The 101,133-nt window shown below is 56.7% G+C and overlaps 4 protein-coding genes across 4 annotated transcripts; 3 read left to right on the forward strand and 1 right to left on the reverse strand.

The window, feature by feature from the left end:
- Positions 1–2,167: 2,167 nt before the first annotated feature.
- MRPL14 (mitochondrial ribosomal protein L14) lies at positions 2,168–12,296 on the reverse strand (the record flags this gene model as incomplete). The annotated part of the gene is given in 4 exon segments (XM_084262592.1): positions 2,168–2,819; positions 5,316–5,398; positions 5,400–5,409; positions 12,253–12,296. Coding segments are annotated over 4 exon segments (504 nt in total). The 3' UTR covers positions 2,168–2,452.
- Positions 12,297–40,770: 28,474 nt separating this feature from the next.
- TMEM63B (transmembrane protein 63B) lies at positions 40,771–57,498 on the forward strand (the record flags this gene model as incomplete). Its single annotated transcript, XM_084262628.1, has 23 exons — positions 40,771–40,947; positions 41,577–41,656; positions 43,368–43,406; positions 46,859–46,949; positions 47,756–47,793; positions 48,505–48,647; positions 48,916–48,967; positions 49,266–49,374; positions 49,899–49,969; positions 50,791–50,871; positions 51,003–51,126; positions 51,216–51,349; positions 51,499–51,636; positions 51,915–52,068; positions 52,334–52,440; positions 53,235–53,321; positions 54,901–54,966; positions 55,119–55,281; positions 55,438–55,543; positions 55,701–55,868; positions 56,006–56,121; positions 56,371–56,451; positions 57,334–57,498. 23 exons carry the CDS (start codon positions 40,771–40,773, stop codon positions 57,496–57,498), a joined length of 2,490 nt encoding a protein of 829 aa, XP_084118754.1.
- A 5,918-nt stretch (positions 57,499–63,416) lies between these two features.
- CAPN11 (calpain 11) lies at positions 63,417–75,215 on the forward strand. The gene is made up of 22 exons (XM_084262373.1): positions 63,417–63,473; positions 65,159–65,441; positions 66,013–66,082; positions 67,611–67,729; positions 67,844–67,977; positions 68,139–68,307; positions 68,860–68,943; positions 69,030–69,115; positions 69,291–69,365; positions 69,755–69,915; positions 69,999–70,168; positions 70,365–70,376; positions 70,656–70,867; positions 70,979–71,018; positions 71,287–71,352; positions 71,697–71,754; positions 71,843–71,907; positions 72,756–72,824; positions 72,956–73,034; positions 73,417–73,533; positions 73,610–73,668; positions 73,911–75,215. Exons 2-22 carry the CDS (start codon positions 65,196–65,198, stop codon positions 73,935–73,937), a joined length of 2,118 nt encoding a protein of 705 aa, XP_084118499.1. The 5' UTR covers positions 63,417–63,473; positions 65,159–65,195; the 3' UTR covers positions 73,938–75,215.
- A 6,466-nt stretch (positions 75,216–81,681) lies between these two features.
- LOC311189423 (uncharacterized protein) lies at positions 81,682–100,764 on the forward strand (the record flags this gene model as incomplete). The annotated part of the gene is made up of 33 exons (XM_084261086.1): positions 81,682–82,113; positions 85,215–85,322; positions 86,318–86,473; positions 87,189–87,320; positions 87,437–87,631; positions 87,713–87,796; positions 87,934–88,052; positions 88,227–88,341; positions 88,599–88,685; positions 88,985–89,100; positions 89,259–89,403; positions 89,608–89,723; positions 89,828–89,897; positions 90,082–90,216; positions 90,300–90,431; positions 90,669–90,925; positions 91,043–91,166; positions 91,373–91,525; positions 91,837–91,992; positions 92,464–92,684; positions 93,006–93,177; positions 93,448–93,594; positions 93,823–94,212; positions 94,561–94,680; positions 95,803–97,338; positions 97,627–97,707; positions 97,973–98,059; positions 98,193–98,284; positions 98,549–98,634; positions 99,233–99,299; positions 99,405–99,568; positions 99,861–99,995; positions 100,199–100,764. 33 exons carry the CDS (start codon positions 81,682–81,684, stop codon positions 100,432–100,434), a joined length of 6,366 nt encoding a protein of 2,121 aa, XP_084117212.1. The 3' UTR covers positions 100,435–100,764.
- Between the last annotated feature and the right edge of the window lie 369 nt (positions 100,765–101,133).

A 101,133-nucleotide genomic window follows, 5' to 3' on the forward strand; every position in this document is an offset into this window, starting at 1 on the left:
GGGCCAGACAAGTCAGAGCATGTCACTGAGGGCATCACCCAGACACTTCTTGAACTCAGTCAAGCTCAGTGCTGCGACCACTTCCCTGGGAAGCCTGTTCCAGTGCCAGACCTCCCTCTCAGTAAAGTATCTCTTCCTAATATCCAACCTAAATCTCCCCTGTCGCAGCTTCATACCATTCCCTCAGGTTCTATCACTGGTCGCTAAAGAGAGGAGATCGGCAGCTGCCCCTTCGCTCCCCCTCGTCAGGAAGCCACAGACCACAACGAGGTCTCCCCTCAGCCTCCTCTCCTCCGGGCTGAACAAACCAAGAGACCACCTAAACACGTCTAAAGCGGGCTGTGAAGATTTACCCGCTAGCAGCAGGGCACAGCGCTGACTCTGGCAGCCCGCGGCCACGCTGGGCTAGACCAGCACCCCGTACAAAACTTACCCGGCGCCAGGATCCCACCGGCGCGCCCAGCGCTCGCTACGGCCCCCTGAGCGGAGCCCAGCTGACCCCGAGGCCGGGATGCAGCTGGCGAAGGGCCCCGCCTGGCTGCGGGGAGCCGCTAGAGGGCCCGGCCGGCCCGGCGGAGGATGCCGGCGATGGGCAGGGCTCGGCCAGGATGGCCGGACCGCCCCTCACCGCCCCGCCCCGGTGTCGGTGCGCCCGGAGGGCTGACACCGAGCACGGCCGAAGGGCTGGGAAGCCGCTCGTACAAGACCGCTCAAACCACGCACAACTCCCCCCTGAAAAAAGGAGCTCCGGGCCCGCAGACTTTGTTCACCGTCCTGCTTAGCACAGCGGCACAAGCATCACCTCCGCGCACGGAAAGCTCCTCCTGGAAGCCAACTGCACTTAGGTAGAGTGACATAAGGGCGGCGAGCATCCATCCGCTCTGCGGTCTGTCAGCGGGCAGGCGGCTACGAAGCGAGCAGGCTGCGGGCTTCCCACCCAACACCAGAGGGGCTCGGCCCAGGAGCAGCAGACCCAGCGCTCACTGGTCCGTGGACAGCGAACACAGGAGACGCTGCCAGCAGCACCGATTCAGCTTTCACACTGAATGGGGCAGCACATAGGCAGGGCCTCCCGAGTTCACAGGTTAAGTTCTACTAAGGGGGACAGCACCCTTACTTAAAGGTGAAGAATTAATTTAAACTTGAAGTACCATCTTATTTGCATTACCTGGATCCAGAACTCACCTTTTCCGTGGGCAATGTGGATTCCACAGTGGGGAGCACAGGGCGGATCCATCTGCCAGGACTAGCTGGTTAAAGCGTTGTATAGCTCAGCATGGCAGTCCTCAGGTCTTCACACAGAGACAACAAAGGGTTGAGCTGAGGAGCTTTCTCAGCAGGGTGGGGTGGAAAGACAAGGCACAGCGAGCTGCCAATGCCACTGGAGCCCTGAGGTGTCAGCTCAGGGGCCTGAAGTTGGCCAAACTCCCGCTAGCTGCTCCCCTTAGACACCCTTCGCCAGCACCACTGTTTGTAGGAGCACTCTGCCCCCACGTCCTTTCACCTGCCACACTCTGAGTTCCTCAGCTCCATATAAAGGCAGGCAGCTGTTTGGCTTCTGGCCCACAGCTGGCTCTGAAAACAACATAGTAGCATTTGCCCACTACTGTACCCAAGCTTAGAAAGCATCGCTGGACATCAGCTGGTCTCACCAGCCGGCACATGCTGCCTACTGACAGCAGGTAAGGTCCAACGCCGTCCTGAAAAGCAACCCAAAAGGGTATTTCTTTCTGTGGACCTTTCTCTCTGAGCCCAGCCCCTTGCACTCCTTTTTTCCTTCCTGAAGTTGGTCAGGTGGAGAGTGCAGGCTGCACCTCAAACCCACCCCTTTCAGCTCCCCTTCCTACCCCTGCTCCCCCATCCCTGGCGTATCCTGCTCAAACACACACCACCAAAGCCGTCGGCCATCCTGCCCTCCCAATCCCAATTCCTCCTAAAGACTTTCCTTAGGCAGAGGCGCAGAAACTAGCCCTCTTAGTGAATGCACCCAAGGCACCACTACTTCATTACATCTCTCTCTTACTCTATGACACCTTAAGCCATTTTGCAGACTGCTGTGCACTGGGCCAGGGAGTGCGCCTTGTGTCTTGCTCCTGGGGAAGTGGGAAAAGCTAACTAAGGAAAAGAGAGCATAAGCAAGATGAAAAAAAGGAGGGCTGAAGGGTTTTCATGTTCTCTTTTTAATGTCAGAGACCAAATTACCACCACTGGAGCAGTAAGAGTGAAGGAGCATTTCCCCAACACAATGCACCAGTCCTGTGAAACAAACCAATCTTATTTTGGAGGAAAACGAGGTACTTCAATATTTAAACCAGTTGCTTGTAATTCTTCAATGGGAAGAGAGACTTGATGACTCAACTTTTTCACTTTTCACCGTTTTCTAGAAAAGGGGCAAGGAGCAGCTACTGTACAAAAGGCTATTGACAGGGTTGCCAGAAACCTTTCTCAGCTTTCATACGAAGTTGCGGGCAATGGCCAGTACTTTGGAGAACTCCCCTTCTCTCTGCCGCAGGCTGTAGGGTATTGGTGTTTTTATTCTAGTCCCTGTTGGATTGCCGTTGTCTTCTATCAGTACCACATTGTTGGAATCAAATCTTGGGGTCATGGTGGGGCCGGGCATCTTGTGCCCGACAATCAAAGCCTTCTTCTTTTCCCCTTTGATCGCCAGCAGGATCCTATCTCCCACTTTGCCCACTCCGGTCTTGTTGTACACGTGGATACATTTTGGCGGCCGGTGGTAGGGCGTGTTCCCCAAGGCGCTGTTGTCCACCACTCGCACGCGGGTGAGTTTCTGTATCGCTCGGCAGGCTCCAGTGACACTGGCAAAGAGAGGACAGAAGGAGACAGAGCTCCTCAGTAACGCTGGGGGAGCAGGGGCAAACCCAGCACCGAATCTTGTCATCACAGAAACCTCTTGGAAGGCGCCAGCAACAAATACATACCATATGGGTGACACACTGACTGCATTCAGTGTGCTCTTTGAAAGCCAGATGCTACTTGGGGCTGTGCACACTCTTTCACTAAATGTCAAACATAAAACGACCGTTCTGCTCTGGAACACGACTAGAAGATGGCGTGAAGAGCAGCATTTACTGGGCTTTTTAGCAACTGCAGATGCTTCCACCCAGCTTCAATTTACAAGAATGAAAAAAAAAAAAAAAAAAACCCACTTGCTTCTGCCACAAACAGCCCACAGGAAGCGAAGACTCAAGTCGGGCTCCATCAGTCCTGTACACAGTTCCCAGCAATGACTTTTCTGGCCAATCTTCAGTGAAGTCTACAGGGGTTTCCCATCTTATTCTGCTCCCAGTGAGACTACTGAGGTCCCGCTGTGCTAAGCTGCTACCAACTAGAATCTAACAGATCATCAACTTCCTCATGTGGGAGGAACCCAGAGAGAGACACAGTGTCTTCTGTATCTGTTTGTTCTGAGGGATTATCAGGAGTAGGAAACAACAGAAATAAACTGCATGATACTAAATTGTCAGGTCTGACTGAATACACTTGGGAACAACAGGAATAAACCAAGAAATAATTCTACCTCCCTTTCAGGAATGGCTATTCTTTTATCCAGCATGCTGAAATTCAAGTGGTTTGTTGCCTCTCTTCAACTGATGGCCAAACACAGAGCATCAGAAAAGCAGGAAGCTCCTTTCTACTGCTAAACAACTGCTTTGCAAGAAGGTGTTAGAAACACGATAGCCAGACAGCTGTAGGATTGCCAAGTTGCTGTCAGACGAACCACTCAGCACATGGAATCAACCTGCCCATTCACCTCATACTGCAGAGCAGAAGTGTGTACAGTAAGTAAAGACCAATGAGGACCACTACCCTTGAAGACGAAGGACCTGTATGTGCAATGCTGCTTAAAAGAAGAGCAAACCACCTGTGTATCAAACAGTGTGGATGGACATCAGTTGAAGCAGACATATTTACTTGCAGTGAGGGAAGGCTGGCTGGGTCAGGCTGCACCAGTCTGACTGTTCCAGAGGTCCAGCACTGCCTTTCAAGATTTGTTTCCCACCACAGAAGAGGCCTAGCCCTAGCTTCCCCCTACATACGGACACCTCTCTCAGAAGTTACTCACCTCTGCAAACAGCTGCCCTCTCCTATCCCACCCCCTGGGAGGGGCTGTGGTATACCACACTCTACCCTCCACATGCTAGACTGTGGCTGCACAACAGGGAAGGCAGAAAGGGAGGAGGCTGGAAAGAGGCAAGGGCATTGTCGCAGGAAGGAGAAAGGAAAACTGAGGTGGGATCGAGTCCACAAGGCAGCAGTGCCAAACAACTGCTAAGTGTCACTGCCGAGGTACCACCAGGCAAGACAAACTGCACAAGAAGGGCTTTTTCTTTCCCCTTTCTTCATTTCTGCCACAGACTTGGAGCAAAACCTCATCACATTCAAAGGAGGCCCATCACAAAAAAAAAAAAAAAAAAAAAAGGTTTTCCCATTAAGGCTGCTGATGTCCTGCAGAAGCACCACTCATCTCTGTGGACTCAGCCTCCCTCTTGCTGACAGCGTATCTAGATCCTTTAAACACCCACTGGCCAATGCTGGCAGGCCATTTACAGGGAAAGCCAGTAAGATTTAGATACCTCTTTCCTGGGACTATCACACAACCCAGCCTGAGCATTGTCTTAATCCCCTTTCTGGATCACTGTCACAGGAATGATTAGTCCCACCCTATAAACTGAAGACCTGACTCTTCAAAGAGGTAGATGCTAGAGATTCCCCCTACCTACACCGAGCATACTGGGGGATCAGGCTCTAAGCTTTGTGCAAGGCACTGCAGAACACGAGGTCCATAAATTAAAGAAGCTTTAAATGTCTTGAGCCTGGATAGAGTACCTAAAGGTAAATAAATAAATGAACACTGTTAGGGTACAGGACAATAATTTTTCAGATTATTCTTGTTCTAGATATCTGAAATTATGAACTCCAGAGTAATTTTGAACACCTAAATGGCTTTACATCAGCGGAAGTCAGCTGTAGGTTTTCCGGACTTAGCTGAGAAACACAAGAACTTTCAACTTCTGCTTGCAGGCCTCTGCATCGCCCTCAGAGGCCTAAAAGCCTCCCTAAAGGCATACAAATTTGCAGAGCTCCCACCAGACTCAGACTGCCAGGACCCTGCACCTGTGTTTGAGTTCGCTTTACAACCTGTGAAGAAGCAACTACAAGGTTTTCTTTTATTGCATTACCCATTTTGCATTAGAAATATCGTATCTTATGCTTGACCTACTTCACAGCATCTCTTTCAATCAGGAAACTCTCCCCAGAAAACAAAAGCAAAAGCAGGATTTGCAGATTACCTGAAGTGTCGCTGGACCGCTGTGCTGCTCAGACAGGTTAGGGATAAACCCAATCGCGTCCTCAAGAGAGCCATTTCGATGCTGGTAACCCGCCCTGCGTAAGAAACAAGAGGATTTTGAACTCTGCAAAGTGGACAGAATTCGTTTTGCTTCCTCTCCCATACGTGAACCACCACACTAGGGCCTCAGCACCTCTTCCGAAGCTGCAGCGCAGGGAGCGGTGACAGCAGTCGCAGCACTCCACAGAGCAGATCAACACCCGCTGCCTGAGTTCAGCAGACACTCTCATCCTGACACACACACACACACAAACACACACAAACACACACACACACACACACTGCATGGCTGAACTCCGCATCGCTGCGCTGCCGCTTCCTGCACACAGAGGCAAGGGCCCTTCTGGGCGCACCACGAGCCATGCAACAAGCCGGTTGGAGAATTTTGGATGTGAATCAATCCAGAGGCCGCAGTGACCAATAAAAGCTACCATAGTTACTTGTGAAAACTACCAACCTTGCCCACAAAACCAAGCAAAAAGCCAGAGACGCTCTGCAGGCTGACATCAGAGCTTCAAGAAACAACCTGCCAAAGGACAAAACGGAACACGCCACTGGTGAGGTCAAGCTTCCTCCCAGCAGCCTGTGTTCAGAGACCAGAATCACACCTCTGCCAACCTCACCCTGTCACAGCTGCCCAGATACAACAGTTCCCTTCGTTCGATGGCACTTGTTCAACCCAAACCAAAACACCCCTGCGACTGCAGCAGAGCTGGGCTGCAGGGTTAACCTCCAGGTTGGCCACAGCCTCCTCCCTGACTGCATCTCTAACCTCATTCTGTCAGACTGATGTGGCCCAGCTTGCACACACAGTCGCAAAGGTTTATCTGAACCCAGACCACTTTGCCAGACATCTCTTCGTTGGTTTTACTTTTCCCCAGTGTGATTGCACATAACTTTTAGCATCTATGGCTGTCCTGAAGCAAGACTGAAGTTTGCCTTACCTGACAGCAAAATGAGAAGCACAGGAGATGTGCACCACAGCATTTTTTTAGCGGCACCCCCCCAAGCAAAGCACATGACAGGTGGCAAACAGTCTTGCCTGTTACACCAGCAGGTTTGGAAGAGATCAGCAACAGCCAAAGCTTACATTTATTTGCTAAGCAAAGACACTTTTCAGTGAGGTAGAAGATCTTCAAACAAGTTCAAAGCTTCTCTTCACAGCTTCCTCCACTGTTCCCTCTCAGAAAAGGGATTCCAAGGCTGGTTTTGCCAGAGCTCCTTACCTAGCTGTACGATCCTAACAAAAACAAGGCCGTGCAGTATTTACAGTGCTGCTGGCAACCAAGGTCCAGTTACCCAGGCCTTGATGCTGTTGCAATTTCTAAGCAAGTTCAACTACGCTGCTCTGCCTTGGCAGGGAGGACAGCCTGTGTCCCGTTCTGCACCTGGGTGTACCGTTTCTCCACGTGAAACTCAAACCCAGTAGGTAATACTGCTCCTACTTCCTCCAGAGGCTTTGAATCCCTCTAGAAAACCCAAACAAGCAGCAGCAGTGCGTCGGCCTCTCTGCTGTCTCTGACAGATGCTTCCCAGGGGAGTCCAACCCTACTCCATAGTGGCCTCAGTAGCAGGAGAGGATGGACCTGCTCATCCTCACCACTACGTAAGACCAACAGGAGAGTTCTGCTAGCTCATGGCAGGGCAGGCACAGGCGCACGCTCTGCCCATGACGTCAGGACCAGCACAGCTAGATACACTCAAGGTTGACATCAGAGTCCTAAAGCACTGCCTAAACTCTGAACTCACTCCCCACACCTGGGAGGAGTCACCATTTCTTTCCACCCTCTGGCAGCAGTGAAGGTTTGAAGTTACTAAACTACCAGCAGAAGAATCAACAATGTTAAGTGTCCAAGGACTGTTTATTTTTCCAGATGACTCAGTACCCCCTTCTTTGCTAAGAATTACTCCACAGCACATTAGGATGTGTCACAAGCTAAGAAACTTCATATGATTGACTATTTGGTATGAAGCATCCTGTTAGGAATGGAGTAAACAGGGGGATGCTTCCGATTAGCAGGAAAGTTCCGTGTGGAGAGAATACACCTGTGGCATTGAGTAGAGCATGCAAAGGTGCCAGTGGGTTCATGAAGAGTGAATCACATTTTTAGCTGTTGTAACATGCCAGCTTCTGCTCTAGAAATGAACAGCCAAGAGTCTGGGTCTGTCTCCAGGTGCTCCTCAACCAGATCCAGTCCTGACTCGCTCCCTCCGTGGCTGTGAATAGGGCATCTGGACTCCACTGCCCTCGGTTTTCCCCTCTGTTACTTAACTAAACTCCAAAGGGCAGCAAAGCTGCTCACTCTGCGTCATGCTGGGTGCTGCCACACGAGTGCTCCCAGTTGGTGCCAAAGCTGAAGAGCTGCTGTAAAGCAATGACAGCCGTTGGCCTCAGCAGACCCAGCACCTCTCCTTCCCAGCATCGATGTCGCCTCACACCAGGAGGCCTTAAAAAGGCCCAGATGAGGCTGCACTTCACACAGGCCCAGGGAATATTTGTGTCCCAAGTTTGCTTCTGAAGGTGGCCCTTGTGAGTTGTCTCTGACCATCAGGTTATAGTGCTCAGTGATGTACCCCCATAACCCTCAAGCACAGGAGAATGTGCAGGAATTCCCAGAGGTCTGCCGTCAGTATTGCCCAACAGATGCAGGGGTGCACCCTACAGTAATACCCCAGACGGGCAAAACATCTCTGCTGCTTAGTATTTAAGTCACTAATACACTTCTGACCAGGGAATTATCTTGAAGAGGACTTCTGGAGGTCATCTAGTCCAATCTCCCACTCAAGGAGGATTAATTTCCAAGTTGTCCATGCTGTGCAAGAGCAGTATTTAAACAGACGCTATCTTAAAATTGAAAGGCCCAACACAAAAGGAACTATTGATATAAGACATGCCACTCACAGCTGCACCAAAGCACTGACAGAGAACCTCCCTCACAGCTCCTACCCTGCTCCCCTAAATTCTAGCAGTGGCTCTATCTCATTGGTAGGAGACGAATTTACTTCTCTCTGCTCCATGCATCAGTTAGGAGTTAGCACAAACCTCAGACTGAGTTCAGAATAGGATTCAGCAAGGGTGAAGGAGTCTGTTAATCAAATATTCACTAAAATGACCCAATTTCTACTTCACCGAATAAGCCTGAGGACGTAATAGCCTGCGGCAGCTCACACTCTCTTCTCGAGGGCCCTTCAGCCGTACCCCATTCAGCATCAAACTGCAGCACCGCACAACAAAGGATCCCTTTACCACTCACAAACCTCTGGAAGTTATTTACCCGCCACACCACTTTCAAGTGCCACACTAAAGCTACCAACCCTCACCGTTTTCCCTTGAGATTAAAGACCTAGCACATTTACTGCAATTTTTAAGTGGTTTCTGAATGGAGGATTTCTGGAAAACTCCATCCCATCTAACAGAAGCGGGACACGTACAATATTTTCATCAAACACAGGCAAACATATGAGTAGACCACCTCAAGGAACTGATATAAAGCAAGGACACCTTCCAGATAAGGAGGACAGGATTACATACTCACATTGAGCCAACGTCAGGGCACGCAGTACCAAGAAAGGGAGCCCTGTGTCCCCCCAACACGCATGTCCGTCACCTTCCTTACGCGGGCTCCAGCGCTCACGTAAACCAGTCGCAGTTTTCGGCTAGATCAGTTCCCTGATCCAACCCCTCCCGTGGCTGTGTGAATGCCCGTGTGGGAATATGGCAAAACACAAGACTGGGACTTCTCCTTTCACTGCCAACCCAGATTTACGTCACGACAGTATCTCCAGAGAAACACCGGGAGGTTTGGACAAGAAAAGGATCTCTTTCATTTCAGAAAAAACACCCCACACTGATGTGCTTCACAAGAACGGCCTGTATCAACCTGCAGTACTAACAGCTTTGGGAGGGCTAAAAAGGTCTGCATCTCAATGCTCAAGAGGCCAGTGCAATGGCTCTGATCAAGTTTTTATCAGTGGTGTGCACCCTAAAAAACAGTCAAGGTGCTGTTCTTAGTCTGCCTGCATCCTAGAGTAAATGTACTTCTAAATAGTGCTGTTACCTAGCAATCCCCTACTACTTTCCTTTTTATTCACAAGTTTTGGAAGTGACCCCTGCTCCCTGTCTTCCGAAGATCCACAGTTCCACAACCATTCAGCTGTTTCTTTCCCTTCTGCCAGTAGCTCATCGGCACAAACAGGCCCCCAGGATAAAAACAAAGTACGTGGCCAAGCAAATGCTGATCCCTACTACCCAAAGCCTGCTCTCAAACACACAAAACAGAAAAGGGGAAAATATTCTTCACGTTAATAATAGTAACCTGATCTGCACAGTCGAACAGCAGGGGCCAACATCCCCTTTATTCTTCTAAAAGACCAAAATAGACATGCTCCAGGCACCACAAAGGTTTGAACTGCGTCTGTCATCCATCATTAAAGCACAGGAAATCAATCCAAGGCAATATATGCACGATGCAAATACCTAAACCCCTACTCTGCCACTGCAGGTTTATTTATAGTCTGTCTGCCAGGGTGAGCTCTAAGAGCCAACTGTGAGCTACGGGACTCGATCCATTCACAGCTCTCCTCATAAAGGAAATGATGTGATTAAGGGCTTGTGTGTGTTAAAAATACACAAGATATTAATTACCAAGACATAATTGGTTTTACATTAGTGACAGCCTGAAAGGCCAGGATTCACAAAGAGGAATTAAGTCTTTCTGAATTCCGTTTATGAACAGGATTAGCTATTAAACAGGATATTTATTGATCCGAGTTACCAACAGAAACTCATTACAGGTACATCTGTTAGCAATTTTGCAGCGAAACACACTAGCCTCATTTTCCAGATCACAATCATGAAAAGGCAGATAAAGAAAGAGCTGAATACCTTTCATGGAAAACTTACTTTTGACATTTGAAGTAGCCAGAAGTCTTAGTTCTAAGGTACTTAAGGCTCTTATTGCACCTTAAACCATTCTATATATTCATATTCACAGCACTGTACTAAAATAGGAAGGGATTATTCCCAGTGCACCAGCAAGAAAAAAAGCTAACAGAGAGGACAATTTCCTGTGTGAGTTTAAAGGAGACCAGAACAGGTACCTAACCCCAGAAGCACTGCTCTGGTACAGTGTGTGGAGCTGCAGGCAAAGGCCAGCAAGGTCCCTCCATGCCTCTGCCTTCGGTAATTACACATGAATTCAGAGATCACCCAGACTCCCATAAATTAACACCTCTCAAATGTGTCTTTACTACTTCTGAAAGCATAAAGGTCTCAGTAACAGGACAATAAGTGGCAAGCCACAAGACCAGATCCTGTTCCTAGCTGTGACCTGGGTGACCAGCTCTCAACCAGCAAGCTGTGATCACACACCAGATAACAGTAACCACACTGGGAGGAGCTGTGGCAGGGGGAAGGATGAGAAGCTGGGGAACTGTGGCTCAACCATTAGAAAAAAAAAAGTCAGGAACCACTGACCAAAGCTAGTTGTTCACAGAACAAAGCAACTGCAGGCTTTCCTGATGGAGCTACACCAGAAAAACATGCCTGATACAGACAGAATTCAGCCTTTAGAGAAACCTGACCTGGAGACAGAGGCACACCCATGCCACAAGGCAGCACAGAGCAACCCACAACTTTGTGGGAATAATCCTCACTCCTCACTCAGAACGCTTAATTCAGTTTCTGTCCTTCCAAGACCCTTCTAAGTAAGCTCAGGGATTTTTTCAAACCAAGCAAGCGAATACAGCTCAGATGTGTATCTGTGTCCTAGTTTTACAAGGACTGGCTGCCTGCCTGTCTGCTTTTACTACAAGGAGTAAGTCTTTCAACGCTTTTAAGAAACCTGTCACACTGTCTTCTTCCCCAAATTGCCTCCCCTTACTCACCGGACCTCCAAAGGAGATTTTTGGAGAATAACCAGCAAAGCACAGACTAGTGCCCACACTTCCTGAGTCCCCATGACACACACGAGTAAATGCCACGCTTGTCAGGACACAGGAATTTTGGTCCAACTTTGCTTCATGACTACTCTCATCCACATAAGCACTGCCCCACATGAATACCAAAGCAAAGAAACCCTCTAAAGGACACTTGGACAAGAGAGAATAGACTCTTGTGTTTTCTCCTCCTTCCCCAGGCCTGACCACTGAGCCACAGGCTGGGTGCAGAGGATGCTGCCTGTCAGAGATGCAGGGTGCTGCCAGGAACCGGTCTGCAGTGCCCTGTATGCAGGTGGCACAAAGGTTTAAGGCTCCCCATAGTCCAAGCTGTGTCTCCAGGCGCTTTCGTGAGATGTCACTACTACCTGCCTGGCTGTGTGCTGCACAACCCAGAGGCCGTCTGCAGAACCAGCATTCCTCGGTTTTTTTCAGAGCAGCGACCCGCGCTGAGGGGTTCAGACACTTCACACCCCGTGCACTGAACATCAGCGGCGCCCGGGAAAGGCGGCTCCCCGCGAGAGGCGGGCAGCGTGGCCGGTACCCGAGGGAAGGACACCGAGCAGCCGAGGCGCCGCAGGGCCCACCCGCGAACGCGGCAGCCGCACACGCACTGCCTCCCGCTCTCGCCCAGCCCCAGCGCTCAGCGGCTGAGGGGCAGCCGCCCGTACCCCGAGCGGGAAAGCCAGCACCTCGGGAGCAGCCCGGCCCGGCGGCGCAAGGCAGCCCGCAGGCCGCGCCGGCTCCACACACAGGCCTGGGCCGGCGCCGCCCGAGAGGCCTAAGGCCCCGCGATTCAAGGGCGGAGCGCCCGCTGCCACACAGCTACCCTCACCCGGCAACCAGCTCTGCTCCCCACCTCCCCAGCCCGCTGCCGAGGCCGCCTCCGTGCCCCCCCTCGCCCCCTCCCTTCCCGCAGACCCCAACCTCCCCCCGCGCACCTCCGAAGGGAACGCGGGCCCTCCGCCCGCAGCCTGGCGCGCATGCGCAACACCGCCTCGCGCCGGCCCTGCACCGCGCAGGCCCCGCCCAGCCGGGGCCCCGCCCCTCGCCGAGCTCAGCCGAGCCGGACCGAACCGAGCCCGGCCGAGCTCAGCCCAGCCAGTCCGGCGCTCGGTGCTCGTTCCCCGTGCGTGGCATCGCAGCGCCCGGCCCGGCGGGGCGAAGCGGCAGCCCGGGGGCAGTCAGTCCGCGCCTGACACGGGGTAAGTGACCTGCCGGTGCGGCGGGGTGTGGTGCGGGGCGCGGCGCGGCGCGGTGCGGGGTGAGGCGGCGGCGGCGGCGGCTTCTCCAGGCCAGGCGGGCCTGGGGCCGCCTCGGTGCTTACCGGGTTGGGGGGGGGGGGGGGGGGAGGGGGCGCAACGCCGCGCCTCAGGCGCTCCCTGAGGGCCGAGCGGGCCGGGCGGCGCGGCCGTTGCGCGGAGCTCCGCAGTGGGGGCGGCCTAGGGCGGGGGGCGCCGCCTGCCATCTTAGGGCGGCGCGGAGCGGGGCGAGGGGCGCGCCCGGGTGCGGCGCCGGCGAAGCGGCCTGTCCGCCGCCCCTATCCCCGTCCCCCCCGGGGCCGCCTGGAAACGCGGTGGCTGGGAGCTCCGAGGCTTTTTTTTTATCTCTCGCCTCCGCCGGCTCCCGGTGCGCCGTCCCTCGGCTCGGCCGCTGCTGGGTAACGCGGTTTCTGCGCCCCGGGCCCGCTTCTGCGGGGCGGCACCGGCTCCCATCTCGCCTGCGAGCGCCGGCGGGGGTGCTGAGGTTGCGTTTGCGTGTGTGCTCGGTCCTGGGAGAACCGCCCCCCCCCCCACCTCCCCCCTCCTTCCTGCCCCTCTCCTCCGGGCACCGCTGTGTGGGAGAGTAGCAGGGAGGCAGGAGGGGTGTTTCAAGGCTGGGAGCCACAGGCAGGTCTCTGACACTGCCCTGCCTCTCAGGCCCTGGAGCCCATAGCAAAGAGCTATTAGATGGGGCTTGTGGCCGTGGTCGCACAGCCGAGGAGTTCCTTTCTGCTTTTGTCTTGATCGCCAGCCCCTCAGAATCTGCAGACCGTGGATTGGTGTGATGCTTTAGGGTTTTTTCCATTCTGTCTTGGAGTGCGCCCTGGATGTCTGTACGTAGCTACCTGCTGGAGGCATCATGCCAAAAATATGTGACGTGGCTGCAGTCAGCCTGGTCCCCATAGCTGGTTTGAGAGGTCTCAGCTGGATGAAGACCAGGTGTTTGGGGAATTGGGGATTCTGTGCACTTTCCTCCCCTGCCTTTCCCTCAATAGCAGGAGTTGGAAGCAAAAGGCTGATCAGGGTGTGCCAGTTCAGTTGTGCGTAGTCCACCAGGAGTCCCCTGTGTATTTGTTACGGTGGAAGTGTCCTGCTCCATCCTGTCCCCCTCTGGAGTGAGCATACACGGAAAGCCGTGAGCTGCATGGCAGGAGCGTCCCATTAGCAGCAGTCACAAAGCCACTGAAGGGCTGTGTGGCACAGGTGCCTCTTGGATGGTCCTGCAGATGCCCCACCCAGGTGTGGGACAAAGCAAGAGCATTGCAGGGACTGGTACCCCTCCTCTCCAAACACTCGTGCTGTATGGACCCTAGTAGCCTTTTATTTTCTTAATGCTTCTGAGAGAGTGGCAAGCTAACCGCTCGGCTTATTCCCGGCTCCAGGAGGACTTGTTTCAAACCAGAAATAGCAAAGCATTAAGGACGTTGCTGCCCGTGGATGCAATTAGCTGATGTCTACCTAGGAAAGACCTTTTTTCATCTCGAGCCTCTTAGCAGTAGGAATACGCTGTCTTTTTATAGGGAGAGAAGGCTTTTCTGCAGGCTTCACCTGGATCCCATAGGAGGAAGATAAACATGAAAGGAGATGTCTTTGAGGGGGTTGGGAAGAGTCTCTGGTTTGGCTCATGACTGTGTTTTGTTGCACTAAGTTTGCTCTATTTTTGTCTGTTCCTGTCTTCAGTAACCTTGGAAGGAACTGAAGCTACTGTATTTTCTGAGGGTATCAGTTTTCTTGTCAAGAAGGCATTGCAGTGAGGCTTTGCAGTGCTCCATTTTATTCCCATTTGACCAGTGCATGGTGCAACTCTCCTGAAATGTCCCAAAGCTGTGAGGGGAGCCAAAAAAAAGAAAAATACTTAGTCCTTTGCTTGTTTGTTTTGGGGTTTTGTTTTGGTTTGGGGTTTTTGTTCGGTGCTCTTAAGATATCCTTGGTAATATTTTGTTAAGCTTTCTTCAGCAATAAAATGGGCTAGGAACTTCTTGTGGGTTTTTGATACGTTTTTCTATTAAAAAAAAAATCCTCATGAAGTGTTTTCTTTCTGGGAACTAGGACTTTTGAGAGGATCCCAGGTAGCCTGAGGTTTGCCTCAGAAGCCTGGGAGCTGGCAGTGCCCAGGGCCTGCTTTTTGCCTGTTTCTAATTACACTTTCCTTGAGCCCGGAGTGCCTCACGTCACAGGGAGCCCTGCAGCGTTCTACCTGTGACTCCTCCGCCACCTTCCCCAACCATACAGAGGTGCAACCCCAGCCCACATCCTTTCCCTAAGTGCCCCGTCTCCATTCTGGGGGTTGGGGTGAGGCCATATGGCTGGGCACTCCGTAGAAGGCACCTCCCGCTCCCAAGAAGCACAGCCCAGACCCACACTGCCTGACGTGCAGCCTGCGCAGCCGCGGGTTGCCTGCTTCATGCTGCCCTGGACATAGGATACGCTGTGTGCTGTTAATTGCAGGCACTTGGTTATGGATCCTGTGGCTGATTTGCATATCAAAGCATCTGAGAGCACGGTGGTGGGTAAAGGAGGCAAGGATGGTAGGGCTTGCTGGAGGCTGGGGATGGATCTTCCCTGGGGCTTTTTGTGGTGAGGAGATGAGGCAAGATGATGGAGACAATCTGTTTTCCAAACATCCCCATGTCCTTGAATGACAGCACCATAAAGGCTTCTGCCTTCCAGAGGGTGTGAACCAAGGAGAAGGGGTCCAATCCTGCCCTACCTCCTTCCTGCCAGTGAGAGCTTACCTGGCAGCCTTCTGTGTTGAGCCCAGCAGCCTCAGCCAGTGTGCCAGCCTGCTGCCTGATCTCCATGCTGCCTCTCACACAAGGAGGCGGAGGCCCTGCTTGGAGCCTGAAGCAAAGGAGCAGGTTTTCCACTGCCTGAGCTGGCTCTGCAGGGTCCCAGATCTTGTCTGATGGCTCAGGCAGCACTGGGGGGTAAGTGCTGGAGTCTCAGATGGGCGGTCGCTTCTGGGATGCTGTGTGAGTCAGAGGAAGGATTGTCCGTGTCTGGTCTCCGAGCTCTGGAAACAAGCCTGAAGGAACTCTGAGCTTGCTTGCAGGCTGAGCTACAAACAGAAATGCAGGTTTCTAGAGAGAGAGGGAGGGAGGGAGGGAGTCCTTGTGTCCCCCTGCTGCTTTGATCTTAGCAAGCTTGTTGCTGGTCCCGATGCTGTAGCTTTGAAGGACCACCGTGTGGGGCAGCAGGACTCTCTGAAGCAGGACGCTCTGCATTCATCATGGATGTGCGTGCTGCCTGGACTTGCAGCCTTTGGTGCCTTTCTCGTGCCCTGTGCAGCTTGGGCTCTTGCTGGGAGGGATTTCTCATCTTGCTAGCCATATGAGGAGTTGGAGCAGGAACTGCTTTGAGCATGGTCCTCCCGGGAGACTTCTCTCTGCCTGCAGCCGTTGTCCTGTTGGCAGCTCTCTGGCTCACTCGGGGGAGCCAGTTGCAGGGGCAGGCCTGATGTGTTGGCTGGAAACTTGGTTAAAAGGAGAAAAACAACAATCAAGGCATGAGAAAGAAACGTGTGTGTGTGTGTGCGTACACACCCTGCAACAGAGAGAGGGCGAGATTCATGGAATCATAGATTGGTGAGGCTGGTGCCAGACTTGTAGAGTGAGGCTTGCGGTATGAAATGGCTTTTCTCTGAGCCTGCGGGCCTGTGGCTGGCACTGCCTCCTCGCTTCTTGTCCTTCCGGTGTGGAGTTGGGTGTCTGCACTCTGCTCCAAATACAGATTAGCTGCAGGAAGCCCGAGACTCTCGTGCTAAGCGTGAGTTGCAGAATATCTTGCTCCGTGCTTCTCCATGCAGCACTCGCTGCCCTTCGCAGGGTTATCTCTGCGCTCTCGTTATGTGTTCCCTGCGCTTGATTGCTAAGCAGAGCTGGAAATACTTCTGTTCACCCATGGCTCTCGCATGTTGATACCACCTGCCTGCCATTCCCTCTGTTCTGCTTTCAAGTCTCTTCCTTCCCCCCACCCCTCGTAAAGCCGGGTGGGAAGTGGGAATGCTGTCCCAGTATCGCAGTGCTTTCAAGCTCCTACAGTGGCTACACAGCTTATGTGGGCAAGGCCCACTGCATCTTTTGAGCAGGGTCTCCTGTTGTTGATGTGCTTTGGTCTAATTGTCAATGCCAGCAGCTTCTGCTCATGTAATTATTGTGCTGGGAAGAGAGAGAGTTTTGTTTTATGCATGCGGTTTTTCCCTGGAGAAATTGGCAGTTGGTAGTATGTGTCTGGCTTAAAGCAAGGTTTTGAAGATTCCCGTGTGCGTGGCCTGATCTGGGAAGGTGTTTGTGCTGTTAAGGAAAGGGGCTGGATCTCTCAAGGGATCGTCTATTCGAAAGGTGGCACGTTGCATCAGCACCAGGAGAAAGCAGCTGCCGGCAAGTTTCATGTCTGCCTGTTTTCAATATGTTCTGCAATTGCTTTCCTGAACCACCACAGCTGAAGAACCATTCTGCCTTCCTGTGGTTGGAGGAGAAGCTACTGTGGGTCTTTCCTGCCCAACCATTGCTTGTTGCTCTCTAGACAGACTGTCTGTTCCTAGAGCTACTCCTGTGAGTCCCTGTGTTGAGTGTTCTCATCCCCCCTGCACCTCAGTAATTCTCTATGCAGGGCAGTTGTTTGCTTTTCCCTTTCCTGTAGGGATGTTCCTGCTGGGTCTGTGCAGGGGTCTCCCAGATCAGTGCATTGCTGGTGACAGCTAGCAGTGTGACCTCTATCTCTGTCACTCCTACAGGTTGTGACAGAGACATTGCCTAATGGTTGATTGTGAGGAGGTGTTGGGCCCCCTCCTGTTGGCTTGTGTGGAAGAGTTGCTCTCTTAAGAGCATCCCACTGTCTCCTGATGTATTGCTGACATGGGTCAGGAGGACGATGCTACTCTGAAGTGGAATTTCTGGAGAGTGCAGGAGAATCCTGCCTTGGCCTGGCCCCGCTTTTGCTAATTAAATAGCAGCCTTTATTAGGCTCTGTCTCAAGTCCTTTGAAAGCTGGGGGTGAAACAACCTTGGCGTGATCTTTTACTTAGAGGATACTCAGATGGCAGCAGGCCTTGTGTCCTGCTTGAAATAGTTACCAACGTTTGATGTCTTCTGCTTGGAGGTTAGAAAGCAGGCTGGGGAGGTCCCTGCAGCTGGCCTTGGGATACTTGGGCTCTTAAGCAAAAAATATTGTGCCTCTGGGTCCTGAAGAGGATCTTAGAATGGATCCATCCCTCAACTCACTGTATGTGGTCTAGACTCCCTTCGTGTGAAGCCATTGGGCTCCGGAGGCTCTCAGGTGACACTGGTAAAGCCGTCACCTTCCCCAGGGTGACTACCTTATGCAAGTTGGTAATTTGGATTTGCAGGGCTTGTCTATGATTGAGACATAGACTTGGAAGTGAATTATTGTGTGCCTGCTGAACTGCGGTGGCTGCCCAGGGGCTCGTTATTACTCACAACACAGAGAAGGCCGCTGGAGTTGGCATCAGCCTCAAAGTTATAAATCTGTGAGGAAGGAACTGGATTTGCGGTGGGTGCGAAGCTCTGTGTGAGCTCCCAGCTTAGGGCAGGAGGAGCCGATGCAGCTATTGGTTAGAAGGAGGAATTGGCTTCTGGCTGTGTGGAAAGGAGGAGTAAATAAAATGTGACAGTGAGAACTCTGTCTTCACCTTGCAAAAGAGGTCAGGGGTGACAAGGTACTTACAGGAGTTAATTTTGAAAAGTGAATCCAAGCTCAGGTCAGAACAGGTGACAGAACTAGTTAGGTAAATTAGATGTGGGCAAAGCCTTATGAAATGTCCCTGAAAGTACTTAAAGAACAGACTGAGGCGGCTTTCACATGGTAGCTGCCACCTTAGAGAACATCTACTGAAGGGAGATCGTAAGGTTTGATCCCTAGAAATAACAGGGAGAAAGAATGGGACCACAACCAACCTATCTAAATAAACTGGAATAAACAGTTGAGCAGTGAGTGTTTATCCTGTAAGGAGGTGGGAGAACACACTGATTAAAAAATCCCCCAGCGTGTGTGTGTGGAATGTACTACATCAAGTCAGGCAGTGCCCTTGCCTGAAAGGCTGGCTTGCCCACTGCCTGAGCGGGGGCGAGGGACGTGATAAATCTTAATACTTAAGTCAGTCCCTGTCACCAACCCAAGCGTCAGCCACATAAACAAACAGTCAAGGGGTAGAAGATAGGAAGAATCCCTCAGGTGGGCCCACAACTGGTTGAAGACCCCGTCTACCCCAGGAGGAGGTCCTGGCTAGGCACGGCAGAGGGAAGTGTTGGAATTGCCAGGGTTTGTGAGCAGGGTGAGTTAGTGCCTCACTGGGGAGGAGAAAAACACAAGGCAAGCCTTGTGCCAGGCTGTGTGAGGAGTGACATCTCCAAGGTACAGGAAGCAATTAGTGCGGTTCTTGACACAGATGAGGTGTTGCTGAAGGACCAGGCTTAGATGTAGATGCAACCCTTGGAGAAGGATGTGCGCAAACAAGAGTATCCAGGAAGGCAACAGAAATGATTATGGTCTTTAGAAATACAGTGTGGGAGGAAGGACGAGAAGAACTAGGACTGTGTAGCCTGAGGAAGAAAAGATAGAAGTGGGAACTTTATGGTCTTCTAGAAGTACATTGCTGTACATCCTCGAAGACAGGGCAGGATGTCACTTTACCTGTAATGAGTGAGTTCAGACTTTTATGGTTTTCCATCACATCAGTTGGGATGGTAAAACAGAAGAGGAGGTTATCTTGAAGGGGCTTTATGGTTTTGGTTTTTTTTTTTTTGGGGGGGTGGGGGGGTGGAGAGGTGGGGTGGTTTGTTTTAGAATAAATTAGATTAAAGTCTGTAGATATGAATGAGTTGCAGCTGGCTGTGCCTGAAGCAAAGAATTTCACCTTTGAAGGCCCCTTCGAGCCTGGCAGTTATGTGACAGGCTTGACACCCAGGAAGGCAGCGGAGGGTAGCCCTAGAAATGAGACTTTACTGCTGTAGGAGGTGCTGGGGAGACTGGTACTGAAATACTGTGTCTAAATGCAGTGTCACTGCTCAGAAAAAGATGCTGGAAATTTGAAGAGAATGCAGAAAAGATTCACAAAATAACGTGAGGGCTGGAGAGAAAGCTGTATGGTGAGAAACATAAGGAGATCAATCTGTTTATCTAATCAAGGAAAAGATTAAGGTGGGACTTGTTATCCTGCGTAAGCATAACATCTTATGACTGTGTATCATTAGCTTGGTAGGGTAGAAATGCCAGGCCTGGAAGAGTGGTAAAATAAACCTATGGTGAGATGCTGGGGCTGTGGTCATCTTCAGAGCTGTGCAGCCCTCTCCCTTCTCATGCATGGGTGGAGGTCCCTGTCTTCACCTGTTACTGCTTTCTCAGTGACCCCTACTCTTATTTTGTTGCTTCTGCCTCAGTATCTAAGCCCTTTCCTTGAGACCTCCTCAGAAGGTAGAGGAGTATCTCCAGTAAGAGAAAGCACTAGCCTGGCCCTGGCTAGCATAGGGTCATGTCCTGACAAACTTCTGTCCACCCTCTGTGCATGTGCCTCTGGAACTGTTCCCTGGCTGTCCCTGCCCCAGCCAGTCATCCACTTCCAAGTGACTGATAGCATCCCTTCTCGAGTAGCACCCAGCCTCTTTGCTAAACAGGTGCCTGGGAGCAGCCAGCACCTACCAGCTCTCCAAACTCAGCCCCTGGGTCAGTGAAGTTGATGAACAAAACCAAATGTCACCCTTGCTTCTGGTTCCTGCCAGCTTGTGGGCCAGTGCTGTGTCACTTCCAGCTGCCGGTTCATTTCGGGTCCTTGTGCCCGTTTTCAGTCGGTGAGGTGATGTTTCTGCCTTGGCCTAATGAACGAACTTTGAGAGGGAGATCGGGTGAGGTGCCGCAGCAGATGGCTCGCTAAAGTCTTGCTACATCCACAACTTCCCTTTCACCCACTGAGGCTGTAATACTGTTAAAAATAAAGATGATCCACTGTGCCTGACAGGATGTATCCCTTGTAAATCCATGCTGCTGAGTGCTCCTGGAATCTCACGCTCTCGTATCTTCATGTTTTATCATCGCCTGTGGTGGGAGGGGAATTTCAAAGCTAGGAGATAGCTCCTGACCACGGTTTTGAGTCAGGGGAAAGCAAATGCTTTGATGTGTTTTAAGGCAGAAGGCGGGGTGGGAAGGGGGAAACAAGTGTTTCACTCCTTTATTTTCTTTTCTTTCAATCTTTGTACCTCTTGATTGGAGCAGCACTTTGGTTTGTAGGAAATAACCCTGGTAAGTGTTTGTGTCCTGTGGGGAGCGGAGTGGAACGGGGTCAAACAGACTGAGTTGCTCCAGAAGAGCCTTGTGGAGTGGCAGCTGTAGCTCAGCTCTCCTCTGGCTGGTATGGGGTGAGTGACACATTTCTACAAATCAAAGGCATAAAAGTGTGGTAATGGTTAGCAGTATTTGAGTATGGTCTAGGTCACATGTGTGTCATGTATTAGGTGCCCCCTTCAAAATACTTACAGCTTCTGGTCTGTGTGATGTGTAGGATTGCCTGTTTTGGTTGCTCTCTGGATACATAATTTAGGGGAAAAAATGCTCCTGCATCTCAGCCTGGCTTATTCCACCACCTCAAAACACCGAGAAGCAGTTTTGCCAGTGTAACTGCACCTCCATCAGCAGACCCATGCCTGTGGAGACATGTCGATCGCTTGGGTCTTTGCATCAAACACCTGTGCTTGCAGATGTGCCTGGGGTTGGCTGGGTGGGAAAGATCAAATAGGACCTCTAGTTGGAGCTCAGAAGTCTTTAAAGAAGAGAACGGATGGGGCAATCAAAGTAGGAGAGGTGTGCGGTTTTAATTACCCTGTTTTCAAAATGCATGGGTGTGACTGATGTATGGGTGGGATGGGCTGGAAGCGTGCGGCTGGTAAACAGAACAAAGCAGGTTTGGGACAGCTTGGGGAGGGGGCTTGACTGTTTGGACTACAGAGCAGTGCTCTGTCTCTGGCTTGCACTGTGTTTCTTGGAGCAAGAAAAAGGATTTCTAGACCAAATTGGGGAAGGCAGATTCCAGCCCATCCAAGCAGTGGTGCAGGTGGAGCTGTGTGTTGTGGCCAAATGGGTGCGTGGATTGGAATCTCCTGGCCTTGTCCCGAAAAGCTATCACAAGAGGGGTGAGCCTCTCTGGCCCTCACCAAGCATACCTGCTCTTCCTTCTGCTCCCCTCCCTGTCCGTTTCCAGCCTGTCAGGCATCCTGATCAACCTCTAATTGCCTCCCAACCTACCCTGGTATTTCAGAGCATCCCTTGACTTGCAACCCATTACCGATTGTGAAGCCAACTTCTTACCAACTGCTCCTTGCAGGGCTGGCCCTGGAGGCTCCAAGCAGAGCTCTAGGGCAACACCCTCTCCTCCTACCCCGGCTCAGCTGCCTTGTTATTCCTGCTCTGCCTCCCTGCTTGGGGAAGGGGGGGGGGGGGTGTTTCAGTGCCACACTTCGTCTGCAGGAACTGAGCAGATTTCTGGATCAATGAGGGTTTGAAACTCAAATATTGCTGGAGGGGGGTGGTTTGGGGTTTTTGTTTGCTTGGTTTTGCGTTCTGTGTTAATCTGCCTCTGCTTCTTAAGGCACATGTGGTAGGGATGGTGGAACAGGATCTTCTGCCCTGTCCCTTGGTAACCCAGCAGGCGAGAAGGTCTGGGAGGCGGCTGGATACTGGCACATGCTGCTGCGTGCTGTGCCAGAGGAGGAACCTCCTGCTCCTTCCCCAGTGCTGCGGCATCGAATGAAACAAGTGCCACAGTAAGGGGGCGGTGGTCCCATGACTCAGGCCACCAGTGAACAGGGAGTAAGGATTTTCTTTTTTAGCTTCTTTCTCGCTCCTGGAGATAAATTTGTTGCTTGGTACCTCTGCCCCCTCCCTTGATAGCAGGGAGCATACAAGGTCCTGAAGAGCCTAAGTGCTGACCTTAGATGGAGGGCTATGCTAGCAGTGGTAATACTTCATACATGCACTGCTGCCTGCCTGGGCATCTCCCTGATGCTCAGAGCTGCCCTGAGCTGACAGAGGCAGCATGAAGCTTGTGCTCTTGCACTTAACCCTAGCAAGCAGTTATCCATTCAAAAGCATCTTTGGTTTTAATCCTGTGTCTGGTGAACCTCTTAAGGAGGGACAGAACAGGTGTGGCTCACCCAGTAGAGGGGTAAATCCCAAAAGCCCTGGTGGAGGAAGGGGTGGGAGGGCAGAGACAACCCCCTGCCACCCCTTTCTAGACCTACCAATGAAGGCAGAGCACCATAGCTCCAAGACTTACTCTTTGCTCCTTGTAACTCAGTAAGTATTTCAGCTTGACCATAGGTCAGAGGGGTGCAAACAGCAAGAAATACTTGTATGCTGCTGATACATCCACTTTGGAAAGTGGACTATCTCTCTAATGCCCATGAATTGACTACGTGATCTTCTGGCGAGGGGTTGTATGTGATTCTGAGGCACAGAAGCAGAGGTACGGGGTGTCTCAGCTGCATGCTCACAGTCACACAGCCAGTCAGGATGGGATGCAGAGCAGAGCCAGGCTGTCTTGTATCACAGGTCCATGCTGCTTCGCTGCTGCTCTCTATAACAGAGTGCTGACACCTCACCCTGTGACTTGGGGTGGCTGGAGGCGAGCTGGATTCATGGTCGTGAGCAGTGGGGTGTGAGTCAGTGCTGGGGGCGGATGAGTCGGTCCTGGGAGGAATTGGTGGGCTGGGGCATGGGTGGGGATGGCCAGGAGCTGCCACATGGATGAGTGGGAAGCTGGTAGAGAGTGGGGGCCTAGCAGTGGGTACTGCAGTGAGCCACGAGGATGAAGAGAGTGAAGGATCATTCTGAGCACAGGAGCTGCAGTGCAGGGATGGCATGTGAGGGTGAGCTGAGTGGCAGCTTACAGCTGAAACTTGTGCAGCTGACCAGCAGTTCCTGGGCCATATGTGCGATGACAATGTGCCATGTTCCTACTGCTAAGGTGCAGTGCTCCAGGCACGCCTCTGGACTCCAAGCCTTGGCTGGATGCGCACTAAGCCCCAGATGAGGCTTTCTGGAGATGCCCCCAAGGCAACCTTAGGAAAGGTTAAAAACTCAGAAATTGATCCAGCTTCTTAATGTAAGTGCACATCCTTGCCAGCCTGTTTGGGGCTGGTAAGTGCAATGGTCTAGGAGGTGGATCCGGGAAATGATAGAGGGGAACAAAGCCAAGAGGTCCATTACCAGTTTGGTAGGGAGGAAGGTATGTTTGCTTTCCGGCCCTCAAATAGTTGTAACTTTCTCAAAGGCAAAGGAAAATGGGAGGCTCTAAAAATGAGCCTGGCATCAGGAGATAGCTGGGTGCAGCCAGGGGGCTGGAATGGAAAAAGTGGTGGTGGCTCTGGGAGGAGTCAAGGGCTGGCACCAGTTATTTTGCCTGGATGGGCTTCAAGACTGTGATCTGCGACCATATGGGTGTGCAGTTCAGTAATATCACGTGGGGTCTGTTTCCAGCCACCCAGGAGGGGGTAGAGCCTGGACACGGGACAAAGTCTGCAAAATTTAAGAAGCCCTAGAAGGTACTAATTTCTTGCCTTCTGTTGCCCAGGAGCACGTTCCTGGCCAGTATCTCAAACATGAGATGCTGCCATGGGAGCCTGGGGTTGTAACCCTGTTGTGTGTCCCCCCAACCCTGCTTTGAGACTCAAAGCTTGCCTCATCAATCAGACGTTCTTTCTTTATACTGCCTCCCAAATCTAACTCTTCCTGGGGATGCTGATCAAATGCAGTAACAGAATGACTGTCCAGAGGGGAGTCTGGGCAAGGGTAAGTGATGGGGCCTGCCAGAAGATCACCAGCTGGCAGGGTTGTGGTTTCCCCCAGAGGGGTACACTGCCTGAAGAAGCCCAGTCAAAGCATTGCAGCAACCAGCAGCCCTGGGTGCTTGAATGCACCAGAGGGTCCCAGGAACTGTCAGGAGGCTTTTGGAGACCTTATTGTAAATCTGTTTTTCAGCACCTGGTGGCACTCAGTGCTTCCTGAGCCAGGAGCAGGCTGCAGGGGGATGCTGGCTCACTCCTGCTGGATGTAATCCCACCCTTTGACCGAAGTATCTTCCTAGACTGTAAGGGTCTGATGTTTAAAAAAGGCTGAATGTGCCCTCAAGTCCACTTGCCTTGGTGAGGGAGCTGCAGGTGATGAGCAGTGCTGCATCACCCAGCCCTAAGTAACCCTCCCACTGTCTCCTCATCTTCTCAAGACAGGAGAAAGGCCCCTTTGCTCATGTTCCCTTGACTCATCTCATCCTCCACTTCCAATGAGAAAGTGCTTGGTGTTGGTAAACAGCATGTTATAAATAGGCAACTGATGCTATATTAGGAGGCATGTTCTGTGCTGGTTGAGCACAGGCATGGTGGGACCTGGGCCTGGAAGCTGTGAGCTTGGCTGGCAGGTATGTAGGGGGACTGATGACCCTTCATCAAGGGGCTGCTGTGAGCACTGGTGGGGAAAAGCGACATGAGCACCAGCTCTGCCCCTCTAGCCCTGGGAAACTGTCCACGGCATCCTACCCCTACCAGCATATGGATGGGGGCATTGGAGAGGAGGCTTGAAAGCAGCTATAGGATCCAGGAGAAAGATGCACCTGGCTCTGTTGGGCTGCAGGTGTTTCATCTACAGGCAAAGTTACCGCAGCTGGCAGCAATGGGGCAGAATTTGGGACAGGGTTGCTGTCAGCTTCCTACTGTTGACATGGTCCATGACTCGGGAGGAGGTATGTGGCCAGCTCCTGGGTGAGGCTCTGAAGACAAGCAGGTGACTGCCCAGGGCTGCTTTGTGGTGCCCTCTGGGGTGCTGGGTAGAAGGCAACGAGCGAGGATCACACATGTGCACATCCTGACACCTGTGCTGCTTGGAGAGCAAGCGCTGACCATAAAGCCTTGTTGGGCCTTTGAGTGCCTGATGAGCTGCAGTAAATGAGTCAGCCACGGGAGGCGGGGGGGGAGAGTGACATGGATCATAGGCTTGATCTTGGCAGTCCCAGCATTGACCCTGACGTGTCCTCCTGCCACCAGACCCAGTAGTTGGTCAGCAGCAGCCATGCCTGGTGGCTGGCACCACCGCAGTGGCAGGGGCGTGATCTCTGTACGTGGGGACTCCTCGCAGGTTGTGACGGGGATGTTAGGTGCTGTAAGCAGAGGGCAGGGTGCCAGGGGTGAAATTCCAGCCTCCCTGCTCATTTACAGGCCATGACAGGATTGCTATGGCAGGCCTCGTGCATGAACAGGTGAGCAGGGTGGCAGCAGCAGGTCTGGCTATCCAGGAGGAGAGGCTGGAGCTGCTGCTGCCCTCCTGCACCCCTGTATTCTCAGGCCCTGGAGGAGCTAAGCATGGATGCCAGAGTTGCTCTGGAGGCAGACCTGCACCCTCCCTTCTGGAGGCTGGACAGGGAGATGCCCTCCCAGCCCCAGCAGCATAGGATGGAGAAAAGATGTCCTCACTGCAGGCAGCTGCAATTCAAGAAACTGAGTTGGCATGCCTGGGGTATGTCTCCTGCTAGGACAATGTTTAGGCAGGGGAGTGCTGACTGTTCAGCCTTCCCCCTGTGTCAAACAGGAGAGGGAAGGGGGAAGGAGCAGCCGGGCTTGCCTGGGAGCTCTCAGGAGGGCAGTGGTGGCTTGCAAAGTGCAAACTGAGTCTGAGTGGAGATTTTGCTCGGTCCCCTGTTCAAAAGCAGCGTTGCCCAGCCTTAGTCTGCATTGTCCAGCTTGTGTTTCAAGCCATGTAAACCCACTGCTGCATGGTGGTTTCCTGTGAAGTGTCGGGCTGGCCGCTCTGAGATGATTGGGATGAGCTGGAAGAGCCAAGCCAAAAGCATCCCAGGAACAGCCTGACCAGCATGTGAGATGAGGCAGTGTGGCTGTGTTTTCTCCATTGATAAAAAGCAAATTGCCCTGCCAGAGGCTCCTGCCTTATCTCCAGCATGTAGGTGTTCAGAAGCCTCTCCTCTGTCGTGCGTTGATGGAGTTTGCTTCTCCCCTGGGCATCTGTAGACCACCTGCCCTGGTGGGAGTACAGGAGATCCAAGGTTGTATAGCTGCTTGGGGAAGCTCTGAGGTATTTGAGGGGAGACCTGTTCCAAAACACTTTGTGACAGTGATGGAGAGGCAAAGGCTGTGTCTGGTTTGTGTGCTAGTGTTTGCAAGCCTTGGCACTGATGCTGATGGCTGGTAGCAGGTGTGGCACCAAGGATCGGGTGTGTCCCCTGATCACGAATTGGACAATTGGGATGCTTGTTGATTTAAATGGGAAAACTGAAGTTTACCATGTAACAGTTGATGCTTGTCAAACTAGTGTGTTTAATTAAAAATAAAGCTTGCTTTCACCTCCTGCTGGGGACAGTTTGGACACCATGGGAGGCAGCTGTGCCGGAAGGAAATGAGAAGTGAGAGGACAAGCTAGGATGACCAGGGTATCATGGCTTAGATGTTTGGCCAAGATGTTGACTGAAAGAGAGCTCCTTGACCTCTCAGGCTTTAAAAGCAGAGGAGTTGTGCTGCAGAGCAAGGAGGCAGACTGCAGTCAATCTGGCTCTGGCCATATCCATGCTTGGGGCATTCAGGCACACTGTGCCTACAAAGATGCTGACCACATAGAAAGACATCAGCCGTGAAAACAAGAGGATGGAAAGGTGTGCTTGGAAAGATGCCAGGTGTACAGAGCTGAGCTTCAGGAGAGCAGAGGCAGGTGAGAGATCTCCTCACAGTAAGAGAGAAGTAAGAGCTTGCTGAGAAGGAAAAGCAGTATTGTTGGAGGAGCAGCCAAAAGCAGAAGTAATGAAATTTGGAAACGGAGTCACGAGGAATGGCATGCCTTTCAAACCTACCAGAACCATTTCCCTGTGAAGAGAAGGTGGCTTACTGGTCTGGGGTCATTTATTTAAATAGTCATTATGAAGTGTACTGCAGGAACTTACTTCTCATTATCGAAGAAAAATTCTCGTTAAGCTACTTGAACTTTGCTGCCTCTACCTTGAGATGCTCAACTGGGGCTGAGTTGAGAACCAGTGCACAAAGCTGTTGTTCAGAGAATGGTCTTGGAAAACACCTGCTGTTTGAAGCAGAGCACAAAAGTCCATCCCTTTTTAGGTAAACACTTTAATTTAGCCATGTACTTAAGTTGTTATGACTTCAGTGAGAGTATTTCAAGTGCATACTCAGGAGCTTTCCTGAGCAGGCTTGATCTTTTGCATGAAGATCCTTGGAGAAATATCTTAAGCATTAGGCCAGACAGCTGCCAAAGCTAGATTTGCTTTGGGAGAAATAATAAGTGTTAACCTCATCAGGGTTATTAATTAGTAATTAACCTTGGAATGCCATAATCTACTAATTGTTTTATATTCCTGCTCCTGTGATGTTGGGGAAAGCTAGGCAAACTTCATGCCTATAAGGAAAATCCAGGAGGAACAGCTTGTTCTTCTGTTGCCTTATATTAGAGGCCTCAGCCACTGCTTAAAGTGATTTGTCTTTTCACACAGTACATGTGGTACATTGTTCTGATCCAGAAACGAGGTATGTAACAGCATGTTTACCCTCCCCAGCATGTGATCCAGAAAAGAACAGTACTGTTGTCTGAAGATGCCCTGATCTGTCTTTGAGGTCCGCTAGCTCCTTTTTAGTTGTGTGCGCTGCTGCTCCTGTACCTCAGTGATGCTGCGTGTGACATACAGCCAGGTACCCCCTCCATGCAAGGGGAATACCCAGGAGTATGATTTCTTGGTGGAAGCCCACAGCATGCTTTGCTGCATCCTGCCAGTGTTATCCTGTGTACTGGTACCCAGGTCCAGGGAAGGGTGACCTTCAGGCTTCAATGCTTCACGCAAGGATGGAGACACAAGCTCAGAAGTAAGATTCCCCCTAGGCTTGGGGCACTGGGACCCAGCCACCGGTGCTGTCATGCCTTTTTCTTTCAGCATGAGCTGCCCATGGAAGCACAGAGTACACAAAGGTGATTTGGGAGGGACAGATGCCCTCAGGAGACATAGCTAGAATAAGCAGTGGGTCTTGGGTCCCACTGATGTGTAAGGACCAACGCAGAGGCAGTGGGATGGGAGCAGTGAAGTTCTGAGTGTGGCCTCTCTCAGGGCTGACACCGTGGCTCCATTTAGGCAGGCTGTCTGTATAGGGCAGTGCTTTCCATGGAAAGCAGTGTCCAGGTGCTCAGGCTGCCTTACAGCAGCTCCAGGCCATGACACTTAGCTGCTCCAGGTGTTCTTTGGACTCAAACCTGTGGGAAAGTACCCACTGCTCTTCGTCTGAGTGCCACATCCTGGAGAGAGAGTCCAGGAGATGCTCTGGCCACCTGGTAGCACCACACACACACATCCCCCCCCCTCCCCCCCGCCCCCACATTAGGTGTGTGCCAAGTGCCCAATTTTAGTTCTTTTATGGGATGCTGGTCTGTCTGGGCAGGGGAGCTCTTTCAGACTTTACCTCTGGGAGTTCTTAGGCGCAGTATTCGGTGTACTCCCCGTTGCTTCTGGGGTGACCTCTAGCCATCTCCTTCATGTCAAGCCAGGATTCCAGCGGTTGTAGTGGATGTGAGTGCCCCAGCTTCAGCTGGAGCTGCAGGCAAGAGGTTACCAACAGCATGTCTTTAATGGACTTTCATAGGTTTGATATTTGCTCTTGTTGGAGCCATGTTCCATGGATAAACAGTGACTCAGAGCAGCTTTGCCCAGTTAAAAGTACGATTTCTTTGTTTGTCTTAACATTGAGATAAGAGTCTGGATGACATGAGGCTTGCACTGCTGTGTCTTGCCGAAAAATTCAGTGCCCTCCTCCAAATCAAAGCACCCGCTTTATCTTGCACACCTTTATCTGTGGGTCTGGGAGACAGTCTGCTTGCCTTGAAGTACCACTTTAGTGTTCCTGGGCTCAGCTGGATGCTGTTGTCTCTGTGCCCAGTGCTGGACCGGCACTTTGTGTTCCCAAGCCAGACCCAGCTCCTCTTGCCAAGCCCCGTGAGGTGGAGAGGGGCCACTGAAAAGAAGAGCCCGGTCAGCATCTCTCAAGTGCTGGTGGCTGGCTCAGAGCCTGGCATCCCAGCATGTGTGAGTGACTCCTGGCTGCAGACCCCAGCCCCAGCAGTCAGAGGCAAGCAGAGCTGCCCTGAAAACTCCAAAACGGGATGCTGAACTCCCCTTCCTCCCAGCAGGTAAAGATTATTAGGGAGCTGTCTCTCAAGATTAGATCCCTCTGGCAGCATCAGAGGAAATGTCCAGATTCCTCCTGTGCAGGATATCTTTGGGCACTGATGTGCCAGGTGGGGTCTAGTGGTTCTTTCTGGCATAGATGAGGGCTTGAGGACAAGGACAATGTCAAGGCTGTTTAAACATCCATCTCAAAGTCCTGTGGCCTTTGTTACTCAGTGCTCAGCAGGAACTAAAAATTGGTCTCTCACTGCCTCTGTCTCCCTTGTTGGAGTTCAGTAGCTGCTGGACAGAGTTCGTAAAGGGAATGAGGTGCCATAAAGCTTCAAGGCTTTTCCAGCATTGCAGTGCCCTCGTTTAGGCATCCTGGTGACCAAGGTTGCCCTGCTGCTCTTGGTTGTACGGGGTGCTGTGCCAACCCTGTGCATAGTGCCGTGCCACAGGTTGCGATGTGCTGCTGTTGCTGGAGCTCTGGCAACGCTGTCTGTCGTGGCTTCCCCAGCAGACACAGGACACTGGTTCCTAGATGTTCTTCTATAACTGTCCTAGCTTGCTGGCCACATCCAGGCCTCCTGCTGTAAGAGCCCTTTAATGATGCCTGCTGTCATTGAGGAGCAATTGACTTCTTTCCTCCTCCTGCTGTGGCTGCCAAATCTCTTCTCAGCATGGAGTCATAGAAGGAGCTGGGTTCTTCCTGCTGCAGGGCTGTGATTATGTTGGCCTTTGTTGCTCGCTTGTGCTGTTGGTCCTTTGTAGACCAACCCTACAAAGCAAGTGCTACCTTAGGAGTGCTACAAGGAGGGTGAGGAAAAGGCGGGAATATACCCAGCCCGAAAAATACAAACACTTGGAGCTGCCATCTGCTTAAGGACCTTAGAAAAGGTTCAGCCTTTACTTCTTATATAGGGCAGGTGCAGGTGCCAGAGTTTGGAGTAGGTCTTCCTCTTGTAGGAACAGCACTGAAGTTGTTCCTGCTGCAGGCCATGCAGCATCCTATCTGCTTGCCCCCAGTACCTGCAAGTGAAGGGGTTTCCTTCTGGGCTTCCTGGTTTTACATCCTGTGTGTTTCCTCCTGGGTGGAGCCAAACTGATGGGCCCTTCCTTGCTAGCGTCGAGCTTCCTCATCTTCTGATGTAAAGGAGGGTTTTTTTATGTGCCACTAAACATCATCTCCAGGACTGTTGCTGCTCTAAGCAGCCCTTGTACCCGCTTTGCAATCGTTGCTGAATTAATTGGTGTAGGGTTTCAGTTTTCCCAGGTCTCTGTGGAGCAGCTGCTAAAAGCAGGGGCATGAAGCATTTCTGCGGTACCATCCAAGAGAGGCAGTGCCTCAGCCCTGTGCGTGCTGAGTCTGGTGTTTGTCAGGACCTAGGGCAGGAGGAATGAGCAGGGGGAGCTTACCCCACAGAATCACTAGGTTGGAAAAGACTGTTGAGATCAAGTCCAACTGTTCCTGTCTCATGCTAAACCATATCCTGAAGTACCTGATGTGCCCTTTTTTTAAACACATCCAGGGATGGCGACTCAACCAACCTCCATGGGCAGCCTGTTCCAGGCCCTGACAACTTTCAGTGATTTTTTTTTTTTTTTTTTTTTTTTTTTTTTCCTAGTATCTGATCTGACCCTGCCCTGGCACAGCTTCGTGCCATTTCCCCTTGTCCTATCCCCTGTCACCTGGCTGAAGAGACTATCTCCCACCTCTCTACAACCTCCCTTCAGGTAGTTGTAGGTGGTGATAAGGTCTCCCCTCAGCCTCCTCTTCTCCAGGCTAGACATCCCCAGCTCCCTCAGCCGCTCCTCATATGATTTGCCCTCCAGCCCCTTCGCCAGCCTCGTTGCCCTTCACTGGACACGCTCGAGGACCTTGATGTCCTTTTGGTAGTGAGGAGCCCAGAACTGGACACAGTACTTGAGGTGTGGCCTCACCCCCTGTAACGTCTGAGCTACTTGCATGCTGCAGAGTAAGGAGTAGGGGCACTCCCAGGGCTGCAGCAGAAGGAAATCCTGCCAGTCCCTGGTGAGGAACCAGCTGTGGAGTGCGGAGAAGTGGCTTGGACAACTTGGGAGTGATGTTCCTTGCCGCTGCTTGGTGACTTGCATCACCAAGGGTTTCCTTAGTGGAAAGTGCTGACCACACTGTTTAGGTAAGTGATTGTAATTGTGCCCAGTGACAAAATTTCTGTGTCTTTGAGTGCTGTGCTGAAAGGAGGTAGACTTCTGTCCTGCAGAAGTGAGGAGGAGGAAACAGTTGATGTGACCTTGAGAGACTAGCTCAAAAACCTGGTTGAGACACGTGTTTCACCCAAGGAGAAGCCAGGTGTGGATGAGAATGCCTGGTCTGTGATGACTTGTAGAGGACAGAGATGGAGCAGTGAGGAAAGGCAAGTATGTTAATACTCCCCTAGGCACAAGAGGATTAAGATGAGAGATAAACAAGAAGCTCTAATATGAGCTTACTGATAAACAAAGGGAAAAGGGATGAGAGCTGTGAGAGGTGCACAGCTCCTGCAAAAGGTATGTGCCTGTGCAGAAGGGGCAAGGTGGCATTTGGTCAGTTAAGAAATGGAGGGAAACATGGAAAAATCAAGAGCAAGGAAAGGACTACTAGAAAAATTGATCCATTTTCCAGCCAAGCCAGGTGTCATGCACCTGAACTCCTTAACAGGGTTTGAAAGCTGAAGTGATATTTGTGTAGAAAAAGGTCTTGTATGAATAGTTGCTCTCGCCTACAGAATGAAGTGTGGGAGAGCCAGCCTGGGGCAGGCCCACAGGCCTTTGCAAGGGAAGCACAGACCAGTGCAGGTAGCTAAGTGCTGGTAGTAGAGATGAAGGAGGTGACCAGGAAGGCAACCACTGAGCAACAGCCCATGTGTTACTGGAATCCATAAACCAGAAAGCCACTGGTGCTGAGAGATGAAGTCTCCATCCTTGGGTTTAGTACATGTCCATTGGGAGTTGGTAGTTGCTACTGCTGAGGTTTTAAGTGGCAGATGAGGAAGCTTTGTTTTCTGGAACTTACTTCCAACTAGGATTTGGTTGCCATATGGCCACTGCTCTGCAGAATGTCCAGTGTGAAGTCCAGCGCTTCACCAGTCTCACCACTCATTTATGTCGCGTTTGCTGTTACCACTAGGAGCATATGCCTACAGGAAACAGGGGAAGCCAAACAGCAGTGTTTCTTTATAAAGTACAAGCTGGCAGACAAACTGGATTTCTTTCTGATAGATTTACAGCATGGGAGCTTGAAGCAAAAGCGACAGGTAGATATATTTGGAACCAAAGTGTTTGATTCGGTGACTCATGAAATCTAACACTCAAAATGTAATGCAAATCAGGTTGGCTGTGACTCTGCTGTGCTGCAGACTGAGAGCTGGTTGATGTAGAGAACTGTTGGGGTAAGTTTGGGCTTCCTCTTGATGGCAGGGAATGAGATAGACCCTTGCTGTGGACTAGGCTGCGATGTTTGAATGGGACAACAGATGATATTGAGACTCCGTGGTGTTTATCAGGAGGCAAACAAGGTGAATCTGGGGACCTCTCCTTAGTGGTGCAGAGCTGCTGGGTGCTGGCTGTGTTGGTTCCTTGTAGCCAGATGGAGGCAGTCAGGCTGCCTTGCTGGTGCTGTGTGGGTGACACTCTTCCTCACATTTCCCTGGAGGAGAAGGGGATACCATCAGTCCTTCCCTCACAGCTGGGCCGGGACAGACACCCCTTGCCCAGAAGCACCCAGTTCAAAGAGGTGTAGGGTGTGAAAACTGAGGCAGGAGGGCAACAAGATACAAATCTGGAAAGACCAAAAAGCCTTTAGGCTGAGGACAGATTAGCCAGCTGAGAAGAGCATGAACCACAGCATACCAGGGCTTTGAGCTGTGTGGTACAGCCCTTCTTGGCATGGTACGTTATGTTCAGGGTGCCATACGACTTGGAAGTGCTACCAGCAGATTGGAGGGAGTTCCTGTAAGGAAAGAGGCATAAACAAGACCTGGCTGTCTGGAGCTAAATCCGTATCGCTTGGCAAGGCAGGCAGTTGCTAGTGGGCGAAGGCAGCATGAAGGGGTTTGATGATGTTCACAGGCAAGATTTTGTGATTGGCTGTCCTGAGTAACCTTGAAAAGGACGGAGTCATGAAATGGACAGGTTCCCTGATCTTCGTGGAAGTTAGCACCCAAAAGCTCTTCTCCTTGTTGAAAACCATGGATAAGAACAACTCCCAAGGTTAAAGAGCGGTTATGTGGTCTGGTCAGGGGAGGACTGTCAAGATGAAACTGTGGAAATAAAATGGCTTGGTTTCACCTGAAACTTGGAGGTTCCCCTGCTGCTGAGACTTTCCAGCTTGAGTAGTGTTTTTTTCTAGGGAAGGGAGTTCTCCAAACAACCCCATTTCAAGACTCTGAAATGATGGAGCAGCCTGGTACTGAGCCCCAGGAAGTAAGCTGGGGCTTCCAAAACATCCATGTCCCTTCAGGATCACCCTCTGGCAGGTTCAGGGCAGGATGTCAAGAGAGTTCCCTTCCTTTTGGGTGGGAAAGCCATGCTTTCTTCCCCTCTTGCTCATGAAGTGAGCTGTGTAAGTCTGTGTTGCCGTTAAGAGGTAATCAAATCCGAGTATTTCCTGGATCCAAAGGCTCCTCCCTGTTGCAGACTACTTCCATCCCTGCTGGGCACCATCCCAGTGCAGGCAAGTTGCTTGTGTGGTCGACTATGCTTACAGCTCTGCTGGGGGCTGGGCTGGGGGGTCTCGAGCAGGGGGATGCACGTGGTCAGCAGTGCACAAAGCGCTATGAAGCAATGCTCTGAGCAGTGTGGGGCCAGGGGCTCGCTGTGACGGTACCTGCCAGCGCCAGGGCAGGGAGCTGATAACACGGGGAAAGGTGTGATGCCCTTTGGTGGGTATGGGGCCTGATGCAAAGCCAGATGGAAGGACTTTAGACCCAGGGCAAAGGCGCACTCAGTTTTTGGTTTGTAGAAGCCAAGCCTGCCAGGTATAAAGCTTTGGAGGTCCAGTCTCTGCTCAGCTTGCATGTACAGACGATGAAGCACGCGGGGAGCTTTGTATGTTGACTGGAGGAGATGGAGAAGAGGCAGAGAGATGCAGAGCTTTGGCAGGCCCTCCTCCTTCCTGGGCTGATACAGGGCTGATCCTTGTTATATGCGCTTCAGTGCTTTGCCCAGGCTTGTTCCAAATGCACCGGTAGCACATTTGTTTCTTGGTGCTTCTCCCTTGGCCTGCAGCTTGCGTTCCTCCTCGCTGCACCCGGAGTGTCAGCACTTCTCAGTCCCTCTGCTGCCTCAAAGCCCCATGCCAAGCTTGAAGCACGGTGTGAGGCAGCTTTCCCACCGCTCTGACTGCAGCAGGAGTGCTACTTACCCCTTTCTTTGTTGCTGTACCCTGGGAGAGGCTTTCAGCTAGTTTGTACACCCTCTTCTCCGTGTCTCTCCTGTGACTCTTTCCTGCTTACTCACTGAGAGGCAAGACTGTTCTTACCATGGTGTGTTTGTGACTGCTAGTGGTTTGCACAGAGTTCTGCTGGGCTTCAGTGTCGAAGTGCAGGTAACATAGGTGGCTGTTTGGGAGGTGAAAAGGTGTCAGCTGCTGTGTGAAGGTCCCCAAGTGCCCAGCACAGGCAAGTCTATGCTGCCATGGCAGGCAGGAACTCAGGGTGGCATGTCCTCCAGGCTCAGGTCACTAGTATCATGGTGTAGATCACCCTTGGTGTTTGGGGAGACCAAGGGCACCCCGGAGTAGCAGGGCCTTCAAGGTACAGGCCATGCCCCAAGCACCCTCTGGGGCCAGAAACCAAAACACATCACATCTCCCTGAACATCTCATCCTAGAGATCTAGTAAATTTTGGGTTGGCTTTGGTGCGAGTGTTTTGTTGGTTTGTTTGCGGGTTGTTTGTTGGGTTTTTTCCTTTAAACTGGAAATCTCTAGTCTGCTAACCCCAGAGCTGCTGGTATCCAGCTGCCTGTCTCTGTGCCCCCAGTGTGTTGTGATACCGTCACATTTCCATAAACAAGCGCGTCTCTACCCGAGCAGAGTCTTGCTGTTCTAATTACAGATGGGGCTATTAACATTTACCGGTGAGAAAACAAATGAATGTAGCTCCTGTGCTTACGTGGGTCTGGCTGCAAGCGCAGGCTTATGCTTTATTGATTGATATTTTTCTGCAAGTGCTTCTGGGGCCACCTCTTCGTGTCTGGCTGACATCAGCAGTGTGGCTGGAAGAACACAGCCAGACGCCTGTCCGTGTCTGTGCATCTGTCTGCCTGTAAGCCGGCTGTTCGGCTTCTGCATCACTCTTGTCTGAGCCCCAGCAGAGAGCTTTCTCTCTCTTGTCTGCCAGACCCCTGGCACCAGGAAGAAAGGCTGTGAGCGCTGGGTGTGAGGGGCAGAGACTTCAGGATGAGCTGGAGAGGGGAATGGGAAATGCTTCGTTTGGGAGGCCCAGTCTGTGCTGTGCCATGGCAGAGTTCAGTGTGGAGCAGGCAGCGGCCTTAATGGACGTCTCCTGGTCCCCTGTCCTGCAGGAGTCCCTCAGAGCTCTGACATGTTGTCCCCTGCTCAGGCTGTGCATCCTGATGCATGCTCTCTGTGGCTGTCAGGCTGCAAGGGCCCAGGCTTGTCGTCCTGACCTTTTCAGCCTTGTGCTGTTGCCTTCCCTCTTTCCATCTGCAGTGGACAAGTGGGAGCACAGACTCACTTGGCTTCCGCATGCGTGCTCAACCAAGTGGAAAGCCCAATGAGCTGTGCTGACCTGCAGGCCAAGGACAAAGGCAAGGAGAAGGAGGAGACCCCCTGCCATGCTGGGTCTGCCAACCCCTCAAGTGCAGCCGTTCCCAGAGCTGGGTTAGTGCAGGGTTTAGCTGGGCTGGAGACTGTGTGCACTGTGGTGCCTGGTGGGAAGTGCTTTAGGGACTTCAGCTGGGAAGCGGGATGTCTCTGCCCCTGACATGTGGGAGTAGAGACGGGGCAACACAGACATGCTGCTCCTGCTTGGGATGTGGAAACTGGAAGGCAATAGGCTTCTCTGGGGATGGGGAAGCAGGGGAGCTGCCTTCCTCCCTCTCCACTTCCTGCTGCTCATAAAGAAGGGGATGGAGTCCAGGATTGCTGAATAAGAGCCCAAAATGTCTTTTTATGCTGTCTTTGCTGTTTTGGGTAAGTCAGCATTAAATGCACAGAGTGTAGGAATGGAAGGCCTGCATGGGAACCTCATTTGGTGTCCTGATCTTGCTCTTTTCTTGGACCTGCTGCGTGCTGTGGTAGAAAGCTGTGCTCATGGTCAGGAAATGGCTCGATGCTCCCCATCATCCCAGCCCTCGCAATGGCTTCCCACCAGCTCTCAGGGCCCTTACTGTCTTTATGAGCTGAAGCCCATGCTGATGTTAATATCATCAGCCCAGGAAAAGCCCAGCTGTCCTTATCCTACAGTCAGGTGTATGTTTGGGGAGGGGGGCTGCAGTTGCTGGAGAAGTCACCTTCTCCCTCCTGCACTGCTGGAGAGAATTTCCCTTCTGTAATTGGGATGTATGCTGCTGTGCTGCCAGACTGTGCTTGCTGCATGTGCCTTTCCTCCCCATCTCTGTTCTGCTCAAAACACTGCATCTGATGTTGGCTGCCTGCAGGACCAGCCCTGCACCTCTCAGCACAAGACATGTTGCTGTGTGCCCTGTCCAGTTGAGAATGGGGACACAGTGTCCCCTGGGGTGGCTTTCAAGACCAATGAGAAACTGAGTGTGAGGACAAAGGTATTGGCAGGCCCATGGGTTGTAGTGTGCCTGGCAAGACCAGCTATCCTCCTGCTCAGCTGACACACTCTTATTAGAGAAGGCCTTCAGGAGAAGGATGCTAGGGGGGCACTGTCAGTCAAGCCTACAGAGATGGTCATTGAGCTTTTCTGTAGTTGCCCAGTTTGTCTTGTAACCCCAGAAGAAGCAGGGCACCTTAGTGGGTTGGACCTGAAGAGATGTGAGGACAGGTTGCCTCTACCCTACTGCCAGGTCTGTCTGCAGCTGAGCAGGTTGGAAGGGCCAGAGTGCACAGGACATCCTGCAAAGCTCTCCCAGCCCTCCCACGCACCCAAAGCACCTCTGTCTCCGTGGGGAGCCACTTCTTGTGCTCACCAGCCAGGCAGGTGGTTGCATACCCTAGGGATGGAGCTGACAGCTGCTGTGCCACTTGGCTGGGCTGATGAAAAGGCAACGTAACCCTTGGGCATGTGCCACAGCTTTTCCATCACTGGTTGTTCTGGCCAGGCTACTGAAGAGGCTGGGAAGGCTTATCCTCAGTCCCTTCCAGTCCATTCTCTAGCCTTTAGAAAAACAAATAGCATCTCTGCAACCTGTCTGTGAAGTGTGGCTTAAAATACCCATAGGCTTGCAGAGTTTGCCTTGAACACGTAATGTTTGTATAAATAATGATTATGATAGGGTCATGGGCTATGTGAGGATATGAGCCTCATTTCTTTTAAAAGATGACTGGAAAATAGGGCTATAAAATATGCAGGAATGAGGTAAACAGTTTGGTCTCTGCAGAGGAAAACTCTGCTTCCTTGATGTGTTTCAAGTCTTTCAGTACCTGAGTAAAATAATAGATAGTGCTCAGCTGTAATCACACCTATTTGGGTGATTTACTCAGATGGTCAGCAAACCTCTGAAATTCCTCACAGAACACTTAAGAAAACAGCCCACTGGAGGAGACTCAGGGTCCTGGACCAAAAACTGGCCAAGGGCACAGAAAAAAAGCGTAGGAGTGACTGAGCAAGTTCTGTGTGATGAGCAGAGGGGTGAGGTCCTCTGCTCTTAGTGACCTGGAAAAAGTGATGTGCAGGGAGAGACACAAAATCTCCGGATACCCTGAAGCGACTCCAAAGCGACGCCGTGTGAAGCTCAGAGCGGTGTCATTGCAGACCAGTCACCAGGATGCTGTTCCTCAATACGCAAGTAAATCAGCCTTAGCCACACGAGTAGCAGTGTAAGGAGAGATGCTGAGACTGTCAGGATGCTGTTCTGGCAGTCAAGGTCATTTCCCTATCCAGGATATTCGTGTGTGGTTCTGGTCGCAGTTCCATAGGGTCAAAAGAGAGGATATATTTGGGATGCGTGGTGAGAGTGGTTAGTGCTGGAAGACACCCCATGTCGTGGGAAGGAGAGGGCACTTAACAGTAGTGAGCTTAGTAGTTCTATAAAAAGCAAAGGCTTTTATTTTATGCTCTGCTGTGCAAGGAGACCTGAAGGCTGTGGAGTTGCAGTAGGGTAGTAGTCTTTTACTCAACATCTGGAACACATGAGATACCATTTACAACTTAAAAGCTTACAAAGTTCCCAAGAGGAGGAGTGAGAAGGTGTTTCTCTTTACAGTGAGTCCATCTATGCTGGCACTTTGGTGGTAAGACCAGAAGGGTATAACCAATTATACTCCAAAGCATGTGATTTTGCTTTGGTTGAGTTTCATCCCATCATTTCATCCCATTATTTCTTCCCATCTGTCCTCTGGAGCTTCAGAGTCTCTCATTAATTCGGTCAGGGTGAATTACTCAGCTGTGTTCCCAACTGTGATCTTGTGGCTTGGCTTTCTTCTCCCGCTTTTCTGCTCCCTGGTTCTGTTCCTGGCAGCCCCGCTCCAGCTCTGAACCTGTGAATATCTCTTAACAGGCTGCTCAGTGGCTTTTCCAATTTGGCTGACCCCCTCTATGCCTGTACCCAGCTGGGCTTTTGCTCGTTGTGGTGCACTTGGTCATCAGTGCTTCAGCTGGTTCACAGCTGCACATCTGTACCAGCTGAGCTGGGCAGGATCCCTAGGAAGCTGAGCTCTCCAGGACACGGTGCCACATGGTTTGGTGGTCGTTACCCAGTCCATGCTGATGGCAGGGAGCATCTCTGGTCAAGAAGCCAAAAGCAGCACAGGGCAGCAGTGGTGGCTTTATTGTACTTTGGGTGAGTGGCTGCTCCTTTGCCCAGCCCACAGCCACAGTGTTGCTCTGCTTGGGTCAGCAGCACCAAAGGCACACAGTGCCAGTGCGATGCCACTGTGTGGCATGTGGTGGTAGTGAAGGGTCAGGGTGCTGGTTAAGAGGGGTGGTTCAGGGATTGCCAGCCTGGGTAGGTCTATTATTGCTGCTTCCTTCTGCAGCTGATGGGGTCTTCTGTCCCATGTTCCACAAAGTGGTTGTGTTTTTGCTGTTGATTTGTTGTTTCCAGACAATCCCAGTAATGCTCAGTTTGTGTTTATCCCTTGCTGGCTCGGAGTTTCCAATGCAGCTACCCTGCACAGGAGGAGGATCTCCCCATGTCCAAGCAGTGATGGGGCAGTGGTCACTGTGGGTCTTTTAGCAATTTGGGGAGGGCACTGAAATGAAGTATTTGACCAGCTAAATAGCAGAGCTGCCCTCTGTGTCATTGCATCTAATAGCGTCAGAGGAAGGACAGAAAACAAGCAGGGGGTGTAGCCAGCCCATGATGGGTGCCCTGGGAGCCGGGGCTGAATCCGCAGTGAGCAGAGGGTGGTGATTCAGTCTAGTAAAGCTAATGGCATTCAGCCAGGCTGAGGAAACTGTGGGATCATGATGCAGCAACTGTCCCCTAGCAGCTTGTTTCTATCATCCAGATGTGACTTCATGTCCCTGCCACCACACCCTGTTACCTACATGCTCTCCCTGTCGAGGGGAAGGGGCTGAGACACCATGTCCTCAGGAAAAGCAGAAGTCGGTGAGAAAGAGATGCACCTAAATGGTTTGAGAGTAGGGAGACAAGGAAGGGAGCTCTGGGGCTGTGCATGGTGGGACCACAGCTGCTTGAACACCCAGGCTTTTCCAGCACTCCCTCAAACTCAGCAGGCATCTCCCCGTGATCTTGTCCCTGGACACTGGTTCCCAGGGAAGTCTTGTAGCACAGAGGAGCCTGAGATAGCGGGTGAGGTTGGCCCCCAGCTCTGATGGGGCTACATTGTTGTCCAGCTGATGTGCATCTAACTAGGCTTTTCTCTCCTTTCCCCAGGAAAGACAATGAAGCTGTAGAGATGCTTCCCTACGTGATCGCCACCCTGGGCTCAGCAGGGGCCACCTGCAAAGCCTCCACATGCAACAACAGCACCAAGGACTACTGCTACAGTGCCCGGATCCGCAGCACTGTGCTGCAGGGCCTGCCCTTCGGTGGGGTACCCACTGTCCTAGCCCTCGATTTTATGTGCTTTCTTGTAAGTCTTCCTACTGTTGCTTCAGCACCTTCTCCCCTAATCAGCCACAAAGGGAGGATTGTAGTTGGGTGGTTACAGTTGAGGGCCCCAAATGCTGTCCCAGACTTTGTTGTGGCTGATGTTATGACACTGATCATTTCTGTTAGCCACTGTGGACTTAGCTGCTATTGACTTAACTCCAGTACCACCACACTGAGCCTGTGGAAAGGAGTTGTACATTTTCCTGAGAACACGGGTCAGCTTAGGTCAGCCTTGCATCCCAAAACTCCTGTTGATGGTGCCAAGACCCTGCAGCTTTTCCCACCCAGCTTTACCCACTTGGTCTTCCTTACAAACTGCAAGGCCACAAATGTAGCTGTGGTATTGCCTCCTTGGGACCCGAGGGCCTTCTAAATCCTCTGGCTAAGTTAGCTACCTTGTTGTATCCTGGACCTCAGCCTCCCACAGCAGATGTTTGGGGTCTCTCTCCTAAACCCAGACTGTCTGATTTTAACACCCCTGAGGAATTTGTGCTGTCTAGTGGCCCCAGCATGCTGTTAGCAGAACAGTCCTGTCCCCTGCTCCCCTCTCTGTTCCTGTGGCTCTGCACAAGGAGCTGGTCTCACAGTGTCCCCTCTGCTCTCTCCCAGGCGCTGCTGTTTGTCTTCTCCATTTTGCGTAAGGTTGCGTGGGACTACGGACGCCTTGCCCTGGTGACTGATGCTGACAGGTAAGCACGGAGAGGGGCTGGGAGATAGGGCTTGATTGGTACACTCCCTTGCTGCGAGGTAGGAGGGATAAACCCCTTCATGAGTGCTGGAGGCAGCTGGTGAGGAGAGGCAAGCATGCCACTTGTGTGCCCTGAGCAGCACAAACTGGGAAAAAAAAATCCCTGCTTACCATCTCTTTTGTTAGAGCCTCCTTCTCCCAGCACAGGGAGGGCTCCCCGTGGGCTTCGTATCCTTATGGTCCCTGCAGCAACAGAGGTGGGCAGGGGTCTGTACAGAGGAACAACAGGTGGAGGGGAGGGAAGGGAGAAGGAAAGAGGGTCATAGGAAGGGTGAGGGCTGCCACAGTGAAGGCTTTGTTAAACCTCTGAAAGTGTCTCTGTGGCTCTGCTGGATGCAGTTCTTGTTAAGAGCACTTAAAAGCAGTAGGCTACCTTTTGCAGGTGAGGTACTGCTGTGCTACTGTGAGTTTAGCTTGTATCCCAAGTGCTGGTGAGTCCATGTGGATCCTTCCTGCCATTGTGGGCTATGGTGTCTGTCAGCAAAAGCTGGGGTCCACTGGGGTGGCAGCTCCACAGCAGAGTGAGGTGCAGTTCCAGTGCAGGACAAGGAACTCCCTTTGATTCAGGTAGAGGGGCTGTGCAGGTAGTCTGCCTCTCTCCAGGGGAGGTTTGTTGTGTCCATGCTGGAGGCAAAGAGTGGCTTCTGAAGGCTGGCTGTGGTGGGTGGTTCTTCCCCTTGCTCAGCTCTATGAGCTCATTATGCCTAAAGGCTCCAGCCTCTTTGGTTCCTTTGGTCATAGATTTCAAGCAAGCTGCTCTTGAGCACTCCCTGCACACCACTGAAAAGAATAAGTGTTGTTTTCTTCCAGCACGAAACCAGGAACTCTCCTGGTTTAGATAAGCAGTCCTGGATAGTGTTAGATAAGCAGCTGTGTCCCTGTGCCCCTCCTTCCCTGGCCCAGCTGGGGAAATCAGCAATGCAAGGGCATAAGGGAGAAAGTGAGGGGAAGGGAACAGCTGCATGGGACCTCACTGGGGAGAGGGCAGCATCTCCTTGGGGTTAAGCTGCCTGAACCAAGCCACTGGCAGTGGGGGGAGAGGGTTGGCTGTTCTTGGAGGCAGTGCCTGGGCACCTTGGGTGCCAGGCAGTGGGAGTGGTAGCTGTAGGCAGAAAGGCAAAGACTTGCCAGCTCTTGGGCAAGACAGGGATAGTCAGTGTGGGAGGAGAGACAGCCTGGCTATAGTAGTGGCTGTGGATCACCTGGACTGGGATCCCAGGGAGGGGACCCTGCTGCTTGATCTTATCTGTAGGCTGGGGCAAGCATTGCAGGAGGGTGGGATGCAAATGTGCTGGCTGCCTGGGTGGGGAGGAGAGGCATGAAATGGGAGTTGATGCCAGATGGGCATCCCTGGCAGGCTGTCCTGCCTGGTCCCATCCCTCAGGAGTTCCCTGGGACACCTGTGGTGTGTAGCCAGGCCGCCTTACCAGTGAAGCCAGCAAAACACTCTGCCCCTGGACCAGCAAGGGCTTCAAAGGTGGCTTGGGGCAGCGCAGGGCTTTGGAAGGAAGGTCTTCTCCAGCCTGACCATTGGCAAATTTCTCTTCCTCAGGTTGGTGTGGAGTGCTGTTGGGTGCATAGCTCCCCGTGACAGGAGACCCCGTGCCTGCTCCCGTGGTTGTAACCTCTCCTTTCTGTTTCTGTGCCCCCAGGCGCCGGCGCTGGCAGACGGAGCGGGAGGAGCGGGAATAGTATGTCGCCTTTTCAGGGTCTCGTTTCTCCTCTCTCTCTTGCTCATGCACTCTCTCTCTCTTTACCTTTTCTCTTACAGTTTTCTGTCTTGCTTCTGAACTAATCTCAGTACTGGGAGTTCGGGCTTGGATTTGTGCCTCTCAGTGGATCTGTGTCCTTTTCTTTTCCTCCCCTTTGTGTCAGCTGCTACCACAGTGGGATGCACCTATTTAAGTGGCCCTTAAATTCTTCCCAAGGGGAGCAGTGTTGAGGAGGTTCCAGCCAAAGTAGAGAGTGCCATGTCACATACCCTGCTCTACCTGTCCATGTCCAGCTATCCTCCATACATTGGAGAAAAGCCTGGTTGCCTGAGCCCCCAGTGTGCTTGGGTCACCCAGGTGCAGGGAAGCCTCCTTTGTGTGATCCTTCTGGTGCCATGAGGGCTGCTCCCATGCCAGCTGCGAGGGCGGGGAGGTTCATGGAGAGGATCTGCCAAGACTTTTGCCTTCACCTCATGAGGCTGCCAGGACCAGGGCAAGCCTTGGCCCTTGGCCCTTGCCATTGACTCCTGGCAGACAGCACACCCAACAAGGCAGCACCTTTGTCCTTTCTCCTTCTGCAGAAGGGAACTTCCTGCCTCGGCACTGCCAAGAGCATCCTCCAGCACCTTGGCCAGGCGTTGCCTGTTAAGCACTGCTATGGACTCTCCCTCTCTGCTCTTTCCTCTTTTTCTTGCTGCTTTTATCCCAAAGAAAGGAACACACCCTGCCCCTCCCCCCTCCCCCATGCCAATTGGCTGAGTGGTATGTGCTGCAGAGGGTACAGTCAGCTGATGGTGTAGAGCCTGTGATGCTTGCTCCAACCAGGCTAACACATATCTGAGGCTGCAGCAGCAAGCTGCAGCCTTGGTTCTCAAACACCATCACTTGGAAAATAGGGGCCTGCTACTGCCTTGAGAGGGTACAGGATGCTCCTGGTTTTGTGGTTGTTCCTTGTCCCCAAAGGAGGAGAGCAATTGGAGTTGTGAAAAGAGATGGTGGTAGCTGTGGTATATGGCACAAAGGGGACCCCTTGCTTGTGCTTGGTGGTTGGTCCTGCTTCAGATTTGTCTTGCTGCTAACACCTTGCAGGGATGGGGGGCAATAAGGCAGAGGTAGCAGAGCTATGATGCTCTGAGGCTTTTCAGAGGGGCCGTCTTGGTTGTCCTCACAAGTGCTTGTCTTGCCAGGGAGCTGCTTCTTCCTACTCCCACTCTTCATCTGGGCTTGCTGGTGCTCTCTGCTGACCTACCCAAACCTACTGCTTGAGCAGTCCAAATGTCATGGACTTAAGCAAGGAGCCATGATTGTGGTTGTGCTCCTCCATGGCTGATGGCACCTTCCCATCCCAGCTGTTCTCTGTGCTGGGGGGCATCGGCAGGTGGTGAGTTGGGTGTATGTGTATGCCACCTGGTTCTCCCAGCCCTTGAATGTGCAGCATCACTCTTGGTGTGGGAGGGCACCCTCCTCTGATGTGTCCCTGTCACTGAAAATCTGCAGATGCCCTTGTCCTGGTAGCCATCAGCTTGTGTGTAAGATCAGGGATTGCAGAGCCCTGGAGGGCTTGCCATCCACAAAGCCACCTTCTGCCTCACGCCACAGCCTGCCCCTTCCACAGCACGCCTGGCTTCCCCTCACCGAGCTTGTGATTCCCTTGGCCTGAGGCTGGCTGTGCCTCTGACCCTGCCCATCTCCCTCCTTGGCAGGGGGAGCACCAAATGAGAGGCAGTGGGCACGGAGAAGGCCTCTGGGGTCTTAGTCTTCTTGTGGCTTCGGGCAACCTTGACTTCACCCACTTGTTTTGTTAGTGCTTTTCTTTAAAAAGCTTCCAGCTAGATGCAGCTCCCTCTTCAGCTTCCCATCTTTGGCAAAGTTTGGCCACTTCTGTCTTCTCAGCACTGCTGGTCACCCTGATGATCTTTTCTGCATCCTGCTGAATGGAGCTGAGCTTGCCCAGTCACCTCGTAACGTAGCATTCGGTTGTCACCTCCAGTGCCCTCTGCTTTTCCAGCCCTGAGGAGCCAAAAGCACACCATGTCATGGCACTGGGCTCTCCTCACAGCTGTGGACAGCAGAAATTCATCCTCGCTCCCTGTGCCACATTTTAAGGCATCTGGGGTTTTAAAGGAATGAAGGTCAGAGCTTGGTCGGAGCCCACTCTGTCCCTCCAGCAGAGCAGGGTGTTGGGCTGCGCAGTCGCCAGGCTTCACGCCGCTGTGTGATCTGCACTCCTGAAGCCCCATGACCCGCAGCTAATCTCCTTTGCCCTCTCTCCATTGCTTCCAGCACTCAGCAGGTGCTGCTCCACTCTGAGGGAGGTCGTGCAAACCATCCTCTTTCTTTTAGAATGGCCATGAGGGTCTTTGGTCTCCTTCCCAAAGTGCCATCCACCTCATCTCTAGCACTTGTCTCTTAGCTGCTGTTTCTCCAGGTCCTTGTCCATCTGATAGTCCTGCAGCCTGTATTGGTTGTAGGGAGACCATGTTTTCATCTGTGGTTTGGTGGGCTGTTTTTTCTCCTTTGCTTCTAACCTTCAGATCAGACATATCTCTTCTTGTACCTCCAAGGTCCTGGTCTGCTGTTGTCATCTTGTAAGTGCTGTTTAATTTAGATCTCTGGACTGTTTGATTGTCTTCTTTGCCAGCTGCCCTCTGCCTGCATTCATAGTGGGAGCTGTTGTGTGCCTGGGATGCTTCTGCTGCAGGTTCTTCGTTTAGGTACCTGCCCGCTCCTGGAGTAAAGCGGTCTGGGACACTCATCTGCCTTGCTTTCCTGTCCTTTAGCCCATGGTTGTTCATTTCCAGGTGGGAAGCCCAGCTGAGGTTGTGGAGCAGGCTGGGCTGAGCCTGACTCCAAGTGGCATGGCCACTGGGGCTTGGCTGCAGTCCCTCTCCTGGGTTTCCCTGTCCTGAAGCACTGAGGGCAGGGAGAACTGGTATAGCGGGAATGTGGCCCACCAGACTCCCAGCCGTCCTCTTCCCGAAGGCAAGTGAGACCCTCCAGGATGGGAGCCGCTGCCAGCACCTCTCCGGAGAGCCGGGGCTGCCGCCTCGTGGCCACACTGGAGCCGGAGGGGCTGTGATACCCTCCGGTCCCCTCCTCCTCTCCTCTGTCTAAACCCTGCCGAAGCAGAGCTCACCTCTCCTCCGCGGCAGCTGCTGCCAGACCCTCCTCACGGAGGAAGCCGGACAGCGTGGGTGCTTCTCGGGAGGGGCTGAGCAGTAGCATCCACGGTCGAGCATGTGATGGCTGCTGGGCTCAGGGCATCAGCCGAGGTCTTTGCTTACTACTACCCTCTGCTCTCTGATCTCACCTCTCTCCTGGGGCAAACTGACCTGAATTAACCTCTGATCTTCTGGGCACTCTTGGTTCCTGGCCAAGCTGCCTCCTCGCATCTCCTAACTTTCTCCCTCACCTCCTGCTTGTCATTTTAGTGTTGCCTCTGCCCTGCACTCCGACAACCACGACCGCTATGAGCGCCTCACCTCCGTCTCCAGCTCCGTGGACTTCGACCAGAGGGACAATGTGAGTAGCACCGAGTGTCAAACACCTTGACTGTAGCCAGGAGCCCGCAGCTTGTCTGAATCAGGGGCTCTTCAGGAGAAACACTGTCCATCCCCAGGCCTCGTATCCCACACCTTGCAGTGAGCAAGTGGTTTACAGCCCAAGGAGACATGACTAGTGGCTCCTAGGCATGTACTTATATAAGTTGGCTGCAAATACCTGTGGCTTAACAGACACCTGTCCAACCTGTCATCTCAGCATTACAGACAACACTGGTCAGCTCCACCTCACACTGCTACTAGGTTTTTCCTTTCTAAATGGAGAGGGGTGCACAGTTCAGTAGTATAACAGGATGTGATGGATGGGTGGTTGAAGCTCCCAGGAAACATTCCTCCCTTAGGTATCCTTTGAGGAGCACTGTTTTGGCCCAGCCTGCCTTCCCAGTTCCTGCAGAGCTCCTCTTGTCTGGGATGATGGCTGAAGTACCTGTAGGGTGAATTTTCTGCGTGTCCCTAGGCCGTGGAGAGCTTCCATGCTATTCCATGCTAGCTAGGAACCCATGGATCACCTGGGAGCTCGAGCTGGCAGTTTGTAGGGAACAGCCACATGGCAGAGTCCAGCCTGTGGTGTGCCCCATGGAGTAGCATTGTTACCTCCTTCACCTTGGCCCATACGTGGCTCTCTACATCTGGGTGCTCATGCCCTGCCCTGAAACAAGTCTTTGGAGGTGCCAGGACACTAGCCCGGTCCCTTGAGCCGTGGAAGAAGGGAGCAGGGATAAGGGGTCACAGGGTGATGTGAGATCTTCCTGTCTCTTCTTTGCACAGGGTTTCTGCTCCTGGCTGACAGCCATCTTCAGGATAAAGTAAGTACCCCAGAACCCACACAGGGAAGAAGGAGCAGCGCAGGGCGCTGGGACACCCAGCACAGTACAGCTGTGTGAAGTCACTGCCTTTCCTGCGGCCCCTTTTCTAAAGAGCACAAGCTAAGTGTGTCCTCTGGAGAGGACACAAAAGACAGGACTAAATGAGTCCTAAAGCTAAAACTGAGGTCACAGAGTGAGTCTGTGATAGAGGAGAGCACCCAGCCCAGGTCTCCCCTGCCTCAGTCCCATCTCAGAAGCTCTATCTACTGCTCTGCAGAGGTGCTTCTTTCTCTGGGACCCCTGCTAGGGGCCAGAGCGGAGACTGGAGGATGCAGGGAGACACCCCCAGCCTGATGATACCCAGGAGTAGTCTCTTAAGCAGCTCTTGGCTTCAGAGCACTGTGGGATAGTGTCAAGTGTCCTGTGTCTTGGGAAGGGAGGCAAGGCCCACCAGAGAGGTGTGAGGTGCGGATTGCATGTGTCCAGCTGGATGTCCTGGGTGTAGAGGGCGTGGGAAGTGGGGCTGCAGTAAGCGTTGCCCAGGCCTGTTCAAGGCTGGGTCCTGTGCTCCCAGGGCTCTGGAGGGCAGGACCAGAGGTGCTGTGTGGGCTGAAGCCAGGAGGGCAGCCAAGCCCCTGTGTTTTTCTCCAGCACTGGGGGGAATGTAGAAGATTGCCTGATGGCCCCTCTCTCTCTCTCTCTCCTTGGCAGGGATGACGAGATCCGGGACAAGTGCGGGGGTGATGCGGTGCACTACCTCTCCTTCCAGAGGCACATCATCGGGCTGCTGGTGGCCGTGGGCGTGCTCTCCGTGGGCATTGTGTTACCTGTCAACTTCTCAGGGGACCTGCTAGGTGAGAGCAGGGAGCCTTCGGCTGGGCAGGGGGAGCTGCCCTGCCACCGTGACCAAGGCCACTGGGGAGCAGCGGAGGGCAGGGCGGAACTAACAGACAAACCCTGACTGCTGTCCCACTTGGAATGTGGTGCATCCAGGGGGTCATCCTGAGCAGTTTGGGTTTTGGGGTGTCCTGCAGGTGAGGTGCCTGCTGTAGCCCACCCAGTGGTGCTCGGTGTTGTGGAGTATAACCGAACATGCTTGTGTCTGCCTCTCTCTCTCCCTAGAAAACAATGCCTACAGCTTCGGGAGGACAACCATCGCTAACCTGAATTCTGGGTACGTGTGGCTTGGGCAGAGGTGGGGTGGATAATTCAGGGGCTAGGGGTGCAGGGGGGGGGGGTGTTGTGTTTTGTTAAATGTCTGTCTGTTGCAGAGCCTCCCCTCCTTGAAAGCTGCATTTCTGTCCTCGCTTCGAGGCTACTGACCCTGCTCCAGTTTCCAGGCTGAGCTCCTGGCAGCTGGCTGTAGGGCATGTGGGTGCCACGCTGGTTATGCCGCTGGTGGCCCCAGCGCCTTCAGGGCCAGACTTGTAGTGGCAACCTTGCATTGACCTTTGTGGTGTCCCTTGTGACAGGAATAACCTGCTGTGGCTGCACACGTCTTTTGCCTTCCTGTACCTGCTGCTGACAGTGTACAGCATGCGCCGGCACACCTCCAAGATGCGCTACAAAGAGGATGACTTGGTGAGCAGGGTCTGACCGGCCTCCCAGGCACATTTTCCCATGCACTTCTGTCAAGTCAGGTGGCCTTGGACAGAGTGCTGAGCACCCTACATCCCACAGCAATTTGGGGGTGTCTTGATTTGGCTGTCCTCTTATTCTGCCTGGCCAAAGGCAGATCTTCTCCAGAGCAGCAACCCTCGTTGCCTTTGGGGAAGCAGGAGAGGCCTGTACTAGGTGAGCATGTGTGAGGAGCCCTATGCCTTCCTTAGAGGTCGCTCTAGCTGCTTTTTCCTTCTTTGTTCCTTAAGGGTGCCCCTGTTTCTGTTCAAGCAGCTGCAGTGTGAGTCCCTAGCCTGTCAATCTGCAGCACACCAGGATGCCAGCAGCTAGAGGAGGCATAGGAGAGGGGGAGCCCTGGGTGCTAGAAATGATGGGGCTACCCTTTGCCATTGCTGGCTCAGGCCTGGGGGGGTGGGGTGTGTTACTGCAATCTGGTCTCTCACACCATCTACCTGCCCTCTCCTTTTCTCTTTTCTTCCTTACAGGTGAAGAGAACTCTCTTCATCAATGGGATCTCGAAATACGCTGAGCCAGAGAAGATCAAGAAGCACTTTGAGTGAGTTGCACCATGTCCCTAATTAACGGCTGCTTTGTAACAGGGCTGGTTTTACCAGGGTAGTGCCAGTGCTACCTGGGATGGAAATGATATATCAAGAGGATAAAGCTAGTCAGGATCGGTGAACACTCTTATTTTGGGTGTCTTGCTGATTGGTGGGGTTTGTTTTTTATCTGAATGTGCAGTGTCCCTGTTTTTATGCCCTATGATATATAGAGCTACCTCTTGCAGAGCCATAAGGGGTCAGTGTGGTCAGTAGTGGCCAGGGCATGTCCTGAGATAAAACAAAGTTCAGAGATGAGGTGCTCCAGCAGTGACTGTGGGATGCTGAGCTGCTGCTTCTGCCCAGATCACAGTCGTTGTAGAAAAGTGTATATTTCTTTCTTAAAAAAAAAACCAAAACCTTAAAATGTTCCTCTTCCATCAGGACCTCAGCAGACTGTCAGGGCCATGCTTAGAAGCACCATGGGGAGAGGAGAAATTCTTCCTACCTTTTGTGAACCTTCCTGCTTTTTTGACCCCAGGCCCTGTAGCCCATGAAGGCAGAGAGGGAGTGTGGGGTCAGAGGGGTGCCTTGCTGCACGGGGCAAAAGTCCAAAGAGGGTCCTTGTGCCAGAGCCCAGAGGGTGTAGCATTTGCCCCAGCTCTTTCTTCTGCTATAAGGAACAGAGCTAGCAGGCTGCCCTGCTGCCTCCAGCAAGCTCCTGCTGTGGGTCAGGATGCTCAGCCCAGGGCAGGAGAGAAGCCCTGAGTGGGTGGGGTGTGCTTGAGGGAGCAGCTTTTGGTGTGGGGTGTGATGAGCTGGTGCTTCCTGCCTGCAGGGAGGCCTATGCCAACTGCACGGTCCTGGAGGCTCGTCCCTGCTATGACGTGGCCCGGCTGATGTTCCTCGATGCAGAGAGGTAACCCAGGAGAGAGGGCCGGGTGGGCAGGGGCTGCAAGATCACACTCAAATCTGGTGCCACAGGAGCTTTTTTTTCTGAGCCACCTTCTCTCTTTCCTCCCTTCCTTCTCTTCTGCTCTCCTGTTTCAGGAAGAAAGCTGAGCGTGGGCGAATCTACTTCACCAACCTGCAGAGCAAGGAGAATACTCCTTCCATGATCAACCCCAAGCCTTGTGGCCACCTGTGCTGCTGCGTCATCAGGGGCTGCGAGGAGGTAGGGGAAGAGCTGGGAGGTGTTGGTGGTGGGGCACATGGAGGTTTGAGTTCCCAGGTCTCTGCTCTGACCCTTGACCCCCTGCCCAGGTGGAGGCCATTGAGTATTATACCAAGCTGGAGGAGAAGCTCAAAGATGACTACAAGCGGGAGAAGGAGAAGGTGAATGAAAAGCCTCTGGGGATGGCCTTTGTCACCTTCCACAATGAGACCATCACAGCCATGTGAGTGCAAAGGCTCCTGTCCTCCCTAGGAAGGTGACCTGTCCCAGCTCTCACCTTAAATAGTAGGAAAGCCACCACTAAGGCATCTGCCTAAGCTTAATCCTGATGGCCCTCTGTGTCAGCATCTCCCTCTTTCTCTTCTCCTCTAGAATCCTCAAAGATTTCAATGCGTGCAAGTGCCAGGGCTGTGCATGTCGTGGGGAGCCGAGGGCCTCCTCCTGCAGTGAGTCCCTCCACGTCTCCAACTGGACAGTCAGCTATGCCCCTGACCCACAGAACATCTACTGGTGAGCAGCACTGTGGGGCTCAGCAGGCCCTGTCAATGGGAGGGGGGTGCACCTTCCCTGTCTCCCTTCCCATCTGCCCCTCTGGTAACCAAATGAGTCGTTATTGCCAAAGCCCAGCTTGCCTGAGCTGGAGGTCTGACCTGACTTGGAGGGGGAAAGCCTTGGGCTGGTGCCCCAAGTGCTGTTCACTTAGGCTGGGCCATGGTAAGAACATGAGGCCCTGGAACTTCCTTTCACCCTCATGCAGCCATTCTGATGCCTTCCTTCCCCTCTCCCAGGGAACACCTCTCCATCCGGGGCTTCATCTGGTGGATTCGCTGCCTTGTGATCAATGTGGTCCTCTTCATCCTCCTCTTCTTCCTCACCACCCCTGCTATCATCATCACAACTATGGACAAGTTCAATGTCACCAAGCCTGTGGAGTACCTCAATGTAAGGCCTGTGGGGACGGGTGTGGAATGGGTAGTGTGGGAACCACCCTGAGGCACAACAGCCCCTGGAAGAGGTAGGGAGAGAGAGGGGCTGCCAGGATTCTCCAGGTCCTGTCAGCCTTGCCACGAGGGAGGTGCTGAGCCTGGCCAGGGCGCAACAGTAGCCACAGTGCTCACCACTCAGCATCAGCAAAGGCAGCTCTACCTGCATCTGGTGCAAGAGCTGCTGCACTGTATAACACGGTCTCTTCTCTGCCTCATTGCAGAACCCCATCATCACCCAGTTCTTCCCCACCCTGCTGCTGTGGTGCTTCTCGGCTCTGCTGCCCACCATTGTGTATTACTCTGCCTTCTTTGAAGCACACTGGACGAGGTAAGGACAGACAGTGCCTGTTCTTGATCATACCAGCGTGCTGCCTGGCTGCTAGACGCTTCTGACTGACATAAAGCTCCTGGCTAGATCCTTCTGCTTGAACTCACATCTTCTGCCCCAACCTTGGGGTTGTGTTGCACGTCCTGGACACCTGGGGCCTGCTGTGGGTTGTTCTGTCAGTCATTAGCTGTTGTTGGGCAGCATGGCTGTCTTGAGCACAGCTTGACATAGAAGAAGCAGCAAGCTGAGAGGAGTTGGGCTGGTCACTGTGAGAAGTGCTAGTGCTGAGGGAAGTCCTGGCTCGGGAGAGCAGGCAGCGGCTGTGCCTGTACCTGTGTGTGTCACAGCTTTCCCAGGGGAGAGTCGCCGTGGCTGCTGTGGCTTCTGGCCTTGAGAAGGTACTTGCAGCTCAGAGCAGTAGAAATGTGCTGCTTGCAAAGTGCCTTCCCCACAGGATGTGTGATGTCAGCTCTTGTGTTCTGCTCTGGTGGCAAAAACTGGTGAGATGGATGTCACCAGCTCTGAGGACTGCAAGTCAAGAGGGATGACTCTAGAGAGTATTCTGAAGAAATGAGAGCTGCGAGGGCCTGTGAGACAAGGGGGGTGGAACTGAGACTCAGGACAGGCCTCAGATGCACTGGAGGGAAGGGGGTATATTCATGTACCAGTAGTGGATAGGGTGGGATCCAGATTAGACACTGTGAAGTGCTTTCTGATGACAAAATGATGGGGGCTCCACTTCTGGGGCTGGCAGAGCGACAGGGAAAGGTTGACATCTTCATCTCTGCCCTCAGGTCGGGAGAGAACAGAACAACCATGCACAAGTGTTACACCTTCCTCATCTTCATGGTCTTACTGCTGCCATCGTTGGGCCTGAGCAGGTAGGGATGGCGGGAAGGGAAAGCCAGCGAAGACAACTGAAGTGTGGGGAGGTTTGAGATGCACCCCTGGTTGTGCCTTACTTTCCCTGCCACAGGAGTGCCATAGCTACTATCACCCTGGGAAGGTGGTGGTTGGTTCTGGTTGGGGGACCAAGGCCAGACTACACCTGGCTGGGTCTCTGGGACCTTACCTGATTCAATCTGTGGATGCATTGACATCTGCTAAGGTGTTACAAATAGCGCAGCAGAAACTGGCTGATGGACCCAGGTGAAAAGTCTGTGTGAGGTCTGCTGGTGAAGGAGCTGCTGCCCACTCTCTGCTCAGTGCACGCCCTGAATTTTGCACAAGACTGGTGATTTACCCCTGTGAGCCAGAATCAAGCATGTTGCACTGCTTGGCTGGGTGGGTACATGTAGGTTGCAGGAGTGCTCCTCTGGGTGCGAGCCCCAAATCTCCCTGCAGAGGTCAGAGAAACACCCTGCGGCAAACGGTGCTGCCTCAGCTGCTAGCCATTGGCATGGGCTGCCAGCCCTGAGCAGTGGGCAAGCAGGTAAACAGCATGAGGAGGAAAAAAAAAATGGGGGGGTTGGGAGTAGGTTGGGGGACCCTCACTGTGGTAGGGAGTTACATACACATCATAGGGTTGGGGGATCTGCAACCTGCTAAATTCCGGATTCAGGGTGCAACCTCTCAGTGATGAAGTAGGGGCAGTGGGTGCAAGCTGGACCACAGGAACCATGTAAACATAAGGAGAAACTGTTTTACTGTGAGGGTGCTGGAGCACTGGCACAGACTGCCCAGAGAGGCTGTGGAGTCTCTTTCTCTGGATACATTCAGACCCACCTAGATGCGTTCCTGTGTGATTCAGTCTAGGTGATCCTGCTCTGGCAGGGCTTGGACTAGGTGATCTTTCAAGGTCCCTTACAACTGCTAATGTTCTGTGAGTGAGCTCCTGAGAACAGACAAGTCCCCTGATAGGGGCAGAAGGATGAGTGACTACAGCAGTGCTTCCCCACCAGATTAAAAGCACCTTGCTGCACACAACCTTACAACCTAGGCAGAAGGTTTGCATTTTGACCATATCCCGTTAAACAGAGCACGCTTCCTTCAGAGAACTGAGCCCCCCTGTTGCTGCCTCGAGCTCTGCACTCCACCTGTACCCAGGGTGCCTGAAGATTGGGCAGTTTTATATCAGAAAGTCAGAATTGAGGAAAATGGGATTTGTTTCTCCTAAGGGATTTTTTTAATCTGTGTTGGAGGGTACCTTGTACCTAACCAGTTTCTTCTCTGGAATCAGTTCCTTGCTTGGATGTTGTGCCCAAATAGAGGGGTGAGGAAATCAGGGCAAAGGCAGAAGAACACATGAGACTGGCACGCTTTGCCTCCCGTTTTGGGTGCTGCACTGTCTGTTTCTCAGGGTCTGATTTACATAATGGCTGGCGAGACATCCCAAGAGGGAACAAATCGCTCCATGGCCAGAGCTTTGGGTCCTTCTAGAGCAGCTTCCACATACCTGCCGGTGTGTACCTGTTGCTGCTTCTGACCATTCCTCTTATCTCTTTGTCCCTCTCCCCACAGCTTGGATGTGTTTTTCCGCTGGTTGTTTGACAAAAAATTCCTCGCCGAAGCCGCCGTGCGATTTGAGTAAGTGGAGTTGGGCAGAAGACCCTTCCTTGCAATGGGGGAGGGAGGGGGAGGGTCTCACTGGTGTCTCAAGGTTGGGCCAGGTGCTCCTGGCTGCTGCCCTGCAAGGGTTGGGCACCTCCTGCAGCCCTCCCTCACTGTGCCCCCCCCAGGTGCGTGTTCCTGCCAGACAACGGAGCCTTCTTCGTCAACTACGTCATCGCCTCGGCCTTCATCGGGAACGCCATGGACCTGCTGCGCATCCCCGGCCTGCTCATGTACATGATCCGCCTCTGCCTGGCCCGCTCTGCCGCCGAGCGCAGGAACGTCAAGCGAGTACGTGGCGGGGCTGGGGTGGCCCTGCCTGGGGATGGCGGTGCTGCCGCTGGGGACTCAGTGGGGCCCACCCGGTGCCGCGTGTGCGTCTGGGTGCGTCACGCGCCCTGCTCAGCTCCTGCGGCCCCACTGACGGGTCTCTGTTCCCTCGTGCAGCACCAGGCCTACGAGTTCCAGTTCGGAGCTGCTTACGCCTGGATGATGTGCGTCTTCACTGTGGTCATGACGTACAGCATCACCTGCCCCATCATCGTCCCGTTTGGTAAGTGGTACCCCTCCGCCTCCTCCTGTGTCCATGGCTGGGGATGGCTGAGGTGGGGAGGCAGGAAGCTGCTCTGGGGGAGGTACTCCCTGCTGCTTAGAGGTCCTGGGAAAGGGGCTGATTCTGGCTCTGCTGGTATCCCCCCACTTTCTCCCAGGGCTCATGTACATGCTGCTTAAGCACCTGGTGGACCGGTACAACCTGTATTACGCTTACCTGCCGGCCAAGCTGGACAAGAAGATCCATTCAGGGGCTGTGAACCAGGTGGTGGCAGCCCCCATCCTGTGTCTCTTCTGGCTTCTCTTCTTCTCCACCATGCGCACAGGTGAGCCCTTGGCTGTTGTGCCAGCCCCTGGCCTCCTACAGAGCCAGCAAGTTCCCTTACAGCTGCTGGTCCTGGCAGCTCCCAGGCACAGAGTCCAGTCCCTCTGACAGCCCCACTTTGGTTTTCCTTTGCCCCAGGGTTCCTGGCCCCCACTTCCATGTTCACCTTCGTGGTCCTTGTGATCACCATTGTCATCTGCCTGTGTCACGTCTGCTTTGGGCACTTCAAATACCTCAGCGCTCACAACTACAAGGTGAGGTGCAGTGCTGGGTGGGTGTGTGGGACCCCTCTCCTTGGGGAGAAGCACAGCTCAGTAGCAAAACAGTGGTGGGAGGGTGGGGGACATGACACACAACAGATTGCAGCCTGGCAGAGCCTTTCAACCCTGGCTTCACGGAGGTGACAGTCCCAAGGCAGGCCCTGCTGCCCATATGCTGCTCATGAAGTGGGACAGCAAATGTGCTGCCCCAGCAGTCTCTTAAATTTCTCCTTTCCTCTCCAGATTGACCACACAGAGGTGGATGCTGCAGAAAACAGGCAGAATGGGAGACCTGCCACCAGTCTGCCTGCTCCCAAGTCAGCTGTGAGTCCCTGTCCCCACCTCCATGCCCCATACCCCATTGCGCTCCTTACCTGGGTGTGGGAAGGGGGAGGTAACTGCCTGTTCCAGCACCTCACTCCTCAACTCTGAGGCAGCACCCAGAGCTTCCCAGTGAGGGTGGAAGACAAGCATTGTGTACTGTACCCCTCACCTGAGCTGAAAGATTAAGTGGTCCCACACACTCACACAACCCATCTCTGCTGCTCCTCAGACATTGTGCATTAATTTTCAGCCTCTCTGGGCTGGGACAGTGAGTCCAGCTAGGTCAGTCTCCCATCTTGTTCTGCTTCCTTGCACACTTACCTGTCAGCAAAGGCTGTCACCTACTGGGCTGGTCCTGGTGCCAACACAGAGTGGTCTCTGCGGGCATTGCATTGAAGGCCAGGAAAGCATCTTGGGGACTCTCCCCTGCCTAACTCAGATCCCAGCGTCAGTTTCCTGAACTTCTGCTGGACTTACTGTCTTGTTCCAGCTGCTTCCTTCCACCATGAGATTATTTTTAATGGGGGCCTGTGCTGAGCTGTTCAGGGATACATGATGTGCAGTGATGGGATAGAGCAGAGCCTTCTGCCTCCACCAGCAAAAAACATGGAGCAGAGTCTTCCAGTCCCCGTGGGCTCCATGGGGGTGCTGCCTGTCCCACAGTGTTGGGGTTTGTCACACCCACTGTTGCAGGGCCAAGCTAGTCCTGCTTTTACCCTCCTCCCAGTATGTTCTATGGAATTCATCCCCTTTCTAGCCCTCCCACCCAGCACATCCCCTTGCATGGCGTTTTGTGTACTGTGCTGTGCTCTGCTGCCACAAGCAGCCGCTCAGGCTCAGGTATGTTTCTGCTCTCTCCCCACCCGTGCCGGGCCCTGGCAGAAGTACATCGCCCAAGTGCTGCAGGACTCCTCGCCGGAGGGCGAAGCGACCGAGTCAGAGGAGCAGGGGTCGCAGGACGAGGAGCTCATCAACGCAGATGGCATGAACGACACGGATTTCCAGTCGTGTGAGGACAGCCTGATAGAGAATGAGATCCACCAGTAGGGACCTCGGAGGGCGGGAGGGGAAGGAGCCCGGGAGCAGGGCAGGCTGTGCCCGTGGAGACCTAGGGAGAGGCACCCAAGGGTGCTGGCCGCTGCCCTCGCCCGCCCCCCGGGGCCGCTGCCTTCAGTGAGGGCAGGGGCCCTGCCCTAAGCTCTCCCATTTCCCTGCCCCTCCACCCCTGCGCCGGCCCGGCAGCTTGGCGGGCATGCTCTTTACTAGCTACCTTCTTTAACGTGTCCCCAGCCCCCCAAAACCCTGGGGGCTGGGGAGGAGGGGGCTGTGACCCCTGCGGTGCTGCTCTGGACCTGCAGGGAGGAGGAAGGCTGGGTGCTTTGTGGGGAGGGGCGTAAGGGGAACCCTTGTGGTCTTCTCAGCAGAACCCTCTGTCCCCTGTCCTGGCAAGAAACACTAATTTATTAGATGTACAGGAAGGTGATGAACAAAAAGCTTTAGTCAGTGTATTGGAAGCCCCACCTAGGGAGGGGGGTGGCTTTTGTCACACCTTCTCCCTATGCCCACCTGTGCCCTTTCTCAGCCCCCTGCAGCATCCAGGAGATGGGCCAGGCACAGGGATGGTGGCAGATGTCCCTCCCCACCAGGAAGGTGACAGTCTGGCCTCATGGTCAGGGGTGTCATCATGCTGGGGAAGGGGCCATGGGCTTGCATGAACTGGGCAGCCCCTTGCAGGGTGAGGGGTGCTGAGGGCATTTCTCACGGACAGGAGGAGGCGCAGGCAGCCTCTCCCCCAGGTCCTGTCCCCTCCCCTCCCTGGACTGCAGCACCATTTTAAGTGGCATTTTTTTGCACATTTTACTCCCCTTTCAAACAAAAATCAATCTGACCCCAGCGTGATACGATGACCCCTTTTGCTGCCCTGTGGCTGCGCAGCAGAGACAGGGCTGGGGGTGAGGGGGCTGTGCTGGGGGTCTCCTGGGTGCTAGGGAGAGGGGAGAAAGAGTCCTGGGCTGCAGGCCCTCAGCACCCTGTGGGGTCGATGCTGCCTGGTTGCACCAGGGCCCCATGAGCTGCCTTCCTGAGCTGCTGCAGGGTCCTCCCCCACCTGAAGTCATGGGAGAGGGAGAGAATCCTGGGAGAGCAGCCCCTGGGAGCCTTCTCCATGCAAGCTCACCGTCTTCAGCAGCACAAAAGCCTCATGAGGCTGTGCTAGCTTTTTTCACCTGCCCTGACTGGGTGTAGACCCCCCTGACATCACCCAGCCTAAGAGAGGGGGGCTGTTCCTCCCCTACCTCTGCCTGTGCTCCATCCCTGGTGATGGCTGTGTTGCAGAGGCAGTGAGGCAACAGGATGGGTGGGAGAGGTGCGCTTAAACCCCTGGCATCTGCAGGGTGGTCTGACCCTCTTTGAAGGCCCGTTTTGAGGAGGTTTCTGGTCAGGATCAGTTGCCCTCAGTTGCTTTCTTTCTCCCCTTGTGTAAAATGTAAAGGAAAACAAAAAAAATCTCCCTGCTCTTGAGCTATATTTATTTCCCCCACACCCCCCCCCCACCCACCCGCCACCATCCTGTTTGGTGCTCATTGCGGATACTACCACCCTCCCTTTTCCTGTCCTCATTGGGTGCTGCTCTGGCTCACTGGGACCGCACCCTGCGGGGTCTGAGGGGGCAGGGTGGAAGGGGACAGTCATTTATTTACCGTTTCAATCACCCGCGCTGGCCCTGGAGCTCCAAGCACTTTAATAGACCCGAACAAGTGAAGCTTCAGCCCTACCCAGCTCGGCTCCGGGGAAGGGTGGTCACAGCCCACGGCTTTTCTTTCCTTTGCCTTCTGCTAGAGGAGGGGAGCAGGACACGGAGCAGGTGCTGGGCTGCTCCAGGGAGGACACAGCTGACTTTCCTGTACACCTCTCTGTAGGAATCCCAGGCCCGGAGGAACAGAGGGGACGGAGGGGGAAAGATGTGTGTCCCTGATGCGTGGGGAAGGCAGGCCGCCCTGGCTCCCAGGGCTCACGTGGGTGCTGAGGGGCACGGCTGGGTGTCACCCTTCCCCCGCAGGGAGGGGCTAGAAACGAAATGAGCATGTGAGCTGTGAGGTCCCAGTCTGCTCCCAGGCTGGGTTGAGGAGGATGCTGATCCTGCTTCTCCGTTCTTGCACCCACCCACTGCCCTGCCCTCACCCCGGTCCAGCGGGCAGGCTGGGATGCTCTGGTCTCTGTGGGAACAGCCGTGGCCTGGGCTGCCTCTGTGGCTGCCAGGGCTCTGCCCGCGGAGAGCTGTGTGTTCCGAGTGGCACTGTCGGTGTAGAGATGTGTATAATAATGCCCTGTATATATTTGTGTACAAAAGATAAAAGGAAAAAACTGAGCTATTGTTCTCCCAGTCTTTTCTTTGTGGAGCGGGTTGGGGGCTGGGACCTGGAAGGGGAGGACCCCACAGCAGCAGGGATGCAGGAGCATGCGTGGTGCTAAAGGAGGAGTAGGGGGCTGCGCGCTCCCCCTGTGCAAGCACAAGCCCTGCCCTGCTGCCCAGGACCCAGCTGTGGTTCATGGGCTCTCCCAGGCTGTGCTGCCTTTCCCTCTGGCTTGCAGGGGCATCTGAGATGTTGACCCTAAGAGCGGATGGAGGGGGAGCAGCATGCAGCAAGGCTGGGATGTGCTGGGAACCGGAGCGGAGCTTTGCCAGTAGCCTTGGTGCCAGATGCCAGACCACCCTATAAGCCCAGTAGTAATTTGAATGGCCACTCCTAGCAGAGAAAGGGCAAGGGCTGCCCAAACCCTGGAGTGCAGCTTGGCTGGGAGTGCTTTCTGGCCTTGTGGGGTGGGGGACGGACAGCAGGACCACTCCCGCCCCCCCATTCTCTGGTGTGGGCTGGAGCAGGGTTGTTCCCAGACAGCTGCTGCCCTGGCCCTTAGCCTGTACCATGGCCATTTTTTGGAGCATAGCACAGCACAGAGGTGAGGTGTGGGGCAGGCCCCTGAGAGACAGAGGGGTAGCCTCAGCCACACACCTCTTCCTCCCCTTGCAGTGCTGAGGCTCTGGGGCTTCGTGTGCCCACAGCACAATGTAAGTGGGGAGCAAAAAGCTATCCTTTCCCTGGCAACCCACACCCAAAGGACTGGGAAGAGGCAAGGCCTGGGCACAAAGAGAGCCAAAGACCAAAAGAACAAAGACCAAAAGAAGGGTTCCTGCTGCCAAGTCCCTGAGGGCATTGCTGCAACAGGAACCTTGAGGGAAGGGAACAAGGAAATAGTGCAGGTATTTGTGTAGGTGGCTGGAAGCTGATCCCAAGCACAAGGGGCAGGACACAGGACAGCCTGCGGGACAGGGTTAGGCAGGAGCTCTGTCGCACCTCTGGCAAGTCGGCTGTAAAAGTGGCTTTAAAGACCACCGAAGAGATGGGGAGATGGGGTAAGAGATGAAATGGGGAATGGGGTCACAACGAGGGTGGGCACTGTCCTGGGTGGATCTCAGTGGGCAGGGTGCTCAATGGTCGTCAGTGCCTGAGGAAAGCTGGCAGAGCTGTTCCGGTACTAACCCAAAGCAGGAACAAGCCTTGGCATCCCAGGGCTTGAGGGCATGATGGTGCCTGCAGCTTGGTGCAGAGGGGCTGGGGACCCCAGTGAGGACCCCCTACTTTTCCAGCCTGCAGGCAGTGTTACAGCTGCCTTCTAGCTGAGAGTAAGATGGAGTGGCTGCTGCAGCACCCCAGAGCCCCCTCTGTGCCAGGGTGCACAGAACGGGCTGCCTGTGGTGAGCTGCCCTAGCTGGGGTGGGGACAGGGTGGCTCTAGTGGGAGCTGGCTAGGGGAGTCTTCCTTTGTGGCTGTGGTAGCAGAACTGTGCTAAGGCTGGTTTTGAATGTCCTGGTTGCCCTCCCCTCAGGCAAGGGACACAGCTCCTGAGCCCGTGTTCAGCCGGCTCCCTGCTGAGCAAGTTTTCTCCCCCCAGGGGGTTCAGAAAGCAGGTGCTTTGGAAAAGCCAGGGGGAAGCGACTGAGTGCCAGCTCCTGCAGAGCAGAGGTACAGCACACCCTCCCCAGCTCCCACCGGGCATGAGGGGAGGAGAAGGAACCCCACAGCCGGTGACACCCATTGGGGTCACAGTGTTCAGCCCTGGCACCAGAGGGGCGGCAAAGTAGAGCTGCTGCCGGGAGCTGGGGCTGGGGTGGGCTGTGCCGAATGGTGCTGGGCTGGTCATGCCCAGCCAGGCAGTGCTGAGCCATGTGGGCTGCACCGGGTGAAGCCACACCGGGCCGAGCTGTGCCAGTCCGTTCTGGGCCACGCCGGACAACTCCATGTTGCGCCACAGTAGGGTGCAGTGCTGAACCCCACTGTGTCTGTGCCTGCTGGCAATGGCACCGCCTGGCATAGCTGCGCCGTGAGTCACGGAAGGGGGGTGTGTGGGGGGACATGCACAGGGGTGAGAAGCCCCAGAGCAGCGGGACCTGCTTGGGATGGATCCTCCCGGCACCCAGCAGCAAGGGGCAGCTGGTGGGGTGAGTGCCAGCCAGGACAGCCAGGGCTTGTAGGAGCAAGGCGGCGAGAGGACCCCACGGTGGGTGGGTGGCACCCTTTAGAACCACCGTGCTCAGCCCTGGCGCAGCACAGCTGGAGGGCCAGCAGCGCGGGGCAGTGCCGTGTCATTCCAAACCTTTCCAGAAAGTCACTTCCTCTTCCCCTTCCAGCCCCGATTGCCGTCTTTTCACCGAAACTTTTGCTCGGAGCGCTGGTGGAAGAAGCGCCCAGCCCAGCGCTATCCCTCTGTCCCCGGGAGCTGGGACAGGGTGACAGCAGCCAGGACGGCATCAGCAGCCCTCCGAAATCCCCTCCCGACTGCTGGGAGCAGTCGCTGCGCCTTTAATTCCCCCTCCCACCGTCCTCCGCCTTATTCGCACATCCTCCCACTTAAACCCCACCTTCCGCGGGCTGGGCCGAGCCGGGCCGGGCCGAAGCGGGCAGGGCGGTGGCAGCAGCAGCTTCTGTAAGTCCATCCCCCATCCTCACTCTTACGCGACCCCCCAGGACAGGGTGAACACAACTGGGAGGGGGGTGGTCCCTCCCGGGCTGCTTTCTCCGGGCTCTGAGCAGCTCCGAGCTTGATCTGTGCCCCCCACCCCCCATCTCTTTTCTGTCCGCGGAGGTTTTTGTGTTAGGCAGCGCAGCCATAGGGACCCGGCGGCTTCGGAATCAGGGCGGCGAGTAAACTGGGTACCGCGCCGAGCCCGGGATGCGGTGCCGAGCCCGGGATGCGGTGCCGATCCCAAGCCCTCGCCGAGAGGATGCGGAAACATGAAGCCTGTGGGAAATGCGGATTTTTAATTTATTTTGTTTGTTTGTTGGTTGCCGGGAAGGCTGGGAAGGGCCTGGAGCTGCCTGTGCGGTGTGCGGTGCTATGGGCGGCTGCGGCTCCCTGCCCCGGGCTGGGTATGCGGCAGGATGCGGTGCCTGGGCTCGGCCTGGCTGGTTTTAAGGAAGGGAGCTCCCCCTTCCTTCCATCTCCCAGAGCAACTGACGGAAGAGAGTTCCGCAGAGGTTTTTGGCTGGACTTCAGCAGTGATGCTGTCCAGGGATGGTTGTTCAGTACGTGCTTAAGGTGCTTGAGGTATCGGGGACCCTGCGAGGGAGGACCGGTGTGTGTCTTTCTGCTCTCGCCTGGGAGGGATCAGAGGTGCCTCCGATACCGGAAAGCATCGTATTGTGGCTGGATGTTTCCTGGTGTGGAAGCCTGCCCTAGGGGCTTGGCTTGTCTCTGCACGCCCTTCCCCACCTGGTGAAGGACCTGCAGTGTCCATCAGCATCAGCCTGGGGGAGATGTCACCATCTGTCCCCTTTACTTAAGGCCCCACGTGGTTCCAGTCCCATCCTGGGGTCTGAAAGGCTTTTCTTCACTCTGCGCTTGCGTGACCTCCGTCTGCCACAACCTTCCTGAGTATTTTGAGCCACGGAGCTAAGAATAACTCAGACGGTGCCCGTGTCTGCACTGCACGCAGCTCCTGATGCCCGCAGCCATGTCCGGCGCCGGTAGGCAGGGTGGGAGAGGGTGCAGGGGATTCGGGCAAGGGGAGTTCCCCGGCCCTCAGCGGGCTGTGGTGTGAGTGTTGGGGAGGTGGCAAGGTGGGAGCTGGAGGCTCTGGGCAGCTGCGTTTGGGATTCCTCGTCTTGCAGCCCCCCTGGGCTCTGGGCAGTGGCTCAGAGCGGAGGAGCTATCCTGCCAGCTCTGCAGGCAATGAATGTCTTGCTGCTGGGAGAGGCTGCCAGGGTGCTGGCTGCAGAGCAGGAGCCAGAGGGAGGAGATGATGGAAGAGGGCTGAGCTCCACAGATTTGGGGCCATCGTAGAGGAGATAAGAGCTGGGACTGCCTTGGAGAAGGAGAGTGTGTTTAGAGCATCCCGCGGCAGGTGGAGTGATGGGGAGGAGTACATTTTCCTCCTAAAAAGCTTCTGGTTAGGACAGCCACTTGGGTTAGCAGCCAGGATTATGCCCTCTGCATGTTCACAGCCTTTTTGCTGTTACCTGCTTTCCTTTAGCTATCACAGGACAAGGAGAGCTGCCTTTCTGGAGCCAGGCTGCACCCTGCTACCCTGGGATGGGGCACTGGGGAGGCAGCAGGCTGGCACTGGCATCATCGCCCACCCTTCTGAGTGGGTTGCTGGCTCCTGGGTTATTTACCAGGGGGCTGCTCCACTGCCTTATGAGGAGGAACCTCTGGGGTGTTCAGCACCAGCCCCACCTAGCAGGGGCTGAGGTGGCTGGGGAGTTGGGGCAGGGTGGGCTGCAAGTGCTGGTGGGCCCGTGGTGGCAGCCCCTGGACTTCCATCCCAGGTGGTGCAGTGGGTGGCCAAGCAAGGCCGAGGGCAGCTGGGTGCAGGAAGGGGGAGTCGGGGCTTGCCCCACCGCAGCGGGTGCAGGGCTGTGGGGCCGGGCATGCCAGGCAGATGTGTCATGCTGGTGGTTCGAAGCACCCAGCCGTGAGCTGCTGGTTAAACCTCCCCGTGAGGAAGCCCCGTGGCAAGGCCGTGCCCCTCTGCACCCCCACAGCCCTGCCCCGCTGCCTCCCAGCAGGGCTGCTGCTTTGGCGGGGCTTGAGTCACCCTGCCCGTGTGTGCCGGGCAGGACCGTCCTTTCCCCGCCCGCCTCTTCCTTCTCTCGCCCTCCGCCGGCCCCATAGATAGAGCTGTCTCTGCGCCCCGCCGGGCTCCTCCCTTCCCGGCCCTATTGACTCAGTGCTTAGGCAGCCGGGGCGGAGGGAGAGGCGCCTGCGGCGGGGGGGAGAGAAGCAGCGGGGCGGAGAAGCAGCGGGGCGGCCCGAGAAGCAGCGGGGCGGCCCCAGGCGCTCTCCCGGCCGCGACCGGCAAGGCGGAGCCGGAGGGCCGGGAAAGCTGTGCCGGGGGGAGGGGGGGCGGGGAGCTGCGGCCGGGGGCAGGGAGCGCCCGGACTTCCTACCCCCGGGCTCGGCCTCCCGGGGTAGAGAGAGGACCGGAGCCGTGTCCAGGCGCCGGCGGAACGCTGCCTCCCAGCCGGCCCGCGGAGCCTCTCCCCGCCTCCAGTGTCCCCCTAAAGACAGATGGGCCGCGGTGGGCGGGCAGGAGGCCGTGCCCCGGGAGGCTGCTGCCGGGCCTGGCGCTGTGTGGAGTGGCTCCTGCCCCCCAGGGTAGTGTGCGGGTCCCGAGCCCTGCCTCAGCCCCGCCGTGCCGATGTCGTTGCAGGGAGCGGAGGTGAAGGTAGCGCTGCTGGTGCCCAGCTATGATGCCCTTTGGCGGGATGGCTGCACGAGTGGAAAGGGACCGCCTGAGAGCCGAGGGCGTCGGCCAACACAACAACGCCATCAAGTACCTCAACCAGGACTATGAGACCCTCAAACAGGAGTGCATTGAGAGCGGCACCCTCTTTAGGGACCCCCAGTTCCCGGCTGGCCCCTCTGCTCTCGGATTCAAGGAGCTGGGGCCGCACTCCAGCAAGACGCGGGGGGTGGTGTGGAAACGCCCGTCGGTAAGTGCAGGGCTTGCTTCTGCCCAGGCTGGGCTGGCACTTCTGCCCTGCAATGTCTGCACTGACATGGTCTGCCCTTGCCTGCTACTCTCGGGCCTCAAAGTCCCTCAGATGATTCATAACCACCTCTCCCAGGGGCCTCGAGTGTTGTCCCATGAGTGGCTTCTCTGCCCAGAAAAGCATTGTGGCTTGCAGGCCTGGCTTCCCCTGGGCAGCAGACCACTGGCTTTACATTGGGTGAGCTACATCTAAGTATCATGGCATGGATGTGTCACCCTCGGTGACTGGAGCTGTTGAGGACGTATATCCCCTGGTGCCACAAGTGCACAGGAACTGCATTAGTCTGTCTAGCCATGTCCTCCTGTGGCTAGAGCAGCAGGTCTTGCCTTGCCGTACTGTGACGGCCTTAGGGTTGCAGTCATGTAGATTTCCCTGGCAGAGAGCAGGTGATGCCCATCTCTATGGGACCATGCACTCTTCCTTCCAGTGCAGAACTGTAGCGTGTGCTAGCCCCCCCCAGAAGCCCAGGCCCTGCCAAGATCCAGCACCTGATTCTCTCCTCCTCTTGCAGGAATTAGTGGATGACCCTCAGTTCATCGTTGGCGGTGCAACCCGGACAGATATCTGCCAAGGGGCTCTGGGTAAGTGCTGGAACTCTGTCCCAGAGCTTGTTTGGGAGGACAGTGGCAGGGAGGGTTGGTGTAGCTGGAGAAGAGGTGCTTGTGTGGGGTTGAGCATAGACGAGTCTCATGGCACCTTTCCCCAGGTCTGTGCAGCGCGTTTTCATACCAGTCTCTGCACAACCATCTCTGTACCAAGGGCTGTCTTCCTGCAAAGGCTCTCTTCCCAGTGGGGCAAACTGGAAGGCTGGGGTCACCTTGTGCTTCTTGGTGGCCCGAGGCTAAAGGTCCTCAAAAAGGTCCACACAATGGGTTGATGTGTGCACAGCTTGACCATGCTAGGTCAGGGGAGGTGTCAGGTGGATCCATGCCCAACACATGCTGACAACAGTGCCGTGAGCTGCTCCAGGGAGCTCCCTGCTTTCGTAAATGGTGAGGGGTGGCAGCTGGATGGTGGTAACAAACCGAGGTGAGGATGAGCTGGTGGTTGTACGGCAACATGGTGCAGCAGAAAGGAACTGAGAGGAGAGCTACACAGTGCAAGTGGTGATTTGTCATTTCTCCAGGGGTGCCTACTAAGGCAAAGGCACAGAGACAAGGAGGGCAGTGTTAATGGGCTGGGTCAGCTGGCAGGGCTGGCAACTGGGATTTCCTGGTCATTGTAACCAGATCTGGGTACCAGCAAGAGCATTGTCCTGATCTGGATCAAGTTTGGCACTTGATCGGGAGCATCGTGTGCCTTAGCACACATAGGGTTTTGGTTTTGGGGCCAACCACATTTAATGCATCTGGTAATTAGAACAAACTGGAGGTGGTAACTGAAGCATGTAACAGCCTGGAGCACTGAGAGGTAACAGCCTGGAGCACCGAGAGCGCTGCCGTGGTGCTCAGTTGGTCATTAACAAGCCTGAAAAGCCATTTTGTCAAACCACAGCCCAGCACCATTTCCCAGCCTTGAGGCTAAGGTGTGAGAGCCTTCCAAAGCACAAGAGAGAGGGCAAACCGGGGCAGAGAATTCAAAGCTCCGTGTTGGCCAGAAGCAGCACTTGTGGTTAAGAGCACTTGGAAGGAGAAGTGCGGTGGTGTTGCTCACAGTCTGAGAAGCCGAGGCAGCGGCGTTAAACCTCTTCCCTCTTGATAAATTATTTCAATTTTATTTTGAAATGCAAAGCGTAATTCTGCTGCACAGCTCGCTGGCTGAGATGGGGAGGGAAGTCATGTGAGTGAGCCCCAAGAGGATCTAGATAAGCGGGCTGCAGGAGGGAGCTGTGGGGCTGTCTGCATGTCGTGGTCTGGACAGGGGCTCCAGGTTGGGGAGGATTGCTCTCTCTGCCTCGAGCTAATACTTCTTCCTGAGGTAGGCTGAACAAGCCAGGCTCCCGGAGCTCTGTTTGCCTGCTGGGCCCTCTCTTGTTTCTCCATGTGCTTTTTTGAACTGGGGAGTCCCAAATGTCTGCAAGGAGAGCGCAGCGTGGGCTCCTACACATCCACCGCTTACCCTCCCCAGGGAGGAGATAGGTGCTCACAGCAGCTTCCTCTCCTTCCCCAGGTGACTGCTGGCTGCTGGCTGCCATCGGCTCCCTCACGCTCAACGAGGAGCTCTTGCACCGCGTGGTGCCCCATGGGCAGAGCTTCCAGGACGACTATGCTGGCATCTTCCACTTCCAGGTGGGCTGGGAGCTCCTGGCTTTCCGTCGCTGAGAGCAAGAGGGAGGGCAGGGGGAGATGAGCAAGTCGTGTGATGCTCTCAGCTCACCCTACTCTTTTTCTCACCACCCCCAGATCTGGCAGTTTGGTGAATGGGTGGACGTGGTGGTGGACGACCAGCTTCCCACCAAGGAAGGGGAGCTTCTCTTTGTGCACTCGGCAGAGTGCACTGAGTTCTGGAGTGCTCTGCTGGAGAAGGCCTATGCCAAGTGGGTACCCTGTGGTGGGCAAGCGGGCAGGTGGGGGACAGGGCACCTCACTCCACGGGGTGGGGGGGCCTCTTCTGTCGCTGCCCCTGCTCGCGGTGGGTGCCAGGGGAATAGCAGTGTGCTTCGTTCTAGTCACCTCACCTGCCTCCCTCGGTGCCCAGGCTGAACGGCTGCTACGAGGCGCTCTCGGGGGGCAGCACCACCGAGGGCTTTGAGGACTTCACGGGCGGCGTGGCGGAGATGTATGACCTCAAGCGGCCCCCGCGCAACATGGGCCACATCATCCGCAAGGCGCTGGAGAGGGGGTCCCTGCTGGGCTGCTCCATCGACGTAAGTACTGCAGCAGCGGGGTGGGCTGGGGGCCGTGGCCAAAATGAGGCCTTGCAGCCTGAGGTCATGTCAGCAGCCGCCTTGCTGGGACGCAGGGCGGGAAGTTACTACTTCCCCCTCTTAGCAGAGCATCCTTTCCAGAGCCAGCATGGTAGGCCTGGGGTGCAGTGAGTGGGGCTGCTGCCCAGCTGCTGGGGATGGGCTCCTTTGGATGGAGCAGGAATGTCTATCGCAACCACGGGCCGTTGACATGGACCAACAACCCCCAAACAAATGTCTGCCTATAGCTCTGGCTGTCTTCAGCATCTGAGAACTATCTGGAGCAGGGTTTTCAGTCTGTTCCTTCTCGCAAAAATCTTTCTGTTGCTTTCTGAAGTTTAGGTGGTGCCCTGATGGGTCTTCGGGGTTTTCTGGCAGGGAAGCTGCTGACTTCATGTTGTCCTCAGCTTTTGAGCAAAGGCTGGTACCTGCTGCTTTTGGTTGGAGCAGTGCAAGGCAAGGGGACGGGACTACATTAATTATATTTGCTTGAGTCTCGCACGTTCTCCTCAGATCACAAGTGCCTTTGATATGGAAGCAGTGACCTTCAAGAAGCTAGTGAAGGGCCACGCCTATTCCGTCACGGCCTTCAGAGACGTGAGTAGATTATTTGAGACTTTGTTAGCGACAGAGCAGCCTGGCCAGTGGCACGGGCTCAGCCTCCTGTGTCTCGTGGTCGGCAGGTGAACTACCGGGGTCAGCAGGAACAGCTCATCCGCATCAGGAACCCCTGGGGTCAGGTGGAGTGGACTGGAGCCTGGAGCGATGGGTGAGTTGGACAGGTGGGGCTTCAGTACCGCTCCTGAGAGGCCAGCGAGCACTGGGCACGCAGCAGTCAGGTGCACAGCACTGCCAAAGGGTGCAGTGCCCTTCACAGTGGTGAGGGGGGCTCTTGATTCACCTCAAGTGGTCCTCATCTAATTGTCTCTCTCCTGCTACTCCAGCTCCTCTGAGTGGAACAACATTGACCCTGATGACAGGGAAGAGCTGCAGCTGAAGATGGAGGATGGAGAGTTCTGGTGAGTTGGCAGAGCGAAACAAGCCCCTTCTTCAGTAGCCAGCCCAGGAAGGAGCTGAGGAGAAGTCCTGTCTTGCCCAGAATGTGTGACCTGCCTTTATGAGCTGGGTCTGCAGCACTGGAGAGCCTGATAACGTTATCTCATCTTATCTGGTTAATTATCTTCCTCCTTTCGAGGAAACTGAATGCAAAATAAGCACATAGGAAGGGTAAACCTCCCTCTTCCCCACAGCCAGCAGCAGGTGTTTAATGAGCTGTAACTGCTCAGGGTAGAAACCTTGCTGTTGCTTAATTCTGCTGACGTGTTGGATGGGTCTGGAGCTGCTTGTGCTCCCCTCCCTCCCCCTCGCAAGCGGTGCCCTGGCCTCAGCCTCTGCCTGTCTCCTGCAGGATGTCTTTCCGGGACTTCCTGAGGGAGTTCTCCAGGCTGGAGATCTGCAACCTCACCCCTGACGCCCTCACCAAGGATGAGCTCAGCAAGTGGCACACACAGGTGTTTGAGGGCACGTGGCGCCGGGGGAGCACTGCTGGGGGCTGCAGGAATCACCCAGGTACCTCACCTTCCCTTATCTCCGCTCTTGGCAGAGCAGTTGAGCCAAGTGTCTCATCCATGTGTCCTCTTCCCCCACCCCAGCCACATTCTGGATCAACCCCCAGTTTAAGATCAAGCTGCTGGAAGAGGATGATGACCCCGGGGACGACGAGGTGGCCTGCAGCTTCCTGGTGGCTCTGATGCAGAAGCATCGGCGGCGGGAGCGGCGGGTGGGAGGCGACATGCACACCATCGGCTTCGCTGTCTACGAGGTAAGGCCTGCCTGCCCCAGGGCAGCTTCCTTGGGACCAGTTCAGCCCTGCCTGGAGCTGGCACCCCAGCTCTCAAGGAAACCTTTTCCACCTGCTGTGGTTAACGTCCCCTGTCCTGTTCCCCTTGCGCTGTAAGGGAAGGGGAGAGGAACTGGGATTCTGATTATTTCCCCCCCACTTTGTCTCTTCCCTGCAGGTGCCTGAGGAGGTATGTCCTGAGCCACCAGAGCCTATCCCATCTTGGAGGGGAGCACAGGAGTGGGCAGCAATGGGTTGACACCCATGCATATGCCCCAGTGATGTGGGACCTCCCACTTTGTAGGGTGCCAGTAGGTGCTGGGCACCTCCAGACTGGAGGGATGGCTTCTCCAGGGCCGAGATGCCTTCCCCAAACAGGGCTGGCTTTGGCCTTGCTGCTCCCTAGGGGCTGCTCCCTAGGGGCTCCCCCTGGCAGGGCTGCGATCCACAAGCGCGTTCGTTCCCCCAGGCCCAGGGCTGCCAGAACGTGCACTTGAAGAAGGACTTCTTCCTGCGGAACCAGTCGCGGGCACGGTCTGAGACCTTCATCAACCTGCGGGAGGTGAGCAACCAGATCCGGCTGCCCCCCGGCGAGTACATCGTTGTGCCCTCCACCTTCGAGCCGCACAAGGAGGCCGACTTCGTCCTGCGGGTCTTCACCGAGAAGCAGTCGGACACAGCGTGAGTCCCGGTCTGGCCAGGGGGTGCCCCTGCCCGAGCGGCGGGACGCTCCCCCGCCGCGCGCAGCCTGCTGGCTGGTACCTCGCTCACCGCTTCGGTTTCTGCCCCCAGGGAGCTGGACGAGGAGATCTCTGCAGATCTGGCTGATGAGGTAAGGAGCTGCGGCTTTGGTCTGGCTGGTGCTGAGGCTGTGGGGCTTGGGAGGGAGAGCTTGGGGCAGGAGGTGGCTAGCTGGGTTTGGGATGTCGCTGCAGCTGGAAAGGGGTTGGCAGGGGCGGGGTGATGGGGATGTGAGGAGTAACAACGATGAGAAGAACAAAGAAGAGCTTCGCTTCCAGTTGGTGTTTGCTGAGCCTGGGAGGCAGGGCAGAGCCTGGGTTTGACCACTAACCTCTTCTTTCTGGCCCCCGTCACCCCAGGAGGAAATATCTGAGGATGACATAGAGGATGGCTTCAAGTCCATGTTCCAGCAGCTGGCAGGGGAGGTGGGTACAGCTGCACCGAGTCTTGGGGGACCCTGGCGTGGGGGGAGGGTACAGGTTGGGAACCCTGGCTGTGAGAGCTCCAGCCCACCCCATGATTGCTCAGTCCAGTCCTGCTGACAAGTCCATCTCTGCCCTGACTTAGCCCAGCTGTCCCCATGGCTGGGGTGCCAGGAGCAGATGGGGGGGGAAGCGGCATCCAGCTGTGGCCCAAACTCTGCTGGGCATGCAGGGAATGCTGGGGCACCCTTGTGACTAAGGAGGGACGTTTAGGCAGGAGGTGGGGAATGGCCACAAGTGGAGTGGAGAGCAGGCAAGGGATGCTGCTAACTCTGCTTCTGATGCAGGACATGGAGATCAGCGTCTTCGAGCTCCGGACTATTCTGAACAGAGTCGTTGCTAGACGTAAGTGCTGCCCTTCCCACCCCTTGCCTGGGCCTGCTCAGCAGGTTGAGTTTTGATGCACATGCTCAACCTCCTTCCTCCTCCTCAGACAAAGATCTGAAGACAGATGGGTTCAGCATGGACTCTTGCCGCAACATGGTCAACCTGATGGACGTATCCTCTTGGGGTGGTGGGCTGGGGCCAGCGTCCCTGTGGCTCAGCAAGCCCCCAGCAAGGCTTCTCCATAGGAGCTGGGGATTGGAGCTCTGGCTGTGCCAAGGCTGTTGAACCAGGGAAGGGAAGGAAAAGGAAGGGAAGGATCTTTGGGGCTTCAGAGTCACCGGCCCTGCTAAAACCCCAGGGCTTTAGCTGCAGGCTTTTTTGTAAGGGCCCCTGCTTGCTTTGTGCCCCACCACCGAAAGCCCAGCCCCACTTGTGCCTTCACCATTGCCCTCCAGGAGGAAGCACGCTGTGCTTCCCTGCCCTGCAACCTGCTCAGCCTGCCATGCCGTGATACCACCCAGGCTTTGAGGTGCTCCTGGAAGGAATCCAGGGCCACTGGACTTCTTTACACCCCCTGCCACCACTGTCCTGTCCAGCAGTTGAGCGAGAGGTGTGAAGCAATAGTAGCCATGGCTGTGTTCCTGCATGCACAGGGACGTGCAGCTGAGAGGTCAGGCGAGGGTAGAGGAGCCCTTCTGGGCCCTTCTCTAGCCTGGCCCTGCAGCATCCCCTTTCCTGCAAGCCCACCTGGCTTTGCTCCGAGGACACCACAGCGATGCACCTCCTACAGCAGTGGCACAGCTGCTCTGGGCAGGGGCATGGCAGCTGCTTTAGGTGTTGTGCTTTCTCTGCTGGGCTGCAGGTTCTGCTTTTGCTGATGCTGCAGGCTAGAAAGGGGAAGTTGGGGGGAACATTGGGCAGGCCAAGCGTTCTCCACTTGGGTGGCTGAGATGTGGTAGCTTTGCCTTCATACCACTCCCCTGTGCTAGCGGCTTCCTCCTTGACCCTCTGCTCCCCAGAAAGATGGCAGTGCCCGCCTTGGGCTGGTGGAGTTCCAGATCCTGTGGAACAAGATCCGGAAATGGCTGGTGAGGAGGAGCGGGGGGCATGGCACACTGCACAGGGGTGGCACCCCTCCTGGGACAGTAGGATGAGGGGACAGCCAGGCCGGAGGCCACAGCACAGCCTCGTATCACTCATGTCTTCCCTGTTCTTGCAGACGATCTTCCGCCAGTATGACCTGGACAAGTCGGGCACCATGAGCTCCTACGAGATGCGCATGGCTCTAGAGTCGGCTGGTAGGTCTGGGGAAGGATGGGCCATGGGAGTGGGCTCGTTCTGTCAGAGCCCTCTCCCAAGTGGCTGGAGAAGAGTGAGACCAGCCTGCATTGCATGCTTGGGCCAGGCTGTCATGGTAACGAGACGCGGCCTGTGTCCGCGCTGGGCGCTCTCCATCCCAGCAGTGCCTTGGAGTTAGGGACAAGCGTAAGGTGATGGCAGCCTCTGTCCTCCTCTGACCTGCAGGGTCCCATCCTGGCAGAGCAGAGGCCTGGGGTGGATCAGGTGGCTGACTAGGCAATGGGTCCAGGGGCAGCATCCCCTTCTTTGGGTGGGGTGGGGGCATGGACTTCCATAGTTACACCCTTCTCCCTGGGGTGCTGAGTGCTCTCTGCCTTGCAGGCTTCAAGCTGAACAACAAGCTGCATCAGGTGGTGGTGGCTCGCTATGCAGATGCTGACATGGGTGTGGACTTCGACAACTTCGTCTGCTGCCTTGTGAAGCTGGAGGCCATGTTCAGTGAGTGATGGCTCTGGGGCGGGGAGGGTAGGGACAGAGGGGAAGTGTTTCTCACCTTGCTTCTGTGCCCCTGCAGGGTTCTTCCACAGCATGGACCCCGAAGGCACTGGCACTGCTGTCATGAACCTGTCTGAGGTGAGAGCTCAGCCTGGTGGGAGGTGGGGTGGCAGACAAGGCACTAGAGTGAGTGGGGCACCTGGGGAGGGTGGTAGAAAGCCTTCCAGCCCCTGGGCTAGACAAAGAACCCATACAAGATCGAGATGAGAAAACAGGATTGCTGGGGGCTCTGTGTTTCTTGGAGGGCTGTTGAAGCTGACACATGAGGGCATGTAAAAATGCACCAGCCCCTGCTCACCCCTTCTCCCTCTCCTTCCCAGTGGCTGCTGCTGACGATGTGCGGTTAGGAGCCATGACAGAGCCGCTGTAGCTGGGACATCCCACTGGGCCAGGCCCCCTCCAAGTGCCTCCCCTTGGATCTATGGACACAGGATACTCTTCCCTCCTTGCTCCATCCCACACTGAGCCACCAGCCCTGCCTCCTAGAAAGCCCCACACCACACTCTCTGGTGGACCCGGGGTCAAGTCAGGCAGGGGCTGCCCTTCTCCTCTTCTGGGTTAGGCTTCTTTCCACTTCCCCCCCTCCTCTCTCCCCACCCGGAACAGGAGGAGAGCAACCACCACGGGCTGCCTGTGCCTCCCTGTGCCAAGCGTGGTGGGAATGAAGGAGCTGGCGGGGGGCCCACAGTGGAGCAGGGAGAGGCTGGAGCTGCAGAGGGAAGAAAGGGGGGACTCGTATCGCTTGCTCTAATCCTGTCCCATCCCTGCTGGCACACATTGCCTGGCTCTGCCCTGCTTGGGAGTGTCAGCAGTAACTGCCTGGCTCAGGCAAAGGCAGGGGGTTCCCTGGGAGGCAGGGTGCCCTTCTAGGAGGAGGAAGGGTTATACTCTTCTCCAAGCCCTTGCACTGCAGTTATCACCACTAAGCATGACCAAAGCATGGAGCCCAGTGGCTCTTTCTGCGTGGCCTTCAATATATCCCTCCCACCTCCGTGCCCCTGCCTTTGCCCCACCACTGGGTCAAGCCCTGCAATTTAAACACTGTTTAGGGGCTCCTGCAACACATGCACATGTGCCAGGTCAGAACATGTGCAGCAGAAGCTCCTCTCTTCCATGTGACCACAGCAATGCCCCCCCCATTGCAGTGGCTCAGGCTCCCAGCCCTGGGACCTCCTGGGACATCTGCTGTCCCTGCTTGTGGCCCAAAGCAGGGCTGGGGGTGGGACACAGCCCCCAGGAGGTGATGCCTTGCCCTGGAGAGGAGGGTGGGGTGGCTTGAGGGGGTGTTCTCCTGCACACATTTGTTCTCTTCCCCTTATTCCCTCACCTTCCTGCAGCACTACACTCCTCTCTTCCCTTGGGCCCCTTTGCCTAGTGGAGAGGGGCTCCTGTGCCAGTACATTGCACTTCTCTGCGCTCCTCCATTCCTCACCACCCGGGGTAAGGGGGTGGCTTCAGCCTGGCGCTGGGCACCAGCCCATCCCTTGCCCTGCAGAGGCAGGCAGTTGGCTTCCCCCAGCCCCGTCGTCACTGGAGGATGCGCCTGCAGCAATAACCACTGCTGCCTGCCCAGCAGCTCTGCTTCCTCACTCTGCTCGCTCTGCGCTCCGGGAATAAACGGATCTCTTGGATGTGTGGCCCAGGCAGTGATTTGGAGGTTGGGTAGTCCCTCTGCCCACTGTGGTTTGGTGGGGGTGGGGGGTGAGATGCAGAGCCAAGGCCAGGGCATGCTGCTTGCCCAGCCTGGGCCATGGGGTGGAGGAGCACCTCCAGCTACAATGCTGTGGGGATGGCAGGGGTGGTCCATAGCCCCTAGGTTTTTATATCACTTGTTTCTTCAGTTGCAGGGGCTCTTAATGCCAACACACAGGGGAAGGACCACATAAGAGAGGGGCAAGGGAGCACTGCTCATCAAGGGCAGAGCGAGCAGCCTGCTGGTAGCAGGACTTTTGGTTAGCATAGGGCTGTTTCAAGCGGAGGAAAAGCTGGTGCTTGCTCCCTGGTGTCAGGGAGAGGAGGAATAGGTTAGTGCTGGGCTGGGAGGGCAGCATAGCTTCACCCCAGCCTGTGCCCCAGGGATACAGGTGCAGCCATGCTCCGGCTCAGCTAGTGCAGTGCAGTCCTGGCTCTGGCCACAGTGTCCCAGAGGTCTCCCCACAGCCCCAGGGGCTGCCTCTGCCATCCAGGCAGCTGGAGCCATTTGGGCTCACTGTTGCGCTGTTGTACCAGCGGCCCAGTGCCGGTGAGACCAAGTTTGGCACAGTTCAGCTTTGCTCTGGGCTGGGTGGACATTGGTCATAGTTTACTGCCTGGCTCTCCTGTTGTCAAGGTCTTCTCTGGGGGTGGCAGAGCTGTGGCTCTGGGTGTTGGGGAGGCTGGGGAGGGGGAGAGGTTCTGCTTGGGTAGAACTGAGTTATCCATGGAGTGGATGAGAGTGGAGAGCAGCCCGAAGCTCTGGATCCTGGAAAGGGACCATGGGAGGTATGTGATGCCAGGTAGGGGCTATGGGAGGCTAATGTGTCCCCCTGCTTCCTTTGAGGCTGTGCAGGTTACAGCTGGAGGCAAAATCCTTCCAGGAAGGCAGGAGCACGGGCGGCTGGGCAGTGGGGCTTTTCAGGGCCTGGCTCAAAGCAGGACTCACTGTCAGCATGTGCATCGTGCCCCTTGCTGACCCCCAGAAGGGTACTGCAGCCCAGATGGCCTCAAGGGCGCTCAGCATTTGGAAAAGGATAGCCTTTGCACACCTCATCCTCTCCCCTGGTATCTCCATCCCTCACTGAGGCAGCACCCAGCTCTAGGGTAAGTCAGGCTGGCTCAGAGCATGGGGGGAGCTGAGGTGTGACAGCAGGAGGGACCATCCCCCCAGCCACCTCCTAGATGGAGGTGGGCTACTTCTACTTAGCTCTTGGCTAGCTGGGAGCTAAGCTAGCCCCCTGAGGGGTGGGGGATACCTTGGGGTATGCCAGCCCAGGCTCCCTGCTGCTCCATGTAGCCCTAAAGCCCCTGGGGAACAGGCTGAGGTGGGGATGGGACCCAGAGGCCAGCATGCAGAGCTGCCCTGGCTGTCCCAGCTGCGGGGCCTTGTCACACACACACAGAGGCCCAATTGTAGGGCATGGTGACACCCTGGCTTTGGGATGACAGGTGCCCTGAGCCCGTCCTTACCAGAACCCCCTCCCCCTCCTCCCTCCGGGTGCCAGCTGGCAGATCCCTTCCCCCGGTGGTCCCGGCAGCTGGCAGACTGGTATTGGGGGGGGGTGGCAGGTGGGGATCCCCAGCTGCCAGCAAATGCCACAAAGAGTAGCCGGGCTTGTCCCCAAAGGGGGCAAGGAAGAGGCCCAGCATTGTTCTTAAACGTTGGTGTGAGGCGAGGAGCAAGAGCAGCTTGGGGCCAGATGTGGTCAAAACTGCTCCTACCTTCCTGCCCTGTGATGGGCACTAGTCAGGGAGAGCCAGCCCCTTCCCACGCCTACCCCCCAGGTCTGCCTTGGGTGGGAGTGCACAAGGTGGGCAGGCAGCACCCATGGGCATGCAGCACCCCCTCTCCTGCTCCTCAGCATCATGGCATCTCCTCTTGCAGCCTGTGCCCCGGCTTCCCCCAGCCCAGTCCCCTGCTCGCCCTGGGGGTCCCCCGTCTCCCACCACCTGCTCGTGTCCGTCTTCAGGCACAGAAGGGGGGCCAGGACGGCAGCCCATCCCCACCTGGCCCCACCAGCTGCCCTGGCAGCTGGGTTCTGGTCCTATCTCGCTGTCGGCTGTCTTTGCTGTGCCCCGGCCCCACGGCTGCAGGAATGTCAGTCCCGTGGGCACAAGGGGCCTTTGTGTGAGTGGAGACAGCGGGTGGGGGGCTGTGTCCCAGCCCAGCATCCCAAGCTGGGGCTGAGGAGAGCCGCAACCGAGGGCACGTGCGTGGGCAGCAGCTGCTGCCGGCATGACCTCACAGCTCCCAGCCAAGCTCAGCGGCGTCCCCACTGCTGCAGGGGCTGTCAGGGAGGGAAGCTTCCTCCCCATCCTCCGTGCTCCTTTGGTACCAGCAGCCAGGCAGTGGGTGCATCCCGCAGCCCCTGCCAGCCTGGGCAGTGATGCCAGCACCTCCTCGGCGAGCCGCAGCTCCTGTGCCAAGGGATGCCATGGGCTCAGCTCCTCTGTGAGGGGAGTGGGAGGGCTGGGGGTGCGGGGCAGGGGCTGAGAGCCCGGGGCAGCAGCTGCTGGGTTTGGCCTGTTTTCAACAGCTGCCGTCCCAGCGCCAGCAGCGGGGAATGTGCCGGGCTGGGGCTTTCCAGAGCCCGGCCACGGTGCGTTAAACAAACTATTTATAGTGCTTCTGTCCCTCCCCAGCAGGAATGACCCACGTTCCTCCTGCGTGGGGCCAGGCACTTGGGTGCCACCAGTGTCCTCACCACCCACACCCTCTCAGGGTCCCTGCCAGAAGGATGAGGTCTCCTCGAGGAAAGGACTTTCAGCTACCTTGCCCCCTCCCCATTTCATTAGCTCCTAGTGTTATGCCCAGAGCAAGACTTGCAGCAAATGTCACGCACCTTGTGAAGAGATGTCTGAGGGCCATGTCCTCCTTCCCAGCATCCTTGCTCCCTGCTAAATCCTCTGGAGCCTTAGCCATGCCACTAGCTGCTTTAAGCATTGGCAGGTGCTGATGGTTGCTCTGTCCCGTGTGCCCACCTCTGAGGGGGCATTAGAGTCTTGTCCTCCATGTCCTAGGAGCAGGCTGGCTGCTGGCAGGTCACTCATGGGGCAAAGCTGAGAATCTGGCCCACTCACGAAGCCCTGGCGATTAAACAGGGGTTACTTGGTTGTGCATTTGATGTGGTATAGGAAACAGAGGCCTGAAAGGAAGCAGCCTTGATATGTACCTGCCAAAAATAGAGTTGGCCACCTGGTGAAGGATTTTGAGTCCCTGGGTGAAGAGGGATGACGGATAGACAAGAAAAAGTGTTGAGAGACAGAGCAGCGACTGTCGGCACAGAAAGTCCTCCATGGATCAGAGGGAGTACAGCGAGGCTCTACGCTCCCAAGAAACACATGGACACAAGACTCCAGTGCCCTAAATCTTGTGTTTGGAAGCAGAAACTGGTGGGATTTCATTTTCTCTTGAGGTTGCATTTTCTTCCCAGCTCCATGCCTGACTCGCCAGAAGAGCGGGGTTAAGTCCCTTCCCCTCCCTGGGCTGTGCATTTGCCCAGCTGTGAAAGGAGGCAAAGCCCCTGACCTGATAGGGAAAGTGGCTCTGCAACGTCCCTGTGTTTTTTGGCGGAGACAGGAATCTGCCTCTTTACAGGTCCCAAGCGCTTGGCAAACAAACCCTGCCCCACTTTCTGCCCAGAGCTGGGATGTTGCAAGCATCTGGCTCTCATAGCGGGGTGCTGCTACCTCTACTTGCTCCCTGGGAAGGTGCAGGTTTCTGCAGAGGCCACGCACTGAAGCCCCTTTGTTCCTAAGGGATTTTCCACACGCACACACCCCCTGTGTATCTCTGCCACGAAACACTCAGATGCAATGCCCTGGGAACGTGCCACACCACCTCTGCTGCAACACCCCTGCACCTGGCCAGCACCTCCCTTTCACCGTGGGACCACAGGACAGGATTCCCCCAGGGAGGCACTGGGACCAGTGGCCCCCGGGCTCAGGCAGAGCTTTCCCTAGGGAAACAGAGAAGGCTCCCTAGGGAGTAAGATCCCCACTGTCCTCTGTCATGGTGGTCACTATTGCTGCCCAGGGACACCTCACTTCCCGTCCCAGCCTGCGTGAAGGTGGGATGCTGCAAGAGGCCTCTGCAGAGGGAAGGGACATTGCTGCTGGGGCTGTGCTGCTGGGGAAATCGAGGCACCGAGCAAGGCAGCGACTCACCCAGGGTCAGCCACGGCACAGTGAACCCAGGCGTCTCGAAAGCAGGCCAAGCACTGCCTCCCTGATAGAAAAATGGGGGAAAGCTCTCTCCCAGGGAAGCATAAACCCTGACACAGCTGCAGCAAAGCTTTGGCTCCCGCTTCCTTCCCTCGAGCTCTTCCCAATCTCACCGCCAGCTCGGGCCGGTGGCAGCACGCAGGGAGCCATGCGCCTGCGCCGCAGCCCTTTGACCGCAACGGGCCCGGAGCACAGGAGGCTCCAGGAGCCTCCGGGAGGCCAGTCCCGAGGGGCTGACGTCAGACCCGCTCCTTGCAGCTCCCAGGCCTGGAGCTGAGCCATCGGGGAGCTGTTTCTGGTTTCGGCACACGGCGTCTCTGGGCTGAGGCACAGCCAGCCCACTTTCCTCATCCGTGGCTGGCTCCCCGAGAGGAATCCGCGGGGCTGGGAAAGGTCATCCTGGCTGAACTAAACAGCCCTTGGATGGGACTCGCTGGGCAAGGGACAGCTTGCATCAGGCAGGCTGGGAGATGGAGCTGTATCTTTCAGTCCCTTGTGTCCGTTCGTTCTCTCTGCTTGAGTGGGAGCCAAGAGTAGGACCTTGGCAAGGTTTTTGGAGGGAACAAGGAGAGGAAATAAAGCCAGCCAGCCATCAGGAGCAAAACAAAGGTTAGGTGCAGGAAGGAAACGGAAGGGCACAGATGTGCCCTGTGCACCCTTCGTGCCGGTGCCCTCAACATGGTGAGCCCGCGCTCCCCTGGTCTGCAGGGCCCTGGCTGCTTGCCCCAAGCAGGAGCAGCTTGGGAGCATGGTTGGAAACCATAGGACACTGATAACCAGCCTGCTCCGGAGTGTGGAGCCAGATCCCTTCCCTAGGAGAGTGTCCCATCTGCTACTTGATGCTTCACACTGCCCTCGTCAGAGCAGGGTGGCAATTGCTGGTGGTGGCAAAGAACGACAGGCAAGCATATTTTGGACCCGGCTGCATACTCAGGGGCTTTGGTGAAGTCTTGTACTGAAATAGGACCCCATCCTGCCAGCCCACATTTCTGTGGTGGGCAGATGTTGTTCCTCCCTCGCCCCCTCCTTCCCCCAGTACTGCAACCCCAACAAATGGGGTCCTGGGGTGAGGAGCAGTATCACTTACACGGATGCCTGGCCTGGGAGGAGTGGGCATTTAAACGGGCAGCTGTTTTGGGGGTCTTTTTGTTGTTGTTGTTGTCCCCTGCTCCGGAGCTGTTCCTGCCATTGGGGCTGGTGGCAGGTCCACGCGGGGGGAGCTGAGCAGTACAGGCTCCTCCAGGAGCGAAGGCAGAGCAGCGTCCCGGAGCGAGGAGGATACCAAGGAGGGTAAGAGTGACCGGGAGGAGAAGAGAGGAGGAGAGCAGTCCCCTCCATTGCTTCTCCCCCGAGCCTCCCCCCCACAAACACCACGAGAGGTGAGGACCCCCGAGCACCGCGTCCCGCTGGGGTCGGAAGGTCTCCGAAGCGTGAGGAGCTCCCGGGCACCCTTCCATCCGCCAAAACACCTCGAGGAGGGCGGGGTGGGGGGTGGTGTGGTGCCGGTGCCTGACCGTGCGCCCGCAGGTTCGGGGGGCAGCATGCCCGCCCCGCCGCTGGCCGCCCCGCTGCTCCGCGCCCTGCTCGCCCGCCTGCTGCCGCTGGCCCGCAAGCGCCTCCTGCCGCCGCTCCGCCGCCTGGGCCGCCGGCTGCGCTCCCGGGAGAGCCGCCAGGCCCTGCTCACCTGCCTGCTCTGCCTCCTCAACCTGCGCAAGAAGGCGGACGACTGAAGCCGGCCGGGGAGAAAGGCAAGGCAGGGCCGGGCAGGGCAGGCGAGGGCGCGGCGGCTCCCACCCCACCCCCCTACACCCCCCCCCCGCCTCCCCTGCCCGCCGCGGGAGGAGGGACCCGGGCAGGGGAGGGAACGCGCCCCGGCGGGGGCGGAGGGTCCGCCCGCAGGCAGCCGAGGCCGGACGGGCGCCCGCGCCGCGCCGCTCCGGCCATGGGAGCTGGGCCGCCCCCCGCGCCGCTGCGCCCGGCCGCAGGGCCGCCCCGCTGAGCGCCCCCGCGGGAAGGGGCGGCCCCGCCGCCGCCCGCCCCGGGGAAGAAGGAGCCGGCGCCGCCCGGGCGGTCTCCATCACCGGCGCTCCCGGGCAGCGGGGCCCCCGCGCCGCTGCTTCGCCCCGGGGTGCCCCTGCCGCCCCCCCTCCCTGCCCTTCGGGGAGGGCGACGATGTCCGGCAGCATGGCGAGGAAGGTGCAGCCCTTCACCATCAGCACCAAGCTCTCGCTGCCCAAGTGTGCCGCCGACTTCCCCGCCGACGCCTGCCCCGGCATCTCCCTCGCCTCCGCGCTGGATAACCACCACGGCCTCCGCCGCAGCCTCAACGAGCGCATCTCCCTCTACCTGGCCCAAGCCCGGGCCAGCCCCGCCGCCCCCGGGAGCCAGCCCCGCAGCCCCAGCCCCGGCGAGGACGGGGGAACCGAGGAGGAGCGGCTGAACCGCAGCTCCCTCGCCCGCTCCATTAAGAAGATCACGCTGTCCAACTGGCATGGGGAGGCTGGCACGGGGGATGCGGGGGGACCCAGGAGCCCTGTCCGGACCACCGGCGGCGAGAGGAACCATAACAACAACAACAGCAGGCCGGGGAAAGCACAGTTCAAGGTAAGCGCGCCCTGTACCCCGCGCCCTGCTCTCTCCCCGTCTTCCCCGCGGTTCCCTGCTCCTGGCTGCCAAGGGATGGATGGGTCCAGGGAGGGCTGCTGCGCCCTGGCAAGGGGATCCCTGCTGCTTTGTCCCCATGTCCTCCTGGCAGCACTCACCGCGAGGCTCCTGGGGTAATCGCTTTTCCTCACGCATCCCCCCCCATGCACTTCTTGCTACCGTCGTGCTGGAGGTCTTTGCGGGTGAGCTGAGTGGAGTTCTCCCTAAGGGCTAAGATGTCCCAGAAAAGCTCTGCCCCAGCTACTGAGGGCTCTGCTCCTGGATTGCCCATAATGGTGCAGTTGGGGAGGAGGGGGGAGCTGGGAACTCACTCTCCCGTTTACCAAAGGGGAAACGGAGGCTGGGAGAAGGGAAGTGACTCATGAAGAGCCACACAGCCAGGCAGAGCTGGGACAAGGCTAGGAGCAGGACCCAGGACTCCCAGCACCCTGCCCTCCGAGTCTGAGTGCTATCAGGCATGGAGGTCTGAATCCATCAGTGGATTGGCCTGGGAAGACCCCCTGTGTGGCTGGGATGGGGCGGAAAGCAGTTCGGAGAGACCCTGCCATCGCTGGCAATAGCAGGCAGGAACTCCTTGGGATTTAACTCTGACCTGCAACAGCTGGCTTCCCGGCGGGATAGCGCTAGGGAGAGCCGCACAGCCCACTGCCAAAACCCTTGTCTTCATTGCCAATAAAGGCCAGGCACAGCCTTACAAGAGCTGCCGCTTCCTCCAGCACGCAGGCAGCTCCTGGCTGGGCGGCCGGAGTCTGCGCAGCCCAAGGGGCATCGGCACGAGGGCTCCCCTCTTTCATATAAGGTAGGGACACGTGCTCAGCGTGGTGGTGTGGGGCAGGACTCTCGGGGGGGCTGCCAGGAGCAGTTCCCCTTCCCTGTCCAGCCTGAGCTGCCTGTGGGGAGAAGCTGTGAGGTGGGGGGGGGCAGGCTGCGAGATGGAGCTTTGGGAAGGAGGGAGCCAGAGCACGGGGTAGAACATAGTTTAGGCAGGATGACAGCCAGAGGAGAGGAAGGAACGTGTCCCCTTGCACAGGGCATGTTAGGGCTTTCCCAAACGTGCCCTCGCCCCCCCCACCCCGGCCCTTGGCTCTGTCCTGTAGGAACAGGGGACTCCTCTGGGATGAGCACAGCCCAGGAGGGCCTGGCCCTGCTTGTCTCGCTCGTGGGAAGTCACCAGCACCCCCTCTTCTGTGGGAATGCAGTGAGTGTGTGTGCTGAGCTAATTTTGCTTTGTAACGAGGGACAGAAGTGTCCGCAGAGGCAGCAGCTGAGGCCATGCCATGAAGCTCGGGGTGCTGCTGGGGAGCGGTTAGCGCAGCACCCCACGGGCGCCCGGGAAGGCACGGCTCTCTCCTCTCCCAGCCTTCCTTCACACGGCTCCCTCCTCTCCCAGCCTTCCTCCACACGGCTCCCTCCTCTCCCAGCCTTCAGCTGCTGCGAGAGTTTGTTGTTTTGCTGGATCGAGGACCCCACTCCGGTCAGAGGGACCGGGGAGGAGGGGTAGTCCCAGTGGAGCAGCTCTGCGGGAAGGATGAAGTCATCCTTGTGCCGGCAGCCCTGTTTTCCTGTGGCTGATGACGGATCGCGAGACGGGGACGTTAAATAAAGCTCCCGTGTCACCTGCGGGCTCGTCTCCCACGGCTGAGCCCGGAGCCGGGGCTTGTGGGCTGCAGCCCACGTGGGACGCTGCTGCCCAGGAGAGCGGCTTCCTACGGTCTTGTGTCCCATCAGCACTTCATGTTTAGCTCCCTGACGTTCCCTTAACAGGCATCTGAACCTCTTGGCCCCATGGTAAGGCGGGGGGGTGCCTTCTCCTTCTGGCACCCCCCCCCTGCCAGACACACTGAGCTCTCACTGCGCCTGCCAGGCTGTGACTCAGCCTCGCTCCCTGCCTGCTCTTCCTGCTTGGGATGGGATGCTGTGGTGTGGTGCAGTGGGCTGTCCTCTGCAGCCACCGGCTGGGCTCTGCTGGCCCCTGGAAAGGTCCGGTGGTGCTGGTCTCCCAGGGGCTTTAGGGTTGTTAGGCTGTTTGTGAGGCTCCGAGCCTTTCTGGTGACAGCAGCTTTAGTCCTGGGGGCAGCTGTCCATGTTTGGACTCTTTTGCAGTCATGCAGTGACAGTAGGAAGCCCCTTTCTGTGCAGGGAGGGAGTCCTGGTTTGAGTGGGTTGGTTCCCCCTTGGATGCTGTCCCCAGTCTGGAGCAATCTGAGCACTGGTGGGCTGAATTCAGCTCTGGCTGATCCACCACCCCATTTGCTGCAGTCTGAGGAGGGGGTGTCGGGGTGGTACACGTTGCCCACCACCTCGTGTTGCCCCCTACGTGCTTCGATGGCTGTTGCAGAGACAGCGAGGTGGTTCTGGGGAGGGAGTAGAAGGAGGTCCTTAAATTGGCCCTGCTACCTCCAACAGCCCAAGAAAAGATCCATGCACAGAGGATAGGAGTGACTGCCCTTGTGCATGATCCAAGCAATCCCACGCACCTCTCCTCCTGGGGCTGGGCTCCATTAAGGATAAGGTAACATGGAGTTCATCCTGGACCTCCTCTCTGTGCCTGGCTGTGGCTCCTGGACTTCCTTCCTTCTGCCTCTCCTGCTCCCACCCTCGCCCTGGCCCCGCAGGAGCCCTTCCCTGCAAGTCAGCTGCCCCCTTAACTCTTACCTCCTGGCCAGGCAGTCAGGGATGGGCAGCTGAGAGGATTCAGGTTCATGCTGGTGGAATTAATGTCCTCTTGTGCCCTCACACCTATGCCCTGCTTTCCTGCAGAAGGGCAGGGGGGGGTCGACCCTGAGTGTCCTTAAATGACCACTGTATGGGTTTCTGCTGGCTTTGGAGTCAGTTCAAGGGGGAAAAGGGGTATGTGTGAGCAGAAATGGAGAAGGCACCAAGCAAAGCAAGCTTAGGAGGTCTTGCAACTTGCTGAACACATGGGAGGAGGCGCAGATGCTGCCCGGAGAAGCCTGACCTGAAAGCATGTGGACACTCTTTGGTCCCCTCTGGGATGGTCGAGCACTTCCAGGCTCACGGCTGCACCTTCCCATCTCTAGGTCTTCCTCAGGAAGGATGTGGATGCAGAGGATGAGCAGCAGGAGGCTGGGAGCCGCCGGGCTGGTGGTTTCTGCTCTCCAGTGGACCGAGGTTCCCCCTTCTATGCGGTACGTCTCCCTGCCCTTGCCGTTTTGGAAGGCCTGACCCAGGGATGCAGCTTGAGACTGAGCAAGTGGGGGCGGTCACTGGTGGTCTGCCCAGACGTGGATGGAGCCTGACTGCTTTAAATGAGTGAGGGGACAAGCTGGGCGTGTTGGGGTGAGGGGTCAGCCCGCACGCCAGTGCTGCCATCACTTTGGAGGGAACTGGATTATGAGCTACTCCAATCCTGACCATGTCAAACGAGTGAAGATCCCAGATTTGCCAGAGGGCCTGAGAATCTGTTTTTTAAAAAAGAAAGAAAAAAAAAAAAAGACAGAGGATTTCTGTAGTTCTTGTGGTCAGGCAGGCAGGCTTTGAACAGCAGCTCCCATGCCATCAGCGGGGCAGCACATGCCAGAGTGCTTAGAGAGCCTGAAACAGTTGCCCGAACCACGCTGTTCCGTGGGGCTGGGACCCTGCAGGGCAGCTCCTGCCCACCCCCCTTGGGGAGGAAGGGTTGCTCCAGGACTGCTCAGAGAGGCTGTGGAGTCTCCTTCTCTGGGGACATTCAAACCTGCCTGGATGTGTTCCTGTGTGGTTTAGTCTAGGTGATCCTGCTCTGGCAGGGGGGTTGGACTAGATGATCTTTCGAGGTCCCTTCCAACCCCTAATGTTCTGTGATGCTGTGACCCCAGGAGCGATTTCTGCCTGGTGTGAGGAGGCAGCGAGCCCTGCACCTCCAGATTTCTCCTGAAAATGCTCAGGCTCCTATGTGCCATCTCACCAGCCTGGGGTGATGCAGAGCTGAGGGACAGCCTGGTAATCCTCATCTGGGGCTGCAAAAGCCACTGGCACGGCCTCAGGGTGCTGGGAGAGAACCCCAAATGTGTCAGTGGAAGAGTGGGATCGGGAATAAAGCAGGCTGACATACTTTATTTGGGTTTCTAAAACGCTCCTGGGAGGTGATGGGGAGAGGGTCCCTGTGGTGGCACGCTGACCTCCCACCCTCTGCCCACCTCAGCTGGCAGGACCCCTGGCATCATCACCCCGGAGAGAGAGCCCCAAGAGCAAGGAGCCCACCGTAGCAGCAAGATGCGGCAGGCGAAGCAGCGCAGTAGCAGCCCCCCTCCTCGACCCGAGCCCTCTGGTAGCCCAGTTTAACCGGGAGATGCTTCAGGTGAGGCCAGCTGGGGTGCCCGCCCAAGGGGCTGCGTGGGGAACGGGGTGGGGGGGCCACCGGCAGCCTTTCATGTGAGCTGCGGGGTGGGGTGCGCGGCGGGGAAGGCTGAACTCCTGGCCCCGAGCGAAGCCGTGGTTGTGGCATGAGATCATGTTTGGCCGCCTCTCCCTGGCTGCCGGCCCCGGGGAGAGGGGGTCAAACCGCACCAGGGCCCTGCTTCCTCCCCACGTGCGCACGCTCCTCCCGTCCCCCATCCTCCTCCTCCTCCTCTTCCTTCTCCCAGCCCCTGTTCCTCCCCATCGTGGGAACAGGGAAAGGGGGGGGTGTGGGTGGGTGGGGGGTGCTGCTTCCATGCCTTGCTGTGGATGGTGCACAGGCACTTGCACTGGGGAGCAGGGCGCAGAGAGAAGAGATGCCTCATGCAGGGATGTCCCATGTGGAGCCCCCCAGTCTGGCCTGCCTGGGGGTCCCGGCTTCTCCTGCTGGGCTGGGGCAGATGCTCAAGAGAAGTGAGATGCTGCTCTCCTTCCAACCCCATAGCCATCAGTGCTGTCCTGAACCCCTTTGCTGGCCTGTTGGTGCTCAGAGCAAAAGGGTTGTTGGCCAAAAGGGTGCCCTTCGGCCCCTGCTGTGGCTTTGGAGGGGCTTGGGTTTGGGTCCCCAAAGCTGTGTCCTTGGAGCACCCAGCCATGTGGCTCTTCCCACCTTGCAGGCAGAGGGTTGGGTGCGAGGCAAGCTGTGGGACCTGAAGGATGGCTGTGACCTCCAGGACTGGGAGGAGGTGGCTCAGACCCTGCAGCGGGACATGAAGGACTTTGAGAACACTCTGATAAAGCTCAACCAGGTGAGGCCGGGCAGCGATACAGGTCCCGTTCCCTGCCGCACCCGTGTCCCCAGGCTCTCCACAGCGGAGGGTCCCTGGGAGCCTCTGACGCTGAGCTGGGTTCCTTGGCCCCACAGATGGGCGAGCAGCTGATGATGTGGCGGGCGAGCCCCAGTGCTGACGGGGTGCGGAGGCAGCTGCTGGCCCTGCGGGACCAGTGGCAGCTCCTGAAGCAGACAGCTGCCAGCCAGAGCAAGGCCCTGGGAGGGCTGCGGAGCCTGCAGGACTTCAACAGGAAAGCGGAGCGGCTGGAAGCGTGGATCAGGCACAAGGTGTGGGGTGTGGGGCGTGCAACCTAGGGAGGGGGATGGTGTGGTTGTCCCCCTGCCTTCTCATGCCTTCCCTTGGCCCAGGAGGAGAAGCCCTCCCTGGCAGCCCTCCTGCAGGGAAGTCCAGACAAGATCCAGCTCACCCGCCGCATCCTTGACTTGAAGCAGGTGAGAGGCTGCTGGGGGGGCACCACCGGCATTCTGGGGACCCCGAGCCCCACAAGGCTGGGGCAAGATGCAGGTCCCCGAGAGGGGAACAGGAGATGGCTTAGAGATGCTGATGCCTGTGTCCCTGCTGGGGCCAGGAGGAACAACAGTTTCAGAGCCTGCACGAGGAGCTGAACAGCCTGGCCCACAAGCTGGAGAAACAAGGCAAAAGCGAGAGCAGGAGCATCTCGGCGCGGCGCAAGCACCTCAACAAAACGTGAGCAGAGGAGGCACGGGCTGAGCAGGGCCAGGCTGGGTGCTGGGAGCTGACAGGCTGGGAAGCAGGACCTTCCCCTGAGCCTCTCGTCTGCTTCTCTTCACCCCAGCTCTGCTGGGCTCCCCAGGGGAGGGGAATGGGATGCCCTTCACCTCTCCCTGTCTGCCCACACAGGTGGCTGCAGCTGCAGGGGACCCTGAAGGAGCACCACGAGGCTCTGCAGCTGGCTCTGGAGGTGGCTGCCTTCCTCCAGCAAGCAGACACCTTGCTTGGGTCCATCCACACCAAGGTACTGGTACTGGCGTCAGTGTCAGCCTGGTGCAGGGCTGTTGGTGCCCAGAGCAAAACTGGGTGGGCTGCACTTTGCTGTTGCTGCTGTGGTCCCAGGACCCTCAGCCTTGGGTTCAGGGAGAGACCTGAGAGGTGGGGTTTAGTGTAAGAAGGGGAGCCAGGGCAGCCAGCTCAGCTTTGCAGCATCTCTTTCTGCCAAAGCTGAGGCCAGGGTCCGATCCGCCTCCTGCCACTGACTGCAGCTTTTTCTTACAGCAGAGGAGCATCTGTGGTGTGGGGAAGCCAGGGGAGGGTGAGCCATGCCGGGATCGGGATGTCAGGGACATAGCCAGCCAGGTGATGGTAAGTACAAGGCTCTTCCTCATCCTCTGAGCCTCAGGGAGCACCCCAACAGAGGGGGGATGTGTGTCTTCCCGGGTCAGTGCTGGCACCAACAGAGCTGGGGGCTTGGTGTGCACCCCGTGGCTGTGTGATGGATGAGGGGGCTGCCTCAAGGGCATCTAGGGGCCAGGCTTGGTGCCTGATGCCTCTCCAGCTCTTGCAAGGCCAGTGGTGGGTTCCCGTCACGCACTCACACTGCAGCTGTGGTGGCTTGTCCCTTGCCAGCCATGTCACTGCTCCCTGGCTGCTCTCTCCTCCAGATGCTGGATGTGACTGTGTCCCAGCTCCTCAGCCTGCAGCCCAGCCTGGCAGCCCGAGTTGTCCCCAAGCACCGAGATGTCAAAGAGAGTTGGGCACAGCTCCAGCAGGCACTGAGGTACGGCCCCAACCCTGACGCCCGCAGTGCTGGAGCCAGAGCCTGGGGCAGTGACCTGGGTTAGCCCCTGGTAGGCTCTCTGGGGCACCAGCTCCAGTTAAGGTCTCTCTTTTCTCCCTCCTCTGTTCCCCTGGGCCTCCCTTGTGCCCCTTTCCCAGGACGGAGAAGCCTCCGGTGCTGGGGAGCAGCTCCCCGAGGGGCGAAGCTGTGGCTGCGAGCACAGAGCGCCGAGGGGATGAGAGTGGCCGTGGGGCAGTGGGGAAGGAAGCAGGAGACAAGAGGACAAGAGGTCCTGGGAGCACGGTGAGCATGGGATGTCCACAGCACCTCCTCTGGAGGAAAAGGGGCGAGCTTGTAGGAAAGGGGTTTGAGCACTGGGTGAACCTCAAGTGGGTTTCACCTGTGACCTGGCCCCTTGCTTATGGGAGGTCATGAGAACCAGGCCCTGGGGCAAAGTGATGCACGCTTCAGGCTGGCAAAGGAGGGACTGGAGCCTTTGTGCCCTAGGTGCCAAAGAAGGAGAAGGATGTACCAGGGAAGGTGTCTGAGCATGGGAGAGGTGAGGAGAGCAGTCCTAGCTCTCCAGCAATGGGACAGCCCCCTCATGGAGGGGACAGCAAAAGGTAACAACTCGTGGAGGTGGCTGGGGGAGAATGGAATGGACCTAGAGAGGATGGGAGTCCCCTGTGCAAGGGGCAAGCTGGCCTGACTGTCCCTGTCTCTGCAGGAGGAGGAGAGAGGCAGAGGCTGAGTGGGGAGGACAGCAGCCAGAGCCCCGGGTGCAGGACATCTGCCAGGTGCTGAATGTTGTAACGTCTCCCCAGGAGTCCCCTTTGCTCCTAGGCCAGCCAGGGGAGCTGGTGTTGCAGGGGGACTCCCTTCCCTGGCCCCCTCCTGCTGCTTGTGGGCATGGACGCTTGCGCACGCGTACCCACCCCTGATCTGGGCACTCACCTGCCACTTCTCTCTGCTCCTCGGCAGACTGCATCCCCGCACAAGGAGAACGTGGGTCCCAGTGTCCCCTCATGTCCCACTGGGGACAGAGAGAGCCTGGGGGCAGCACGGATGCAGCGGCAGCTCCCCAACCCCAGGTCCAGCCCCAGATTTGCGCTGCAGGTGTGCACCTTCAAGTGTGGGGTTGCAGGGGTTGGGGGGAACACCAAGCAGGTTCTGTCCTAACCAGCCTCCCTGCCTCCCAGGAGGGACCAGTGCCAGGAGGGGCCCCGGGAAGCCCACCAGTGGAGGCCATGCTGCAGGAGCTGGGGGAGCTGTGGGAAGACTTGCAGAGGAAGCACCAGGAGAACGGCGCTGTGCTGCGGGAAATTGATAAGGTGCGTGGTGGCACAGCTGGGGTGGGCACGGAGGCACATCCCAATCCCAACAGCTTGCCAGGGGTCAGCAAATGAAGCCAGTGCCTGTGGGAATGGGAGCCACAGCAGCAGCGCTGCCATCTCCAGCTGGCCTCGTGGCTCACCTAAGCTGTCAGTGCCCTGGGGTACCAGCATAGCTCCTGCCTCCCCTGGGTGGCTCAGGAGCCAGGCTTGACGGGCTCCCCGCTCTCCCCACAGGCACTGAGGCTGGTGGCAGAGCTGGACCGAGCCGAGCGGTGGCTGCAGGCCGTGGCTGGGCTGCTCTCGGAGCCAGCCACCATGAGAAGCCCAGCTGAGCTGCGCCAGGACTTGGAGGAGATGAGCCAACTGGAGAGGCAGCTCCTGCTGTGTGGCCTCAAGCTCCAGGCACTGCAGGAAGAGGCAGCGGGCCAATCGCCCACCGAGCATGAGGCAGCGAGGAAGATGCAGGGGAAGGTGGAGATGGTGGAGGAGAAGTGAGTCCCTGGGGAAAGTGCCTCCTTTCTGGTCCCTGGGAAGGGCTGGCAGGAGGATGCTTGCCCCAAGGAGGCAATGGGTGTGCTGGCACCCGTGACACCCAGCTGCCCCTGCAGGTTGGCACGGGTGCAGGCGGCCCTGCGGCGCCGTGCAGCAGACCTGCGTGACTCCCTGGTGCTGTCCGAGTTCCTGCAGGACCTGCAAGAGGAGGAGGCGCGGAGCCGGCAGGCACCTGCAGTGGTGAGTGGCAGGGCCGGGTGTCCCTCACAACCGCCTGGGACCTGGGACTGGCCCAAGGGTTGGTCTGTGGCTGGCAGGGGCTCCCCATGACTGCCTTGCTCTGGCCCGGCTGCCTGGGGGTTGCTCGCCGTCGCCCTCATGACTGGTGTTTCTCTTGGCTTCAGCCAGGGAGCGGGCGATGCAGCTCACAGGGCTCTTTCCCCCAGCTCTCAGCCAAGGCCGGGCAGCCACCAAGCAGTGAGGACATGAGCCGCCCCTTAGGAGAGCTGCAGGAGGCCGTGGAGATGCTGAACGACGTAGCGAAGGAGCGGGAGCGGGTCATGGAGGTGGTGGCGGAGACCGAGACCCTGGAGCGACTGGTAGGGGATTACAGGCAGGGCTTCTGGGGATGCGGCCAGGTGGTCCACCTGTGGCTGAACGTGCCAGATAGTTGGGTTGGGGATGTGCCCTGGCTGGTCCTGGTGGGACATCAGGGTGACGGGATACATGGGCACTGCTCTGTGTGAGAATGGTATCCTCACCAGTCCTGTGGCTGGCACTCTCTGCTCTTTTGTAGGCCCGTGGCAGGGTGCCCCCAGGCTGGGGTGGGCTGGGGCTGTATGGTGAGTGGTAGCACAGGGCGCTCTACACCTGGGCTCATCTCTCTTCCCTCCCTCCTTCACCCATCCAGGTGGCAGAGGTGTCCCCACGCCTGGAGGCCCTTCGGTGCAGAGCCGAGGCACTGGCTCGAGACACTGCCCAAGCAGAGAGTGGCTTCGCTGCTGTGAAGAGCGAGAAGGACCTCCAGGGCCTTGAGGGCTTGCTAAGCCAGCAGCAGGAGATGGAGGTGAGGCCTGGGGAGCACCGTGGCCTGCCATGGGGGGGGATGTGTCCCAGCTGGCCGAGGCTGTCCTGGGGAGGCACCGGCTCCTGGGTGTTCAGGTGTCATAAGCCTTGGCGCGACGCAGCAGGCTGGGCTGGAATTTTCCAGCAGAGCTGAGCCCTGCCCCGCTCTGCTCCCCTCTGCCAGTACAGGCTGGGCAAGGGGAGAGAGCTTGCGTCAGCTCCTGTGTGCCAGCGCCTGGCTGCCAGCACCTCACTCATCTTCCTGCCAGCGGGGAGTGACTCATGCGGGCAGAATGGGGAAACCAGGCGGCCCTCTGCTCTGCCCGTCCTCCCCGCAGAGGGGGGCTCTGTCCCCTTCCCACAGCCCCTCCATCGCGGCATCTCCCCCCTCCGTCCCTACATCCCAGAACGCAGGGGAGCCCAGCCTGGGTGCAGAGGGCTTGGATAGACCCTGAACCTTTTCTGCCTTTAGTGTGTGGTGTCGGAGGTGCTGCGGGGACGGCTGGAAGAGCTGGAGAGGGCAGCTGCCCGCTTGCAGGACCTCTGTCCCGCTCGGCTGTGCCCCGTGAGCCAGGAGGTGCAGGGGACGCTGCAGGCCTGGGCAGGGCTGCGGGAGCTGCTGCGGAAGACCCGGCTCCGTGTGCAGCAGGCCAGCCGGCTGCGGCACTTCTTCAAGGATTACTTGGCCATGATGTAAGTGGCAGTGCGGAACTGTCTCCACAGTGGCTGCAGGGGGGAGCTGCTGGGAGCCTGGTGTTGCCAGAGCATGGGCTGCTGGCAGGTCCCTGGGCAGTGCCAGGGCTGCAGCCAGGCAAGACCATGGGGAGTCAGGAACGAAGGGCTGCACCAGGCAGAGCTACTCACCGTGAAGCAGCCCCATGGCATCTTGCCGTGCCTTCCCAGACTTGCTGCTACCCCAGTGAGCCAGGGAACAGCTTCCCCGGCGTCTGCAGGGCTGGGGAGGGGCTGGGTAATTCCTCAGCCCCCCTCAAGCCATCTTTCATGTGCCTACAGCTCCTGGACAGAGGACACACGGGCTCAGATCTTCTCTGAAAGCCCAAGTGGCCTCCCGGAGACTCCATGTGAGGAGCTGGAGAGGAGGATCGAGGGGAAGCTTAAGGAGTTTGAGGCGCTGGCAGCAGTGGGGCAGCAGCTGGTGTCTGAAGATCACTACCTGAGTGGGACGGTAAGGGCGAGGAGTGGGGAGAACCACCTCACCCCCCAAGGTGCAGGCACAGAGCCCTGGTGCATGGTATGGAGGTAGCCAGGCATCCCTGGGCTGCTCAGGGCTGGCTTTCACCCAGCAATGGGTGCTGAGACCTGGGGTATTGCAAAGTGATCCCGTCCCCCTCCCAAAACGCCCCTGAATTGCTCCATAGTGGGGTGTCCTGGTAGGGACAGTGTCACTGGGACAGGGTTCCTTGCGAACTGGCCAGCATCTCACTTCTCCCCTCAGATAAAGGAACGCTTGGAAGAGCTGCAGAGCATGCTGGGCTGGGTGCTGGTGCGCTGGCGAGCACAGAGGCAACAGCGGGACCCAGGGAGCAAGCAGGAGAACAGAAAGGACCCAGAGAGCCCCTCAGACACATCACCCACCAGCCAAGTGAGTACCCAGCCATGCTGAGACCACCCCGGAATGGGACTGGCCTCGGGGCTGAGGGCAGCAGAGGCCCTGGACAAAGTGGATGGTGCAGAAGTAGGGGAGGGCCATGTCATGCTCATGGAGGTGATACCCTGGGACGCTCAGGGGTTCAGACAGGGCAAAGGTAAAGTTGTCCTCGGGAAGCGAGGACAACCCTTCTTCCACGTGCCCTCTTGCTTTGCTCCCCAGGAGCAGCGTGCCCCATGTGCTCATCCCTGTCTGGAGAGCACCCGCAGCCCGGCGAGGCTCACACCCTGCTCCCTCCCCGAGCCCGTGCCAGGAACAGAGCCGCAGGGAACGGCGGGCTCCCCGCTGGCATCGGCCCTCTCGGATGCTGTGTCAGCAGAGGAGAGGAGCTGGGAGGAGCCCAGCAGCTCGACACCCCACAGCATGGGACCCGCTGAAGAGGCTGTTGTCTGGGACCCTGCTGAGACCTCCACGGTGCTGCTGCCGCCGCGGGGCCCCACCGGGCTGGGGGGGACGGTCAACCTCATTCTCAGCATTGGCAAGAAGGGTGAGAAGAAGAAGGTGCAGATGGTAACCAGCAGTGAGCAGCCAGGCGAGGAGGTGCTGCAGATGGTACGTGGGGGACAGTAAGCTGTTTTGGCAGGACTGGGGAGGAGTTCCCAGCACCCATTTTGGGGCCAGTCACTGTGGCTCTCTAGAGCTGTACCCCCATGCAGAACCAGGGCAGGGTCTTTGAGGGCTGTGGTGTAGCCCCTGTGATGGGATCCCCCCAGGCTGTTTCCAAGAGCTGTTGGGGCTGTGTCAGTCTCAGGAAAGGGACCTTTATCTGTGCTGCCCCAGCGATGTCTGAGGGCTGAGAACCAGCTTTTGCCACCCCCTTTTTTTGCCTGCGCTCTCCTGCTCTAGCTCCTCACCTGCTCTGCCCTCAACTCTCTCTGTCTCTCTCTTCCCCCTGCTCAGCTCCCTGCCACTAAACCCTCAGGCTGTAAAACCTTTTGGAAGCGTTGCCAGGGGCTTTTAGGAAACACTTGGGGTAGTTTAAAGCGAAAGAGAAAGCCGCCTCGCCAGCCGGTTGAAGAGGTAAAGTCCCCTGGGGAGGCTGCATGCCGGGCAGAGTGGCTGCATGGCGTGACCTCGCCTGCTACCCAGCCACCCGGCCGTGCCACTGTGCCTTGCTGGTGGTGGGGAAAGGGGAAACCCTCCCAGTGCTGCGGGCTCCAGAGCGTGGGTGCTGGGGCATGTGAGGAGGGGGCTTAAATGGGGCTGTCCGCAGTCTATTCCCCTGGGTAAGTGGTTTTGGTGGCCACAGGAAGCACAGCAAGCCACTGCTGTGGGGCACCAGCAGTCCCTCCTGCAGCCTCTGAAGGGGGCACAGTTGGATGTGGCCACATGAGGATGCACGTGTTGTGGGGGCATGCGCCAGGGTGCATGTTTTGTAACCCCAGGGCTGGGGCTCGGTGTTCTGCTGGAGCTTTCATCTGTTTGTTGCATGGTGGGGCTGAGTGTAAGGAGCCCCGAGGGCCGGCATGGCCAGGCCCCATGGTGCAGTCCAGGGGAGAGGGCAGGGGGCCAGAGAGGCTGGAGGGTTAGGGGCTGCCGGGCTGCCAGGACAGCTGGGGGTAATAGGCACTCTCCAGCTAAGGGATACAGGCAGATGCTCCTCTGGCTCCTGCAGGCAAAGCCTTTGCTTTCATCTTTGTGGCCCAAGAAACCCAGGAGATGGGCTGTGCTGGAGAGGGTGTCTGAAGAAGGGAAAGGGGCTGTGCTCAGCCCCTGCCCTTAAGTTTGCCTGCCTTGCTGCCTGAGGACATGCAGGGGCAGCAGGGACAGGCAGCAATGATTGCTGCCTGCATGGTCACCTGGAAGTGATGGCTTGGAAGGCAGCAGTGTGAGGGGAGAGCTGTATGGTACAGACAGCCCCTGCTGCACCGCACCTGGGGGTCTCCATCATGGGCAGAGATTCCCCTATCTGGCTCTTCCTTGCCTGCAATAGGTTGGGAGCAGCCCTCAGGGGACTGAGGTGAAGCCGTGCAGCTCCCAGCTCTGCATGTGCTACTGGTGAGCGTTTTCAGCTGCCTTGGCCCCCAGCCCTGGCTCCCTGCTTGCCCACACACAGCATGGAGACAGGGCGGTCGGTGCAGGGTGATGGATGCTCTGGTCATGGGTGGGGGTCACCTCTCACTCTTTCTCTGTGTCCCCAAGGCGCAGGTGGAAGCTGGGAAAGCCTCCAGCATGAAGCGGCCGCCCACCATCATCCACCGCTCTCTGGCCTGCAGTGGCGGGACACCAGCCACCTCCCACACCCTGCCCAAAGCTGGGTCGGGCTCCCTCTTCAACAGCCTGCAGAGGCGGGAGCGGGCGCGGGCCGAGCAGGCGCGGCTGCTGACGCTGCAGGGCATCATGGGGGCGAACTCCCTGCAGCCCGCGCCCGAGGAGCGCCACGGCCCCAGTAACACGTGGCCTCAGAAGTGTGGCCGGAAGAAGGGGGGTCCTGAGGCGGCCACCGCTGCACCCCCACTTGGGGAGCTGCTGCTCTACGTCAGGAACCCACTGGTGCGGGACATTGACGCTGAGTGTGGGGTGGCCCCTGGGGACTCCCGCCGCCCTGACCCAAAATGCCCCCACCTGTCCCTGGGCTCCGTGTTCAGCCTGGAGCTGCCCCGGGATGCGGTGGTCCTCGGGTGTCACCAAGGGGCCACAGCAAGGCCGGAGGAGGCAGAGGGACAGGAGCAGAGGCAAGGTGAGAGCGTGAAGCCATGGCACCCCACAGGCACATGTGGAGTCAGATGGCAGGAGGAGAAAGATGTGGATGGTCACGGTCCCCAGGGGCCTGGCAAGGGGCTGCAGACATCCCCCAAGCACGAGCAAGGAACGTGGTTCAAGGAGGTGAGCTTCAACCCCAGCTACAGCTGCCAAAGGGCACTCCGCACTAGGGAGGAGCACTGGAGCCCACGGCGCCCTGGCAGCGCCAGCAAAGACCTCCTGGACTTCAGGCCAAGCAAGCCATCCCACGTCGGCGCGCTGCGTGAGCGGGTCAGCCAAGACGGGGACAAGCTGCCCGCCCGGCTGGGCCAGGACGGCAGCCCCAGGACCATCGGCGTGGCCAGGCATCGCGAAGCTGCCTGGTTGGAGCTCGGGTCGTCCCCTGCCAGCGTTCCAGGCAGGGCAGGAGCCGGCCCTGGCGCTGCCCGTGCACAGCGGCCAGTTGGCAGCAGCCAGCCCCGAGGGTCCCCGGCTTCCCCCACCGCCCCCACCCAACTCTCAGTCTTTGAGTGGGCACTGGGGGCACCAGAGCCCCCCAGCCCTGTGCTGGGCACTGGGGAGGTGTGCCACCCTGCCCACGGGGAGTTTGAGGAAGAGGAGGAGGAGCTGCAGGCCATCTGGGATGAGGCGGGCAAGCAACGGGCATGCAGCCCAGCAGCAGGCAGCTGTGTGCGCCGTGGGCCAGGGAGCGGGGCGGACAGCCTACCCAGCCCCGACACCACCGCCAGCGGGCCCCTCATCCTCTCATCAGCCAACAACGTTCTGGTGGCCAAGTTCACCCTTCCCACTGCTGCCCAGCTCCTCCGCAGCCCAGCGGGAGAGAAGAGCCCTGGTGTGGGGCACAGCGGCAGCGGCAGCCCCAGTGGGCATGGGGTGTCCCCCCATACTGAGGAGCTGGTGTCCACAGCACCCTTGGATGACCCTGGTGCCTGGGATCGACGGAGGCATGGGGAAGAGGAGAGAGAAGGCAGCAAGGTGGGAGCTGTGAGCCAGGGGGGCTCTTCTTCCATGTTGGGCAGAGGGTCAGGGGCCGCCCCAGGCAGCATGTGGGCTACCCATTCAGCCTGTGTTTGGGATTCCTCCATTCAGGTGGCCCCTTTTGCTCCAGCTGGGGGGATGGGGAAGAGCTAAGCGCTTAATTTGGGGGTCCCTGCAGCACAGCGCTGACGGGTGGGTTGCCCACCAGGGATGGGTCAGATGGACCCTGTGCACCTGGGGGCTGAGCTGACAGAGGGGCTTTGCTCACCCCTTGTCCCCTTGCAGGCACTCCCCAGTAAAAATGAGTTCCAGATGATGGAGGGGACGCTGGAAAGGAAGCACGTGTTGCAGACAGGAGGGAGGAAGGTACAGGCATGGTTGTGGCTCTCATTTGGGACTGAGGTGCTGGGACATGGAGGTGGGGGGGGGCGGGGGCAGAGTGTCATTCAGGTTTTGGGTCAGCAGTGAAGCCAGTGATGCTTCTGGCACTACCATGGGGGTCCTTCTGGCCATACTTGGGAGGACAGATCCCACAGGGGCTGGGAGGGAGCATTTTGAGTGGCAGGGGACCCGTCTGTCTTCTCCCAAACCCGCTGGCATCACAGCAGTGTCCCCTGCTTGCATCCTGCAGGCCACCTGCCGTGCCTGGGGCCTCTTCCACGCCGTGCTCATGAGGCAGACGCTGTGCTTCTACCAGGACCGCAGGGACAGCCTCAAGGTGCAGGGAGGGAGGGTGGGGTGGCACAGCAACCGGCGGTGGGTGGGGGGCTGGCAGCAGGGCACCCTCACCCCTGCAGAAGAAGGGGGAAAGCTCCTGCCAGCCCCACCGTTGTTCTTTCTGTTCCCTGCAGAGCTCCGTGGTGGCCCTTCCCCTGAACCTCTCTGGGGCAGTTTGCACCCCAGACACTGAGTACACCAAGAAGACCAACTGCTTCAGGCTACAGTGAGTCACCCCAACCCAGGGCAGCTGGGGTCTGGTAGCCACAGCCTTGCCTAGGTGGAAGGGGCTGTGGGAACAGATGCCCACTGACACCCCCAGCCAGGGCCAGCTCAGTCTGGTGCCCAGACAAGGATTTCCTCCTTTCTCACCTGTTTGCCTTCTTTCTAAGGCTGGTGGGGGCTGTGGCATCTGCGCCCCACATCCATCACATTGTTGACTTGTTTCCCCACCCACCCACCTACCTCCCCACCTACCTCCCCACTGCAGGCTTCGGGATGGCTCCGAGTACCTCCTGAGGGCCCCCTCCCAGCCTCTCATGAACGAATGGGTCTCCAAGCTGCAGCAAAACTCAGGTGAGCAGCCCTTGGTGGCCGTGCAAGGGCCCAGCTCCATGCAGTTATCATGGGCATGTGGCCCCTGCTGAGCCCTCTGATACACTGGAGTGGGAAGGAGTGTGGGGTGAGAAGAGAAGCAGCACGGCGTTGTCTCTGATTTATGCATCCTCCTAACCTGCCTCGGGAATGGCAGTTCTCTGCCAGGCAGGATTTGGAGGCTTTGTTTTCACACCACAGCCACAGTTATAAATCAGGAATAGCAGGGCTGACGTCAGTGGAGCCTCAGCAGCAAAAACCCAGTGTCAGGAAAATTATAATTGTGTCTTGGTTTTCCTCCATCTCCTCTGCAAGGGCTGGAAACCCCTTGCCTGCCCTTCAGGCAAGGACATCTGTAATACTGAGGTCTTCCCACTGCTGTGCCCATACCTGAGGGGGCTTGGACCCCGCCATGAAATTCTAGGCTGGTCTGCAGGGCCAAGAGCTATGGCAAGAGGTCTGAGGGGCCAGGCATGCAGCTCTGGCACCCGGGCAGCTCGGCCAGCCGGAGCTGGGGCTGGCTACGTGGGATGCTCCTGCGTGCTGCCGGCACCCAGCGGGATGTTTGCTGTGCCCCCAGGTTTCCCCGAAGTGGATTACTTCCAGGCAGCAGCACAACGTGTTGAGGGCGCCAGCAGTGCTGGGGGGTGAGTAGCCAGGAGTCCAAGAGCCAGGATTTGTTACTACAACCCTCTCCTATGCTTTCCAGCGTCTGGGCCAGTCTGATTCACTGAATCTCTGCTACTTTCCAGTTCCAGCAAGGTCCCTAGCCCTGGAAGCTCCCACCTCCAGGGACATCATCAGGTCACGACTGCCAAGAGCCAGGAGATCGTGGTGCTACCCCGCTCAAACGCCTGGCTGCAGCGGCCCCTGGGCAGCCCCGACAGCCCAGCTGATGGGGCTGTGGCAGTAGCAGGTGACTTTCCTGCCTCTCTGGGTGACTTTCCTGCTGTCCCCTGTCTCCTCTGCCCAGAGAGGTGGCAGGGAGTTGACCAGGGGAGTCTGGCTCTTGGTCACACTTGAAGTCAGTGGGACCTAGGCCAAGAAACCCAGGCCTCTTTGCCCTCAATGGGGAGGGGGGAGGGACCAGTAACCTCACTTTCTGGGGTACTGGCATAGCCACGCACATTTCCTTGTCCTCTTTGGGGCTCACAGAGGGGTGTGCTGTGGTGGCCTTGCCTTATGACAGCGTCTCCATTTCGCTTCAGAGGTTGTTCACAGGGCCAGGCACAGGGAGCAGCAGTGGTCGCCCAGGGGGTCCCCTGGGCTGTGGGACAACAGCTGCCAAGAAGATGACTACGGGCTGGTGGCCAACAAGAGGAGGTCCTACTCCTTCACCTCAGGTATAGCCCTGGTTTTGCTGTCACCGCCAGGAGGTGGCACCACTGCCCCCCATCCCCACAGACAGGTGCCACGCTGCTCCAGCACCCGCCTGGTCCCACGTCGCTGCACCCTGGGCTGCAGCCCCCCCACTTGGGGAGGGCTCTGGGGGACTGGCAGCACCCGCTGGTGCCCTGCCCTCCACACCGACTGCTCCCTCTTTTAGCCACCTACCAGAAGATCACCACCGTGACCAAGCCCAAGGAGCCGGTGGAGGCCGGGAGCAGCTACTCCGTCACGCTGTACATTGGGGAGCAAGCGCCGGCTGCGCCGCGGGCACGCTGCCACTCCTTCGTGGCCCAGCCAGGGAGCCCGCGGGACATACTGGGGGAGAAGACCCCCAGCCCCCTGCGCCCCAAGAACAAGTCCGTCTTCAAGAAGTTCTTCGGGAAGAAGGAGTGAGACCCAGCCAAGGGGGGAGAAAAGCCCCAGACTTGCCCTTTATCCTCCTCTCGGGTGCCGTCCTGGCCCGGTCTCTGCTCCCAGCACCAGCTCACCGCTTGCCACCTCCCCGGGGGAGAGAGGCTGCGGCAAGCGGCTCCGCTCGGCCCCGGGGCTGCACCGCTCTCCAGCCACCGCTGTCCCTGGCCTCAGCCCAGCGCTGAGCACCCCTGTGCCCACCCGCTGGGGGCCCTCCCTGGGGTGTCGCCAGCTCCCCAGGCATCTTGCTGACACGCAGCACAAGCAGGGGTGGGTGGTCGCTGTTTTTATTAAAAAACAAACAGGCACGTTGTCTGAGAGCGGCTTCCTCCATCCGTACCTCCCAACGCAGAAGGAGAGGGTTTCTGCAAGGTGCTCCCTGCTAAGAGCAGGGAGAGCTTCAGATGGGGCAAGAGGGGGCCCTGCAGCAGGGTTTGGTCCTGCTCAGGAGGAAGCCTGAGCCACCTGGTGCCTTTCACAAAGATGCTTTGGTCCTGTGGGTCCACTGTGCCTGCACCCAGCCCAGCTAATCCCCCGAGACACCCAGGCCCCATTTCCCTGCTGTGGGGAAGCTGCTGCCTGTAAAGCAGATCTTTCTGCCCACAGAGCCCTGCCAGACCTGCCCAGACAGATGCTGGATGCCATGGAGGGGTGCTAGGGGCATGTAGGCTGCACCCCCAG

This window comes from Gallinula chloropus (genome assembly GCF_964237585.1).
Source record: "Gallinula chloropus genome assembly, chromosome: 3".
In the NCBI taxonomy this organism is placed as follows: Eukaryota; Metazoa; Chordata; class Aves; order Gruiformes; family Rallidae; genus Gallinula; species Gallinula chloropus.

Excerpts from the sequence above, each read along its gene's own strand:
- CAPN11 (XM_084262373.1), top strand. The coding sequence starts at position 65,196 with ATGATGCCCTTTGGCGGGATGGCTGCACGAGTGGAAAGGGACCGCCTG. Across the intron at positions 68,944-69,029 it reads CCGTCACGGCCTTCAGAGAC|GTGAACTACCGGGGTCAGCA; the intron begins GTGAGTAGATTA and ends CGTGGTCGGCAG. Across the intron at positions 73,669-73,910 it reads CTGTCATGAACCTGTCTGAG|TGGCTGCTGCTGACGATGTG; the intron begins GTGAGAGCTCAG and ends TCTCCTTCCCAG.